At 44.7% G+C, this 144179-nt stretch overlaps 1 long non-coding RNA gene across 7 annotated transcripts; it reads right to left on the bottom strand.

The window, feature by feature from the left end:
* Positions 1-43670: 43670 nt before the first annotated feature.
* On the bottom strand, positions 43671-136675 carry LOC105492240 (uncharacterized). 7 transcript variants are annotated; one of them, XR_011616425.1, is made up of 7 exons: positions 136446-136675; positions 115840-116062; positions 95015-95511; positions 93940-94908; positions 89339-89424; positions 85403-85506; positions 50270-51893 (listed from the first exon to the last, which is right to left on the bottom strand). It is a non-coding gene; the product is annotated as an uncharacterized lncRNA (long non-coding RNA). The 7 variants fall into 7 exon arrangements; XR_011616422.1 differs by lacking the exon at positions 50270-51893 and adding an exon at positions 43671-43827 and having other exon boundaries at positions 93940-95511; XR_011616421.1 differs by having other exon boundaries at positions 93940-95511.
* Between the last annotated feature and the right edge of the window lie 7504 nt (positions 136676-144179).

Raw genomic sequence — 144179 nt, 5'->3', positions numbered from 1 at the left:
AGGCATCTGTTTCTCGCAGCAGCCCTGGTATTGGTATGACTCTTATCATTCCATTTTACACACTTAGAAACTGAGGCACAAAAAGCCATGTGATTTCCCCCAAATGTGAATCAGCCAGAAAGTGCCAGACACAAAATTTGAGCCTTGGCTGAGTGGCCAGTCCAGGCTCTAAACCACTGTGCAAGCCTCTGACCATGGCAGGCAGCCACTATGGGGGCCAAGTGCTTACCCCTGAGAGGCCAACAACCTTGGGTTTGAGTCAGAGTTCTGACACTTATGCCCTCACTGAGCCTCAGTTTTCTCATCTGTAAAATAGGAGTAAAGATGCTAAGGATGAAGGATAAACAAATTAAAGCTGTTCTGCTGTCAGCACAGGGCCTGGCACATAAGAGATGCTCAGTAAATGCCTTTCTATGAATGATGATGGCAGTTGCTTCTCCCTCTTCTCTGCCGATCCCAATCCTTGCCTATTCTTCTAGCCTCGGTCACAGAAGTCCGACATCCCCCCTCCAACTTCACCTTGAGAGTCCTAGGAATTCAGAGCTGAAAATGACAGGAGAGCTCCTCTGGCCAGTTTATGGATGAAGCTAGAAAGAGCAAGATATTGTCCAACCTTAACAGGGGAAATGAGCAGAGTCAGGAATCTCAGGCTTGGAGTTGGGCCACCCCACCCACCCATCTCCCCCTGCTGACTCCAGTTCCCACCCCAGACCCTTGGGGCTCACATCCTTCTCCAAAACTGGCTCCCTGGCAAGGCCAGGTCAGGCCGGGGAAGGGGCAGCCTGGGCCCATAACTCAGCCAAGTCACCTGGCAGCTGCTCCTGGTGCAGAAGCCATTAAAACCTCCACATCTGTTCTCTGCACCAACAGCAAATCAACATGAGGCCGCTCTCCTTCCCTCAGCAGGTCCGAGGGCTTGGATGCAGCCACCACTTCATTAACTCATTAACTCTCAAATTTTAGCCCCATGCGTCAACCCAATCTCATGTTGGTCACCCCTTCCCTCTTGTACTCAGTCTTCTCCACACATGACCCCACCCAATAGCCACCCCTCACTCCTGGCCACAATCAAGCCAGAGGATTAAGCCAGATACATAAATTACTAAGATGTGGGGAAATTCAACACTTGGATAGGTGAGGCAGGGTCCACCCCTTATTCAGGAGATGAATAGCTCCCCCGCCTGCTCCTCTCCTTTAGAACTGTGGGTCTCAACCCCTGGAAGCGTACATATCTGAAAAGTTCCAAGGGGTAGAATGAGAAAATCAGAAACCCTGAGGTCAGAACCGGGCTTGGAACATTTAAAAACATCTCTCCAGGTCATTCTGGTACACAACCACAGCTGAGAACCACAGGTTAAAAGCTTGGTTTGTGGGAAGCAGTGTGATCTCCTCTCATGAGCCTTCATCACACTCTGGGCTGTAGAGGCCTCCCGGCCACCAGACCGTCTTTGTCAGTGCAGTGATTCTGCGCCCAGGCTCTGGAGTCAGATTTCCTGAGCCCAAGTTCTGTTTTGAAAGTCTATACAGACAGTGTGACCTCTTAGGTGAGAGTTTTAAAAAGACTCCGCAGGCTCTTCCCTGAACTGTGCAATGGACAGTGAGGCTCCTGATGTGACTGTGTTACTGAGGAATGAAATGAGGTGATGTGTGCAAGGAACACTCAGGCTAGGCACTCAGTAGGTCTGGAGGGATGTGGCTACTTTTCCATCCTACGGTGCTCCATGCATTGTACTCCACCCTCTTTCCAGTGCTTCTTTGGCATCAAATACTATGATAGCAACAGCATGAGCCAGCCATGCTCCTGCCTCTGCATGTTATCTTGTTCCTGGCACATGGCGTGTCTGCCAGGGAGCTCACCAGATAAGTAAAGGAAGCAAATACTAAGGTTCATGTCTCAGGTGTTGCTGTGAAAAATGAGAAAAAGAAAGCTTTCCACTTCTCAGAACTTGTTGGAGCAAAATCATAGTGATACCACTGAGTATGTTTTGGTGGCTGTAGATACTTTTTTAATGCCCTAGATTTAGGCCAGTCACAGTGGCTCACGTCTGTAATCCTAGCACTTTGGGAGGCAGAGGCGGGGAGATCACTTGAGGTCAGGAGTTCAAGACCAGCCTGGCAAATATGGTGAAACCCCGTCTCTACTAAAAATACAAAACTTAGCTGAACACGGTGGCACACGCCTGTAATCCCAGCTACTTGGGAAGCTGAGGCAGGAGAATCACTTGAGCCCAGGAGGTGGAGGTTGTAGTGAGCTGAGATCACACCACTGTACTCTAGCCTAGGCAACAGAGCGAGACACTGTCTCAAAAAAAAAAAAAAAAAAAAGCCCTAGGCTTAAAAAAAGTATGTATTAATGCTCCAGATTTTTAAAAACATATGTGCAATTATGTGATTTTGGTACAAACCAACATGCTACATGTTTAAAACTCCAGATAATAATCCTTGTTGTAAAACACGATGATGGGCTGGGTCTATGCGTGTTGGCTCTGCTGCAATGACACTGCCTTCAAGGCAGGACACTGATTTTTTGAAGGACCCCTGCCCCCTAAGCTGGTACTTAGTACAGCTTCAAAGAAAGGGGCGTTGAGTCAGGCATGTGAGGGCATCTTTTTCCTGTTGGAATTTCCCTCCAGCTCTTCACTGAGGCATCAGGGGAGGAGCCGGGCAAGTTGACTGACCTCAGGTTTTCAGTTTGAACTTTAGACCTTTAAGTACCAAGTCATGGAGACTTTCAGAGTCTCAGTTTACTCATCCATAAAATGGGTATAATTTCCTCATTGGACTATTTTGAGAGTTAAGTGAGATAACAGATTATGAAAACACCCAGATCACTGTAGAAAATGGAGCAGACACCGCTTAAATGAGCTGCTTCTTTTTCTAAATCCTTCATCCTGGGAAATGTGAGTAAGCTCCTCCTGCCTCCATGGGGAAGCCCTGACTCTTTGGGAGCCTATTAGCTGGGCCAAGTAGAGAGTTAAACATACAAACTGACAAAGGGGCTGTGGAGCTATTTCAGAGCACCCCCACTCTCCAGGCAGATGGTCCTGGGCCAGATGGCTTGGGAGGTGGGGAGCCGGGGGATGGCAGCCCAGGTGTTTGCTGTGGCAGCATAGGTGTGTGAGGGAAGTGTTCACTTGTCCACCTCCCGCCTCCCTCGGATTTCTCCTCCAGAGGGGGCGCTGCCCAGCTCTGACAGATGTGCAGTCTGGGAAGGTTTCCAGGCCCAGTGTGGGGAAAGAGGGCAGTTCACCCCATGCCAGGACCTGCTCTGGCAAAATGGGAAGTTGGTGAGCTTGTCTTGGTGCTTTTAAGGTTCCTCTGCTCAACTTTCTTCACCTTCAACCATTGACCCCTGTACCTTCCAAGGTTAGCATGCTGCATTCCAATTTGGCAGCTTCTGTCTCTCTCTCACTCCCTCAAAACTCCTTCAATTTTTCTGGGGATGTTATTCATACCTGCGGAAGCAGTTGATCGGTTGCAGCATCCCATGCTGGTGACTTAGGCCCTTAATGTGTCTCCCCTCCAGGAACCCCCTTGTTGTGACTATTGCTACCCGTAGGAGTTTAGCAGAACCACAGGTCAGTGAGGGAAACATCTGTGATGGGCTCGTCACATCCTTTGGGAGAGTACCTGCTCTACTCACATGAGGAAACACTGCAAAGAGAGAAAGCCTACTTTCAATGAGCCACAGCCTCTCTGGGCCTCAGTTCTGAGCATTCAGGGTCGCATGAAAATAAGAGGTTGGGATAACAGCACCGAGCAAAGATCTGGAGGATGCTAGCATGGAAATGAGGTGACATGTTTCAGACACTCGTCACAGAGCCCATTGTTCTTCTAAGGGTGAGACACATTTGGAAGCAGAGGCCAGACAGGCATTTCACTTGTGGGGACATGAAAGAGTATTGAAAGCAGTAGAGTTTAGGGGCCAGATGCATTTTCTGGGGCTGCAGTAATGAAGTGCCAGAAGCTAGGCATCTGAAACAACAGCAGTGTGTTGCTTCACAGTTCAGGAGGCTGGAAACTCAGTGTCCCGGTGTCAGTGGGGTGGTTCCTTTTGAGGAAGTGTCTGTTCCAGGCCTCTCTCCTCGGCTTGTAGATGGCTGCCTTCTCTCCGTGCTTCTTCATGTCATCCTCCCTCTACAACTATCTGTCCCTGTGTCCAAATTTCCGCTTTTATAAACACACCATTCATATTGGATGAGGGGTCTACACTGCTTTGGCATGACCTCCTCTTAACTTACTGCATCTGCAATGACCCTATTTCCAAATGAGATCAAATATGAATCTTGGGAAGGGATACAAGTTAATCCCATAACAGCGCTAAATATGGCTCTGCTGTTACACAGTCCTGAATTCCAACCATGTGGGACCTCACTTAGAAGAGCTCTTCAACATTATGAGGCCTCAGTCTCCTTATCTGTAAAATGTGAATAGGAAGAGGCCATCCCTGAGAGGGATATTTTAAAGGCAGTGCTAAAATAATGTCTACAGTGCATTAAACATGTGAATTGGGACAATTTAAGTCCTCAAGGGACAGCAGTTGCTATTTTGATTATGCTGCCCTTGCAGCCACGTGGGGAACTGTCCACCTGATCCAGAGATCAGACCCTCTTTGTCCATGTAACTGGGAAAGGAGAGACCAGACCTAGTCCCCAGCCATGTGGGTGTCTAACACAGTCTCCCATAGCTCGAGGCTTGAGGAAATGCTATGTTGAAATAGAACAAAGATTTCCAACACAATTAAAATTCCTTTGGTAAAGAAATAAAAGGTTTGTGGCAGCAAAGAGTATGAAGCAGAAGTAATAATTCAGATAACATCAATGCATGTTATTTTATGTTTTTCACATAAGATCTTCTTAAAAGTATATTCTTCCTTCTCAGTTTCTTTTGTCTTTAGAGGAAGCAGGCAGCTCAGAAATGAAGTTCTGGCAATTTGGAACCATTCTCTGGGATTCCTCCTATTCCTCCGACTTCACAGTCATTTTCAAATAGTGTGAGAGAAAAGATTCCTGCTTAAATATGTCTCCAGTCTCCCAAACCTAAAGGTCTCCTGTCTGTAACAGAAAAGCACCACAATAGCCATGTTCCTATCCAATTAGGAGCTTGAGCTGATAAAATATTTCCTGCCAAGAATAGCAATTCAAGAGAAAAGGAGAGAGAGAGAGAGAGAGAGAGAGAGAGAGAGAGATTTTCTTCTTCAAAAGTATGGAAAAAAAGGCTTTTAATCAGAGAAGCAGATCTTTCTTTTTATTACTGAGGATAATATGATATGAAATTCTCCTCAAAACTGCACATAATGAAGGTAAAATGAATCATGGGAAAATTCCCTTCTGTTACTGTAAAATTCTGATGAGCATGGGAGAGTTTAGAAGTGTTTTATAGTTAGTTAGTCTGAATTAGTATCTACTTTTTCTCAAAAGAAGATGATCTCTTTTGGTTTAAAGAAATATCCTCAGGCACTTGAGGTAGACTAAATAAATGCCCCCAAAAATGTCCAGGTCCTCATCACTAGAACCTGTGAATGTTACCTTGTGTGGTGTGGTGATTAATTGTATTTGTCCACTTAAATCTACGTTACCCAGTTTTTTTAAAACTTTTTTTTTTTTAGAAATGGAGTCTCACTATGTTGCCCAGGCTGGCCTTGAACTCCTGGGTTCGAGTGATCCACCAGCCTCAGCCTCCCAAAGTGTTGAGATTAGAGGTATGAACCAGGGCACCTGGCTGGTACCCAGTTTCTTGATCAAACAGCAATCTACATATTACAGTGAAGGTAATTTTTAGATGTGATTCACATTTAAATAAGTAGGCTTTGAGTAATATGGGTTATCCCCCCATAAAATGGGTGGGTCATATCCAATCAATCATGGCCTTAGGAGAAGATAATAAGATTCCCCGAAAAAGAGAATTATACCTCCAGACTTCCTTCAGACTCAGAACTGCAACATCAACCCTTTCCTCAGTCTCCAGCCTGCTAGCCTGCCCTGCAGAGTTTAGACCTGTCAGCCTCCATAATCATGTGATCCAATTCCTTAAAATAAATGTGTCTATATCTATATATCTATCTAATCTATCTATCACCTATCATGTATCTATTATCTATCATTGCTTGTTATCTATCTATCATTGCTATTATCTACCCATCTATCTAATTGATTCTGTTTCTCTGGAGATGTGATAACATTCAGGGTCTTGAGATGGGGAGATTATCCTGGATGATCTGGGTGGGTCCAATGTAATCACAAGGGTCCTTATAAAGGGATTGCAGAAGAAGTCAGAATCAGAGAATGTGATGTGATGACAGGAGCCAAGGCTGGAGATGTGATCTGCATATGGAAAAAAGGAGGCCACAGCCAAAGGAATCCTGGCAGCTTCTAGAAGCTACAAAAGGCAAGGAGACAAATTATCCACTCAGAGCCTCAAGAAGAAGCCAGTCCTGCCCACACCTTGACTTTGGGCCTTCTGACTCCCAGGCCTATAAAAGAATACATCTGTGTTGTTTCAAGTCACCAAATTTGTGATAATTTCTTACAGCAGCAATAGGACACTAATACAATGACTAAGAGCTACCAAAGAAAACTTGTTGGGTATGTGAAATAAAAGTACTATTAGAGCCGTGTATTTTTATTTATTATTATTTATTTATTTTGAGACAGAGTCTCACTCTGTCACCCAGGCTGGAGTGCAGTGGTGGGAGCTCAGCTCACTGCAGCCTCCGCCTCCCAGGTTCAAGTGACTCTCCCACCTCAGCCACCTGAGTAACCGGGGTCACAGGTGCATACCACCATGCCCAGCTAATTTTTGCATTTTTAGTAAAGCTTGGGTTTCACCATGTTGGCCAGGTTGGTCTTGAACTCCTGACCTCAAATGATCTGCCTGCCTCGGCCTCCCAAAGTGCTGGGATAGAGCCCTGTATTTTAAATATTGACAGTTATTACCAATAAGGGTTATTATCCTATGTAAGTAGCTCTTATAAATAAATACAAAGGCAGATGCCTCATAACACAGAGCATTTATAAGAATTCAGAGAAGAGGAAACGGCAACATCAAATAAATGCCATAAATATTTTGCACTAGTTGATAATAATGAGATACTATTTTCTTTCCTACCTGCTTAGTAAATGTCTTGAGTGATAATACTTACTGAAGATAAGACCATGGCAAGGCAGCACTTTCCAACACAGCTGGTGGAAATGTAAATGAAAAGCATTGTTTTGGAAATTATTTACATAACATATATCATGAGCCTTGAAAATTTATATCCTTTCACCCATATGTTCACATTTAGAAATCTAGCCCAAGGAAATAATCAGAGATATGAGCAAAGATGAATGTGTGTGTTGCAGCACTAGATACGAGGTAATGAAAACAACCGATGAATGTCCATCAATGTAACAATTGTTAGGGATATTGCAGTAAATATGATGCAACCATTAAATAGAGTGTTTTAAAAAACTCTCTGTTATGGAGTGATGTCAGTGAAAATAGTGAATTAAGGGATTCTAAAAGTCTACCACTGTGGCCAGGCACGGTGGCTCATGACTGTAATCCCAGCACTTCGGGAGGCTGAGGCAGGTAGATCACGAGATCAGGAGTTCAAGACCAGCCTGGCCGAGATGGTGAAACCCCGTCTCTACTAAAAATACAAAAATCAGCTGGGCGTGGTGGCGGGCACCTGTAATCCCAGCTACTCAGGAGGCCGAGGCAGAGAATTGCTTGAACCCGGGAGATGGAGGTTGCAGTGTGTCAAGATCGGGCCACTGCACTCCAGCCTGGGCAACAGAGTGAGGCTCCATCTTAAAAAAAAAAAAAAAGAAAGAAAAAAGAAAAAAAAGAAAACAAAAAGTCCACCACTGTATCAAACAATGAAACAAACTTGCAAAAACAGTCGCAATCAATGTCTGACAATCAAACTAAGAAAAACTAACCAGTCTTCAATGTAGTAGCCTTAAAAATAATGTCCCATATTCTCATTTCCAGCATAAGAGGAGCACGATAAGCCCCAAGAATTGTAATTACTAGCCGAGTACCCACCGGTGGTTCTCTGGAAGACCAGCTCAAAGGCTCGTCTTTACCTCACCTAACTGTGCCCACCAGGCACTATAGCAGCTACATGGGGCATTTGTCAAAAACACATACAGATAAATGTTTCAGCTGCTAACACCTGAGGCAATGGATAACAGCTGGTGCAAGCAATACACTAACCAAAAAGCTTGGGAGGGAAGACTGAGGACTGAAATGCTTTGGAGAATAAGGGCTTTGAAAAGCTTCAACCTATTCCTGGGAATCTAGAGGGCCATGTGCATTCCCAAGGCGCTGCATCTGCTCAGGAGAGAACTAAGAAAGCCCTAAGATCTCACCTCTGACTGATGCTGAAATTCTGTGCAAATAGGAAGTGAAGGCTAAAGCACATTTGTAAACTCCCTGGCTGATTGTTGAAGGCATATCCCACAATACACACAGTACGTCTTCAAAGACTGGAAGATGTTTTGGTTCCAGGCATTAATGAAATCTCTGTCCAATTATTAGCTGACCATTAAGCTGATAAAACAGAGATGTCAGTGGTCACACATTACAAAGAATGCAGACTTTATAAAATCAGTTCAGAAAAGTCACCAAACAAACAACTACAACAAGCAGCAACAGAAAACCACGTTATAATATGCAAAATGTGAGGTTATTGACTAAAAACTACAAAGCTGGCAGAGAATCAAGAAAGTATTACCCATACAGAAAAATAAAACTAATCAATAGAAATTATCCCTGGTGAAGTCCAAACATTGGACTTACTCCAATCAAAAGGCAGACACTGACAGAATGCATTAAAAAAAAAAATCATCCAACTGTAAGCTGTCTATAAGATGCTTAGGCTAGAGTCAAAGACACAAATAGGTTGAAAGAAAAAGATACATCATTCAAAGAGAAATCAAAGAGAGCTGGAGTGGCTATATTAGTATCAGACGAAATAGTCCTTAAGATTTAAAAAAAGTTTCAAGAGACAAAGACAGACATTATTCAATGATAAAAGGGTTAATCCAACAAGAAGATATAACAACTGTAAGTGCATATGCATCCAAAATCAATCCCCAAAATACATGAAGAAAAAGCTGACAGAATTGATGGAAGAAATAGTCCAACTGTAATATAGTTGAAGGCATTGATAACTCCTTTAATAATAGATACAAAAAGTAGACAGAAGATTATCAATTACATAGAAGACTTGAACAACACTGTAAGCCCATTGGAACGAATAGACATCTACAGAACATTCTACCCAACAGCAGAATATACATTTTTTGTCAGATGCATATGGAACATTCTCCAGTATATGTTATACCACAAAACCAGTCTTAATACATTTTGAAAGAGTTAAAGCATATAAAATATTTTCTGTGACCACAGTGGAACTTAGCTGAAAATCAATAATAGAGGGTAAAACGGAAAATTCACCAATATGTGGAAATTAAACACATTTCTAAATAACCAGTAGGTCAAAATAGGAGCCACAAGGGAAATTAGAAAAAATCTTGAGATTAACAAAAATGAAAAGACAACACAATCAAATTTATAAGATGCTACAAAAGCAGTGCTGGAGGGAACTTTATAGCAGTAAATTACTTTCAGAAATTATAATACATTGCATATTTGAAAATTACCAATAGAGTAGATTTTAAATGTTTTCACCACCAAACGATAATTATGTGAGTTGATAGATTTGTTACTTAGGTTTATTTAATCATCTCTCAATGTAAACATGTGTGGCTTATGCTTGCAATCCCAGTATTTGGGAGGCCAAGGCTGTTGGATCATCTGAGGTCAGGAGTTTGAGACCAGCCTGGCCAACATGGTGAAACCCCGTCTCTACTAAAAATACAAAAAAATTATCTGGGTGTGGTGGTGTGTGCTGCCTGTAAGCCCAGCTACTCAGAAGACTGAGGCAGAAGGATTGCTTGAACCTGGGAGGCAGAGGTCACAGTGAGCTGAGACCGCGCCAACGCCCTCTAGCCTGGGCAGCAGAGTGAGACTCCGTCTCAAAAAAAAAAAAAAAAAAAGTACCTCATAAATATACTCAAATGCTCAATTGTTTTTGTCAATACAAAATTATTTGAAATAATTTTCAAATGCCTTCATTAAATAAAAAGACATTAAGTAAGTATCTTAACCTTCAACCTTAAGAAAGTAGAAAAATAAGAGTAACTAAACTCGAGCAAGTAGAAAGAAGGAAATCATTAAGATTAGTGTAGATATAAATAAAATTGAGTATAAAAAAATAGAGAAAATAAAAACAAAAAATTGTTCTTTAAAAAGATTGCTAAATTTTCAAAACAAAGTCCACAAAGTAGCCATTTTATTATTCCTGTTTTACAGATGAACAAGCTGAAGCGTAGGGAGCTGATTCACTTATTAATTCTACAGTTATTGAAGCACCTCCTTTGTGCCTGGCCCTGGGCAAGGCTCTGGAGAGACAGCTGAGGACAAGACACACTGTCAGGGAGCTTACATTCTGGGAGGTAGACACACAACCAGCGTGGTGACTCTAAAGCCAGACCTTCCTGATCTGCGGGTTCAGGAAAGGTTTTTTTAGAGCGAGAGAGGTGTAAGTGAATTCCTGAGGGAGTGAAGGACGCCCTTCACCAGAGGGAGTACTGCCATGCTGAATTTCAGCCAGTAGAGGCCCATCCAGGGCTGGCAGGTAGAGCTGACACTGGGACCTGGGGGGTGGCCAGCTCTGTCACACATGTACAGTGCAGTAAGCCTTCCTCCCTGGGCCTCTGCTCTCCTTGAGAAAGTGTCTTTCTTCCTCCCTTCCCCTCACTCTTCTGGGAAGGAGTTCAGGAAGGGAGAACTCTGTCTGTTTCAGGGTCTTGGGTCCTTTGAACAGGTCTAGTTACCAGAACTGAGAGGCCCATTTCTGCCAAAGCTACAGACACAAGCCCCAGTGATGGGCGTGGAGTTCTGGTAACCTCACTGTAGGAGTAGGGGCTGGGGGAGAAGAGAAATTACATTGTTTCTTACTCAAGGTTACAGCCTTCAGGCACAGGGCTGCCTCACTCAAAGGCTGAGTGGCTGGAGACCCAGCAACCAGAGCTGTCTCCCGACATGGTCCTTATAATGCAGTGATGGAGGGCTGGGGCTGGCCTAACAGCTGCTGGCAGATAGCTCTATATTCTCATCCAGATCGCATTAGATACCATCTCTGTGACCCTAGATACTTCACTTAAGTCACGCGGAGTTTCTGTTTCATCTTTTTTTTTTTTTTGAGACAGAGTCTCGCTTAGTCGCCCAGGCTGGAGTGCAGTGGCGCGATCTCGGCTCACTGCAAGCTCCGCCTCCCGGGTTCACGCCATTCTCCTGCCTCAGCCTCCCGAGTAGCTGGGACTACAGGCGCCCGCCGCCTCGCCCGGCTAATTTTTTGCATTTTTTTTAGTAGAGACGGGGTTTCACAGTGTTAGCCAGGATGGTCTCGATCTCCTGACCTTGTGATCCGCCCGCCTCGGCCTCCCAAAGTGCTGGGATTACAGGCGTGAGCCCCCGCGCCCGGCTCTGTTTCATCTTTAAAATGGAGGCAATCAGAGTATATACTTCATCAAGGTGTTTGGGAATCAAATAAGATACATTTAAAATGCTGAGCATGGTAGACAATAAATGTTTGATGCTGAAAACAGAAAGATCAATACAATAGACAATTATTTAGCTAGGCTGACAAACAAAAAAATAAAGAAAACCCAAATTGCTAAAATCAGGAATGGAAGTGGAGATATTGCTATTGCCCTTGCAGATATTTAAAAAAAAAAAAAAGATTATAAGAAAATACTAGGAACAATTGTATGCCAATAAATTAGATAACCTAGCTGAAATGAACAAATTCCAGGAAACACACATTACCAAAACTGACTCAACTAGAATTAGAAAATCTGAATAGATCTACAACAGATAAAGCAATTGAGTGATAAATTTTAAAAACTTTCAACAAAGAAAAGCCCAGTACCAGATGTTTCCAGCAGAATCAACATCAGTCCTCAACTTCTTTCAAAAATTGAAGAGGAAAGAACACAGCCTAACTCATTCCGTGAGACCAGTTTTATTTATTCTGATACCAAATCTAGACAAAGTCATCACAAGAAAAGAAAATACAGATCTTTATGCATATATCGTCAACAAAAATCCTCCATAAAATATTAACAAAATTATATTTTAAAATCCTCAACAAAATATTAGCAAGCCAAATCTGGTGGCACATTAGGATTATTCACCATGACCAAGTTGAATTTATCCCAGGAATGCAAAGGTTCAACATGAGATAGTCAATCAGTGCAATACAACACCTTATTAAGGGATTAAGAAGAAAACCACATGAACATCTTAATTGATGCTGAAAAAGCATTTGACAAAATCCAACGCTCTTTCCTGATTAAAAAAAAAAAAAAACTGAACAAACTGGGAATTGAAGAGAGCTTTTTCAACTTCATGAAGGGCACCTATGAAAAACCCACAGCTAACAGCAGATTAATGGGAACAGATGGAAAACTTTCTTCCTAAGGTCAGGAATAAGACAAGGATGTCTGCTCTCATGTGATTATTCAAATTGCACTGAAAGTTCTAGCCAAGGAATATAGGCAAGTAAAACAAATAAAAAGCATCTGAACTTGAAAGGAAGAAGTGTAACTATCTGTAGTTACAGATGATATAATCTTATATATACATAATCCTAAAGACAGAACAACAAAATTATTAGAGCTGGTAATTGAGTTTGGCAATGTTGCAGGATACAAGATCCATACACAAAAATATGTTATAATCCAATACATCAGCAATGAACAATCTGAAAATAAAATTAAGAATGCAATTCCATCTACAATAATGTAAAAAAGAGAATAAAATACTTGGGAGTAAATTTAACCATGAAAGTATAAGTTTTGTACACTGAAAACTACAAAATGCTGCTGGAAAAAATTAAAAGATGTCCTAAATAAATGTAAAGACATTCATAGACTGAAGAATTTAATACTGTCAAATAGCAATACTCCCCAAATTAATTTACAGATTTAATGCAATCCTTATAACATTTCCAAACATTGTTTTTGCAAAACTGGACAAGCTGATTTTAAAATTCACATGGAAATGCAAGGAACGCAGCATACTTGAAACAATCTTGCAAGGGAGAACAAAGATGGAGAACTCACACTTTATGACTGATTTCAAAATTTACTACAAAGCTACAGTAAGAAAAACAGTGTGGTACCGAAATAAGGGTAGACATATATGTCAATGGAAGAGATCGAAAGCCCAGAAATAAATCATACATCTATAGTTAAATGATTTTTCTACAAGAGTACCAAGACCATTCATGGAGAAAAGACAGTCTTTTCAACAAATGCTGTTGGGAAAACTGGATATCCTCACGCAAAAGAGTGAATTTATGCCATACATACATATTAACTCAAAAATGGATAAGATCTGAATTTAAGAGCTCAATATTGTTTCTCAGCCTTTTGGTTAAGATCAAGTGAAGAGCTAAACATATAAAGCCCTTAGACAGAAAAATGGGTGTAAATCTTTGTGAACTTGGATTAGGCAAAGGTTTCTTAAATATGACGCCAAAAGCACAAGTAACCAAAGAAAACAACAAATAATTTGGACTTCATCAAAATTAAAATTTCTATGCATCAAAAGACACAATCAAAAAAGTGAAAGAACATTTCACAGAATTGAAGAAAATATTTGTAAATTGTATACTATGTTGATAAGAATGTAGTATTTGGAATATATGATAAACTCATAATTTTGTTAAAGAACAAAATATTTCAGTTGGAAAATGAGCAAAGTACTTGAATAGACATTTCTCCAAAGCTTTATAAGTGGCCAACAAACACATGAAAAGGTGCTTAGCATCATTAGTAATTAGGGAAAGGGAAATCAAAACCACAATGAGATACCAGTTCATAACTAGGATGGCTATACTTACATAAATGGAAAATAACAAATGTTGCAAAGAATGTGGAAAAATTGGAGCTCTCATACATTGCTCGTGGGAATGCAAAATGGTGCACCTGTCTTGAGTAAAAGTTTGGCAGTTTCTCAAAAAGTTGAACATAGTTACCATATGACCCAGCAGTTCTACTTCTGTGTATGTACCCAAGAGAATTAAAAACGTGTGTCCACACAAAAATTTGTACACAGATGCTCATAGCAGCATTATTCATAATAACCAAAATATGGAAATGATCCAAATATTCATCAACTGATGAGTGCCTGAATAAAATGTGGTATATCTATACAATGAAATAGCATTTCACAATATAATGAAATTGAAGTTTTGTTACATCCTACAACATAGATGAATCTCCAAAACATTACGCTAAGTGAAATAAGCCAGTCACAAGAGTGCATATACTGTATAATTTCATTTATATGAAATGCCCAGAATAGACACATTCTTAGAAACAGAAAGTAGTTAGTGGTTGCCAGGGGCTGGGACAGGAAAAAATGAAGTGACTATTTAATGGATATGGGGTTTCTCAGGTGATGAAAATGTTCTGAAATTTAAGTAGTGGCGATGGTTGCAAAACATACTAAAACCAACTGAATTACCACTTTAAAATGGTTAAACTGGTGAACTTCATGCTCTGTGAGTTTTATCTCATTAAACATTTTTAAAAATAGTGTATAAAAGTACGAAAAGTGTCACTTTACTAGTAGGTAAATTAAAAAAAAAACTCTCTTTTCTGTGTAGTGACACAGGAAGTACCTTATTTTAAAAAATTAGGATACAAAATAATAGATATATCAGTTCCCAATTACATAAAAGACATGTGTGAGAGTGTGTGTAACCAAGAAAAAAAAAACAAAAAGAACATGTGAAAATGTTAATGGTGATTGTCTCCAGGTTTTAATTTACGTTATCTTCCTTATAACTTACCTACATATCTGTAATTTTAAAATTATCTAAGTGACATTATTTTAAAATTTTAATTCTTTTTATGTTTTAAAAAATATTTTAACTTTTATTTTTAGGTTCAGGGTTACATGTGCAGGTAAACTCATGACTCAGGGATTTCGTGTACAGATTATTTTACCATCTGGGTACTAAGCATAGGACTGAGTGAACATTATTAATTTTTATTTTTGAGTTACACAGGAAACATGAATATCCTCACTATAAAAAAAGAAATCAAACAGTACAGACAAAGAAAGAAAATTCCCCTTCATGTTTCAGTTGATCAGTTGATCAGTTAAATACCAGTTTCACCAGTGTAGTTCATGTCTTAGCAGACCATTTGCTATTGATTTACTAAGGTCCATGCACACTTAGAAAAATGTAGGTTTTCTTTTTGCACTTTTTAAAAGCACAAATAATACATGAACCACAGTATGCCTATTATTCTGCAAATTATTTTTCTTCCTCTTAATTATGTGAGAGTTCTCAGTGTCCTCACAGAGATCTAGCCCCCACTTTTTAGCTGCTGCATGGAACTCCACAGCATGGACACGCTTCACGTATCCCATTGGATAAAATGTCCATCATTTCTAAATTTTTCTCTACAGACAAACTTCATTAGTTGTGCCTCTTTGGGTACCTGGGCAAGGATCTTCCAAGGAGAGTTATCTAGAAACAGCAGTGCTAGGTCACAGGCCACGTGCTCTTCAAAACTGTAATAATTCTACCACCCTTTCCTCCAGAAAAAAATGTCCCAAACTGTTTTGTTATCACTTTTATTATCAATACTATTTTTTCAGCACATATTTCTTTATAATTAGAAAATAATTAAGCCTTTCCAATGTACTTTTTGTTTTCTTTTTTAGCTTGGGCACCAATAGCCAAGATAGGCACCATCGGGCTGAGATTCAATGGGAACAGAGTTCCTCACATCCCACCTTCATTATCCTTATCTGCAAGTAAGGAGAATAATTATAGTGGTCCTTGGAATAACAATAATGTCTGATATTCATGTTGGTATTTGTGGTTTGCAAGATGCTTCTGATGCACAAACCAACCAGTGAGCCTCGCGACCGTTAAGCAAAGTGGCAACCAGGTGACCAGGCTGAGGTCCAAATCCTGACTTGACCACTTACTACCCAGCTGGGTGATGTTGGGCTCGTTGCTCAGCTTCTCTGTGCCTCAATGTTCTCATCTGTGTTAAAGCAGGGATAACAGCAGTGCCTCTCTCCTGGCTGTGTTGTGATGATACTAGCAATACATGAACAATCAGCTAGTTTTACACTAGAAAGTTAACTCTGTTTCCTTCCTTGTCTTCCTGCTGCAGTGGAAGAAGAGGCTACACTAGACTCTTGCCTTGAGGCAGATCATGCCCAGTTTGCATTCAAGGAGACAGCAATACCCACCTTCACACATACTGTAAAAAATTTAGTTGTTGATGTTTTTGGATTTTGGTTTGATGGGCTACCTAGTTCTAGTGTGAAAGAACCAGGTGAGAGAAGAAGTGTCTTTAGGGTAACAGGGAAGGAAAGGCAGAGGCTCCCATCCCAGCCTCAGCAAAGAGTGAGGGTCATGCATCCCAGGCTTGGCAGGGAAGGGACAGAGAACCGCCTCCAGGGACCATGAGGGCTGGGATGATGGACTCCCTCACAGAAATCCTCCAGTGCTTGAGATTCAAGGGACTTTGTAATGTTTTGGCATTTTGCACAGCCAAAATACTGGGGTAGAGGGAAGAGGGATGGGAAAGGGAAGATAGAGGTATATCTGCCTCCCCAAGGGGGCAATTGCAAGAAAGGCATGGTTAGGTCACATATTTTATTCTGTTTTTGTTTCATTACTGCTTTGTTTTTTAGAGGCTCCTTCATTTATCAGTATTCTTTTTCAGCCATGAATTGTCTACTAATTCAGTTATGAATTTAAGACTACTGTCACCAAGTTATTACACATTTCCAAAACATTATCAATTCTCTGTGAAGATGCCCCAATAAAATGTAGTCCAGTGCATTCAAGAGCGTGATACACAGGCCATCAACAGTAGTGAGATGGTTATTGGAGGCCCACAGACATTTCTTAATGGTTATTTATCTTAATATGCATATATATAGACATACGTATTATTTACACCACTTTTCCTATGATAGTCATGTGAAAGTTCCTTTGTAAAAAATTTATTTAAGTTGAATGAAACAATTTAAAGTAAAACTATTAGGTGAAAAGGTGGCTCTAAGATGTGACAAAAGTTGAGCAATGATTAAGGTTTGGGAAATCCTGTTGCAGAGAAGAGGAATCCACTGTGTGTGTTGGTAGGTAAATGTTACAACTTGTTTTTAATCCTCTCTAGGGCCATGTAGAAATAGAGTCACAAATCAAAGTAGTTCTCATTTAAAATCCCCTCTACTTTGTAACCACAGCTTTATAGATTTGTTTTCTCTTTGCCGTGTGGCAGCAAAGTCCATTTTTACATCCCATACCATCCAACCACCTGCCTCCCCCAAATGAATTTCTTAAGGAGAAGATGCATGTTGCCCAGGGGTCTTAGTTCATTCAGGCTGCTACAACAAAGTCTCACAGATGGGGTGGCTTATAAACAGCAGAAATCTATTTCTCATAGATCTGGAGGCTGGAAGTGTGAGATCAGGGTGCCGGCCTGGTGAGGTTCTGGTGAGGACCTTCTCCGGGTTGCAGACTGCTGACTTTTCATTGTATCCTCACATGGCAGAAAGAAACTGAGCGCTCTCTGTCTTGTTCTATTAAGGCACTAATCCCATTCATGAGAGGGCCACCTTCATGATCTAATTACCTCCCAAAGGCCTCACCCCCAAATACTGTCACGCTGGAATTAGGGTTTCAACATATGAACTTTGGGGGACACAGAGATTTAGCTCATTACACCTGGTGAACATGCTTATGCATTCCAGTTTCAGTAAGCAATGCCCATAGTGCAGCTCCTGCTTCACGATCTCAGCCTTGGTGGGGAGCTGGCTGAGAGTTTTTAACTTCTTCCCACTGATTTTATTTTATAAAATTTTACCAGAAGGTCTTACTAGAAAAGTTAAAATAGTTTACCTACCATGTGCAAATTGGCACCATTTACAGATATGGGGGAATGTAACTCATGGACAATATTTGATTTTTACACATTGTGATTTTAATTAGAAATGTTAATTAAACACATATGCTAACCTGAAGCTGCCAAAAGGCAAAAAATAAATATTTGTAAAGAATAAGTTGCCCAGTGTATTGTCATATGATTTGGCACAGATGAAAATATCTTGGCAAAAAGCTCATGTTTCAAGGCAAACACTAGTGGCTGGAGTTTAAAGATATAAATTTCAGTACCATCTCTTGCTCTGACCAGATTTATTTATAGGCAAACAAATCAATTCTCCAATCTATGCCTCAGTTTCTTCATTTGTAAAACAGTGGAGCTGAGATGTCCTCCATGTAGTTGTTGAAAAGGTCAAATGAGAAAGTTTTCAGTGTTTCACAAAGTCTAGGGCAGCCTCTGGATGCTTTGCCATGAGGTCCCAGCCCTCCCTGGTTCCTGGAGCTCTGCTCAGAGGTCACCATGAACAGATGAAGGGTTTGCATCATCGAGCTCCAAATGGAAAGGCAAATAACACACTGCAGGGCTGAGAATTCCAAATATTAAGACCCTTCTTGTGTTTGTCGCTCCTCTCCAGTGCTTGGCAATAACGTAAGGCAAATATCAGGAACCCAGAGGGGAATTAAAGTTAAAAAAAAAATAAAAAATCCTGGTGTGCTCTGGTGTAATTAAGCAATATAATTAAAGTCCTCCTATTGAAGCCAGTTGACAGGAGACCCAGGTCACCATTGCAGAGGCAGCGAAGGTGCCAAAGTTTGTTTGCTTCTTCTGAGGTTTATCCATATTTCATGTTTTTACGTCACTCTTCCTGTGTCAGAAACACAGAAAAATGTGTGTATGTGTCTATCTTCTCCTACCAGTCTACAATTTCCTTGAGGGAAGGGGCTGTCTCTTGTCAGTCTTTGTTATCCTCTGTGTACCGACAATGATCCTGACATGTGATTAGTGTTCATGCTGCGAGCCTTGTCTAAACTCATGGAGCCCGACTATCTCCCAGTTACCTATTCTGGGAAGTCCTCACTGCCCACTGAATTTGAACAGTTCCCTCTAATGATGGAAATGCATTCTGTGGTTACTCTAATTTTGAGTGAAGTAAAGGTCTCATTGATTAATAACTTAGTGCAGTAGTCCCAGGCAACAGGAGCTTCTTAAATGCCCCTGGGGCCCACTGGGGCAGTCACTCACTCATGCATTCAACAAATCTTTAGCATCTTTTATGTGCCAGGCAATGTGATGGATACAGGGGATACAGTGATAAATAAAGTTGGCAGAGTTCTGGCATTCAAGAAGTGTATACTCTAGAGAAGGAAACAGAGAGCGGAGAGGAAAACCTGTCCTGTGTTGAAAGCTGTTGGTACAGGCAATGAACGACTCTAACAAGGGAGTAGATGGTGGCTGAGGAAGGCCCATCGAAGGAACAGAGATCCATAGAAGAAAGGGAACCATGGAAATACCTAGAAGAGAACATTTTCAGGTACGGGGAACAACAAGTCCCAGATCAGGAGATGAGAGCCAGCTTAACACGGGCTAAGAACAGAGGAAAAACCGAGTTTGCTAGAACTTACAGAAGGGAAGTGTGGTGGAAGATGAGGTCAGGGAGACAGGTAAGTCATCAGGTGGGCCACTGAGGCCACGGTGCAGAGTCTAAATTTCATCCCTACAGGAAGGGGAACCTTGGGGGGTCTGAGTGAGGAAGTGATACATCTGATTTTCCCCTTTAGAAGATCTCTCTGACAAGTGTGTGGTCATATGACCAGCAGGGGAGCAACAGAGGCAGGCAGCTGACTTGGGAGGCCAGTCTTGGAGTGAAACGATAAACTCTTGGAGCAGATGGTAGAGGTGAAGATGGAAGTACAAGAATATAGATGGATTCCTGTCCCAGGTGAGACAGGTTGATCAGTGGCCTTCCCTGACCACTTCCACCCTGAGGTGTTATGGATTCTACAGTTCTAAGATTGTAGAGTCTGTGACTTCTGAGTTCAGAGTCTCACTCCCAAGATTGGGCCTAGTGGTAGGTCTGACCATGCTTCTCAGAGCAGCATCCTACAGGGATGAAAACTCAGACTCCCGTCTCGAACCTCAAAACCAGAATTTCTCCCTGTAACAGACACATCAGTTCATAACCACAAATCTCAGGCCACCACTTCAGCCAGGCAAGGAATATGTCTATTTGTGTATTCACTAAATGTATCAAGTAGAATAATGGTCCCTGAATGATGTCCACGTCTTTGTTCCCAGGATCGGGACCACATAGCAAAGGGAACTTAAGGTTGCAAATGAAATTAAGGTTTCTAATCAACTTGCTTTAACATTATTCAGGTGGTCCCTATGACAAGCGTTCTTAAAGTGAAAAAGGGAGGCAGAGAAAGAGATGTGACCTTGTAGGATGCTCAGGTGACGCAATGTAAGAAGGACTCAACCTGCCATTGCCAGCTTTGACGTTGGAGAAAGGGCCCATAAGCCCAGGAATGTGGAAGGCCGGAGGAAGCTGGAAATGGCAAGAAAACAGATTCCCTCCTAGACTCTCCAGAAGAAATACATCCCTGCTGACACCTTGATGTTAGCCCTGGGGAGCAGCCATGTCAGACTTCTAACCTGCAGAACTGTAAGATAATAAATGTGTTTTGTTTCAAGACACTAAGTTTGTGGAATTGGTTACAGCAGTGATAGAAAACTGATATATTAAACTTCAATAATCGTTGAGGTCTCCATCCCATCAGATAATGGAAACTTACACTCAGCCAAGTTGAGATTTCCCCTTCCCCCAAGGTCGTTGCTAACTTTTGGGGGCAGGATTCATAGGCAGCTGGAGATGAGGGTGGGAGTGTCTGGTCCTCAGTTGTGACGTGTCCGTGCCGGTGTCCTTGAAAGTGGCGCATCGTGCATCTGATTCTTGGCTGTCACAACATGCGGGCTGTGTCTGCAGCGTCCTTCACTCCTGACCTTTGGGCCTCTCCCAGCCCAGCTCCTGCTGTCAGTGACTTGCCTGCTCCTCTCACATGCAGCGGGCAGGGGAGGAATGGCTGCCCTCCAACCTTAGTCTGGAATCCCAAGAAGTGCTGGGAGGCTGCCTCATGGCCTTTCTGAACATCACAGGCCTTGTCACTCTATATTCCTGTCCAATTTTTCTCTTCCTGTCCAAGACTAGAGAATTTTCCTCTGGGGCAGCAAAACTTGCCTGAAACTATCACGTGTGCTTCTAAGTCTTTGTCTTCAGCCTTAACCTTGGGTTATGAGTCTGATTCCTTTGCCATCAGATTCTGATGTGACACCTCTCTCTTGAAGATTGGAGGGTCCATGGTCTCCTGCCCCAGTGGGGAGGGTTGTGAGATAATAGGAAATACCAGAGGGGATCCCCGATTAATTCTTCTGGATATTTTTCCTCTGTATCAGTAGTGATGTTAGCCAGTTACTGTCACCTGCGAAAGGAAGCCCGCCTGACTGCAATGCCTGTGTCTGAGGTGGGACCCTGACTCATTGTTCAGGGGACCAGGGAAGTAAGAGGTGGCCGGGCTTGAGAAAAAGCTGTGGGGCAGGTATCAGCCAGGCCAGATTCTCTCGGTCTGGAATTTGAATCAGGACATAGGGACAGTCCAGCTGGCTTCAGGCAGGGGAAGAGATGAGAAGACCCTAAGGAGAAGCAGACATGCTGGAGCACAGAGGCACTCTAGCAGTGAAAAATAAAGGAAAAGAGCCACTAATCCCTATTATGGAGGAGCCAGGACCCCAGTCCTTGAAGCCCTCTGGACCCCACAGGGCTAAACACAAACCTCTCCTGGATGCCAGGAGGTTCCTGTTCTCCTTGAACTCCTGAGGCTGAACTGGAATTCCCATCACTGGCGGCAGCAGATGGGGTTCTAACACATCAGTTTCTTTTTTGATTCTAAAGGCCTTGTTATGAGTTGACTTTTCTCCCTGCCCGTACTCCCCAACCCCACAAAATTTATATGTTGAAGCCCTAACCCCAGGTACCTCAGAATGTGATCTGATTGATATCGTCTTTAAGAGGTAACTAAGGTTAAATGAGGTCATTCCGGTGGGCCCTCATGCAATCTGACTGGTGCCCATGTAAGAGGAGGAAACTGGAACGTAGACTGTACAAAAGGAAGACCATATGAGGACACGGTAAGAAGGTGGCCGGCTATAAGCCGACCTGAGAGGCCTCAGAGAAGCCAGCCCTGCCAACAGCTTGATCTCGGCCTCCCAGCCTCCAGAGCTGTGAGAAGATGAAGTCCTGTTGTTTAAGCCACCCGACCTGTGGTCCTTTGTTATGCCAGCCAAAGCACACTAATTCAGGCCTTAAGACCTTTTGTTCTGTGGCCCTGCTGTCCAGGAAGAACAGCTCCAAAGGCAGCACAAACCTTCCCTCCTGCCAGCTCCCAGGAGCTACTTTGAGAAACATGCCCCTTCCTCCTTCCCAAATGAAAGCCAGTGCCCGTCTCTCAGCCCACCCCTCTCTCTTTATGCTTCCATTTTCATGTCTGGATTTCTAAGCCTAAAATGCCTGCTATCTTTAACTTGAAAGACCAGTCAAGTCTTTTGGCAAGGTGGGGGTGGAACGCATCTCCCAACCACACCTCCAGAGATTGCTTTTCTCATTCTTTGGGTCTGAATTCAAGTCCTCCTCAGCCACAAACCTTCTGCCGCATCCCCTCTGGGATTTCTGCAGCAATGAGTTCATCCCACTTCCTCCAGCACAGTGTCCCAGAAGTATCGTACCTACAGCACCTGTGGTTCACAGGATCATGTTAGGTGGCACGCAGAGAAACATTTGTCACGTGGTTAGGATTGATTTTAATGTATAGTAGAAAACAATAAAGCTGGCACCTCAGACCTGTGATTTTACAGACTTTATGGCTGACGCTGAGGCTAGCAGAGGTGTTAAAATGTCCTACACTAAGTAAATACTGACAGGAGGGGCGTGGCAAAAATCAGCACAGTGGGGTGAGAACAGCGGAAGCTTCGGAGATGAGTATTTTCATGAGCAAATGTGTGCAGCATTGATCTGCAGGAAATTGGCAGAGTGGAGTGGTGCAGGGGTGTGAGTCAGCAAGCGTGAAGGGGGCAGGAGAGGGTTCTAGTCTGCCCTGACACCTCTGTTAGTCCTTCTCCATAACTGACCCTGGAAAACCCGACCCCGGATGTCTGTTTCCCATGGCTACAGTCCATGTGGAAGGCTGCCCAGGCTTGCAGACGAGGCTAGAAAGGCCCTTAGGAACTTATGCTATCGTAGGGGCTCTTGCATCTGAATCTACAGGCATTTCACAGGCAGCAGGGGGCTTCATTTTTTTTCCAACTTCCCTGGTCTTGTCAGAGGCTGGCAACCTCGGCTGTGAAATGAATTTGCTTCCCCCTGTTTAAGCATTGGACAAATGCAAGTTCTTTACCTGAGCCCAGCCACTGAGCAGCACCCTGCAGGGAAATACAACTGTCCAGACAGCAGACAAACCCACCCCACCGTGAAGCCAAGGGTGCATCCCAGTGAAGGCTTGGGGGAGAGGAGGCATAAGACCTGGAAAGCCAGGAAACATGGCGGGTACTTGCAGATGGTCGATCTGTCAGGGGACCTTCTGGCAAGCATGGAAGTCTCTGTCCCCACGCCCAGGTTGAGTCACTGCCGGCTCCCCAGCAGCCGAAAGATCACTTAGCTGCAAATGACTATGACTCCCTCATTTGACTGAGGTTTAGCTTGTTAGTTCTAAGGAGCCTTTAAAAAAAATGGAGTATTGTGGGAAAGCATGCAACTGTGTGGGCCCTTTCTGATGTAACCGTGCGTCTCCGGCTATATTCATCCAATGGCATTTAAGGCTCATTAAATTTTGAATCCAGTGTCACCTGCCTTAGGCTCAAAATAGTTCTCCGTGTGCCTTTTGTCTCCAAACTCCATTTTAATGGAAATTGTTTCCATTCACCTCTCCGTTTCCTTCTTCCTGCCAGCAACACCCGATTTTTAACAATCTCCAGTACGCAGTTGTGCGCTCTGTCATTTGTGAACCTGTCATTTGGGGGAATACATTGGACCTTGACTGCTGTAAACAGTTGATGGTAAAAATGCAAGGAGCACTCTTAGGATATTCCGTTTCCCTCCTGCTTCCTCTCTGGCTGTGCAGAAGGACCCCAAACCCCTCACCCTCAATATTACCGATGGCTGGAAGCTTCATGAGACTCACCACAAGATAGTCTCTGCTTCACATCTTGTGTCTTAACTCAGGAAAGTTCCAGGGTTTCACACAGGGCGTTCATAAGCCCCATCTAAAGGCAGTAGCTGTTTGTCATAATGAATAATTCTTAAACAGCTCTTCATAAGTGCCAGACACTGTTCTAAGTGCTTATAACTGAGTGGCATGGGGGCTATCTCCTTTTTTACAGATGAAGAGACTGAAGCACAGAGAAGGTAAGTAAATGGCTCAAAGTCACACAGCAATTAAGCTGTGGAGCTTGGATTTGAACCCAGGCCCTCTGAATGAAGTCCAAAGCTATATCCTGCCCGCTCTGCTATATGCACTCCTACACCCCTAGTTGGAGGTTGCCTCATGGTAATGTCAGGCAATCATTTCCAGACCTTTGTATTTTTTCAGAGAAGCCAGAAATCTAAATTTTTATGTGAAATATCCCATTTTTTTTTTAAATTGGCAAGCAAAATCATTTTTAACACTGTGAGAGCCAAACAAAATATCCCTATGAACAGTAACTGGTTTTTATGCCACCCAGGTGAGACCTCTGGTTTAAACTAACTCTTCAAATAAAGCAAAGTGGCCATCAAATTCAAACACTTCCATGCCAGCAAGAAGCTTCTTTTGAAACTGAGCAGAAAACTCAAAGAGCAGGCAGAATTCCGTTCTGGGATCCTGGTTGGATATCCCGAAAGTCACCGTGCTTCACGGAGCAGGCAGCTTCTCCAATTGTGACCATTAAGTTGCTTTACAGAAAGATTCAGGGAAACTTGCTTTGCGGTTGGTTGACACCTGCACTGTGTTAAATCAACACAGCAAGTGTAGCAACCAGCACAAGAAATGTCAGCTCTCATTAGCCTGCATATAAATCTGCCTCCACCAGAATCGGGATTACAGAACGTCGGGGAAAATGCCAGGAAGCAAGAACATATGTTGTTCACACAAAAAGAATCTCCAACAATGGGTGTCTTCCTCCACAGTGGAGGCACCTGGAATAGGGACAGGGAGGCTTTGTTTTGCCTTGATGCCGCCCCCACCCCCATCCCCCTGTTCCTGGCCAGGAAACTGGGAAAACTCCACAGCTTCATCATCCGTGGTAGGAGGTTGTGCTAGATTTTCACTGACACAGCTGAACAGTCCTGAAATGTCATAAAGAGTAAATGACTTGATCATGCAAAACAGTAATTAGGATGTGGGGCATATTTATGCTATTTACATATTTTAACACCTAATATTAATGATCTTCCTAATCGTACATAAGTAATCTAGACTTTGTGCAATTTGTTCTGGCCTGCCATGAACAGGTAGTCCTTAAAAGCCAGTTCCCGTTTCCCTTCTCTCTCCCCACTCTGTATCTGCATTCCTGGAAGCCCACCACGGGGGAAGCCAGGCAGGAAAGCTGGCAGTGGGCAATGGAATGCCTTCCCTAAAACACACAGGTCTGGAAGTCATTGGAGGAAACCCAGGAAGGAAGGAAGTTCCCTTGGTGAGAAGTCTTCCTGCAGGCCGTCTAAAGGGGCTGAAGACAGTAAGTGTGCTGATAAATGCATAACAACAGGCTCTCAAAAAAAAAAAAAAAAAAAAAAAAGATCCTTGATTTGTAGCACTCGCCAATTTTCATGAAGTAAATACACCCACTATGGCCAATGTAGTGTCCAAACTTCCGACACAATTTCACTGAACACCCATTTGGGAAGGGTCTCGAGCACACCATTAGTTGTGCTCGAGCCACCACCTGATTGACCTCAGTCACTTCCTTAACTCCTGTCTGCAAGTAGAGAAATGCAGCAGGGCCATAGCTATAAGGACTATACCCAACTCCAGATATCGTCCAAGATTACCCAGGTCTTTTCTTGTGCAAAATAATTGCACTGGGGAGCTGGTAAGGAATAACCGAATTCATCACCCTGGCTGCACAAGTGGGAAAGTGCAGCTGAGAGTCGGCAAGAGTTTATGTAAGGGTGCACAGCAGTAGGCCTCAGCGCCGCAGCTGGAGTGCCACTCTCCTTCTCTACCCAGCGCTTTTTGTGCCAGGACCCTTTCTTTGCGCATTCCCTCCTGGTTCCTCCTCAGGCGCCACAGCTTGCTTTTGTGCCTTACAGTCTCCTTGGCCGGGCCTTGTGTATGTAAGTGTGTGCACACATGGAAGGCGGGGCAGCAGGCTAGCAGCCCTGTGAGGTGATGATGGTTGCCAGGTAACAGGAAGGCATCATGGTGAGGAGCCTTCCTTGGCAGATATGAATAAATGGGCGCAGCAGGGAATGGAGCCTCCCTGGAGGAGGAGAATGTGGCAATGTCTGGTATGAGGGTTCTGAGTCAGAAATGGGGTATAAAACACAAGAAGGAGGAGTTGGGGAGACATTACAGCTCAAGGGGATGTTAAAGAAGAACTGGTCCATTTCCTCCATCAGGAGCCGAGACCCAGCACTGCCAGGAAGCGACTTGCTCAAGGTCACACCATTCAGAGTCAGGGCCACTGGAAGTGAATGGTAGGATCTAGGGCTCCCACTGAACCCCACTGAATATGATAGAAGCCTCATAAGGCACAAGTAACCCCGAATGCCAAGTGTGGGAAGTTTAACAATAATCTCCATGGCTGTGCGTTTGGAAAGAACTCTGTGGTGCTGCCCTGGTCACCACAGACCTTTTCCTCCCCTTCCCATCCCGGCCCTGGGGAAGGGAGCAGAGCCAGGGAGCAGAGAGAGATGAGAAGGAATGATGCTGACGTCACAGGGGGGGCCGTGAAATTCCAAGGGGTCACTGGGCTGAACAGATGGCCGGCAGATATTGGTTTTAACTTGCACATGGCTGAGTAAATAATGTTTAAGTTTTTCTTGCCAGCCTGGGGAGCCGACAGATCGCACTGAGTGGAGGTACCTCCACCTCCTGCCCGCATCATCTGCTCTTCCCGGGGTTTTCATTTCCTACCCTGTTTGCGCTTTAGAGCATGGCTGGCTGGTCAGGAAGCCAGTGCCCTTGGAGGCAGGAGCCTGTGTGCGGAAAGAGGGAGGGAGAGGGTGGAGTGGGGAGAAGGCCAGCCCTTTATTGCAGTGTGTACCTGGGCAGTACCTGTCAAGCAAAATCACCATCAAGGGTGTCTTGGGTAAATTGCCTGGGATAGGGGGAGCTTATAGTGTTTTAATCCTTGATAACAAAGAACGTGGCATGACTACATACCCCTTGGTCTGCCTGTCAATAAGATTGTTTCTCTGTCCACAGATCAAAGAGCTGGGTCTGGTGAAACGTCAAGGTGGGACTGAGTTTTTATCCTGAAGTGGCCACTCACTGGCCTTTGGCAAGTCTCTTAACTCTGCCGAGCCTCAGTTTGCCCATGCATCCGATGAGGGTGTTGGCGTTGTCCTGAGTATCCTCCTGGGGAAGAAATGTTCGGATGAATCTTGTCTGTGTGAATGGGAGATAAGAATGCAGATGTACATGGTGGACAAGCCCAAATTTGCTGGCATAGCAGAAATGGATTCACTGAATTATTTTTGAGCTCCTACTCCATCAAGCTTAGGATGCAGAAGTTGGTAAGGCGTGAGCACTACCCCCAAGGAGCTCCTCTGAGCGGTGAGACAGATAAGAGAATAAAACTACCAAATTGTCCGTGTGGTGGTTATCAGTGTGGCTCTGGGGTAAGACTGCCTGAGTTTACACTGCTGTCTATCAACTAAAAGCTGTGTGACCTTGGGGTGGTAACCTTTGTGCCTCAGCTTCCTAATCTGTAAAATGGGCATCTTAATAGTCACTATCTCACTGGGATGTGGTGATGATGGAGAAAATGCAAGCAAAATAAGTAACACGGAGGCCTGACCCACCCAGGGCAAAGACTCAACAAATGGCAGCTGCTGTTACTACCAAGTCTGTGAGAGCAGTAGCCTAGGATCCCTGGGCTCACAGGGAGAAAGACTCAGCCCAGCCTTGGGGGCGAAGTCAGTGAGGGCTGTGAGAGCAGGATCTCAGTTGAGTCCTGAAGGCCAAGTTAAGGGTCGACTAGGAGGCTGGGCATGGTGGTTCATGCCTGTCCTCCCAGCACTTGGGAAGCCAAGGCAGGCAGATTGCCTGAGTCCAGGTGTTCGAGACCAGCCTGAACAACATGGCAAAACCCCGGTTCCACAAAAAATACAAAAAATTAGCTGGGCGTGGTGGCACGTGGAGTCCCAGCTACTTGGGAGGTTGAGGCAGAAGGATGACTTGAGCCAGGAGAGTCAAGGCTGCAATGAGCTGTGATTGTGCCACTGCAATCCAGCCTGTGTGACAGAGCGAAACCCTGCCAAAAAAAAAAAAAAAAAAAAAGAGTTGACCAAGGAAAATGCAAATTCATTCAGCAAATAGTAAAAATGAAGAGCAAGGCAGATAAATCTCTACTGCTTACAACTCTCATTTAGACCAAGGGCCTGCAAATTTTTCTAGAAAGGGTCAGGTAATAAATATTTGAGGCTTTGCAACCCATGCGGTCTCTGTCACAACACTCAACTCTGCTACTGTGGACGTGTGAAAGCAGCCACAGACAATCCAGAAACACATGAGCATGGCTGTGCTCTGTGAAAACTGTATTTCTGAACGCTGACATCTGAATAGCATATCATTTCCATGTCATGGAATATGACTTTTTCTTTTTTTAACATTTAAACATAAAAAACATTCTTACCTCACGGGCCATATAAAAATAGACAATGGACTGGATTTGTTCAATTGGACCCATGGGTCATGGTTTGTGGATCCTTGTTCAAGAGTAACAATAGGTACGGAATCAATAGAAATGTGACAGTTTTGGATCATGGCCACGACACAGGACAATGACGCAGTGTGTTGTGACACAATCATGAGGGTGAAGGTACCAATTTAGTTAAGGTGGCTGGCTGTGACTCTGTGAGGAGGTGAAATTTGGGCTCAAATCAGAATATCAGCTAACACTAAATATTGCAAAGTCGAAACAGAAGTAAGACCCAGTCAAAGATGGGCTCAGAGTTTTAAGGGCAGAAAGAAGGTTAGTGTGGCTGGAACATAGGACTTGTGAAGGGAGGGGAGGAATTGACTGGAAAAGAGAAGGAAGATCCTGAAAAATGCATCATAAGAGCTTGAGCATATAAGAACCTACATGTGATTAATTCAATATCTGTGGAACTGGCCTTGGTTTGATTGAAGGAAAATATTTGAAAAGGGATTCACTATGTAAATACCTTTTGTGATTTTTTTCAATATGTAGGGACAAAGGGAGAGAATGTATTGAGCGTGCAGAAACGCTGAATCAGTGTCGGGCATTATTATTTACCAGCCCTAATGAGTCTATTTCTTCTGCAGAGCCTGGGACCAGGCGGGGTCTCCAGCACCCCCAGGCACAGATCACGCATGCCTTCTTGCATGTCTTTAATGAGTTGCTACCCCCCTGCACAGTGGACACGCTGGCTCTCTGCAGCCAGAGCCCCATGTACTGATTACATTAATCTCTGCCTTGGCTCTTGGGGGGCTTCGCCAAAATAAAGTCAAAATAGATTTGGTCAAAATGTCAGTTCCCAAGGAAGGGAGCTTGGCATTGATGCTCTTGGTGATGACATGGGTCCTGGCCCTCTTCCCTGTGTGTCCCCCTCCCTGACCTTGGTGCTTTGGCAGGATGCCTGAGAAAGAATTTTTGTAACAAAAAAGTTTGTCAAAAAGGTTTTCTGCATATCCCTGGGTTAAGGAAGGGAACGAGTGAGACCATGCTTGGGCCGTTGTGCCAGATGAACCTCTGGATTCTGAGAGTAATCTGATTCCCACTTCTCCCACCCCCCACACACATCACACACACACGAACAGACACACATACAACACATGCACACCACACACAGGCATGCACATGCACACAGCACACACATGCACCAAGTGCACACTACACACATGGACACACACACCATATACACCCATGCACACATACCTGTGCATCACACACACCACACATATGCACACCACACATCACACACATGCACCAAGTACACACCACACATGGGCACATACACCATATACACATAGCTGCACATCACACATACCATACATACACATACCACACACACCACACACACACACGTGCATACACTCACACACCACATATATGGACCTCAAGTGCACTGCACATGCGCACATACCATATACACCCCACACACACCTGCACCACACACACTACACCTACACACCACACACATGCACCACATGTACACTTCACACATACCCACACACAAACCACACACACATGCACACACATGCATGCCACACATGCACATTATACACCACATACACATACCACATACATGCACACATGTGCACACATACACCATACACAGTTACCACACACACACGCACACCACACACACCACACACCACATGCACACCATGCATGCTCACAGCATATGCACACACACACACACACACTGCAGGCACAGGAATGTGTGTGCCCTCACACACAGCTCACATCATTCCAAGCTGAGTGGTTGCATGGCTAGACCCAGTTTAACTTGAGCTTCATCAGTTAAATGAGTGCTTTTTTTTTTTTTTTTTTTTTTTGCCATTCCGCAGCTGTTGCCGTTTGCCTAATTTCAATCAATTAACTTTTACTTAAAAACATTAAATTTCTTAATGCTGCTGCATTGGGCCAATTGTACAGTAAATCGTGAGTGTGAAGGAGACAAATCACTCCAATTTGCCTGCCCACGGAACAAAGCCGCCATTAAAGCCAACTCTGTCTTCTCGGAACTCCAGGCATGAAGCAAGGGCTGCTGCGGGGGTGGGGAGGGGAACTCAGTGCCGAGCTGGGTATCCTGAGGACAGCCCATCCACAGCTGGGGCAGGAGCTTGGCTAACTCGATGTGTGGGCAGGGTGGGCTGCTCTGCGGAGGGCCAGGTGGCAAGGTGGCTTGTGAAACTAATCACTGGGACAAAGGCAGGCTTGGGAGCTTGAGCAAAGGTGGGGTTGCAGAGAGTGCTGCCAGAGGGCGGGTGGGAGAAAGATCCTTAGGAATCTCAGGGGAAGAGTGCACCGGGAGCTTCTTCCCCACCCAGGCCCCTCGGCCCCACATCTCCAGCCACACAACCTCAAGTCAGTCTACAAACAGGGCCTGATCCCAAAGCGGGAAAGGCACGAGGTCTTCACATTCCATCTAAAGGCCTTGCCCTGCTCTGCCGGCCCGACAGAGTTCAGCGCAGCCTGCCACCCTCTCCCTTGCCCACTCTGCCCCGGCCACACTGAACTTAGAGACGTTCCTTGGGCACTCCCAGCACGTCTTGTCCCGGGCTAGAGCCTGTGCTCCTGCTGTTGCCTCTGCCTGCAGTGTTTTTCCTCCAGACAGCAGTCCTTCCCTCACATCATCCAAAGCCCTACTCATTCTCTGAGGAGCACACACCCAGCGCCCTGTATGGCATCATCTTCTCACTCACTGCATCCTCACTTATTTTTCCACAGCTAACACGCCACTTCCCATCTGTCTAATCACTGATGAATCCCCAGGGGCTGAAACAGTGCCCAACACATAGTAGGTGCTCAATAAATGTTTGTTGACTTGAATAAATGGAATTCTTTAGGCTGGCATCTGAGCCTTCAGTGATAACTGGCTTCTTGCTTTCTGGCCTTTTCCCTGAGGACTTCACTTCTCATCCTTGTGCTCTGACTGAATGGGCCTTCCTTCCATCCACAAACACTTGCTGCTCCTGCCTGCCCCTGAGGCCTCACACCTATTGTCCCTGCTCCATCTGCCATGTGAAATACCCTCTCTTCTCCCCATTATACCCCTCAACACACACACACACGTGATTACACACACACACACGTGCTTACGCACACACACACATGCTTGAGTTTCTCTTCCTCCAGGAAGCCTTCCTTGACCACACCAACCTCCAGGAATGATTTCTTCCTCTGAGCTTTGGTATCATGATCTCTCCATCCCAGAGGATCTCAGGGCTGATATATCACTGGAACTGCCCTGGAACCTTCTAATAGTCCAGATCCTAGCACCCTCTCCTACAGACTTGGACTCAGGGAACCAGGGTAGGTCCTGTGCATTGGTATTTTTTAAGCTTTCCTGGTGGGTCTCATTGTTAGTAGGGTTTAAGGCTCTGGTCTAGCTGTTTTGCTTAGTTGCCAGCTGGTTTTGCTTGGTTGCCAGCTCACTTTTTACTCTCTCGGTGGGACAATACATGGCTGGAAGGCCATCTCTGTTATGTGCTCCTCACTAATATCCAACACATTCGAGTAAACTGTAAGTGTTCCATAAATGCCACTTAAGAAAACACAGGTCATAGGGAGCCGGCAGGAGCCTCCTGAGCGTGGAGGACTCGGATGCTGGGAACAGCACCATCAGGAGGCAATCACGGCATTTGGAGCTGAGCAGCCTTGGTGTTGAGTTCCAGCTTTCACGCTTACTGGCGGGATAACTTTTAGCAACCCTAATATTCGTTTCCTCTGCCATGGAATGGGGATGGCAGTAGCCTCTCCCTCGTGGGGTTGTGGTGAGGATTTGGTAGCAGCCTCTCCCTCATGGGGTTGTGGTGAGGATTTGGTACCATTAAGGATATTGCCTGGTATAGTGCCCAGCCTGCAATAAGTGCTCAGTGAATGGGAGCCACTCTTTTGTTGCTAAAACAAGGTTTTTGCAAAGAGGCAGAGGCCTCTGAGCCCCTCCACGTCTGCCCAGAGCTGACTCAGCAGCAACGCCGGATGCTGCACTGTTAGCTCAGCTCAGCTGCTCCACTTCTCAACCCGCTCCTCCGGTCCCAATGCAGGTTGGGGGTCCGACTGGGGCAGCTGCAGAAGTGTGCCCCCTGCCTGCATTCCCTCCCAGGCCTCCACCCCCACCCCTCCTGCCAATCATGCCACATGGCCACCTCCCCCCGCACAAGGAGCCCGGCTGCGCTGCAGCCTCACAGCACATGCAGGGCTCACACATGCTCACCCGGCCGCCCAGCTTGCAGGCCCGTGTGCTGCCATGGCTTGGTGCCCAGTCCTGGGCACAGCTAGGCCAGTGCACAGCCTGGCAGATGGCAGCAGGGTGGGGGCAGAAGGAGAGCGAGAGCTCCTGCTGGTGCTTGAGGTGAGGGTTGGGGTGGAGGCGTCCGTCAGCAGGGGGAGGGAGGAAAGCTTGGCCGGCAGGCAAGAGATGCCGTCATGGCTTGTGTCTGTGCAGTGGATTCCCACACTGTGGCTCCTGGCTGGGTTTTCCCGGAGGCCTGGCTCAACCCAGGCCTGGTCATGACATCAAGGCCATCAGCTGGTGAGCTGAAGCCTGCAGATAAGGACAATTCTGGGACTGAGCGTCCAGGATGCTGCATTCCCCTGCTTTCAGTTCTGGAATCCATCTCCCTCCCAATTCAGTTCAATCAAACTCAGCAATGACTTTGAGAGTGTCTGCTCTAGCCCCAGGTGCCAGGAAACAGCGTGCTGTCCATCAGAAGAACTGAACTGAAATCAGGGCACTGGAGACTGGTCCCAGCCTTGCCACTGGACAAGCTGTGCTTCAGCCTCTCAGAGCCTTGGCTGACACTCCTGGGGATGGGATGGGATGGGGGTTACAGTGATGGTTAAGAAAGATGATAGATGTGCATGGCCTTGAAAAACTGCAGGATGCTTTAGAAATAGTGGATTCACTTCATATCTTTAAGGAGAAAAGCAGGAAACACACATGTCTGAGTAGCATCTCATGTGTGGAGGTGGGGAGGGATGTGCCATGTGGGTAAAGCTGAGGGAACTCAAAGAGGGAGGAGATAATTCTTACAGAGGCCATTTAGCAAGGTGGCCATGGTCTTGGGTTCCAGTTAGACACACCTGTATGTCCAGTTTGGGCGTTGCCTCACAGCAGCCATGGGATAGTTAGAAAGTCAACTGACTTCTCTGGGCATTGCTGTTTTCATCCGAAAAATGGGATTAAAAGAGTCTTTTTTCCTGGGATCCTGAGGATTTAATAAGATCAGCAAGCACAGAGTCTGGGATATAGTACAATGTTTCCACCACTGTCACCATTGATAGGGTTTGAATATCCCCTCCAAATCTCATGGAATGTTGGAGGTGGGGCCTGGTGGGAGGAGTTTGGGCTCATGGGGCCTGATCTCTTATGACTTGGTGCTGTCCTCATGACATTCCTATCCTCAGGAATGTGCTCCTGAGTAAACATTATTTACTCAGCCAGGTGTGAGTTAAAACCAATATCTGCCAGCCATCTGTTCAGTCCAGTGACCCCTTGGAATTTCACAGCCCCCCCAAGAGTGGTCTGGTTGTTTAAAGTGTGCAGCCCCTCTCCTTACGCTCTCTCGCTCTCTCTCTCGCTCGCTCACTTGCTCCTGCTCTGGCCATGTGACATGCCTGCTGCCACTTTGCCTCCTGCCATGAGTAAAAGCTCCCTGAGGCCTCCCTGGAAGCTGAGCAGATATTGGTGCCATGCTTATACAGCCTGCAGGACCATGAGCCAATTAAATCCATTTCCTTATAAATTACCCAGTCTCAGCTATTCCTTTACAGCAATGCAAGAATGGCCTAATAGAACCATCATTCCAAAAGGACTGAGGAGATTAAGAACTTACCTTCCTCAACAAACCGTCCTAATAGTTGACATATCCCATTAACCATAACCAACAACCATGGCTGCTACTGATGGAGCATGACAGCGTGCTCACTTTTAGAATTCACCATTGCATTGAACCCTCACAACAGCCCCAAAGGGTAGGTGTACTATTATTCCTTTTACACTGATGACAAAAAAAGTAGAACCCAAGTTATGTAAGATACTCAAGACCACATTGTTAGAATTTTGAATGTTGGAGATTTGAATATTGGTCATCTGACTCGAAGATTCCCAGATTCCCTGACCATCATTATACTATCTCCCCCAACCCCAGGGAATGCTCCCACATAGACCTCACCTAACTCCCTGAAACTCGCTGTGGAGTCAGTTTCTCCAGAGAACGGGCATTGGGCCACCTATTAGGCATCTCATTCCCCAGAGTCCCCAAAGGAGAGAAAGTGGAGGCCAGTGCTCCTTTCTCCCTGTGGCCACACGGCTCACGTGACCAGGCCCCTCTGCCCCCGCCAACCTCTACTCTCCTTCTTCACTCACCCCACTCCAGCTCCCTGGCCACCTTGCTGTAGCTTGGACTTTATGCCATTCACAGCAGCTCCTCCCAGCACAGGACCTTTGTCCTTGCCGTCCCCTCCAGGGGTACTTCCCCCATTGCTCATGGGCTGGTCTACATCTCGTTCTCTACATGTGCCAGCTCCTCAGAGGGCTTCCCTGACACCAGTCCCCGGCTACAGTGCCCCCCTCCCCACCACAGGGCCACCACGTTCCTTAGCTCTGAAAAGATCTCCTCCATCCATTTCCTTGCTTTCCAGCCATCTCCCCAGGGGAGAATGGGAGCTCTGGAGGGAGAGGAAGATTCTTGTTCACCTGTGGGCTGGGAGTGCTCTCCCCAGCACTGGGCACAGTGCTTGACACAAAGTCCGTGCTTGATGAGCCCTTGTTGGCTGACTGTGTGAGGCACTCAGGAATGGAGGGCAGCAGGCAAGGTGGGGGGTTTGCCCCACCCGCGATCCGGTGCAGCAACCCCCACCCCTCGCCCCTAAGGAGAGCTCTGGATCTGGCTTCAGAGAAGAAGCTGAGAGGGAAGACAGCTGCCTCCACCGCTCCTTCCTGCTTTCTCTGATGACGGAGCTCAAAGTCTGGGTCAGTGTGACCTGGGAATGAGGAGGAGAAACGCCTCTGCAGGCGAAGTCTCTTCTGATGGGAGTTGTCACTGAGTCACCACTCTTCACAGAGATTCCTGCAGGATTCCCGGAACTCAGGGAATGAACCCCACCAAGGGCCAGGGCCTCCACCTGAACCCCAGAGCCCCTTCTCTTTGGTCTGGGCAGGCACCAGCGGGGTGGTTTTTCAGGCCCCAGATTGAAGTTCCCACCTAAATACCATCTCTGGGCCCTGGGGACACTTCCTCCTCAAAGGCCCTTCTATCAAAATTATGTACTCACTGCTTCAGAAGCCAGAGAGAAACAAGGGCTCTCTGGTGATGCTAAAGAGTCCTCAAACCTAAGGATGCAACTTCAGCTCCCAACTATCCTCCCACACAGCAAGGTCCTGTCCTGCCCAGCATGGGTGTGGGAAACATGGGGGCCTGCAATGTTCTCACATGTCCTGAGTTTCTGAATCACTGCTGGCTCAGAATTAGGCTCAGGAGAACCACATGGAACTGTAAGTCATTTCACTTTGTGCTCAGATGGTTCTCTGCCTCCTTTAAGTATTCTCCCTCCATGCTTCTCCTCCGCTCCAGAATAATCCTGCCATAAAGCATAGATTCTAATTAGTAGTTGTGTGACCTTGGGCAAATGACTTCACTTCTCTGTACCTCAGTTCCCTCACTATTAAGTAGCAATAATAATAACACCTACATCGTAGAATTGTGATGATTTAATTTGATAATGTATCAAAAGCACTTACAACAGTGCCTAACAAAGAGTAAGACTTAGTACATTCTTGTTGTTGTTACTGCTTTTAGTTAAGAAAATGATATCTACTGTAATAAATAAATCCTAGAATCTCAGTGGCTGAACAAAGTAACGTTTGTTTCTTGCTTACATCACAGTCCACAGCACGTGTCCCCTCCACACAATGATTCAGGGATTGAAGCTCTTTCCATGATACACCTACAGCCTCAGGATCTATTTATTCAACTGTTGAGAGGAGAAAGAAGATGGAAGCTCTCACATGGGAGAGTTGGGGGAACCAGGTCTAGAAGAGCATATCACTCCCACCCACTGTTCCCTTGGTGGGAACTCAGTCACATGGTCTTGCCTGCTTGCAGAGAATGCTGGGAAACGTAGTCCAGCTGAGTGCTCAGGAAGAAGAGGAGTGGCTTGTGGACAACTGGTCTCTGCCACAGTTATTTTGTTGTTATTATGCAGTACTTTCACTCAGAAACTATTCCACAACATCCCCACACCCACAGTTATGGCCCTCACACTGCCCTACCTCTCTACCCCACCCTCACTTCTCTCCAATACACACCTGCTCCAGCCAAACCAGCAACCTGTGTACCTGATGAGGCTACAAAAATATGGATTGAGACAGGAATACAGAAACCACTTCTCTGTGACTGCATGTGGGTAAAAGCCATGTCAAATTTGTCTTTGCATTGCCACCTCCTAACGTTGTTCCAGGATTATAGTTAGTAGCTAAGAAATGATGATAGATTGAACCAGTGTCCTCATTCCAAAGATATTCTGAATTATTCGATAATTGATCTGGCCAGCAAAACCATGATAACAAATAGCACTGACCTTCAGCTCCAGCATCAGGGAGACATTTGGGAAGGGTGGGGACTAGAGTGAACTGACAACAGGTATGTGAGTGGAAAAGACAGCTGCTACTTAGCATTCGCTGATCGTGTCCATTTAGGAGCCAAGTGTTACCAGATCTTTGTTTTTAAAGCAAAAACATGGGATTTTTATGTGCAATCTCTTGGCTTTTTAAACGTAAATTTAACAATGCTTTAGATACAGCGTGTTAAAAGCAACTGCAAAAATACAGTGTGTGTAGGGAGGGGAAGAAAGCCTATAATGTGGGCCAAACAGAATACATCTTTAGGGCAACACCAACCCGAAGCTATCATTTGCAACCTCTGCTATAAACCATATCTGTAGATGTAGTTGAAGAAATGGTAAGCAATTTTATTGGCCAAAGTTGCTCTGTATTAATCAAAACAAGCAAAACAAGGGGTCCATGAAGAAACAAGGATCCCTTCAGGATCCCTTGAAGATTCATGTTTCAGGTAAGAATGTTGAATATTTCTTGAATATCTTTTTCGCCTTCTTCACAAGTCAAGATTTTAGGTAAATCATCACTTTTTCCTCTCATTTTTGGGGAACTGTATGAGTCAGAGTTCACCAGGGAAATAGAACCAACAGGATACACACACACACACACACACACGCACACACACACACACACACACACAGAAATTCATTGTTAAAAATTGGCTCATGAATTATGGAGCCCGAGAAGTCCCAAAATCAGCAGCCAGCAAGCTAGAGACTCAGAGAGCCAATGTCTAGCTCTAGTATGAAAGCGAGCGGGATCAAGACCCAAGAAGAGCTGAGGTTGGGTGCAGTGGCTCATGTCTATAATCCTAGCACTTTGGGAGGCTGAGGCAGGAGGATCTCTTGAGGCCAAGAGTTTGAGATTGACCTGGGCAATGTAGTGAGATCCCATCTCTTAAAAAATAAGGAAAAAATAATTTGTTTTTTAATGGCTAGATACAGTGGCTCATGCCTGTAACTCTAGTACCTTGGGAGACTGAGGCAGGGGGATCACATGAGCCTAGAAGTTCAAGATCAGTCTGGGCAATATAGTGAGACCTTATATATATCAAAAATTTAAAAATTAGCACCACCAAGTGTGGTGTGCACACCTGTAGTCCCAGCTACTCGGGAGGCTGAGGTAGGAGGATTGCTTAAGCCAGAGAGGCAGAGGTTGCAATGAGCTGTGATTGTACCACTACACTCCAGCCTGAGAGACAGAGCAAGACTCTGTCTTGAGACCCTGTCTCAAACAAAGTAAAAGAGAAGCACTGACGTCTCAGTTTGAGTCTTAAGGTGGGAAAGGACCAATGTCCCAGCTCTAAGCAGTGAAGCAGAAGGATTTCCCTCTTACTCAGCCTTTTTGTTTTATCTAGGTCTTCAGTTACCTGGATGAGGCCCACACATATAGGGAAGGCAGTTTGCTTTGCCGAGTCTACTGATTTGATGTTAATCTGAGTATCCTCACAGACATACTCAGAAAACTGTTTGACCAGGTGTCTGGGGATCCACAGTCAAGCTGACACATAAAACTAACCATCACAGAGACCCCCCAAGACTCCTTCTTACCTCACATACCTGCAAATGTGGAGATACTGTGGTGCAACCCAGTGTTCTGAGTGCTAATAGCTCTGTCATCAAATTGCTCTGTGGCTCCCAGGTAAGTATCCCAATCTCTGTTCCCATTGTTCATTCCTGTGCGGTGAGAGTTGGATTCCATGACCCATAAGGTCTTTTCTAACAGCAGTTCCTGCCTTACAAACTTGGAATCAAAGCAGACCACATTTACCAGGCTTATTGCTTGTGACTTTATTGAGTAATTTGTACAAAACCTCTAAGAATAATTTATTCACCTAGTAGTGTGAGATGAGGGGAAGAAAATCAATAGGTGTCTCAGTCATTTTTTATTTTCTAAACCATAAAGAGATTTTATTCCATTTCAGAGTATTCGCAGACACCTTACCCTGCAATGTGTCTTTATGGACAGCTTTCAAGAATGCCTAAAGAGATTCATTTCAGGGACTGAAAACCCTTGCTTCATCCTGAATCCACAGGAAAGAGCCCTCCTAGGGAATAAACTTTCCCAGGGTTTTTTTTGTTTTGTTTTGTTTGTTTTTTTTTCATGACACTTGAGAGATTACTGGAGAAACGAGGCAGGAGAGGGTTTAGAAGGAAAGCAACATTCCCTGTCTCTCAGACTCATCTCAAAGTCATTCTGGGAATACATTTAAAGGCCTCTTATCTCAAATTCAACTGCCTTAAGTTGTTGTTGCTTCAACAACTTAAAGTTGTTACACTCACTTCTCTTCCATCAAGGTAATGGGCAGACCAACACTTGGCTTAAACAGACTCACTGCAACAGTTGACTGCAAGGAATATAAACAGACTTTTTGCAAAACGTGGAGCTCATCATCAATCCTGAAGAAGTTCAGGAGCTTCTTCCGTTTTCTGGTCCTCCTCATAGGCCAGGTAAGAAGCAAATAGAGAGGAAAGATCTTAGATGAAGAAGTGGATCTAGCCCTAACCCCATCACTGACCATGCTTGTATTAGTTCATTCTCACACTGCTATAAAGAACTACCTGAGACTGGGTTATTTACAAAGAAAAGAGGTTTAATTGACTCATAGTTCTGCAGGCTGTACAGGAAGCATGGCTGGGGAGGCCTCAGAAACTTACAATGATGAAGGAAGACAAAGGGGAAGCCAGCAAGTCTTATATGCTGGGAGTAAGAGGAGCAGAGAATTAGCGGGAAGTGTACACACTTTCAAACAACCGGATCTTGTGATAACTCACTATGGTTCGAAAAGCAAGGAAGAAGTTCACTGCGATGATTCAGTCACCTCCCACAAGGCCCCTCCTCCAACTTGTGGGGATTACAATTCAACATGAAATTTGGGTGGAGACAGAGCCAAACCATATCAAGACTTGAGTAGGAGACTTAGCTTCTTCAAGTCTCAGTTTGCTCATCTGTAAAAGGGGAATCACACTATCTACTTTCTTCATGGAGTTGTGTCAGGACGCAATAAGCTAACATCTGTTCCTGGTAGGTTTTTTGTTGCAAGCAATAAAAAGCAACCCTGGCTGCCTTGACAAAAATGGATCTCCTGGAAGCCTAAAAGACACTTTCAGGGTCCACAGAACACTGTAAAACCAGGAGTGGATATAGACAGAACCATTGGCTCTTGTGCCAGACACCACACCTGCTGAATCTCAGCTCCAAATACACCCTTCTCACTCTGCTCTCCAATTCAGGGACTTGGATGTTCCAAGCCATACCCCTCTGGTGACTCCCTCCCATCCCCCCTGCCTTGTCTTAAATATCCTTCTGTTTTGCTTAAGGTTACCTGTCATTGGATTTCAGGCCCATCACAAATCTAGGATGACATCATCTTGAGATCTTCGCCTGATTGCATCTGCAAAAGACTCTTTTTTCAAATAAGGTCATATCCATAGCTTCTAGGTGAACATATCTTTTGGGAGCCACCATTCAACCCACTACAAGTAATGACGTCTTTTACACTTTTCTAACTAGTTGTTCAATGCTTCACCTTTGTAACTGATGGAAGAGTTACTCTCTCCCTCTTAAGGTCCAAACCAATGATGAATTGTCCAAGATTCCTGGGGACTTAGTGCAGTCCAGAGAAAACAGAGGGTCAATCCAGCACTCCACATGGAGAAAACTCTGGGGAAGGATCCAAGGACCACTGCTGTGGGTCATCCAACACTGTGTTGAGCTGAATGCTGGTCAGCTGCTGCTACTATCTCTTCCTAGTCTAGATCACTGTAGAGGCCACCTTATTCTTGAGGGAGAGACAGCAATATCACTCCTTCAGTGCCAAGCTTGGCCCGGGGGTCTCTAGAGTTTTACATGCAGGAGTGCAGATCATTTTTCTTCTTCCTGGTCCCCCACCACCTTGAGGGATTTAGGCAGCTCCAGGGATTCAGGGTCAGCCCTAGATCCATTTCTTACCTCCTCGCTATACCTGGGCCACCAACCCCTACCTCCCAGGGACCCTCCTCTAGAGAACAAGCAGGTTTCCTTCTTTAACCTCAAAGCACCAAGGGTCTGACTATATAACCCTCCTTCCCCAGACACTGCACCACAGCCCTTCCTCCAGAATGAGGGTCCCAAGTGAGTCAAGTAGACATGGAACATCTACTCTTTGGAGGATGGGGAGGATGACTTTCTACAATTCCAGGGAGATTTTCTGGCTCTGAATTGAGGAAAGAAATCCTACACGTTTAATTTCTGGCAGGGCATACCTCCAGTGATTACCTGCTATTATGTAAAAAATCAAATTGCAAATATAGCACAAAGAGTATGATCCTATTTCAAGTAAATAGGTGTAGATCTTAGAATGATATCCAGTAAATTATTTACACATTCCTCTGTTGATGATGGGATGGCAGACCATTTTTATTTTCATCATTCTCTTATCTGCATTTTCTAAGTTTTCTCCTATAAACATATATCTCTTTTGTAATAAGATTTTTAAGGTTATATAAAAAATAATACTAGCACCTTGCAGTCACATAGTGCTTTGCTGCATCTCACAGCTCTAATCTAATTTCCTATCTGTGAGGTCAGAAGGGCAGGTATTTTTATCCCTGTTTTATAGATGAAGACTCTGAGGAGCAGGGAATGTGAGATATGACGTGCCCAAGGTCTGAGAGCAAAGCCAGGACCAGGACCTAGGCAGGGCTGCCAGCTCTCAGTTTGTGTGGCTTTGCTCATGCCTGGAGCCAGCTAGCTGCAGCTGGGAATATTCAAAGAAGGACCCAGAAACTATGACTGTGTAAGGTCAAGACGCAACAGGGCCCAAGGCAACAATGACCCTGGCTTTGGCCCGTTGAGAAAGGGAAGGCGGGGGCAAGAAACTAGAGGACTGTGGGAGAAGCAAGCCTCTTGTTTCTGGATCTCCAGAAAGGGAAGGAAGCCCCCACACTCAGCAGCAGGGAACAGAGCGGGTGGCGCCTGCTGGGGTGATCATCTCAGGGAAAGGTGAGCCCAAGATGTGAGCTGGTCTCAGGGGGAAGCCATTCAGTTGTCACGTAAGTTAAGAGACTTAAGAGACTGCTATGAGACCACTGCCTCCTTGGTTCATCTGATATCTGAGAAAGGACAGGTAAAGATTGTCCTCCCCAGATGCACCTGCCAGTTCTTCCTTAAGGGAGGGGGGATGAAGATGGATGAGAGCCTACAGTTCTCAAAATGCTCTGCATGGACACAGTGCCAGGCTCAGGGCAGCCTCTCCATAAAGTTGTGTTGAATTTATGAATTCTATCTAAACACACAGCACCTGCCATGAGACAGGTGTGATATATTATCACCTCCATTTTGCCAGCAAGGAAACTGAGACCCAGGCCATGACTTGCCCAAGTTTACACTGGTGAGCATTCAGGAGGGGACGTTGTACCTGTGTTCTTGTCTCGTGATTCAGCCTGCTCTCTGCTGCACACATAGGGCTGCCTCTCGGAGGGGCACTTCAGAGACACCCGCGTTTGCTCTTTTGCTACTAAATTGTCCTGAGGCAACATCACATAAACATTACAGAAAATGACTCCAACTGCACTAATTAACTCCCAGGGACATAGCACTCTCCCCAACTCTGAAACCACTCCAGGCTCTGAGTTACGCCACAGCAGGTGTGGAAAGAGAAGGCAGGACAGAGTTCAAGGCAAAGTTCTGATGGGATGCAGATGAACAGAAGACAGACAGCATGTCTGGATGATTGCTGTTTTGATTAGAAATCGTTTCATTGCAAGTGAGAGAAACCCAGTTCAAATCTGCTCAGGAGGAAAGGAGAATGTCTATGAAGGATGGGTAAGGAATCTCCTGCCACCTGGGAGGCCTTCTGCTGGGTCTGCAGGCTGGGTCAGGGGTCAGGGGTCAGGGGTCAGGGCATGAACATTTCCAGGACTCACATGCCTTTTCTCACCATGTATTTCAGTTTCTCTTGCATGCGTTGTTGATTTTATTATTTCTTACTGCAGACCAGCTTTCTCCACCTAAGGGGTAACTTGGTATTGAGAAGTTCTTATGGCTGGGACCAGCAGAGAAGAGATGAACTTCTCCCCTTAGATCTACTATAAAAATAAATAAATAAAAATAAATAAATAAATAACAACAACAACAAACAGGTAAGTAATATGATTTGCTTATCTGGAATCAGCTGCTACTCCCTCAGCAAGTCATCACAGCTAGGACAACAGAGTCACACTCATTGAATACAAGGCCCACATCTGTGAGGCTGGGAACATCCAAAGAAGAAGCGTCATCATTTGTCTTCTGCTTGGCTTTCTCCTGTTTGGAGAGCAGCTTTGTGTAAGGATCCATGCTGGGTTATTTTCATGCATGAGTTCATCTGTTTTCACAACTACCCCCACAGAGTAGCAGCCCATCATCACCCCATTGAACAGAGAGAAAGCTGAGACCCAGACAGGTTGAGTAACTTGCTCAGGTTGTGCAGCTGCTGAGTGATGGAGCCAAGATGTAAATTCATTTATTCTTCACGCCAAAGTATGTTCCCTTTCTTACACCATATTTTCTCTTTAATAGGCATTTAAAGAGCACTTACTGTGTGCAAAATCCTGGAAGGCACACATAAATAATCCAAACTGAGGCCTATCTTTCTAGAGTCTATTTGAGATGATCTTACTCATCCTTAAGAACATGTAACAGCAGCAGAAGAGTTAACAAACATGGTACCAGGTGCCACATAGTGGAGGGAGGGAAAGAAAAGGTGCACTTATTGAGTACTGACTGTATGCCAGGCTTTGTGCTAAACATTTTCATGTTTGTCCTCTAGACCTCTACCATCCAATAGAGTAACCATTAGTCATGTATGACTATTTAAAATGAAAATACACTTCCTGTCACTACCACAATTCAAGTGTTCAGTAGCCACATGTGGCTAGTGGCTACCATATTGAACATCACAGATAAGTATTTCTATCACCACAGAACATTCTATTGAACATTACTGGCCTACACGGGGAGGTCCATGAGCGCAGGCACTGGGGCTTGCTCTCTGCTCTCTATTTTATGCGCAGTGCCTCCAGAGTACCTGACACATGCTAGACACTCAATAGTTAAGGCATGCATGAACAAATGAATACATATACACACACATATGTATATATTTAGATTCAAAGACCACTTCTGGCCAGGTGCAGTGGTTCATGCCTGCAATCACATTTTGGGAGGCCAAGGCAGGCAGATCACTTGAGCCCAAGGGTTTGAGATCAGCCTGGGCAATACGGAGGAACCCCATCTCTACAAAAAAATAGAAAAATTAGCTAGGCATGGTTTCACATGCCTGTGGTCCCAGCTACTCGGGAGGCTGAGATGGGAGGATCCCCTGAGACCAGGAAGTAGAGGTTGGAGTGAGCTGTGATTGTGCCACTGTGCTCCAGCCTGGGTGACAGAGTGAAACCCTGTCTCTCAAAAAAAAAAAAAAAAAAGACAACTTCCATTAGAAGACTTACTGTATATTTAAGTATAACTTTCTGTTAAAATGTGAAAAAAAGAGGCAGTGGGATATGCCTGGATTCTCTGCAGGCAGCACATTTTGTGGGCAGGGTAGGACCGTGGAGGGACAGAGACGTCGTAATGACCATTCTGCATTGAGCACCCGTCACTTTCATGCCAGCTTATTATATTTATAATTTCATGGACTCCTCTCAAGAACCTTATAAAGTGAGATTATTATCCCCATTTTATAGTTCACAAAATTGAGACTCAAAAAAGCTAACTACTGCACTTAAAATCACACAGCAAATAAGTCCCAGAGCCTCCAAAGCCCACACTGTCACCCACCACAGTACTCCCATCTATTTATTTCCTGTACAGCGGAAGCCTGTCTTGACCCCAGCATAATGAATTTTCAGCTTTGGGGTGAGGCTGACTCCCATGAGCAGGCAGATGCCCAGCACCCTTTTAGTCCTCCCAAGCCCAGAGGACCAAGTCATTCATCAGCCATGCCTGGCCCAGAGGTGAGCAGCCTCACAGGTTACCTCTGCACGCATAGGAAAAAAAAAAAAAAGGACTCTTTTACGCTGCCTTGTGGCCAGGTAAGGCGAGGGCTCAGAGAAATGGGGCTGCCCCTTCTGCAATCCGACTGCAAGAAAAGCACCACGGTGGTCTTGGGGGTGTAAAATCAGCAGGGGCCTCTTTCCTGTTCTAGCATGTATGGAAGGAAGTGGTGAAGGATTTTGTCCAAGTGGCCCCATTTGCAGGACCGTCGTGGCTCATAACCTAAGTATGCACTTTCACCACCCCCCAAAAAAGCAAATTACCTTTCCTTCAAGAGCTCTCATCTGAAAGTTTTCCGAGTGTTTCTTTGTCTAACCGCTGTTTTCTCGCTTGTTTATTTATTGCCCATTTTTGATTAAAATATTCTATTCTCAGGAGTCTCCATCCCCCAAAGGTCACTTTCCACGGGCTTGATTTAATTAACGAGTGCCGACTTGAAGATGAAAGGTAGGAAACAAAAGGTCTTCCTCATCCAGTCTGAGCCCAAATAAAATCATATTAACATTTCACCTTTTGTTCCCGTGCAAGAAAAACCTTTGGTGCATTGTATCAAAAATTATTGAAATCATTAGGAAAGAAAGAAAGAAAAGAAGTAGACAGCTGTGGCAATAAATTTGTACCCCGTCTCCCCTGCAGCAGGTCCTAATAGAAAAGAAAAAGGAAGAGAAAGAGGAAAAGAAGGAGAAAAGGGGTAGAAAAGGAAAAACAGAAAGAAAGAGAGATTCCAAGTGACAGTGCTATATCCTAAGCCTTGTTTTAAAGTCAAATTAGGAAAACACAACCATTTGGCAGAAAAGCAAGAGAATATCCTAAAACTACCTCTACTTTCCGATGGATACTCTACTTGAGCACGGACCTTCTCTGTTTTTACATCAGCATCTCTCCAGCCCCTAGAAAAATGTCTGGCATAGGGTAACAACTTGCTAAATATTTGCCAGACACCTTAGTAAACAGAATCCAGGCAAGCTGGGTTCTCACTAAGTCTGTCTTTAGCTCATTCTGGACGTTAAGGCAGATCACAGCTCCTCTCTGGACTGAACAGCTCCATCTGCAAATAGAACACACCTTGTCCTGATTTTCCTGGCCTGGAAGCTGTAAGGACAAAACACAGATGTGGAGGCCCTTGGGAAGGTCAGAGCATCACATGAACAGAAGCCACCATGTTAGGACTCTTCACGTGCTCCCAGAGGCCAAACATAAGCCCATCCCCTCCCTTTCACCCACAGATGTGACAAACCAAAAGAAAGCAAGCCGGGGGAGTATAATCACTACTGCAGAGGAACGGGAGAGGAAGAACCACCAAACATCAGCACACTATTTCTGTTGTCCAAAGGGGAAAAGAAGCTGGATTTTGTAATTTGACAACCCAAATGTTTATCAAATTACAGCAGGTCTCGACCTTCCTGCCTGGAAGTCTCGAGGCAGTGAATAAATAGTGAGTGACACATAGAGGTCCCCAAAGAGGGTAAAGGTCACCAGGTGTGAGTTGCTATAATGAAGAGTTTATGAAAGTGCTGGTACATAAACCTTCCCACAGACTAAGGGCTTGTCAGCAAAGAGTTCCTGTCACCATGCAAGGCCCAGGTGGCTCCACAGAGCCAGGCTCAGGCTCTCAGCTGGCAAAAAGAGGCTCTCCTCCCGCTATTCAATTCGCTTCGCTCATGCAGGTATTTTCTCTCCCACAGAGGAGGCTAGTTACAGATGTGTCTTCTGCCTGCAAGAGGGAAGTAAAGTGCGTTCCTAAGATTGCATGTGACAGTTATGTACAGGATGAGAAAGCTGAATTCACCCCAATAGGAAACAGCAAGAAAACTTCGACAAGCCCTCCAGTCTGGTCCCCTCCACCCGAGACCACAAAGAGACCAAGTTCATTGCAGCCTCAAATTCCTGGGCTCAAGCAATCCTCCCACCTCAGCCTCCCAAGTAGCTGAGACTATAGGTGTGTGCCACCACGTCCGGCTAATTTTCAAACTTTTTTGCAGAAAAGGGGTTTGCTACGTTGCCCAGGCTGGTCTCACACTCCTGGCCTCAAGCAATCTTCCTGCCTTGGCCTTCCAAAGCACTGGGATAATAGGTGTAAGCCATCACCCTTGGCCTGTGTGTCTTTTTCTTTATATCTCTAGCCTCTAATTTTCTGGTTCGAATCTGGTAATCAGAGCAATCTGTAATTCCTCAAGACGGCCTCTGCCATTGCCATTCAGGGGAAATGAGAAAGAGCTGGCCCTTCTCTCCTTTTAAGGATTATTCAGGGATTGGAGACCGTGTTCTCCTGGGCTTCCCTCCCACTGGGGTGCTCATCAGTCCTCTCCTGACCTTTCCTTTGGCTTCCCTGGCCAGAGGCAGGCAGCCCTGGTGGCAACACCCTTCAACAATTCCTTTCCTCTCACTGGGCCTCAATGAGGCATTGTCATTTACTGTTAACATCCTGACGGGCAGACACGCTGACCAGGAGATCCTGCATTTTCCGAGGTGTTTTGGTTGCCTGTAAATGCAAGCAAGATGATCTGGAAAGAGAGGCTTCCATCCTCTGGAACTAAACACCTGGGGAAACCAAGGCGTGGCTGGGCATTCCCTGGAGACACTCAGCATGTATTTCTTAAGCACCTAATAAGTGCCAGGCCCCATGCTAGGCATGTGGGATGCATTTGCAAATGAAAGAGAGCAAAGTCCCCGCCTTGTGGAGTCCGGATTCCAGAATAGAAGACAGGAAACAAACAACATGCATAAGAACCAAACAAATATGTAGCGTGTTACAAGGTGATAATGTTATGGGATCAAAGGAGGCATGTGGGCTAAGGAGGCAGGAGGCCCATGGTCAGGGCTGCGGGGACAGGTGGCAGAGTGGCCTGAACACTGTCACGACTGGAGGAGGAGCAGCTGGCCCAAGTTGGGGGTGGAGAGGGGAAGGGCAGGGGCAGGGCAGGGCAGGTTTGCAAAGCAGGGATGCCTGCCCTCGGCAGGGGTTATTCTGGGAAGGCAGGGAATGGGTTCCAAAGGTGGAAGCAGCTGGCTGAGAGCCATGGAGGAGAGGAAGCAGCGGGAGGGCACTTAGTGCAGTTGAGTCTGGCTGGCGTTGGTGCTTGGGGGAGAGTGGGCTGGACGCACAGTGGGGGCCCATCTGGAAAGCTCCTTCATTACAGCAGGGTCTGGCTTTTGTCCTGAGTGGAGGGAGGGCTGGGAATGGACTCTGCTGGAGTCCTGTGAACACAGCTGAGGAGGCCCAAGAGGAGGACAGTAGCTGTGAGCGCTGCTCTCCCAAACTTCTCGCTCTCCTCTTCTTCCAGCCATGCAGGACGATGGCGGGCCTCTGCTCCCTGAGCATGAGTGTGGCCATGTGACCCGCTTGGGCTGCTGCAATGAGTGTGGAAGGGCCGTGTCACTTCCAGGTGGGTTGAGACTCTGATGACCCGTGGCAGTCAGCTGCAGCCTCCCTCCCCTGGACAGTTGACCCGTGGTATCAAGGACAGTGGCCCTGGATGTTTGCCCAGACCTGAAGCCAGTTTCATGTGAACAAGAAATAAGCTTCTGTGGCACTAAGAGACTTGAGGTTTGTTTTTACTGCAACGTATCTTAGCCTATGGTGACACAAGGACAATTTCAGAGCCCCAGTTCCTCACGAGACTCAAATTTATTCCTGGAAGTCAGGCAGAATCTTCCCAATCTCTATGTAGTTCAAGGCACCTTCCTCATGCCCGGCCAGTGCCGATCTGGTTCCCACCCTGCAGGTTTTGCCAGTGATTACCATTCATTAGCCCTGATATTCCTCCAGAACTCCATGGAACTGCTTGAGTCTCCTGTCTTAGGTTGTCCATCCAATAGTGCCGCAAGGCAAGCAAAGACTGACCCCGGTGGGCTCATTTTGCAGAGGCAGAAACTGAGACACAAGTGAACCAGATGACTCAGGGATGGGCTTCCAGCCTGGGCCTTCTGGGCGGTCGTGTTTCCACCCTAGGAGCTGAGGAGAGTCCCCATGGGGCTGAGAAGCAGGGGGTGCTCTGAGTTGGAGGCCCCAGATTTCCTTCCTTTCTTTCTTCCTTTCTTCCTTTCCTTTCCTTCCTTCCTTCCTTCCTTCCTTCCTTCCTTCCTTCCTTCCTTCCTTCTTTCCTTCCTTCCTTCCTTCCTTCCTTCCTTCCTTCCTTCCTTCCTTCCTTCTTTCTTTCTTTCTTTCTTTCTTTCTTTCTTTCTTTCTTTCTTTCTTTCTTTCTTTCTTTCTTTCTTTCTTTCTTTCTTTCTTTCTTTCTTATCCTTCCTTCCTTCCTTCCTTCCTTCCTTCCTTCCTTCCTTCCTTCCTTCCTTCCTTCCTTCCTTCCTTCCTTCCTTCCTTCCTTCCTTCCTTCCTTCCTTCCTCTCCCTCTTTTGGTCTCTCTCCTTCTTTCTTTCTTTTTTTTTTGAAACAGGGTATCACTCTGTCACCCAGGCTAGAGTGCAATGGTTTGAACACAGCTCATCGCAGCCTCCAACTTCCAGACCCCAAGCAATCCTCCCACCTCAGCCTCCTGAGTAGCTGGGACCACAGGTGTGCACCACCACACCCGGCTAATTTTTGTATTTTTTATAGAGACAGTGTTTTGCCGTGTTGCCCAGGCTGAGAGGTCACACATTCCTGATCTTTCCTCGGTCATGAGAGAGACTCTACGTTGTTCACACCAGGCTGCTGTGGAGTAAGAGGGAGGCAGCTGGGGGCCTGGGGCACGTCAGAACTCTTCTCCAGTGCCATCCCCATCTGTCTGTCCCCTGTCCCATCTGCCCCAGGCACATGGACAACTTGACAGTATGGCTAGCGGGTCAGGCTCCTGCTGCCTCGCAATTCACACAGGAGTTTCTCAACCTCAAGAGCTCTACTTCTCCCCTTTGTGTTCATTTCACATCAACTCTTACTCATGCTTCTGAACTTGGCATGTATGTCACCTCCTCAGGGTGGTCTTCCCTGATTTCCCAGACAGGTGCTGCGCCGCCCACTCCCATGCTCCTGGTGTGACCCCTTCATGACATCCTGACCTGTCAGCAATGTGCTCATCTATGAAAAATGTCCACTGCCCCTTCTAGGCTGTAAGCATAATGAAGGTACGGTCCTCTTCAGTTTTCCTCATCCCAAGGTTTGGAGCATAACAAGCCACACTAAATATTCGTAGACAGCGTGAATAAATTGTCAAAAGCTGTACAAACAGAAGGGATTTTTGTCTGTCTACATTAAATGGCAATTCCACCTTCCCCAGCTCAGGAAGGATTTCACGGATCCACTCACCATAGGGGCTTGATTGCATTTTAAATAAAAAGACCCTGTCCCCAGACACCGTGGGCAGCCTGCATCAGAGCTTTTCCCTTGTAATGAACTTCCCTGGCATTATTGCTGCATTAAATTGTGTTAATCAAATGGGAAGTGGTAAGCGGTTTTCCTCCCCGTGTAATCCTTCCTGAGCTGAACACTCTCAGTGGGAAAATGAAAAGGCTGACACGAATCAGAGTCCAGGACGGATCAAAGAACAGCAGCAGTTTTGATTTGTGTTAATTTTGCATGTACAAGAAAACCCTCCTCATTCCTCTTTATTTAAAGAAGGCAGAAGCATGACAATAACATACTGTTTGAAGAGCGACAACGAAAAGCAGAACATTTTGCTCAGACACTAAAGAGGCAGAGGGAGAGGAAGAGCAACTCACACAATGTCACGCTGTCTCTGTACCTGAGAACAAAGGCTGTTTGCTAAACTTGTTTGAAGGATCCACATTTTCAGGTGTGGCTGGATGGGCGAGAGCTTTGCTTTCCTTTTATGCCTAGTGGCCTGCAGTTCAGGCTTCAAATGAACTCATCTTTCATTCCTTCTTTCAGGGAACAGTCACTAAACTCTGTACTGGGCATAGAGAGATGAGTGAGCCACAGCCCTTACTCTCAGGATGCTCCTAGTCTGCTGGGAGGGTGGAAATGGATCCAGGTGCTTATGCTACCAGTGGGGGAGTGCTGTTGCAATGGAGGAAGTTCTCAGATGCTGGGGAAACACAAGGGCAGGAAACGGTGCTAGGCAAGGGAGTTGGGCCTCCAGTATCCACACTGTCCTTCCCCCATGGAGCCTTGGCCTGTGGTGAGCATGGACAACCAGTTCTGAGATTCTCCTTCAGAGCCAAGGAGTCTCCCAGTTTCTCAGCCTCAGAAAAAGTTCCCCAAATCGAAGTGTCTCTCGACGGTTTCTAGTGTCAATTCACACGCTTAACAAAGACCACTCAGAGCAGATCTGGAGCAGGTGAAAAGCTCCACTCATGTCTCTCATCTCAGAAGTTAGGCTGATGAAGCTGCAAGATCTCACCTACCATCAGGGACTCTTGTTGAGACTGTGCAAGATCTTGGGGAAGGAAGAAAACACAAGAGGGAAGTGAGTCAAACAGGCAAAGCAGGTCGGGAACAGGCAGAGTTCACTCCGGTTCCACTGGAGTACTCCTCCCTTAAAAGTGGGACACTTAGGAATTGAGAGCGTCGTTGCTGACTAGGACAGTTATAACACAAACCTCCTTTACTGAGCCCTTCCTATTTTCCAGGCACAAGACAGTCATCATTTCATTGTAATATCACCCTTAATGCCCACTTATCACAATGTATCAGGTGAGGTGAGTGACTTTCAGAGAGATTCAGTAATGTACCCGAGTTCACCCAGTGACAGGGCCAAAACTTTTGATCAGCTCAAACTCAAGCCCATTTTATTTTCACTGGAGGCTGCTGAGGGTTTCTGAGTCTACTTGCAGTATTTTATGTGGTTTTATATAAGCTAGAGAGCAGCAAAGCACAAGTGGCCCAGTTGCCCAAGATTTTTAAAAAGTCATTACATTTTCAGACTGTTAGTTGCTATGGAAGACTGTGCCCTTTTGATATTTGGGAAACACAGGAACCAGCAAGATTGTAGAGCCACTGTGGCATTTCACATGGCACTGGTAAGCTAGACACCGCTGATGAAATTGGGGTCCCAGACGTTCCAGAGCCCTTGTCTTGGGTAGGCCAGGGCTGCTGGGATGGGGAGTGAAGGGAAGGATACTGGGCTGGAAGCAGGACATTCTGGCCCAAGATGCTTCTCTGCCATTCACTCACCACAGACCTTTAGGCAGTGACGGTTGTCCGCATTTGTCCTTCAGAAAAATTAGGTTACTTATACCTGCTAGTTGTAAGGATGCTGTACATAATTAGTGATCAAAGATGATGACTGTGAATACCTCCCAAATAGGACTTACTCCGCAAATGTGAAGTGTCAGGGTATCAGCTGAAATGGATCAGGGACTGAGTCATAGAGAAAAGAAGGGAAAACATGCTTATCACATGTAGCCAGTGTGAGAAACAAGAATGCAACTCACATAAAAAGAGCAGAACAGCCAGGTGCGGTGGCTCACTCCTGTAATCCCAGAACTTTGGGAGGCCAAGGTGAGTGGATCACCTGAGGGCAGGAGTTTGAGACCAGCCTGGCCAACATGGTGAAACCTCATCTATACTAAAAATACAAAATTAGCCGGGCATGGTGGCAGGTGCCTGTAATCCCAGCTACTTGCGAGGCTGAGGCAGGAGAATCACTTGAACCTGGGAGGCAGAGGTTGCAGTGAGCCAGGATCACACCACTACATTCCAGCCTGGATAACAGAGTGAGACTCGGTCTCAAAAACATAAATAAAATAAAATAAAATAAAATAAAATAAAATAAAATAAAAGCAGAACCAGGTGTACACACACACACACACACACACACACACACACACACACACACACATATCTCAATAATGAGGTGGAGAAATATACTTTCCTCCTCTTTATTTATTTACTAAAATATTTCTGAGTATTTGCTATGTTCCAGGCACTAAAGAAAGACCAATAAACAAGAGAGGCAAAGTTTGTTATTTAATTCAGATTAACAGGAGTTGACCTAAAACCAAGTACTTAATAGATCATTAGCTCCTTCCCATGATGTTCCACATTGTCCTAAGGATGAGTCTTTTTTTTCCTTTTTTTAAAGACTAGAGGCCTCCCTCTGCTGCCCAGGCTGGAGTGCAGTGGTGCAATTATAGTTCATTGCAGCCTCAACTTTTGGGGCTCAAGGGATCCTCCTGCCTCAAACTCCTAAGTAACTGGGATTATAGGTGTGCACTACCATGCCCGGCTAATTTTTCTATTTTTTGCAGAGACAAAGTCTTGTTCTGTTTCCCAGGCTGGTCTTGAACTTCCAGATTCAAGCAATCCTCCCACTTCAGGCTCCCAAAGCCCTGGGATTAGAGGCATAAGTTTTAGTGGCTGCATAATATTTCACTGTTTGGATTATCATAGTTTAGTTTCCTAGTGTTTGGCATTTGGGTTTTTTTTTTTCAAATTTGGGGGAGTCACACAAATTTATGTCTACATTAATAAATACTTCCTTAGGATACAAGCAAAGATGTGGAAAGGTTGAGTCAAAGGGTATAAACATTTCTAAAGAGTTTGATGTACCTATTCCCAAAACTAGCCCCAATTTCTACCTCCAGCTGTAGGATATGAGCCTCAAAACACAGGCCTCTTGGAATTAAACTAGAAATCAGTAATAAAGATATCTGGAAAAAATTCTTCAAATATATAGAAATTAAATAAACAACATACTTCTAAATAATCCGTTGGTCAGAAGGAAATATCAGGGAGAATTAAATAATAGTTTGAACAAACGGGGGGGCATGCCCAAGATGGCCAAATAGGAACAGCTCCAGCCTCCAGCTCCCAGTGTGAGTGACACAGAAGACGGGTGATTTCTGCATTTTCAACTGAGGTACTGGGTTCATCTCACTGGGGCATGTCAAACAGTTGGTGCTGGTCCACGGGTGCAACCCAACCAGTGAGAGCTGAAGCAGGGTGAGGCATCACCTCACCTGGGAAGTGCAAGGGGGAAGGGAAGTCCTTTTCCTAGCCAAAGGAAATTGAGACACAAAACACCTGGAAAATCAGGTAACTCCCACCCTAATACTGCACTTTACCAAGGGTCTTACCAAACGGCACACCAGGAGATTATATCCCACACCTGGCCCGGAGGGTCCCATGCCCATGGAACCTCCCTCATTGTTAGCACAGCAGTCTGAGATCTAACTGCAAGGCAACAGCGAGGCTGGAGGAGGGGCGCCCACCATTGCTGAGGCTTAAGTAGGTAAACAAAGCCATTGGGAAGCTCGAATTGGGTGGAGCCCACAACTACTCAAGGAGGCCTGCCTGCCTCTGTAGACCACCTCTGGGGACAGGGCATAGCTAAACAAAAAGCAGCAGAAACCTCGGCAGAGGTATATGTCCCTGTCTGACAGCTTTGAAGAGAGCAGTGGATCTCCCAGCATGGAGGTTGAGATCTGAGAATGGATAGACTGTCTGCTCAAGTTGGTCCCTGACCCCTGAGTAGCCTAACTGGGAGACATCCCCCACTAGGTGCAGACCGACACCTCACAACTCACACGACTGGGTACACCCCTGAGACAAAGCTCCAGAGCAAGAATCAGGCAGCAACTCTCGCTATTCAGCAATATTCTATCTTCTGCAGCCTCTGCTGCTGATACCCAGGCAAATAGGGTCTGGAGTGCACCTCAAGCAAACTCCAACAGACCTATAGCTGAGGGTCCTGACTGTTAGAAGGAAAACTAACAAACAGAAAGGACACTCACAACAAAACCCCATCAGTACATCACCATCATCAAAGACCAAAGGCAGATAAAAACACAAAGATGGGGAAAAAGCAGTGCAGAAAAGCTGGAAATTCAAAAATTCAGAGCGCATCTCCCCCTCCAAAGGAACACAGCACATCGCCAGCAACAGAACAAAGCTGGATGGAGAATGACTTTGACGAGTTAAGAGAAGAAGGCTTCAGTCAATCAAACTTCTCAGAGCTGAAGGAGGAACTACGTAACCAGTGCAAAGAAACTAAAAACCTTGAAAAAAGATGTGACGAATGGCTAACTAGAATAACCAATCTAGAGAAGTCCTTGAAAGAACTGATAGAGATGAAAACCATAATACAAGAACTACATGACAAATGCACAAGCTTCAGTAACCGACTTGATCAACTGGAAGAAAGAGTATCAGCGATTGAAGATCAAATGAATGAAATGAAGTGAGAAGAGAAGAGTAGAGAAAAAAGAGTAAAAAGAAATGAACAAAGCCTCCAAGAAATATGGGATTATGTGAAAAGACCAAATCTACATCTGATTGGTGTGCCTGAAAGTGAGGGGGAAAATGGAACCAAGTTGGAAAACACTCTGCAGGGTATCATCCAGGAGAACTTCCCCAACCTAGTAAGGCAAGCCAACATTCAAATTCAGGAAATACAGAGAATGCCACAAAGATACTCCTTGAGAAGAGCAACTCCAAGACACATAATTGACAGATTCACCAAAGTTGAAGTGGCGGAAAAAAAATTAAGGGCAGCCAGAGAGAAAGGTCGGGTTACCCACAAAGGGAAGCCCATCAGACTAACAGTAGATCTATCAGCAGAAACTCTCTAAGCCAGAAGAGAGTGGGGCCAATATTCAACATTCCTAAAGAAAAGAATTTTCAACCCAGAATTTCATATCCAACCAAACTAAGTTTCATAAGTGAAGGAGTAATAAAATTCTTTACAGATAAGCAAATACTTAGAGATTTTGTCACCACCAGGCCTGCCCTACAAGAGATCCTGAAGGAAGCACTCAACATGGAAAGGAACAACCAGTACCAGCCATTGCAAAAACATGCCAAAATGTAAAGTCCATCGATGCTAGGAAGAAACTGCATAAACTAACAAGCAAAATAACCAGCTAATATCATAATGACAGGACCAAGTTCACACATAACAATATTAACCTTAAATGTAAATGGACTAAATGGTCCAATTAAAAGACACAGACTGGCAAATTGGATAAAGAGTCAAGACTCATCAGTTTGCTGTATTCAGGAGACCCATCTCACATGCAGAGACATACATAGGCTCAAAATAAAGGGATGCAGGAAGATCTACCAAGCAAATGAAGAACAAAAAAAAAGCAGGGGTTGCAATCCTAGTCTCTGATAAAACAGACTTTAAACCATCAAAGATCAAAAAAGACAAGGCCATTACATAATGCTAAAGGGAACAATTCATCAGGAAGAGCTTACTATCCTAAATATATATGCACCCAATACAGGAGCACCCAGATTCATAAAGCATGTCCTTAGAGACTTACAAACAGACTTAGACTCCCATACAATAATAATGGGAGAATTTAACACTCCACTGTCATCATTAGACAGATCAATGAGACAGAAAGTTAACAAGGATATCCAGGAATTGAACTCAACTCTGCACCAAGCGGACCTAATAGACATCTACAGAACTCTCCATCCCAAATCAACAGAATATACATTCTTCACAGCACCACATCACACTTATTCCAAAATTGGCCACATAGTTGGAAGTAAAGCACTCCTCAGCAAATGTAAAAGAACAGAAATCACAACAAACTGTCTCTCAGACCACAGTGCAATCAAACTAGAACTTAGGCCTAAGAAACTCAATCAAAACCACTCAACTACATGGAAACCGAACAACCTACTCCTGAATGACTACTGGGTACATAACGAAATGAAGGTAGAAATAAAGATGTTCTTTGAGACCAATGAGAACAAAGATACAACATACCAGAATCTCTGGGACACATTTAAAGCAGTGTGTAGAGGGAAATTTATAGCACTAAATGCCCACAAGAGAAAACTGGAAAGATCTAAAATTGACACCCTAACATCACAATTAAAAGAACTAGAGAAGCAAGAGCAAACACATTTGAAAGCTAGCAGAAGGCAAGAAATAACTGAGATCAGAGCAGAACTGAAGGAGATAGAGACACAAAAAACCCTCCAAAAAATCAATGAATCCGGGAGCTGACTTTTTGAAAAGATCAATAAAATTGATAGACCACTAGCAAGACTAATAAAGAAGAAAAGAGAGGAGAATCAAATAGATGCAATAAAAAATGATAAAGGGGATATCACCACCGACCCCACAGAAATACAAACTACCATCAGAGAGTACTATAAACACCTCTATGCAAATAAACTAGAAAACCTATAAGAAATGGATCATTTCCTGGACACTTACACTCTCCCAAGACTAAACCAGGAAGAAGTTGAATCCCTGAATAGACCAATAGTAGGCTCTGAAATTGAGGCAATAATTAATAGCCTACCAACCAAAAAAATTCCAGGACCAGACGGATTCACAGCCGAATTCTACCAGAGGTACAAGGAGGAGTCGGTACCATTCCTTCTGAAACTATTCCAATCAATAGAAAAAGAGGGAATCCTCCCTAACTCATTTTATGAGGCCAACATCATCCTGATACCAAAGCCTGGCAGAGATACAACAAAAAAAGAGAATTTTTGACCAATATCCCTGATGAACATCGATGCAAAAATCCTCAATAAAATACTGGCAAACCAAATTCAGCATCACATCAAAAAGCTTTTCCACAATGATCAAGTCAGCTTCATCCCTGGATGCATGGCTGGTTCAACATATGCGAATCAATAAACATAATCCAGCATATAAACAGAACCAAAGACAAAAACCACATGATTATCTCAATAGATGCAGAAAAGGCCCTTGAAAAAATTCAACAGCCCTTCATGCTAAAAACACTCAAGAAATTTGGTATTGATGGAACATATCTCAAAATAATAAGAACTATTTATGACAAACCCACAGCCAATATCATACTGAATGGGCAAAAACTGGAAGTGTTCCCTTTGAAACCTGGCACAAGACAGCGATGCCCTCTCTCACCACTCCTATTCAACATAATGTTGGAAGTTCTGGCTAGGGCAATCAGGCAAGAGAAAGAAATCAAGGGTATTCAGCTAGGAAAAGAAGAAGTCAAATTGTCCCTGTTTGCAGATGACATGATTGTATATTTTGAAAACCCCATCATCTCAGCCCAAAATCTCCTTAAGCTGATAAGCAACTTCAGCAAAGTCTCAGGATACAAAATAAATGTGCAAAAATCACAAGCATTCTTATACACCAGTAACAGACAAACAGAGTGTCAAATCATGAATGAACTCACATTCACAATAGCTTTTAAGAGAATAAAATACCTAGGAATCCAACTTACAAGGGATGTAAAGGACCTCTTCAGGGAGAACTACAAACCACTGCTCAGTGAAATAAAAGAGGACACAAACAAATGGAAGAACATACCATGCTCATGGATAGGAAGAATCAATACTGTGAAAATGGTTATACTGCCCAAGGTAATTTATAGATTCAGTGCCATCCCCATTAAGCTACCAATGACTTTCTTCACAGAATTGGAAATACTGCTTTAAAGTTCATATGGAACCAAAAAAGATCCCACATTGCCATGACAATCCTAAGCCAAAAGAACAAAGCTGAAGACATCATGCTACCTGACTTCAAACTACACTACAAGGCTACAGTAACCAAAACAGCATGGTACTGGTACCAAAACAGAGATATAGACCAATGGAACAGAACAGAGCCCTCAGAAATAATACCACACATCTACAGTCACCAGATCTTTGACAAACCTGACAAAAACAAGAAATGGAGAAAGGATTCCCTATTTATTAAATGGTGCTGGGAAAATTGGTTAGCCATAAGTAGAAAGCTGAAACTGGATCTTTTCCTTACTCCTTATACGAAAATTAATTCAAGATGGATTAGAGACTTAAATGTTAGACCTAAAACCATAAAAACCCTAGAAGAAAACCTAGGTAATACCATTCAGGACATAGGCATGGGCAAGGACTTCATGTCTAAAACACCAAAAGCAATGGCAACAAAAGCCAAAATTGACAAATGGGATCTAATTAAACTAAAGAGCTTCTGTACAGCAAAAGAAACTACCATTAGAGTGAACAGGCAACCTACAGAATGGGAGAAAATTTTTGCAATCTACTCATCTGACAAAGGGCTAATATCCAGAACCTACAAAGAACTCAATCAAATTTACAAGAAAAAAACAACCCCATCAAAAAGTGGGCAAAGTATATGAACAGACACGTCTCAAAAGAAGACATTCATACAGCCAACAGATGCATGAAAAAATGCTCATCATCACTCACCATCAGAGAAATGCAAATCAAAACCACAACGAGATACCATCTCACACCAGTTAGAATGGCAATCATTGAAAAATCAGGAAACAGGTGCTGGAGAGGATGTGGAAAAATAGGAACACTTTTACACTGTTGGTGGGACTGTAAACTAGTTCAACCATTGTGGAAAACAGTATGGTGATTCCTCAAGGATCTAGAACTAGAAATACCATTTGACCCAGCCATCCCATTACTGGGTATATGCCCAATATGCCCAAAGGATTATAAATCATGCTTCTATAAAGACACATGCACATGTATGTTTATTGCGGCACTATTCACAATAGCAAAGACTTGGAATCAACCCAAATGTCCACCAGTGACAGACTGGATTAAGAAAATGTGGCACATATACACCATGGAATACTATGCAGCCATAAAAAAGAATGAGTTTGTGTCCTTTGAAGGGACATGGATGCAGCTGGAAACCATCATTCTCAGCAAACTATCACAAAAACAGAAAACGAAACACCGCATGTTCTCACTCATAAGTGGGAATTGAACAATGAGATTACTTGGACACAGGAAGGGGAACATCACACACCGGGTCCTATTGTGGGGATGGGGTAGGGGCAACGGATAGCATTAGGAGATATACCTATTGTAAATGACAAGTTAATGGGTGTGGCACATCAACATGGCACATGTATACATATGTAACAAACCTGCACGTTGTGTACATGTACCCTAGAACTTAAAGTATATTAAAAAATTAGTTTGAACAAATAATTGAACAAATATAAAACACAGCATATCAAATTTATGGGATGCAGCTAAAGCAATGTTTAAAGAGAAAGGTGCAACATTAAACGCTTACATTTAATAAAGTAAAGGTTTCATATTAACAACCTAGTATTTATCCTTTAAAAAAACTGAAGAAGATAAAAGACCCAAAGTAAGCAGAAGAAAAGGGAGATACTAATAAGAGTGGAAATCAATAAAATTTAAAAAAGAAAAATAGAGAAATAAAAAAAATCAAAAGTTGGTCATTTGAAAAAATTAATAAAATTGATAAAAGTCTAGCCAGACTCTCAAAGAAATAGAAACAATACAAATTACTATTATTTGGAATTAAAGAGAAAATTTCACTACAGATTATACAGATGTTAAAAGTTTAATGAGGCCAGGCGCGGTGGCTCAAGCCTGTAATCCCAGCACTTTGGGAGGCCGAGACCGGTGAATCACGACGTCAGGAGATCGAGACCATCCTGGCTAACACGGTGAAACCCCGTCTCTACTAAAAAATACAAAAAACTAGCCGGGCGAGGTGGCGGGCGCCTGTAGTCCCAGCTACTCGGGAGGCTGAGGCAGGAGAATGGTGTGAACCCGGGAGGCGGAGCTTGCAGTGAGCTGAGATCTGGCCACTGCACTGCAGCCTGGGTGACAGAGCAAGACTCCGTCTCAAAAAAAAAAAAAAAAAAAAAAAGTTTAATGAACAGCCATATATATATATATTTGACTGCTTAGATAAAATTGTTCAAGTCCTTGAAACCACAAATTACTAAACTTATCCAAGAATAAACAGGCAATCTAAGTAGCCCATTATCCATAAAGAAATTTAAATTATAGCTTAAAATCTTCTGAAAATGAAAACTGCAGACTCAGATTGTCTCTCTGTGAATTATACCAAACATGTAAAGAAAATTTTCTACACATGTTGTTCCAAAAACATAGAAGAGGAAGCACTTCTAACTTATTTTAAGAGGCCAGAACTACCTTGATCCCAAAACCAGAAAATGACGATACAAGAAACCTACAGATGAATATCTCTCATGAAAATAGACACAAAATTCTCATCAAAATATTAGCAAATCCAGTCCAGTAATATATTAAAAGGGTAATGTATCATGGCCAGATGCAGTTTATCTCAGGAATGCAAAGCTGGTTCAACATTTGAAAATCAGTCACTGTAATCTTCCATATTAACAGATTAAAGAAGAAAAATTCCATGGTTTTACCAACTGATACAAGAAAAAAAAAAAAGCATTTTTAAAAACTCAACATTTATCCATGATAAAAACTCTCAGAAAACTAGGAATAAAGCGGAACTTCTTTAATCTGATAAAGGTTATCCACCAAAAAAACAAAAACAAAACAAAACAAAACCAAAACTGCAGCCAACATCATATTTAATGGTGAAAAAAATTACATGCTTACATCCTAAGATAGGAAACAAGAAAAAGATATTCACTCACACGACTCCAATTTTCCAATTTGTCATGAAAATCCTGTCTTAGGTAACAAGGCCAAAACCAAAAAAAGACACAGAACTGGGAAAGAAAGAAATAAAACCCTTTTTATTCATAGATAACACGACTGTATACAATACATAGAAAATCCCAAAGAATTCTATCTTCAAAAAATGCAAAAACAAAAATGAGAACTATTGAGTTTAGCAAGGTCAAGAGTTGTCTACATGCCAGATATGAGCAGTTAAAAACTGGAATATTAAAAAGCAACATGTACAAAAGTTTTAGGAAAACTAGCTACATAGACATAAATCTAACAAAGATGTATGCAAGATCTGTATGCTGAAAACCACAAAACAATGATGAAAGAGATTAAAGAAGATCTAATAATTGAGGAGACATGCTGTGCTCATGTATTGGAAAATTCAACACGGTTAAGATACCAATTCTCTCCCAAACTGATCTAGATATTTAATGCAATTTCCATCAAAATCCCAGTAGGAATTTTTGTAGATATAGACAAATTAATTGTAAGATTTATATGGAAAGTCAAAATAGCCAAAAACCTTTTTTTAAAAGAACAAATTTGGAGAATTTCATACTGTCAGCTTTTTTTTTTCAACTTTTATTTTAGATTCAGGGAATATATGTGCAGATTTGTTACCTAGGTATATTGCATGATGCTGAGGTTTGGAGTACAAATGATTCCATTACCCGCATACTGAACATAGTACCCAACAATTAGTTTTTCAGTCCTTGTCCCCCTATTCCCCCCCTTCCCCTTCTGGTAGTCCTCCATGTCTATCGTTGCCATCTTGATGTCCATTAGTACCCAATGTTTAGCTCTCACTTATAAGTGAGAATATGCAGGATTTGGTTTTCTGTTCCTTAGGATAATGGCCTACAGCTGCAGCCATGTTGCTGCAAAATAACACAGTTTCTTTCATTTTTATGGCTGCATAGTATTCCATGGTGTGTATGTACCATATTTTCTGTATCCAGTACACTGTTGATGGGCAGCTAGGTTGATTCCACCTCTTTCCTGTTGTGAATAGTGCTGTGATGAACATGCAAGGGCATGTGTTTTTTTGGTAGAATGATTTGTTTTATTTTGGGTAGATACCAGTAATGGAGTTGCTAGGTTGAATGGTAGTTTTGTTTTAAGTTCTTTGAGAAATCTCTAAACTGGTTTTCACAATGTCTGAACTAATTTACATTCCCACCAACAGTCCATAAGCATTCACTTTTCTCTGCAGCTTCACCAACATCTATTTTTAAAAAATTATTTTAATGATAGCCATTCTGACTTGTATGAGATGATATCTCATTGTGGGTTTTGATTTGCATTTCTCTGATGATTAGTGAAGTGAAGAATTTTTCCATATGTTTGTTGGCCACTTGTGTATCTTCTTTTGAGAAGTGTCTGTTCATGTTCTTTGCCCATTTTTGATAGAGTTACTTGTTTTCTGATTGTTCAATTGTTTAAGTTCCTTACAGATTCTTAATATTCGATCTTTGTCAGATACCCAGTTTGCAAATATTTTCTCCCATTCTTTAGGTTGTTTGTTTATTCTGTCGATGATTTATTTTGCTGTGCAGAAGCTCTTTAGTTTAATTCGGTTCCACTTGTTAATTTTTGTTTTTGTTGCAATTCCTTTTGAGAACTTAGTCATAAATTATTTCCCGAGGCTGATTTTTAGAATGGTGTTCCCTAGGTTTTCTTCTAGAATTCTTATAGTTTGAGGTCTTCCTTTAAGTCTTTAATCTATCTTGAGTTAATTTCTGTACATGATGAAATGTAGGGGTCCAATTTCATTCTTCAGCATATAGCTAGTCAGCTATCCTAGCACCATTTATTGAATAGAGAGTTCTTTCCCCATTGCTCATTTTTGCCAACTTTGTAAAAGATTAGATGGCTGTGTGTGGCTTTATTTCTGGATTCTCCATTCTGTTCCATTGCACACTCTCTGATTTTAAGACTTACTATAAAGCTATAGTAATCAAGATAGTACAGGATTGGCCAAAGATAGCCACATAGATCAATAAAACAGAATGGAGAGTCCAGTGATAAACTCACATAAATAGAGTGTATTAATTTTTGCAAAGGCAATTCAATGGAGAAAGAATAACCTCTTCAACAAATGGTACATGAACAATTGAACACACCTATGCCAAAGAAAGGAAGAAAAAGAGACTTAACTTTTTTAGAAAAAAAGGAAGAAAGGAAAGAAAAAGAAAGAAAAGAAGGAATGGAGGGAAGGAGGAAGGAGAAAGTATATTGATATATATCTCACACCTTATACAAAAATTAACTTAAAATAGACCACAGATCTTAAATATAAAACTGTAAAACTTTTAAAAGACTACATAGGGTGAAAAACTTTTTGACCTTAGGTGAGGTAAAGAGATCTTAGACATGTTTTACACTAAAAATAAAATAAAATAAAATAAAATAAAATTTTATAAATAAACAAATGGACTTCACTAAAAAGATTATGCTCTGCAAAAGACACTGTTAAGAGAATGAAAAAAAAACTACAAAAAGGGAGAAGTTATTTACAAATTACATAAGTACTAGTACCCAGAATATTTAAATAACTCAAAACTCAACAATAAGAAAACAACTCAATTAAAAAGTGAGCAAATATTTGAACACACTTCAAAAAGAAAATATGTGGATAGCAAATAATTACATAAAAAGATGATCAACATCATTAGTCATGAGGGAAATGCAAATTAGGGCCACAATGTGACACTACTATACGCCTATTAGAATAACTTAAAAAAAGAAAAGGAAAAAACAACCTGATGATACCAAGTGCTACCAAGGAGGTAGTAGTAAACTTTTCTTACTCATTGCTGGTTGGAAGGCACAATAGCACATCACTCTGGAAAATAATTGTGGCAGCTTCTTATAAAATTAAGAATACACTTAATATATTATCCAGTAATCTCGCTCCTAAGTATTTACTCTACAGAAATAGAAACTTGTCTTCAGACAAAATCCTGTACATGAATGTTTATAGGAGTTTTCTCTGTAACCACTCAAAATTGGAAACTACCTAAATATTCTTCAATGGATTAAAAAACATGGTACACCTGTACAATGGAAAACTACTCAGCAATAAAAAGGAGCAAACTACTGATGCACACAGCAACATGAATCTCAAAGGTATTATGCTGAGTGAAAAAAGCCAGAGACAAAGGTTGCTCCACACTCTAGGATTCTATACATATAAAAAGCAAAACCATAAAGACAGAAAACAGATCAGTGGTTGCTAAGGATCAGGACAGGGTGATGGTTTCACTATGAAAGTATGCAAGAGGGATTTTCTGGGGTGATAGAACTGTTCTGCATCTTGACTGTAGTCGCATCTATGTGTTAAAACTCATACCATTGTACACCCCCATAAAGGTGATCTATTTCACAATTCATAATTTAAAAAAATTAAGCCTCTTGATCCAGACTTCTTCCCACCATACTACACAGTCTCCAAAGAGGCCAGTATAGCTCCAAAGAGGCTACGAGTGTCACTCACAGCAAGTGCTGGTCCATCACAACTTTACTTTACAGAGTATAATGCATAGCTGTTCAATTTTGTCTCCCAGAAGCAATTTTCTCTCTTAATTACAACTGTATTTTTAATTACAAAAATCTTGCTTTCCCATTTCAGGTGTTCTGGGTGGAAGAGTAATTAATTTGGGTCATAAGAATGCTGTGCTTTTTGCATCCTGCACCTTGGTCATCCCAAACTTTCACGGTCTCTGCCTATTTCTAAACCTCATGCCAACACTTCTCATCAGTTAGGCTGCGTGTGGTTGCAAATAACAGCTTTTTGAAAACAATATGGGGATTGTATTATCTCACAGGACTGGAAGTTCAAAGGTTTAGCAGTATAAAGGTTGATTAATTCTATGAACACATGCATATAATCAGGGCTTTACTATCAAGGAAAAAGGTAATGAGGGAGATGGTTTAGGCATTAGACAACCAACAGTGCCAGCTGAATTCTCTCCCCTCTGCCACTATACCCTAATAGTCTTCTTTATTTTTGGGAGGGGTCTCTCTCTGTTGCCCAGGCTGGAGTACAGTGGCACCATTTTAGCTCACTGCACCCTCTGACTCCTGGGTTCAAGTGATTCTCCTGCCTCAGCCTCCTATGTTGGGGGAAGTCAGGGACCCTAAGTGGAGGGATCGGCTGGAGCCATGGCAGAGGAATATAAATTGTGAAGATTTCATGGACATTGATCAGTTCCCAAATAATGCTCTTATAATTTCTTATGCCTGTCTTTACTTTAATTTCTTAATCTTGCTATCTTCATAAGCTGGCAATGTATGTCACCTCAGGACCACTATTGTATAAATTGATTGTAAAACATGTGTGTTTGAACAATACGAAATCAGTGCACCTTGAAAAAGAACAGAACAACTTCTTTCCACCATTTTCAGGGAACAAGGGAAGACAACCATAAGATTTGACTGCCTGCAGGGTCAGGTAGAATAGAGCCATATTTTTCTTCTTGCAGAGAGCCTATAAATGGACATGCAAGTAGGAGAGACATTGCTAAATTCTTCTCCTAGCAAGGAATATTAAATATTAGGACCCTAGGAAAAGAATTGCATTACTGGGGGAAGGTCTATAAACGACCGCTCTGGGAGTGTCTGTCCTATGCCGTTGAGATAAGGACTGAAATATGCCCTGGTCTCCTGCAGTATCCTCAGGCTTATTAGGGTGGGGAAAAAAATCCCGCCCTGGTAAATTTGAGGTCAGACCAGTTCTCTGCTCTCAAACCCTGCTTTCTGTTGTTTAAGATGTTTATCAAGACAATACGTGCACAGTTGAACATAGACCCTCATCAGTAATTCTAATTTTGCCCTTTGCCTTGTGATCTTTGATTTTGTCCTTGCCCTGTTTCCTCAGAAGCATGTGATCTTTGCTCTGCCTTTTGCCTTTTGAAGCATGTGATCTTTGTGACCTACTCCCTGTTTGTACACCCCCTCCCCTTTTGAAATCCCTAATAAAAACTTGCTGGTTTTGCAGCTCAGGTGGGCATCACGGATCTACCAATATGTGATGTCACCCTGGCAGCCCAGCTGTAAAATTCCTCTCTTTGTACTCTTTCTCTTTATTTCTCAGACTGGCCGACACTTAGGAAAAAATAGAAAGAACCTACATTGAAATATTGGGGGCAGGTTCCCCCAATACTCCTGAGTAGTTGGGATTACATGCACCTGCCATCATGCCGAGCTGATTTCTGTATTTTTGTAAAGATGGTTTCACCATGTCAGCCAGGCTGGTCTTGAACTCCTGATCTCAGGTGATCCACCTCGCCCTCCCAAAGTGCCAGGATTACAGGCATTAGCCACCACTCCCAGCCACCCTAGTAGTCTTCTAATATTAATAAGTTACTCTTTGCCTAAAGTAACCCACACCCATTTCTGTAGCTTGTAAACAAAGATTCCTAACTGTTGGGCAGATCTGATGAGATGTTGTATCACCATTGAAATGCAAGACCCTGGAGTCAGGAGCATGTTGGACTGCTTACCACACCATATCCCCAGCACCTAGAACACTGATTGGCATATGGTAGCAACAGAAAATTTGATTGTCAACCAACCAATTAACAAAATGACTAGAATATGTGCTATGTGAGGGCACACATTTTTGTTCATTTTGCTTGCTGTTGAATCCCCAGTGCCCAGAACAGTGCCTAGAACATGGTTATCATTCAATAAATATTTGCTGCATAAATGTATGCAATTCTGGAGCATCTGCAGTGGGCCTGGCTCTGCACTAAAGTCTGGAAATATAGCTGTAAACAAGTCAAACAAGCACTGACTCCCCAGAGATATTTGGGACACACAAATAATTAGCCTTAAGAGCTTGCTTCTAACAGCCACTCTCGGGAACAGAGAATGCGCCTCTGAGAATCCAAGGGCAAACAGGGCCGCTTTCCTCAGCATTGATCTGCCCTTTTGCATGGCCATCTGCTCCCTTCAGGATGTTCCTCAAGAAAAAAAAAAAAAAGAAAGAAACCAAATAAAATTAAAGATGTTACCAGATGTTCTCAGCAGAAGCAACGTCTTGGGTGAAAATTTCTGAGGCCCACTGATACATTAATTGGTGCCAGGAGGTTGGGGACATCAGGAAGAGGCAGGTATAAATTGCATGTTTTTCTGGAGACAGTCTCTAGGAGGAAGGCTTCACTCCAGGACCCCGGGTAGAGGTCATAGCATCGCAGAGCAGAATATTGACGAAGCCCATCACCACGCTCTAAAACTGCTTAGATGGCACCTTCCCCACTTCACCTCTTGGCGTCCTGAAGGGAAGAATCTGTGGTTCTCTTTCTTGCATTCATTCTGCGGCTGTGAACGCCCTGTCCTGTCTGTCTGTTTCCTCCAGTTAGCAGATATTCTGGAACCTTCCACCAGGAGGTCTGCAGGGCACTTCTAAATCCATATGTCTGAAATGCAGCTCTCCTCTTCCTCCTCTCCACACCACCCCTTGCCATGCCTGCACTGTGCAACACAGGCAGAGCATGTAGTGTCCTTGATCCTGGCTTATGACATCCTGATTCGCTTCATCCCTCAAGCTGGAAACTACACTCATTTCAAACTTCTCCGCTTGCCCATCTCCTGCATACAATGAACAACCTGTTGTGGCTTCTGACTGCCTCTGCAACCTGCCCCACCAGTCACCTGAACGACCTCTACCATCTCACCTGAACGACCTCGACCTTCTTGCATGTGATCGCTTTGTCCAATGACTCTGCCCTCCCCAGTCTTTCCTCACACAACCCCCTGAATTCTCTTCGAGAGGCACCACCCTGGTCTTGCCACTCTCCTGCTTACAAACCTTTGAGGGATTATTTGCTTCCTCCTCAGGGCATCGAGGGTCCATGGTGATCAGACAGCATCCTCCCCTTCCAGCTCTGTGGCTCTGCTCCTCCTCTGCCTGACACCTGTGTCAGCATTCCCCTGTGCTCAGTCCTGCTACAGTACAGATCGCACCACCTGACAATTGCTCACGTGCCCATCTCCTCCCGGCACTGTGACTCTTGACAATCCAGGACCATGATTTCATGCATCTCTCTCTCTCTCTCTCTCTCTCTCTCTCTCTCTGTCTCTCTCCAATGGCTTGCCGCTTCCCAAGGCAAACTTCTCCCAGCCAGTTCAGCTGGCTTCACGGTCTTCCTCCCACAAGTTTGCTCCTAACCCCACCCTACTCCTCCTTTTATTGCCTCTACTTGCTTGCCCCCTTAGACTTTGTTCTTGATACCCTAACCTCATTCATTTTGTAAGCCTACTTCATCCATGCAACCTTCCTGGTAGGTCCTGCTCATTCTCGTTTGCTCTATTTTTCCAGAGTGGAAGTGCCACATGAGCTGTTATCTTCTCTGTCTGGTCTACTATTCCACCTCCACTGCTGAGAAAAATGTATGTTTTCTAAGATAAGGAAAGATGAGAAAAGAAAAGGAAGGAAAATGAAGGAAAGAACGGATAAAGGAAGGAAGGGAGGGAGGCCAGGAGGCAGGGAGGGAGGGAAGGGGAGGGGAGGGAAGGCTGGCCTTCCAGCACTAAAACGTTGCTACATCCTAGTCTTTGTTTTCCTTATTGTTTGTGCATTTGTCTAGCCTACATAACAGGTCAGAGAAAGGAGAGAAATCATTATTGCTTGAAGTGATCAGAGGTATTACTGTTTTCCGGGCATAGGCAGGACTCACCATGCATATACCAATTCAATAAATATTTACTGAGCACCTACTCATGGCGCTAGACACTAGGTACAGTGGTAACCAAGACAGACACATGGCCCCTGACATGAACGATGTGATAATTCAGCAATCAAGAGTGCTGGGGTAAGGGAAGAAGCAGAGGCATTTAGTTGGCATGTAATAGTGGAGCTGTATTGGTTGTTAAGATACTAAAATAAGTCCAGACTCTTTTTAAAATAGCTACTACCTTGAGCTCCCCGAAAAACTCCTCTGCAACCTCCACTGCCCTGGGCCATCTTCTGAGAGTCTCAGATCTCCCTGCAGCTTGAAAATTGAAGGGTTCACAGCTGGCAGAGTAGGGCCTGGGTTATATAACCGACTGGCATTTGTTCTAATTCCATGGTGCCTTTTGCCATATAGGTTTACATATTTTGAATGTCACCTATGGGTGGAAGGACAACTGGGATGTCAGGGGGTTAATCCATGAGGACTTGGCCCTGTCTGCCCTTTTTCCAAGAGTGCTTTTTAAACCTCCTCTCCATATGAGAAATAAGAACCTAAAGGCGAGGTGATTTCACCATGATGACCAAGGCATAAACATTACCCGGGAACTCAATTCAAAGTTAAAAACGAGCCAAATTCCAATGTGGAGAATCTAGGTGGGGATAAGCTTATTAAAGAGCTCAAGGCCATGGTAAGAAATTTGCAAGTGAAAGTCAACACCAAGGCTTGGATCCTTTCCTCAAGGTAGGCAAACTTCTGGAACTTTCATTTTATTTTTGTATAAATGCCATATCCACCTTGTGATATTATGTTATAATTTTGCAAAATGTTTTCATTGGGAGAAACTGGGCAAAGTATAAAAGTAATTGCTCTGAATTATTTCTGACAAATGCATGTGAATCTACAATTACCTCAATAATCATTTCGATTTAAAAAAAAACAAAAAAACAAAAAACTTAAATTTAGTAGCTTTCTTCTCATACTGAAGACCTGGTAAGAGACTGGCAGGGTCTTCTATAAATTGAATGGTAGGCCAGAGAGGGTGTGTGGGATTGGGAAGACCAGAGGTCCTCCCACTAAAAAGGCAATAGGCGGCCTAGGGCAGCTGTAAAATCATCCCCACCTGAAGGCTCCAGCAACCCAGGCTCGGACTCCAGTTCTGATGTCCCATCTGCTAGGACCACCAGCACTGTGGCCCCTCCAGATTCTTTGCTGGCCCTTTTAGTGTGCAAAGGATATCAGTTGTTTTTGCCTGGCTAACAACCCTTCCATCTGCAAGAGCAAACTGCTTCTGCTGGTGAATTCTCCCTTCCCATGTCACATGTTTGTGGAGCAGCTGCCAATCCCACTGCCCTGCCCAGTGGGCCAAGGAAAGGACATAAACATGGGCCTGGCTAATCATAGTCTACCTCCCCGTAGGCAGCAATCTCTGGTCCAGGATTGGCCTAAAGACCAGAGCTGGATCAATCAAAGTCCATCGTGGATTTTTCCCTCCCATGTGCCTGGAGAAACACTCTTTCTTTTGACGTTGCTGAGTTAGATGATGCAAGCCTGGATCTGGGCAAGGTAATGCCTACTCTCCCTGCACTGCAGGGACAGAGTCCATCAGTGCTAGTAGAAGTGATGGTGGCCAATAAGAAGAGAAACCATGAAATGAGAGAGAGAAACAGAGGAAGAAAACAACCTCACCTGAGCCTCTGGAGACCATAGTCTCCCGTTACATAAGACAGTGCATCCTGTGCGCTTGAGCCAGCTTGCACTGGGTTTCTGTCACTAACCCAGGCTTAACCTTTCATGAAGCAGATCCGTGAACTTATTCTGACATCCTCAGCACACAGCATGGACCAGTTGGTCCCAGCAAAAACCTTCCAATACCTTCCCCATGACCGTGATACTGAAACAAACAAACATGGTTTGTTTCTAACAGAGACAAACCATCGGTTCCATGGATGATAAATGGATGAGACCACAGAAGGGCTACGCCAAAGCAAGATGCGGCATCCAACTCTCACATACACATAGATCCTGCACGAAGATCCTTGCAGTCCTTCTGCTGAGGCAGTTGACTGTTCCAAAAGATTAATATTGTTTACATGAGCTACTAGTGTCTATGCAAAAAAAGATGAGCCTGGCAGAGAAGAAGATTTGATGTAAACAACTCCATCTCTATCTCAGAGTAGAGGTTCCTGCTCTTGGCACTCATTTCTGGGATAGTTTGCCAAATACCTACTATGTGTGAACAGCATCCTAGGCACTGTGGGAATGGAGAGAGATAAGCAAGACTGGAGTCTTTCCATCAGGAACATGGGCTATTTGGGAGGATGGGCAACAACAATAGATATAGCACAGTGAGGTTAAAAGCAGGATTCTGGAATCAGAAAGTTTAGGTTCAGAATCCCAGCTTGGCCCAACCTATGAGCAGCCAGGAACCAGACATGGACATCAGCCACATTTCTTTAGCATGCAACAAAGACTCCGTGTTTTTATGTCTCAGTTTTCTTCTCGGTGAAGTGAGAATAACAACAGTGCCTATCTCAGTGGCGCGGTGAGGACTGAATGGGATAACACATGTAAAATTCCTGGCAGATAGTGCATACTTGATAAATGCTATCTGTATCATTTTTATCATCATCATCACTGTCGTCATCATCATCAATCATTAGTACTCTCATTATCACCAATACTACAGTGAGGACTTCAGAATAAACCATGAAGGAAGCCAGAGTTCCATGGGAATAAGGAGAAGAGAATATAACTGGGGGGTCACAAGAGGCATTCTGGAGGAGGTGCCATGAGCTGGACCTGGAATTATAGATAGGTGGTGGGGAGGATGTTCTCAGAGCTACAAGGCCAGAAGGCATTGAGACTAGAGCCAGAGTCATTTCTGCTTTTCTAACCACCTGGGATTTAACGTAGGCCATCTCATAGAAGCAAGGGAGCTACCCAAACTCCCAAGAACCCAAGGTCTGAACCACATTATTGCGTATGGTCTTGGACTTGCTGCTAGGTCTACAGTTTGGTCCTAGGGCCTGAGAGGGCTCATGTCTTGCCCCCAAAATCCTGAAGTGGAAGGAAGGGGCAACCTGCCTTTTCCTCTCTGAGCCAGAACTTCAAGCCTCATGGCGATGTGCTCCCTAAATCCCCTGCTCAATCCTGTTCTCCAGACAGCTTCACTGTCCAGCTTGAACAGGTCCTATCCAGCACAGCCCTCAGCATGGTGCCTGGCATGTGGTAGACTCTCAGCACATGCAAGATCAATAAATGAACTCCTTGAGCATACTGTAGCCTCACTTAACCCTGAGCTATAGCCTCTATGACTGGTGATAAGACACATGAAATCTTGGCTGGTCCATGGGTCTTCTGACTCATTCCTCTCTGTGGGCAACCAGGTGCCCAGAAATGGACAGCAGGCCCTCTGGGGATATGCTTTCACTTCTAGGTAGTTTCCCTTCTGAGAGCCTCAAGAGTCTCCACTTGGCCACATGACTTTAGAAGTACTTGGAAGGGAGTCCTTATCAGAGGACGTCTTAGGTAATGGCTATCCACCCACACCCTCACCCAAACACACACACAATCTAAGGTAACTCAGTGGATATCTATTGTTTCTGCCTGCCCAAACTCATTCTTCTCTTGTTCTGGCAATGGCTACTCATATGTCCTCTGAAGACAGACCCGTTCCTCACTCTTCCTCTGTGTGGTTAGGGTGTGGCTGACACATCCCAATATCCGCACTTATTCCATAGGTGGGCACTTAACCTGGGCTTACTCAGTCTTCACATTCCATCCCCCTGGCCACAGTGATTGCTTCAGGGGTAAAGAAGTGATCCCAGCTGGTCCAATAAGGTAAAGACTTGAAACTTAGATGGAACTATTGGGACCAGAAGCTATCTTTACAGACATGGGCCCATGGCTGCCTGCAGACGATTTGGTACCTTGTGAGGACAACCTGTCCCAGGGTGAGGCTAACACGGAGGACAGCACAACTGGGATATGATCAAGGAGCATTTGAGTGGCTGGAGCTAGCCATGCCTGAAGCTGACATAACTTGGTAAGACAACACTCTTTTTTGTTTAACCCAATTTAAGTTGCGTTTTCTGTTACTTGTGACTGAATGAGTTCTTATGGCACAAATAGGGCAGCAAGAAGGCCACTCATGTGTCCAAGAAAACCTGTCTTGAACCCTAGATCAAAGAGGTTTTGTTCTTGGGAACTTGTCTTTTCTGCTCATTCAACAAATATTCGTTGAGCCCCTGTGAAAGAATTGGGAAAATACTTTTAATCTCAAAAATCGCAAGGATGATTGATGCACTGGTAATCTGGGTAGTCAGGGATGGATCTCTGAGGAGGTGAGTGGTGAGACCTGAGGAAGTAAAGACATGCACAGTGGTTTAGTTGGGCAAGAACACGACATGTGTCTTGGGTTTGGGCTTCTGGCACTGTAACTCACCAGCTGCATGATCTTGTTGGGTAGGCATCTAGAACCCTGAGTTCCTCTGCTTTTAAAACTGGGATATTAATTGGCCAGGTGCAGTGGCTTATGCCTGCAATCCCAGCACTTTGGGAGGCCAAAGTGGGCAGATTACTTCAGATCAGGAGTTCGAGACCAGCTAGCCAACATGGTGAAACCCTGTCTCTACTAAAAATGCAAAAATTAGCCACGCATGATAACCCATGCCTGTAGTCCCAGCTACTCGGGAGGCTGAGGCAAGATAATTGTTTAAAGCCAGAAGGCAGAGGTTGCAGTGAGTTGACACTGTACCACTGTACTCCAGCCTGGACAACAGAGTGAAGCTCTAACTCAAAACAAAAAAAAAGTGGGGGAATATTAATATCTGTTCCACTGAAGCCAGCTGACTCTTGTACAAGCAAGCAGGCAAACAAACAAACAAAAAGTGATCTGAATTGTTAAAAGAAATATATTTTTGAATGAGACAAAATCATTATATAAATTGACATGAGGCACCTTAACTTCTGACCAACATAAAGTAACAGAGACCAGATTCATCTTCCCACCTTAAACAACTAAGAAACCAGACAAAATATATGGAACAATTTGTATGCCCTTGTTCACAATATAATTATTTATAATAGCTAAAATATGGAAGCAACCCAAGTGTCCATCAATAGATGACTAGATAAGCAAAATGTGGTACATACATTCAATGGAATGTCACCCATCTTTAAAAGAAAGGACATTCTGACATGCTATACCATAGCTGAAGCTTGAGGACATTATGCTAAGTGAAATAAGCCAGTCACAAAAAGACAAGTACTGTATACTTCCACTTACATGAGGTAGTTAGACTAGTCAAACTCATAGAGACAGAAAGTAGACCCATGTTTGCCAGGGGCTGGAGGGTGAGGGAAATGGGAGAGTAGTATTTAACAGGTACAGAATTTCAGTTTTCCAAGGTGAAAATCATTATGGACGTAGAATGTGGTGATGGTTCCATAGCATTATAAATGTGTTTAATGTCACTGAACTGTGTATTTAAAAATGGTTAAAATAGTAAATTTTATGCTATTTATGTAAATTTCCTGTATATGTATATTTTACCACAATAAAAAAATTTAAAAATGTCGAACAATAACGTTCAGACATTGGACTACAAGCAATGCAAGATTCCTGATAAAGAAACAGATGAAGTGAGCCATTCAATTCTGTCAGCTTATTGCCTGGAAAGGGTTTTCAGGCTGCAGTGCAGGGAGGGCCATTCCAGGCAGAGCTCAGTGGTCTCTCTGAGTTGAAGAGATACAGCTGGAAGTTTGGAGAAGGCAAGGGAGCTAGAGTTTGCAGGGCAGAGTACCACAGAAGAGGTCTGCACAGAAAGAGGATTCCGGTGATTCACCCTCTAGTGTTCTGCATAGTACTGAACTGCATATGCATGTGAGGGGGATGTTCAAGGCTGGGGAAAGATCCACTGGACATGAGCAGGCAGAGCAATTACTAGAGCTCCAACAGAGTTTGGAATGATTCACATTCCCAACAGCCAGAGTGGAGAAGACTCATACCACATAGTGCATCAGGGAGAGCACTCAGAAAGGGATTGCCTCACTAATAAGACCAAACTAGCTCTAAAGACTAGTCTGATACAAGCTAACAAAGTTTTTTGAAGCAAGTCTTAATGAGATTGAACAATTTTCTTTTTTTTTTTTTTTTTTTTTTTTTGAGACAGAGTCTCGCTCTGTCGCCCAGGCTGGAGTGCAGTGGCCGGATCTCAGCTCACTGCAAGCTCCGCCTCCCGGGTTCACGCCATTCTCCTGCCTCAGCCTCCCGAGTAGCTGGGACTACAGGCGCCCGCCACCTCGCCCGGCTAGTTTTTTGTATTTTTTTTAGTAGAGACGGGGTTTCACTGTGTTAGCCAGGAGGGTCTCGATCTCCCGACCTCGTGATCTGCCCGTCTCGGCCTCCCAAAGTGCTGGGATTACAGGCTTGAGCCACCGCGCCCGGCCAAGATTGAACAATTTTCAAGTAACTTAAATAAATTTTAGAGCAAAGCTCACAAACACTTAACTGAATACAAAAAAAATCCAGCTCAAAACAAGGTAAAACTCACAACGTCTTATACTCAGTCAAAAATTACCAGACAAAGAAAGTGTCAGAAAAATATAACACACCCCCCACCCCCAAAAAACAGCAAAAACAGATCCAGAAATAACACAGATGAATATAAATGGTAGACAAGGACATTAATTAATAGAGCTATTATAAATGTACTGTATGTGTTCAAGAAGGTAGCAGAAAGCATAAGAATAATAAGAACAAACGGGGAAAACATCAAGACCCAAATTGAACTTCTAGAAATGAAAAATAGTGTTTAAAATGAAAAAACAAAAAGCACTTGAAAGAATTAAAATTGATGTGAAGGAGGTGAGGAGCATCCGAGCTGAGGGTACTTTGTAGAGATAGAATGAAACAAAACTGGGTATGAAAGATGGGATTGTAAGTAGAGCATCAGCAGCATTTCAGTCCCACAGCGCATCAGCCAGCCATCTTATTTCAGGTCATAATCTGCAAAACCATATACAATGGGCCAGTGTAAATCAGTGTCAATGCAGGAGAAGGAATGTCACAAGCATCATGAACCTATGCTTCCTGAAAGACCCATGGACTGAACCACAATTCCAGCTCTGCCTGAGATTACTTTTGCCTGCTTCTAAGAATGAGCAGAAAGCCCACTAGCTAATTGCACCTTCTTCCTTCTCTCCTTCCATCAAGATCTCCATGTCCCTCTTCCGCTCACTCTGCCATCACTCAGGAGTTAATTTCACATTGGCCAAAGATAATCAAAGGTACCAGGACTCTGACATACACAGCCACGGACAGGATCCTACACAGAGGCTACTGCCAAGATTTAAATGCTGAAACAACATATCCAGGAACTGTATCAATGCAGATCCCTCTCTAATGAAAAAAACCTCTCTAATGAAACTCTGATAGCTGGTTAAAAAAAAAAAAAAAGTAAATAGAAAAACCTGTCCTGCTACTGGCCCCTCAGCAACAGCACCAGGAAGTCGCTCAGAATCTACCCAGAGAATCTACTCCACATTTGCCAAGAAGATGCCCTTGTTCTAATTCCATTCAGCCTGGAAACTCCAGGGAATATTCAGAACCCTAGAGACAGAAGCAATATAAAGACAGCCATTTCTCTCTGAAACAACAATTTGTATTTTCATATCTTTGATACACAGTCTAATACTCAAATCAATAGGCCAGTGGAGATTCACCTAGTGCAAGTTTAATAAGGAAAATTGTTAACAACAACAAAAAAAGATTTGGAAAGCTAGAGATATTACCTGCAGCTGTGTTAGATTGTGAAGATGGGGTTAGGTTTGGCACTTTCTTTTTTCTCCAGTGTAATGAAATTGAGAAGCCAAACCTCTGAGTTCATTATAATCACATAGAAATGGGAGCTTCTGGCTGCTTTCTGCTCCCTTTTACCCCTCCTACCTTTACCCCAATCAATACAACAAGTTTTATCTTCTCTGATGAAAGCTCAACTTTATGGCTATTTTTGCAAGTTAGGCTTCTTCGAGCCTGGTCCAGCTTTTCAGATCTGCATAGGTAATAGACTGTTGGGGTGAGGTGGCATGGAGGAGTGGAAACAGAGAAGACAATTGGATGGCTATGGCTGTAGTCCAGGTAAAGCAAATTAGAGGCATGGGTTTTGGAAACCCAAAGCAAATGTCCCAGGGGGTGGGTGGACAACATGGATGAAAACAAAATCTGTAAAACAGAGAAGCCCCACAAGGTTGAGAAGAACAGAGAAGCTGGGCAGCAGGTAGAGGATTGTTCTTGCAGAGCTCTTTCCTTATCCCATCACTGTGGCTTCCCCTTGAAGATGACATGATTTCCTGATGCCAAGGTGCTCTAGGTGCTCTAGGACGTAGGCTCAGTGCTGATGGCGTTACAGTGAGGAGTTAAGCTCCATTCATAAAGACAATGGCCCTGGCATCTTTAGGAATAAGAAATGTGGCCATGCAGCCTCCAAATTAATGTTTGATTGGAACAACTATATTTCAGCCTCTATTCATTCAATAAATATTCATTTATTTATGTATATATATATACACTGTGTTCTTACTGTGTACCAGGCATTGTTCTAGGCCCCAGGGATACCACAGTGAACACTATAGACTAGCTCATGGAGCTTGCATTCTGGTAGGAGGAAGTAGAAAATAAATAGACAAACAAACAAGTAAGCAAGAAAACATCAGATAGTGAGGATGCTATAGGGAAAATTGTAAAAGAGCTACTAAATCTTGGAATAGCATTTCTGAAAGGAAAAAAAAGTGGTGGGGAGGAGGTAGTATTTTAGCTGAGATTAAATGAAAGGAAGGAGCCACTATGTGAAGATCTGGGGCAAAGTCCTTCCAGACAGAGGAAACTGCAAATACAAAGACCCTTAGGTGGAAAGAAGTTTTGGTTGGAAGAATAAAAATGAATGTCTGTGTGGTGAGAAAGTAGTGAGTGAAGGGAGAGTGATATGAGACAGTTAAAAAGTTAATCAAGATGAGTAACATGTTGATTACTGTGTAAGAACATGTGAGTTTTTATAGAAAGGAATTGTGTTAGGAAACAGTTGTCCTGAGTTATGTTTTGGAAAGCTCTTTCTGGTTGCTGCATGGGTAATGGACTGCTGGAGTGGGATAGCATGGAGGCGTGGAAGCAGAGAGGACAGTTAGAAAGCTCTGACTGGAAAGCTACAGCTGTAGCCCAGGCAAAGGGTGATGGACATTTGAATTAGGATGGGAGCAGAGAGAGGGTTAGAAGTGGTTGAATGGGGTATATTTTGGAGGTAGAGGTAATGGGATCGGCTGGTGCATGTGGTAGCGGAGAAATTTCAGGAGAGGATTCAGGGATGGCGCTTAGGTTTTGGCTTTGAGCAGCTGGTTGATTGGATGTCTTGCCCACTCCTGAGATGAGGAAGACAGGAGAGAAATCAAAAGTCCTGACTTGAATGTCTAACACTGAGATCTTTATTTGACACTCAAGCAGAAATATCAGGAAGGTACTTGGATACAGGCATCAAGAGCTGAGTTGTAGGGACCTAAATTGTCTGAAGCAGCCTTCTAACCATCTAGCTCTGAATTCCACTCCCTCATTCAGCTCAGTGTTCATGTGCTCAGCAAGCACCTGGGGAGTGTCTACTGTGCTCTAGGACCTAGGCTCAGTGCTGATGGAGTTACAGTGAGGTGAGCAGGGCTTGAAGCAGGACCTGTCCACTCAGCCCTGGATCTTTGGTATATCATGGGGCTATCTAGATTTTATTTTTCCTGCTGAATGGCCACCCCAGTGAATATCAGTGTTCTACTTGTTTATTCCAGGATTTTTCTCAGTTTGGTGTCTATACAGAGCACCCTTGACATAACTAACTCCATCTTAGAAAAAGACTCCATTTTATATTTCATAGGGCACTTTGCCAACAAGGATAAGATGTTTCACTTAAGAAACAAATAAAAAAAATAAAGACTGCATCCAACCAGATAAGGATACACACAAGTGCACTCTCCCATGATCAGTTCTCGCCAGAAGGACTCTGTGACTATAAAAGAGCAGGCCAGGCCAAGCCAGGTGCAGTGGCTCACACCTGTAATCCCAGCACTTTGGGAGGCCAAGGCGGGCGGATCACCTGAGATCGGGAGTTCGAGACCAGCCTGACCAAAATGGAGAACCCACGTCTCTACTAAAAATACAAAATTAGCCAAGCGTGGTGACACATGCCTGTAATCCCAGCTACTTGGGAGGCTGAGGCAGGAAATTGCTTGAACCCAGGAGGCGGAGGTTGCAGTGAGCCGAGATCACACCTTTGCACTCCAGCCTGGGCAACAAGAGCAAAACTCCATCTAAAAGAAAGAAAAGAAAAGAAAAGAAAAGAAAAGAAAAGAAAGAAAGAAAGAAAGAAAGAAAGAAAGAAAGAAAGAAAGAAAGAAAGAAAGAAAGAAAGAAAGAAAGAAAGAAAGAAAGAAAGAGAGAAAGAGAGAGAAAGAAAGAAAGAAAGAAAGAAAGAAAGAAAGAAAGAAAGAAAGAAAGAAAGAAAGAAAGAAAGAAAGCAAGCAAGCAAGCAGAACTTCCGCAGCTCGAAGTGGCAGTCTCCACTGGCACCATCTTGCAGTTACTTGTGATAAGAACTTGGCCTCGGCCAGAAGGCTCTGCCACATCCAGGACTCTTCTTTGCAAGACAGAGGGACCTATGGAAGCAGTACCAGCCAGGACTCCTTTTGTCTTCTTCATTCTCCCTGGACTGGCTCATTAACCTTTTCTCTCCTTTTTCCTCTTTGTGTTAAATGTTATTTTGTTTATTGTGGAATGTTCAATCTAGAACATTTGTATATTAAGCATACTATTATATATGGTTCGCAATATTGACTGACTTGAGGAATGGCTTGACCCTGTGTGCCTGTGGGCTCTGACTCCTGAGTGAACGGGAAGTCCTGAAGAGAAGAGAATTGTCTCCTTGGGAACTCCACGGAGGTTGTGGCTTTTGTGATTGAAGCAGCATCAATAAAAACCTGACATTGCGGAAAGACACAAACATGCATGGACCTGGTTGTCTCTAACCTTGCACTGCTCATGACCATGTCCCAGAGGCTCCCTTGGGAAAGAATCTCAAAGAGTCATGACTCAAGTCTCCTCCAAGTGTTTGCCTAGACCAGCCTGATTACCTCCAGTGATGGAGCACTCACTATCTGTGCTCTTTGAAGAGACCTGAGAGGTCTCTGGAATTAAGATTCTCAGGGGGAAACAGAAAGCCTGGGGTCAAATTGCCAGCATTTGCAGCTAAGTGATAAATCTGGGAATTGCAAGCAGCCAGGAACCTTTAAGAAGACCTTTATGGAGGGTCTGCAGAAAGGCTCCATGCTGCCCCCAGGGGCTTACATGTAGCAGCCGTGTGCACCTCTGACCAACCCACACCTAGAAACAGTTGGATTATGGCCCCAGCTCCAGTGCTTCTTAAAGAGGGTGACAAGGGCAGAATGTATAACTTCATATTGGAGACAATTTTTCTCACGTTCCCAGGTGTCCATAGAGATGGGTCTTGACTAAGATTTATTACCTTCCTGAGACTGGCAGAGCCACATGCAACACCCACAAGCTTTATTTGTGGACTGTCTTCCCTTTTTGGCCAGAAAAACAACAGTCCAATCCTCCCAGCTCCCTAGATGAAGAGAAGGAAAACCAATCATAGGGACCCCCTCATTGGTTCCAGGAGGCCTGCCTCGGCCTGTCTGCATCCCACCCATGGGGCATCAGCTGTGCCCCCCACTCGCCTCCCTCAGCCCCCTCTGCTGTCACGTCTCACCTCTCCTGAGTCACCCAAGCTTTAATTTGGGCTAATCTCCACTCCTGACTCAGGTAGGGGTGGTGGTGAAAAATCAAAATGAGGACACAAGCTGTCAGGAATAAGACAAGAGAGACTTGTCAGTCTAATCAACTTTATTAGCAGTGAGTCACAGGAAAGCCTCCAGCAGCTTCCCCACTTTTCCTTGATGCCTCCCTTTAGTCTCTATGAAGTTGCCAGCAAAGCAAATGCAACCAAGCCAGGGCTCAATTAGCACGGAAGAGGTGGGAGCGGGGGAAGCTGTGTGGCACCCCCAGGGGACAGCACAGATACTGCTGTGATCAGGGCCGGCAGGAGGGAGGCGGCTGCCTGGCTGCTTCAGGTGAGGGGCTGAGGGTCTTCTCCCCCTGGGGAGGGGGAGGCTGTGAGGTTTAGAGACATGGTTTATAACCGCTAGAATTCTGGGGCTGGGAGGGACGGAAAGGCCCCATCTAAGCGAACCCCTTGCTTTGGGCCAGGGAAGGATCTTTAACAAGCCCTCTCCAGACCAGAAGGAGAGCACACATCACAGGACAATGGCCTGGATCCCTGGTGGATTTGCAGCTCCTGGTTCTAGATGTTGCTGAGACCTGGCCCTAAAACCACTTGTCCTGGAGTCTCAGATCTGTGTCCTCTTAATGCATCTTCCCTTTTCTGCTGTACTGCAGCTTGAGTGGTTTTGTTTCTTGTAACCAAGGCAATCTTGATTAAAAGAGTCTGAAACCATGGCATTTTGCAACATGGACATACTGAATAAGCCTCCAATCTGGATTTTCTCTAAGCCCTAGAGTTATATATCTAACTGCCTGGTGGAATTCTCCACTTGGGGTACTATAGGCCCCTAAACTCAATAGCCATTATATTGTAAACATCTACACGTTAGAGAGAGCACTAAAGACCCCCTCAACCACATCCCATCCCGTCCTTTCCTTGGAGGGGAGCCCCATTAGTGATTGGTTTGCATGAGCCCAGACCTTTTTAAAGGCATTTGCACGTGAACGCACACATATAGATATGTAGATGCATGTGTGTCTGTTTTGTTTACTTAAATAACTTTATAGTCAATATATCATTTGACCACTCACTCTTTTCCTAGTCAAGTAAATATCAACCTTTTAAACTGCTGCATATTATTTTACAAGCTGTATATACCATAATTAATTTAATTATTCCCTATCACAGGACATTTAGGCTGTATTCTACCTTTATTTTTTTCAGTCACAGAGAGCACTGCAGGGAACTTCCTTGTACAGACCCTTTGGGACACATGCCAGGGCTTTTTGGGGACAAGCATAGATAGCTGGACTTGTAGCTCTCAAGAAATGGAGTCACTTCTGCCCTCCTCATCCACTATCCAGCCCGAGGAACCCAGGGGTCTTTCTTTTCCCTTTCAGCCAATCACCAGTGCTGGCTGGTGACCTCACCTTGCTTTCCAAAATCACAGCTTCTAGTCCATTTCATTGGCCCCGCTCTCCTTCAGACCCACCCACCCCTTACCTCAACCATCACCACCGTGGTTTCTCACTGGCCACCCCCCAAGTTCAGCCTCGGCCCTGGCTAATCTGCTTCTACTCTTTGATAGAACCTACTGAAAATGTAAACTTGATGGGGTGGTCCACTGCCTAACCTCAGGCTCCTCAGCATCCCAAGGGAAAACCCAAATTCCTCACTGTGGCATGCAAGGCCCTTTGTTGTCTTGGGCTGTTTTGTGCTGCTGTAACATAAACCTGAAATTGGGTAATTTATAATTAGCATAAATATATTGGCTTATAATTCTGAAGGCTGGGAAGTTCAAGATCAAGGGGTCAGCAACTGGTAAGGGCCTTCTTGCTGTGTTATCCCATGGCAGAAGGGCAAAGAAAGAGCAAGAGATCAAACTTGCAGCCTCAAACCATCTTATAATCAGCATTAATCCATTCATGAGCGTGGAGCCCGCATGATCTAAACACCTCCCACTGGGCCCTGCTTCCCAACACTGCTGCTTTGGGTATTAAGTTTCCAACACATGCATTTTGGGGTGACCCAAGCCTGGCAGTGGTCCAAGCCTAGCTTCCCAGGTTGGATCATTTCTTTGTCACTTCTGCTATAACCCTCTAAAAACAGAGAACTGGCTGTAGTCCTCCACTCACCCCCACTCTGCTATTTCTTGACTCTTGACTTTTGCTCATGTTGTGATTTCTTACACTGTTAGACTCAGTTCAGGTGCAACCCCACCCAGAGAGCCATCTCCAAAGCAAATCAGGTGCCTCTCTCAGGTCCTCTTGAAGCACACTCTGGCCCCTTTAGCATGGCACTTCCCACCCGTATGTTAATTATTCATATATGTGTGTATCTGTTCTCCCTCCAGAGTGTGAGCTCTGTAAGGATGAGCACTTGATTTCTCCCATCACAGTGTCTGCAGGACACGGAGACAGCTCTCGCTCTCTCTCGATCCATGTGTTTTTGGGAGATCTGGCCCCACTTCCCATCTCTATGAGATTTCAGTGTCACCCTGACTTTTTCTTTTTCTTTTCTTTTCTTTTTTTTTTTTTTTTTTTTTTGAGACAGAGTCTCTCTCTGTTGCCCAGGCTGGAGTGCAGTGGTGTGAACTCAGCTCACTGCAAACTCTACCTCCTGGGTTCAAACAATTTTCCTGCCTCAGCCTCCTGAGTAGCTGGGATTACAGGTGTGTGCCACCATGCCCAGCTAATTTTTGTATTTTTGGTAGAGATGGGGTTTTACCATGTTGGCCAAGCTGGTCTTGAACTCCTGACCTCAAGCGATCTGCCTTGGCCTCCCAAATTGCTGGGATTACAGGGGTGAGCCACCTCATCCTGCCTCACCCTGACTATTAAGTCAGTCAGTAGGAATGGTCATTAGGTCTGGGAGTTTTTGTTCAAACTCTTGGGAAAGAAAGGCTGTCTTCTCAGCTTGACTTGGTATTGTGAGAATATGAAGCTAATGAGGCTGTTGCCACCTCGCCATCTTCAGGAGTTGACCCATGTAAGAATGGGAGCCAAGAAAAGAAAAGAATAAATACTGAGTTCTGACACCACTATCTGAGCTCCGCAAAACAGCCATCTCTCCTCCATTGGACTTCCTTTTGTGTAAACCAATACATTTCTTTTCATTTTAAGCTGGCTTGAACTGTGTTTTCTGTCACTTGCAGCTCAAACAGTTCAGTAGATGTGCAAAGAAAGGGCATGGATGTCTCGGGCCCCTGTGCCATCCCCTTGTACGTTGAATAGGGCTGACATGTGTGACCAATGGGATATTGCAGAAGTCGCTGTGTGTCATTTGCAAGGGTAGGCCAAAAAGAACCCTGCAGCTTCTACCTTGCTCCCTCTGGGGATGCCAGCCGTCATGTCATAAAGACACTCAATCAGTGCCCCTGGAGGGGCCCAGGGAAGAACTGAGACATCCACCAAATTGCATGTGAGAGAGATGCCTTGGAAGCAGATCTCCAGCATCAATCAGGCTTTCAAAAGGCTGCAGCCTCATCAGACACCCTGAGCAAGCACCCCAAATCCCTAACCCACAGAAGCCATTAGAACAATCAATCATTATTGTGGTTTGAAGTCACTATGTTTTGGGGTGATTTGTTACCCAGCAACATGTACCTCCCAAATCAGCTACTTCAACATGGAAACCCCGAACTTCAACGTTCCTCAACCAAAATTCACCCAGCTTTTCAGGCCAAAAAAATAAAAACATAGGCGTCATGCTTGAATTCTTCATTTATCTTGCACTCCACAGCCAGTGCAAATATTAATCATGTTGGCTTTGCCTCCAAAATACATCCTGAATCCAACCATTTTTCTCCACCTTCACCTCTAGAACCCTAGCACGGTGACCCTAATCTCTCTTGACTGACACAATGGTCTCTGAACTGGTCTCAGCTGTGCTCTTAAACCCATATAAAAGACTCTTCTTGCAGTGAGAATAATCTTATGAAAATTCACCACAGATCACATCACACCCCTGTTTGAAACCCTCCAATGGCTTCTCAGCTCCATTTGAATGAAATCCCACCTCCTTACCTGGGATTAAGTCCCTGCACACTGGCTCCAGCTCCCTTACCAAACTCATCTCTTCTTATCCTCTATTATCCACCGTGCTGCCGCGCAACTGGCCTCTGTCTGCCCTGCAAACATGCAAGGACTGCTGTGGACAGGGTCCCACCTGACCATCCCTTCGGTAGGGCTTCACACGGCTGTCCCTCATGATTCAGGCCTCAACTCAAATGTCACTACCCCAGAAAGCCACCCCTGACCTGCTTCAGCAGCCTCAACCTCCATTCTACCAGTAGTCTTGGTTTACTGTCTTCTCCAAGCCATTTATCCTTACCTGAAACAGTATTATTTTTTTCAAAGGCCTTCCCTTCCCCACCCCCTCACTGAAATATAACCTTGGTGAGGGCAGAGGCCTTGCCTTGTTATTCACTGCTATGATTATATGGCCTAGACCAGTGTCTGCTATATAGCAGGTGTTCAATACATTTTGTTGTCTAAACAGCTGACCAGTGTTTCACAGGATAGACTTTGGGAAATACTGAGCTAAGTCATCTCAAAGGTCTGTTGCATCTCCTAAAGTGGTGTTGTTTCTTATTCAACCTGATTCTGCTCTTCCTTTTGCAAAAGATGCATCCAATGGAAGGGAGAAAACTCATTTTCTCTTCGCAACTGGAGTTTTCTCATCATCTAGGCAAGGTGGTTGTGGCTTAGATAGGGCTAATGGCTTCCTGAAAGCTACACGGCCAGCCTGTGCCAGGGCTGGGAATTGGAATTCCACTCCGCCAACCCTGAGAAGCTTTGAGGTGGAGGAGAGGAGAACCAAAAGAGTTGGCAGAGCCTGTTTGCTAATGAAAGGGAAGTCACCATGATGCTGATGAAGCCCCAGGATCCTCATTTGCACTGGCCCCTTCCAGGGTCCTCACTCGCACTGACCCTTTCCAGGGCCCTCACTCCCACTGGCCCTTTCCAGGGCCCTCACTCGCACTGACCCATTCCAGGACCCTGGGAGAGGCACTAGCAATGGGCTCACATGTTCAGATGTTTTTGTACAACCTGCAAAAGCAAGGTACTTGAACCACGTCAGCTGACTCCGCTATTTCTTTCCCCGGCCATGTGCTTCTGCCAGGCGATGTTGGGAAACCGTGGGCATTTGGGGATCTGACTGGGAAGAGGTTGTGTCAGAGTTACATCTAGCATGAACATAAAGGGATGTATTTACACAGTTTCCAATCGATCTCATGGAGACTTTAGCTTTTGCCAGCTATTCTGGTGGAGGCATGGCTTCCAGGAATATCTCTATAGGCTCCTTTTGTGTCATGACATGAAGAAACAAGGCCAGAGGTCACATCATGAGATGAACTGGCCCAAATGTGCTTGACCCCAGAAAAGAGTGAAAAAGTGTAGGTCCTAGAAGCTAGTCTGTGGCTCGTGCCTCTAATCCTGAGACATGTGCAATGGGAAATGAAGAAGCTGGCTTTTGCTGATGCCTCATCAAAATGGGAGTTTTTTCTGCAAAAAAAAAAAATCTTTCTAATTTCTCTGCAGACACATAATCATTGTCATGGGAAGAGGCAATCAAAGAGTATAAAGCCAAAACATACAGAGAATTTGGAAAATATTTTAGAGGTGTGTCAGCAGTTAATGAATACAAACGTCGTGCTATTTTTCTGGATTTTCTGATGTTTGTGGTGCCCGTCTGTGGTGCTGTATAGCTTTCAGGAAGCCACTAGCACTATCTAAGTCAGATTTTAAACTGTTCTTATTCATTACTTCTTTTCTTTTCTTTTTTTTTTTTTTTTTGCTCTAAATCAATATTCACTTTCATACCTAATTTTCTTAAAGAGGATCCCACAATTAGACAAGCTTCCCCATGGAGCCTACATCCACACCTGATTATCAGCAGGGACTTGGGCTAGGATGAGAAGCCGGGGTGGCGTCCTGGGCCCAGAGGTCTGTTCTGGCCAAAAAGAGATGAGTCTGTCCCCACACAGGCAAGAACAGCTGCCGTCCCCTCCTCCAGCGCTGAAACCCTGGTTCCCTCCAGCCTTCATTTTGGGCTGAAGGCCAAATGATTTCCTGTGTTTTCTCTGTTTATCAGCTCTCTATTATGATGGCAAGAGCCACCCACTCAATAAAGCAAAGCAAACAAACTCCCACAAACCCACAAACAGCTCTGAGCATGCAGCCCCAATTTGATTTCCTAATTAACAAGCCATTCTCAGCCAATCAGATGATGTGCATGTCATCCCATTTGGATCTGTGGGCAAACCAAGCATTCCTGGGCTTCAAGCCATTGCTCTGTGGAGGGGAGGGGGCTACTGGGGAGGGAACACCTCATGGCAGTTGCTACACTCATTCCTGGGCTTCCTTGTCCCTCCTCCCTGTCCCTCCTTCGTCTGCAGGCTTGCAGGGTTGTTTCCAGGCTGCTGGGTCCAAGGCAATGGGGTTAAGTCCCGGGGAAGCCCCTTTCCTTTGCAGCATCACAGCTCTTGCTTTTCCTCTTGTTCCACCTGCCAGTGCCAAGGCCCTCCTGGCGAGTAAGCCCCATGACAAGTGCTGTTAGTGCACAGAGTACAAAGACAACCGCTTCATGGCAGTGAGATCCGGTGCCCTGGCTGCCCTTTCCAGAGCCTTCTTAGAGGGGGCTGAATAACAAAATTCAAGGACCCCCGTGAGTGAAGGAAAGGTATCTCACCTTCCCAGAAGGCACATGGATGCTCCCAGCCACTCACTTGCTCTCCTCCCCATCACAACTGTCTGCTGTCACCAGTTCTGCATTCTGGCAAGTGGCTCCCCATCCCTGGGCCTTGGTCTCCTCACCCATGAAAGGGAGCAGTGGAGAAGCCTGAGGCCCTGTAGGGTGGCCCTCATACCAAGCCTGGCTGGCAGGTGTGCTGAGTGCTCCACACAATGCTTGTCTTATTTTTATATTTTATTTAGTTGCCTATACTTAAAAAATGGAGAGAGTCATTATTTTTTAAATGTAGATTCCAGGCTTAAAAAAAAAATACTCAGAAGATCTGGCATCATTGAGTACATGTCCCCCTGTGGCAAACAAGAAGAGGAGCAGCTGCCCTGAAGAGAAGGGACAGGGGCACTCCAGTTCCCCCCAGTTGCCACCACTCCCTATCGCTCTACCCAGTCCACCTCACTCACGTAGGTTATTTGTGGGACCCCTGAAGGCATGCACATTTGTGAGGATGGCTGTTTTTGTTTAATAGATTGTGGTTTTAACACCACGGTTCATTCTTATTCCACAGGTATTTATTGAGCCTCTCTTGTGTTCCTCGTGTTTTACTAAGCACTGAGGAAAGGTTAAATGGAGTGAAAGGCACGACCCCTACCCTTAGAGAACTCTGAGTTTAGTTGCAGGCATATGAGGACCTAGATGAGAATTCATGACCTTGGAGGACGCCTTCCTACCCAGCGAGAGGAGACAAGGCCCAGTTTAAACTCCTCCTCCTGCTTGTTTCTGTATAATCACATGACTACATTTTCATGCCACCTCACAGTTTCAGGACACTTTCCTATCTATTAAGTCTGAGTCCTGACCACAACTCAGAGAGGCAGAGATTATTTCCAGATGCTCCCAGATGCCAAGAGACTTCCTGCAGTCTCTACTGGTTGTGTTTTTAACACTCAGCACAAACACAACCAGACATCATTTTAAAACTTAGCATCTGCCATTCTGAATACTTGAATACTGTGCCCACCACAACCTTTGCCAGGAATATCCCTGGTCCATAGCCTAATGAGATACTGGAGAGGTGTCTTTCTCAATCAAAGACAGAACGAAGACCCCCCTTGTTCTCTGCAAGGCCCATGCCTTCTTACTCCCTATGTCTATCCACATCAGCTTGTATCATCAACCAGCACTGTGAAGGGCAACAGCCAATCCCAGCCTGCTCAACTTCCTGTGGTCCAGCAAGCATCACCCTTGGCCAGCCTTCCCTGATGGCTTACCTGTGGAGGAACAATTCCATCCCACTCACGCTTTGGACTGACCAGAGAATAAGCATACAGGGTCATTTTAAACGAGTCTTCTAGTTCTGCAGAAATGAGAAAAAAATCCTAAGGAACAAGAGGTCATGTGGGGCCAGAGTGCATAGGTCTAAAGTCCTTCTCCCTCTGAGGACAAGACCCTGAGTTCTCTTTCTAAGGCTCCACGCCAAGGGTCGTAAGCCTGTCCCACCCTCGATGACTGTGCCTCAAAGGCATGAGTGGTGTTGATGGCTGATGAGCCCCTGACAGGCAGCCAAGGACACTGCAAGCCCAGCCCCCATCTTGATGACATCTAAGCTGCTCCATTGGTAACAAGCTTCTCCCTGGTTAAAAGTAATAAATCTCTGATTTAAGTGACAGCTTCTTGGGATTGTTTCCTTTGGCTTTGACATAAGAGGAAATGTAAATCCAACATAATCTGGAGTGAAATAAAGATGTTAGCTCTGAAGGCTGAGATTGTTCAAGCTGGGCAAGGCGTAGGAGATAGACCCTTTTAGAGACCCAGGTAGACGCTCATCATGCTCAGCTGGTGGAGGGTAGGGTTAAGTTCCAGCAAGGCCCTCATTGTGCTGTCCTATTCACCCTTCCTTTCTTCCTCCCTCCCTCCCTTTCTCCCTCCCTCCCTTCCTTCCTTCCTTCTTTCCTTTCCTCCCTCCCTCCCTCCTTCCTTCCTGGGTCTTGCTCTGTCCCCCAGGCTGGAGTACAGTGGTATGATCATAGTTCAATGCAGCCTCGAACTCCTGGGCTCAAGCGATCCTCTCACTTCAGCCTCTCAAGTAGCTGGAACTGGAACTACAGATCCTCAACACCACACCTTGTTAATTTTTTTGTTTTTTGTTTTGTAGAGACAAGTTCTTCCTATGTTGCCTAAGCTGGTCTCAAGCTCCTGGCTTCAAGCAATCCTGCCTCAGCCTCCAAAAGTGTTAGAATCACAAGGCTGAGCCACTGGCACCAGGCCATGCTTCACGTCTACCTGCATGCTCCTCACCTCCACTTAGGTGCCTGGGACCACCTTCACTGTCACCCCCAAATGAGCTGCCTTCCTCAGCACCCAAGATAGCAGATCTTTTCTCTCCCATCCCCTCACCCAAACTGATCCATCCCATCTGAGGGACACACATGGACTCACTCCCAGGTGCTAAAGCTGAAGCTGACCACAGAGCCTTTACTGACATGAACCACATATTTCCAAATCCTTCCTCATCTTTCCCGCGTAGTATGAGCCTAGAATTGGCCAGGCTGGGACACCAAAGAGATGGGAAGAGACAAGGTGAGGCAGGAAGGTCTCACCAAGCCAGGGACCACAGTGGGCAATGAAAGATGCTAAGGTCAAAGGAGGCACCAAGCCCAAGCTCTTACCTTGTGTATGATGCCTGGTAGGTGCTCAATACATTCTCATTGCATGAGCAAATGGATGAATGAATGAATGAATGAATGAATGAATAATGGAGGCCTGAGGCTTAAAACCTCAGGAGGAATTTGGAGGAAACCACCAAATCCAGCGAATGGCATAGTGAGAGCAGGGAGGACTGAACAAAGACAAGCACAGGAAATCAGGATTGGTGCTCACCTCCATTCCTGTCTGGCCTGGAATGTTTAAATTGGCATTACGTCTTTTGACTCTAAGTCTTTTGGCAATAAGAGTTCCAGAGAAGGATAGGATGGACCCAGGACAAGACAAAATAAAAGCTGGGCCTTTGATGATGCTTGCCAGGTCCGACCCGCAGACCGTGGCTGAACAACGGATGAACAAATGCACTCAGACACAGGTATCCAGTGAAACAGTGGGCTAGGGGACTGGGCTGCTTACAGACCCTGAGGAGGGTGCTGTAAAGAGTCAGCAGCCACAACTTCGACCAACTTATGCTGTGGGCATTAATTCAGTATAGATTTAATGACAAAGGCCTTGAGTCAACATACTTGTGGGTAATTGTGGGCAGATGATTAAAGGCCAGGTTTCTGGAGACATGAGTAAACAAGCTATTCAGATAAACTCCCTTGCTTTCTTTTGTACCTGCCCTTTGCCCCAGGGTAAGAACGGCCACCTTTGGCTCATTCTCCCTCAAACCTTTGCAAAACCCCCTGGCCTTCCAAGAAGGTTTGCGTTTTTCCTACAATTCCTCCCACGACCCCGACCTACAGGTGCTTCTGGAAGATCTTGGCCAAAAGGGGGAGAATGTAAACTAAAAACAAAATACTAAGCCCCTCCATTGATGGAATGGACACCCTCTTGGCCAAGGGGACCCCAGAGAAAACTTGAAAACTGAGTTTCAGCCCTGATGGGGGGTTGGAGGGTCAGACACGGCTTGTTATAACCCCTCCCTCGCTAAGATCAGCCTTTCTTCCCTAAGTGCTGAACAGAAACCAGCCCTTTCAAAAGATGCCCCCCTGCCACCACTGACATAAACCAACTGCCTGACACTGCCCCTCCTTTTTTGCCTGATAGGAGACCATGGAATTGTTCTGGCCAGTCTACAGAGAACACGTGTAAGGGTTTTCATGTCCTCTGTGTCACCTTTTGATGTCAGAGGGTCAAAAACTCCACCCTTGGATCATGCTAATACTGCCATTTATTGTACATGGTGCCCATGAAGGGGCATGAAACTCAACTGTGCATGCACACATTTCCCCTTCTACAAATATGTATATCCGGCCACACCACTCAGCATCAATTCCTGTTCCTCTTGTCCCTCCCTTGAAGTATCTGTTTCCAGCTTCTGGTTGGAGGTTGTGTTTCACAGCCTATCAGAATGGCCACCCTGCAGACCGCAACCCTTTATAAGAAATGGGGCTCCCCTTCCCAAAATAAAAAAAAAGGAAAGAAAATCAGGATCCGTGTGGAGAGATGATGCCCGCAGCTGCCCAACATCCATGCTGTCTTCCTCTGATAAGACCTTGGTTTCCCTTTGTAGAAGCCACCCTTCTCCTCATTGTATGTAGTTTGGATGGAAATGCCAATCAAAGGCATTCCAGCAAAAGGCCAGGCAAATCACAACCAGCTCCATTAATCTCTCTCTCATGACAATGCGGACCTTGAGCAGAGGGACACAAGGGCCAAAAGCACTGGCTGATGGTTTGTGCTGCCAGGAGTGCCTTAAACAGAGGCCCTGTTCCCTCACCCACCAGAACCAGCCTAGTCTGTCTCCAGGCTCATTGTCAAGCTCTCCCTTTGAGCAATCCCATATTCTTATTAGAAGTTTTTGTTTTTTGTTTTTAGTTTAGATGAGCTGGAGTGATTTCTTTCTCTTTATTTATTTATTAATTAATTTATTATTAGTATTATTATTATTTTGAGACACAGTCTCTCTCTGTTGCCCAGGCTGGAGTGCTGTGGCACAAACTTGGCTCACTGCAACCTCCACCTCCTGGGTTCAAGCAATTTCTGGCTAATTTTTGTGTTTTTAGTAGAGATGGAGTTTCACCATGTCGGCCAGGCAGGTCTCTAATTCCTGACCTCAAGTGATCTGCTACTTGGCCTCCCAAAGTGCTAGGATTACAGATGTGAGCCACCGAAAGCAGCTGAGCAAGAATGATTTCTGTCACTGGCAACCAGATAATCCTAAGTATACAAGATCAAAGGTCAAAAAGGCTGGAGAAGATATTAGGCAGTTTATCAGCTATTGCCTTAGAAAGTGTGGCTTGCTGCATGCTCTTTGGTGGCCCAATGTGAATCTGTCTGGTTTTTGAGACCTGGAGACCGGACACCATCAGGTCTCTCTGCAGTACTGTTCATAAATGCTGAGTCAGCAGGGTGGGAGCAGTCACCAAGAGCTCCATCCTGGACAGCTGTGCCTCCAGTCTCAGACCTGCGGGGGCCTGGTTCTTCTAAAAGGGGGCTTGGGACACGCAGGGTGCAGCACTCATAAAACATAAGTTTCGTCAGTGCAATGAACACAATTAGACATTTTCCTTCTGCTTCCACTGAAGACTGACACCCCATGTCCAACAGGGCATGCAGATTGCTGTAAGAAGCTACTTGACAAATTTCTCCAGGAAATTTTCTCTCTGGCTCTCACTTTATCTATCAAGTAAAATCCTCCCACATCTTCATCAGACAGGCTTTTTAAAGAGCATCACTGCTTCCTTGTCCCACTCCAAGCAGCTCTGAAGTCTCATTTGAGAGAATAAGAAAGAGCAGGACAGACAGAGAGAGAAAGGAGGCAGCAGGGATGGAAGAAGTGAGAGGAGCAGGTGACAGGGCAAGGGCTGAGATTCTGAGAGTTACACCAGGTCTCCTTTGATGATGGACAGGGCGGGAAGGGTGCCAGCGAAGTGATTCAGCGGACAGTTCACCTAATGAGCTGAAGTCATTAACAGAGTCCTGGAGTCACGAGGTACGTTCTTTTGGTTTTTTGGTTTCCAGGCCCAGAGGCATGTTCCAGTCGCTTATAGAGGTTACATAGGATTAGTGTTAGAATACAGGGCACGATAGGCAAAGCTGCCCAGCCCCACACCGGGACACAAGACAGGCAGGGGCAGGTAGGTGGCAACTCCAGCACCTGGGCCTCTAATTACCCTCTCCCTGGGACCTTCCTTGACTCCCTGGTCCCAATGGCTCTCACCTACTGCACCGATTCATCTGTGCTTCCTCTCAGCTCCCACCATTCCACTGCCACCGCCTCTGACCTTCCATGTGTCCATTTTCCTCCTGCCTCCACTCTTCTTGACGTGGCTCTTTGTCTCACTCCACCTCCTTCTACTGACTTCGCATTCTCCATAGCTCAAGTTCAAAGTACTCAAAAGAGAAGATATGACAGACTGGCCCATTGCCACGTTATCTAAGAAGCCCTGGGCAGCGGAGTTTACACATCAACTTTGCTGTGGTTTGCTGGCCTGCCTGCGGTTGGGCTGCTCTGCTCGGATTCAACCGGCTGCCAGGGGCTGTGCAACTAGATGACAGTTTGTTCTCTAGTTGTTTGTTCCTCCCAGTGTCACTATCATGGAGAATTCTGAAGGTTCCATCCAAGGAGCATCTGTCAGTGACATCGGGGACCAGGAGGGCCACTGTGTGGGAGCAGCAGCCAGTGACCATTCCACAAAAGAGGTTTGAAAACCCAAAGAGAACTGGTTGTCTGAGATTTCAGAACCTTTAGAGACCAACGGGACCAGTCAGGCAAAATCTCTCACGTTAATCCATAGGGCATCTGAGTCCTGCAGGCTAGACAAGAGGGAGTACCTGGGCCAGAGCTTCTGCTCTAAGCAGGTGGATGAGGAGAAGAGCCTGAAAACCCAGGCCTTGGGTCTCAGGCCTGCTATACCTTTGGACTCTATTTGCTCATCTTTATAATGGGATAACTATAGCACAGACCACCAGGGGTTGCAGTAAGAGTAGCTAAAAAATCTTGCACAGATATTCCTACTCAGTGTCTGACTCACAGCAAAGGCTCCATGTGGCTTACGTTTTAAAAATGATTTCAGGTATATGAAAATGATTTTACTTAAGATTCGAGATATTTATTATGATGATTATCACTAAGCGCCTCCCAGAAGAATTAATCTGAGCAGAATGAGAAGCGGCTGAGAAAGCAACCCTGCCAAGAAAATAAGCCTCACTTTGCCACTCCATCCCTCCTTTTGTTTGCACCAACTAATCCCCCCAGGTTACGGGCCTATGAAAAACGTTATAACAAGACTCACATGGAGGATTATTAATCCTTCGTTTTCAACTGTTGCAAAGTGGCACTCTCCCTTCTGAGTCGCCTAAAGCCAGATTGGCTGAGCTCTGGGGCTGGACCTTTCCACCACAAGGACAGCATTCGCCAGAAGAGGAGCAGCCTTGAGCTACAGAAAAGGCTTGGGGCGGGGGGAGGGGCAGGGGCCAGGCTGCTGGGCAGGAGAGTGCCCTCTCCTCACTTATGCCCTGGCCAGAAGATGACGGCCACTGCTGTGTGCTGGGAGGTGGGATGGGTGGGTGGGCAGGGGGAAGATCAAAAGCAAAACTGGAGCTCCTGGGGGTGGGGGAGCTTCTCAACAGTCCTGTTGGCATGGCAGACGTGGAAGGTGGTCAGTCTTCCCCTTTTCCAACACAATCAGAGACCCTCGTTCAGGAGAACCAGCTTAGGTGCTTCATTCCAATTCGAACCCTCTCCACAGAAAAACACCTTCCTCAAGATGGTCTCATAATTCTAATGTTTCTAGAATAATGAAAAGACAAATATATAAGGTGGCGGATGTCTCAGTTACACTGATTTGATCTTTACAAATTATATGAATGCATTAAATTGTCACATGTTCCTTGAAAATATGTACAGCTAGTATGCGTCAATGTTTAAAAAGTCAGTTTTTATTATTGTACTATTATTAATTTTTAGAAAGCAACAACCATTTATTTTTTTAAATTTATTTTCTTCCCATAGGTTTTTGGGGAAACAGGTGGTACTTGGTTACATGAATAAGTTTTTTAGTGGTGATTTGTGAGATTTTGGTGTACCCATTACCCGAGGAGTATATAGTGAACCCAATTTGTAGTCAAAAAAAGCCAGTTTTATACAATGGTCTCTTTATGAAGCCTCCTTAGACCTTTCTTTCCTATTTCCTTAAGTCAATCTCTCCTCCCCTTTCCCTGACCTTTCACATCCTCTGGTTTTGAACTGAGTTCCTGGTCTGCAGGCCTGACGGAGTCAGAGAATCTAAGGCAGGACTTCCTCTTTGTCCAAAAGGGAAGTCTCAGGCCCAGAGCAGGGAAGCAGCTTGCCAGGGTCACACAGTAAGTAGTGGCAGAGAAGGGGAAAACCAAGGTCCCCAGGTAGGTCCACAAGCCCACGTTTTATCTCGCTCAGGGGAATTCCCCAGGTGAACCTCACATAACATTACCTCTGCCCTGTGCTAATCCAGACGAAACCCAAGTATGGGGGCCTGTGGTCACAGGTAGCACTAGGCTGAGCAGGGATAAGCACATTTCCTTAATGCAGGACTTGTCAGAGCCTTTGATATGTTCTGGTACATAGGAAAAGTCCTGGGGCAGGAATAGACAGTATTTTCCACCTATTTGATTTTTCTTTTTTCCTGGGACCATCTTGCAAACTAATGTTCAGCAGAATGCACACTGCAAACACCATTCCACACCATGCTGCTCAGACCCAGACCCAGGAATAGTCACCCCTTCCAAAGTGTCTGCCCAGAGAAAGCGTTCCTTCCACATAAGAGACTGGGCTGTGTGTCTTGGAAACAGGAGCCTTTAGAAGTGAAGCTACAGCATAAAACAAATTCAAACCAACAGAATGTGCTTTCTGTCACCTTCATTTGGCTCCAATGCCCTATGTTTAATGAAATATTTCAGGATGGAAGGAGGTGAGGAGGAGAAGTGTCTGCCCTGATCCTGAGACTCCCCCTGCCACACTCAGCCCAGAGCAGATTAAACCAGGGGCCCCTGCAATACGCATCAGAGAGAGCGCTAAAGGGCTCCAGCCTGAGCCCGGGCCACTGCAATCATAAAACACAGCCAGTGGATGTGAAGCTGCGGAACAAAAATACCTTGTAGCCATTATTTTCATGAGTCTCTTCCGATCCACACACCCCCTCTTGCATTTTTTTAATCTGGAGCTATGGAGAATTGGTATTTCTCACCTTTGTAATATGAGAAACAAGTTAATTAAAATCAATCCCAACTCCAGTCTCAAAACATCACTGCTTTGGCTGCAGATCTGTCAACAGTGTATTTTGATAGCAGTGCATGAAGGTGGTTATTTGGAGACACTGATAATTGCATTAATTTAGAAGGCATTAGCTAAGCCCAACGATTACTTACACAGGCAGCTGACAGAGCTGTAGCCACCAGATAGCTGGAGGAAAAAGGTGGAAACTCCAGCTTCCTTTTATACAGATCCAAACACCGAGAACACTCAGATAACCAGAACTGTGCTCATTGCTCATGGAGGTTTACAACGGTGAACACGTAGCACACTCAAACCTTGAAGGTCTTTCTAAATCCCAAAAGAGAGATTAGAGAGCTATTGGTATAATGTTCAATTAAGAGAATTTTGTTGGACTTTAATCTTTTGAAATCTGGTCATTTATAAGGGGTATTTGTACCATATCTTATGGAATCAGAATTTCTATTTTATTAGTTGTGATCCCATTTTCCTATTCATTAACCAGTTTGAAATTAATAGAAATTATTTCTGTCTCTTTCTTTCTCTTCCTCATTTTTCACAACACACACACAGATTCACGTATATGTGCATATTTTTTCTATGAATACTATGACAACGTGCAAGTATATACATGGGTAAATTGTTTTAAAAATTGGAAAAGCGAAAAAACCAACCTGAATAAAAAAAAGTTTAAATGCAAAAAAGACAGAAGACGACATGGTGAGGTGGTAGGGAGTGTTTTCACTTCTCCTGTCATTGGCATACAGCTCCGCTTTCTCACCTACTGAAATCTTACCCATATCTTAAGACCCAACTCAAAAAGTTTTGCTTTTTCTTGAGAATTTCACAAATGCCTGATTGGAATGCCAGAATCTTGGTCCAGTGTCTGAAAGTATTTCTGGCAAATGTTTAAAATATGATCTGGTCCATACATGAAATGGGAACTAAGATTAATGTGGGTCATGGCCAGGGCATGGTTTCAGAAGGGATCCCCTAAAGTGGGTGTTAACCCAACTCTGCAGAAACCAAAGCTCAGAGAAGTGAAATAATTTGTGTAGCACTCACACCTGCCTGACTCCAAAGCCCAGGCCCTTGGCCATTATGTCACTCACCCCTCTGCACTGAGATTCTTGGTGTCCAGTGGGTAAGGGATGATTTTGGTTCTGTCCAGCCTCCAAAGTCCCCTTCTTCCCTGGACCCCTGGAGACCCTCTGGGGACTGTCTGCTTTGAACTACATTGCTTTGGGTCTAGCCTGACCACTGGGTATGGAAAGAGAACAATCTTTATTTTTTACTCAAGTAATAAAATGTGAGTACATTAGTATTACAAAAGGTTAAATTCATTCAACCTCTGTGGAAGACAGTGTGGCGATTCCTCGAGGATCTGGAACCAGAAATACCATTTGACCCAGCAATCCCACTACTGGGTATATATCCAAAGGATTATAAATCATTCTACTATAAAGACACATGCACACTTATGTTTATTGCAGCACTGTTCACAATAGCAAAGACTTGGAACCAATCCAAATGCCCATCAGTGATAGACTGGATAAAGAAAATGTGGCACATATACCCCCATAGAATACCATGCAGCCATAAAAAAGGATGAGTTCATGTCTTTTGCAGGGACATGGATGAAGCTGGAAACCATCATTCTCAGCAAACTAACACAGGAACAGAAAACCAAACACCGCATGTTCTCACTCGTAAGTGGAAGTTGAACAATGAGAACACATGGACACAGGGAGGGAAACATCACACACTAGGGCCTGTTGTGGGGTGGGAGTGGGGGCCCTAGGGGAGGAATAGGATTAGGAGAAATACCTAATGTAGATGACAGGTTGATGGGTGCAGCAAAACACCATGGCACATGTATATTGATGTAACAAACCTGCACGTTCTGCACACGTATCCCAGAACTTAAAGTAAAACTTAAAAAAAATTCAAATCAACAGAATATGCCAGGAAACTTCAAATGGCACTTTAACAATCCTCTACTCTCTCTCTTCTCACCAGGACTTACTGCTGTCAACCGTTTGGTTTGTCTGTTCTTCTGATCATGTCTGTGCATACTTATGAAAGTTAGGAGTTTTGTTCTGTTTTAGGATCACGTCACCTTTTATGAGATGCTTCTTTACTTAATGATATGCCCTAGAAATGTTTTCATGGTAGTACATGTGGATGTACCTTCTTTTTCAAGACATAGGATTCCAATTTTGCTTTTGCCAAATCGCCTTATAAAATACGTCTTTGTGAACACATGCAAATAGATAACCAGACTAAATTTCTAGGAGCAAAATTCCCCGGTGCTATGGATGAAATTGTGTCTACCCAAAATTAATATGTCCTAACCTCTAGCACTTCAGGATATAAATTTATTTGGAAATAGGGTCACTGCAAATGTAATTAGCTAAGATGAGGTCATTAGGGTGGGCCTTATTCCAATATAATTGTTGTCCTTGGACACAGAGACGTGCCTACAGAGAGAATGCCATGTGAAAATAAGGGCAGAGATTGGGATAATGATTTTGTAAGCCAAGAAATGCCAAAGATGACCAGCAAACCACCAGAAGTCACAGTATAGATATGGAACAAAGTATCCCTCAGAAAAAAATAACCCCACTGACACTTTGATCTTGGACTTCTAGCTTCCAGAACTGTGAGACCATTAACTTATGTTGTTTAAACCACTTGGTTTGTGGTACTTTATTACGGTGGCCCTAGAAAACCAATGGGCCATATATGCACATTTATTCTTGCCTTATGACATCAAATTGCTTCCTCCACCTCCCCAGAAAAGGTTTCACCATTTCACACTTCAGGCATAGCGTGTAAGGACAGCGGTGGGGAGGGGGTCGGGGGGCTCATAGCCAGCAGGTGTCATAACTTTTCTCACCAACCAGCAATAAAAGAAGGGGTCTAGATCACCACCTTTTATTTATTCGTAATCCCATTTAGGATTGGAACTGAGTCTGTCTTGATTTCACTCCTACAAACTTGATCTTCTGAGCAATATTATCACAACTTATTTGGAGTGAAGATGGAAAAAAATTACCTCTCTGTGAGACAATATATGTCTTGTAGTGAACCCAAGAAGGGGTGCAGACAGGCAAGACTCTGAGGTGCAGAGGACAGAGGATTTCTTCCCAGCCGGCACAGCCCATGGTAAAGTGGACCTTAGCAGCTGGAAAGGAGCAAATCAATCTTTACCCACTGGGCACTAAGAGTCTGTCTATGCAGAGAAGTGGGTGGCACAGTGACCTAGGGCCTGGGCTTTGGAGTCAGGCAGTTTCTCATCTGGAGAATTGGATTAACATTCATTTAGCCCCTTCTGAAACTTGTCCTGACCAGAAGCTTATGTTAATTTTAGTTCACACACGAATGCAAACACTTCCCTCCACCTGTCTTTAGGTTTACATTTAGCCATTTATCTGACATGACTTTAAAACAGAAAGAAAAGCAAAAGAAGATGTCGATGGCAATGATGATCATCATCTCTCTCTCTTCTGGTTAAGTGCAGAGGGAATTAGGGAGTGGTGTGGGCGTCTTTCTCATGCGTTTTAAGAGAATAACAAAAATGGTGATTAGTTCCAGAATCACACAGAATGTGCTAAAGGTAACAGTTGCCAAGCACATTAAGTTCTGTGATTAATTGTTATACAAATGAACAAGTCCATTCAATAGGCCAGGCTCAGTCAGCCTTTATTTATGCGGTAGGGTAACTTGTCCCTGTAGGACACCTCAGGTCACAGAAAGATCAGTGGAAGCTGACGCATATGGTAAATATTGGCCAACATCAGGGCAAGATGGGATGGGGGTCCAATCAGCAAGTTGTGCTCTGCTTTCTGCTCTGTCAACTCTATTCAAGCAGGCACTTCTATGGCGGGAGGAAGCTCAGTAAGTCTCGGTTTATATTCTCTGAGTCATCCCAGCAGAAATCATAACTTCTTTTCTCAAAATATTTCAATAACTCTCAAGGAGTTATTGAGTCAATCTGGATTGTGTGCCCAAGTATGAACTAATTGCTACGACCAAAGGGATGGAAATGTGCTGACTGGCACGACCTGATTATATGACAGACCCAGGCTTGGGTAGGTGGGGGGGCCAGCCCCATGTAAATCCTATGGACTGAGAGCTAGGGAGGGGGTAAGGGTATGAGGGGCTAATAAATTACCTCCTTCTTTTCCCTGAATCAATTAAGAACAATTAAAAGAGGATAGACACAGGGTTAGGCATATGGGGTGCAAAATATCACAGATTTGGAGAATGTAGTTTCATTGTTTGGCTGCAAAGAGCTTCTAAGTATTAAAATCTCAGGAACAGACAGCCCATCACAGGCAGAACTGGATAACTGCAGGTCTCCCCCTCAGGGCCCTGGCCCTGTAAAATTATAGCTTAGAAGACAAGGGAATGTGTTTTCCCCAAGAGAGAAGGAGGCAGAGGAAGCTGAGCAGATCATGCCCAGTTTCTTCCCTCAAAAGCACCCAACAGATGCGTCACTCCCTCTCCCTGGGGAGGAATGGAGGGAAAGGGAGAGGCTGGGGGACTGGTCTGACAGAGGCCTAGCCACTTGAAGACAAGAAGAGTAAGAACTGAGAGCCCCACTGCTTACCCTGTGTGATCATTCCCCGAGAGGAAAGTCGGGTGATATTGCAAAAGAAGTTAAATGGTCTTGAAACCAGTAAAAAGGCAGCAGTCCACTACAGACAGAAAAGATAAAAAGATGAAATGCCAGCCGGGCATGGTGGCCCACACCTGTAATCCCAGCACTTTGGGAGGCCAAGGAGGGCAGATTACCTGAGGTCAGGAGTTTGAGTTCAGCCTGGCCAACACGGTGAAACCCTGTCTCTACTAAAACTACAAAAATTAGCCAGGCATGGTGGTGTGTGCCTGTAATCCCAGCTACTCGGGAGGCTGAGGCAGGAGAATCACTTGAACCCAGGAGGCAGAGGTTGCAGTGAGCTGAGATTGCCCCATATCACTACAGCCTGGGTGACAGAGCAAGATCCTGCCTCAAAAAAAAAAAAAAAAAAAAAATGAAATGCCTTTACCTGTCTCCTCTCCCAAGAATGCTGAATCACTAACTGTAATACCAAGGTGTATACTTGACATATTTACATATATAAATGCCTATTCCAGGCTGACTTTGAGACTGTGAGGATTTCAGACTGTTTATAAAATCCTCTTTTGTAAACAATTATAAGGGAAAACAATATCAGGCACCAGTGTGGTCTGAAGTCAAATACTAAAACTCACAGGTAACATCACACAAGAGTCCTGGACACAGAGTCGAAAGAACTTGGCTCCAGCCCAACTTAGCCCTTCCAGCCTAGCTCTCCTGAACTTCTATTTCCTCTAGAAAAAGGGTTCTAACCCTGTGGCCCTAGCTGGCCTCACAGTGTTGTGGGGATCAAACAGGACAAGAGGGGAGACACTTTTGATAATAATGGTTAACATTTTCACCATTTACTATGCCCTAGGCACTGTTTTGAGAGTTTAACCTGTGTTAACTCTTCTAACTCTTCTAGTATTTTTTTTTTTAAAGGAGTCTCACTCTGTCACCCAGGCTGGAGTGCAGTAGTGCAATCTCGGCTCACTGCAACATCCACCTCCCAGGTTCAAGTAATTCTCCTGCCTTAGCCTCCTGAGTAGCTGGGATTACAGGTGCCCACCACCATGCCTGGCTAATTTTTTGTATTTTTAGTACAGACAGGGTTTCACCATATTGTCCAGGCTGGTCTCAAACCCCTGGCCTCGTGATCCACCTGCCTTAGTCTCCCAAAGTGCTGGGATTACAGGTGTGAGCCACCGCACCTGGCCAACTCCTCTAGTCTTTAAAACAATCTTACAAAGTATGTATTCTTAGGATAATCTCTACCTTCTAAATGAGGAAACTGAGCACAGAGAGGTTGAGAAGCTTGCCCAAGGTCTAACAGACTATAAAGGAACCTCTCTGCAGCTGCCATCATCAGCAAGGTTGTAACTACTGACAGGCAGGGCTCAGGGGGTGGCCTGGAACAAGGGCTATCTGGACAAGCACGGAGGTGGACTTGCTGGCTCTGTGGCTCTGCACAGAGAAGAGGTTTCTGAGCAAGAGAACCTTGAGGTTCGGGCATGGGAGCATGGGCCAGGGCAGGATATAGAAACATGGCAAGGGCTTAATCTGTGTCTGTCCTAAGCACGGGAGCAGAAGAAGGAGGCAGCTCCTGAATCTGACATGAGCCCCTGGCTTAGCACAGGCAAGATGCCAAGCAAATGTAATACAAGGATTAATACCCTGCCATGGACACTTCTAAGCTCTCTGTTCACAAGTTAACCCTGATCCAGGTACCTCCTCTTGAAACAAGGAGACAAAAGGGGCTAAGGTGAGGTGGCCTTATTCAAGGTTCTTAGGGGGCGAGCAAGCAGGTGTCAGGACTGACCTTAGGTCAGTGGATGTCAGCCTTACCACACAGGCCACACTCACCTTCACTTAGCCTGGCTTCTTTCCTACCCAAACTGATCCTTGAATTTTCTTAGCAGATTTACTACTAGGACTGGAACAATCTTTCTGTTGTAGCTTGTGCTTTCTAGAAAAAAGGAAGAACATTCTTCACCGAGGACGCCCAGCTTCCCAAAGACAGAGGGATATAGATGTTCCCTCTGGCTATGAGAGAGAGATTAGAAGAAATCATTTTTTAGCACCTGTCCAAATTGTGGTATATCGTATTAGATGATTTAACTTTGTATTTCAGCCTGTGTTTGATCTTGTGCTAAGATTTGTAGTAAAGCTGTAAAATGATGAGTCACAGTGTTTCCTTTGCCCAAATAAGGATGGCAAATGGCTACCACACACAGCCCTATTTTCCCTCTTGTGACAGTGGCAGACATTGCTAATCAATCATAATGCTCTTTCTCACCGAGTCTAGATGTGGCCTGAGAAGTCTCAATGTAGCTCTCCAGGCTATCTGAGCTGATGCATGAGATGAAAACCATTTGCTATTTCTGCCAAAGAAGTAGGAGAACCTAGGAAGAACAGAAAAACAACAGAGGAGACAGACACAACATCAGATGATGGAGAGGGGAGATATACAGAGAGAGAGGGAGCCGAGAGCTTTGCCAAGTGGATGGTTCCGGGAGACAAGTGATAGAAAACAGGCATGGAAAATTTAAGAGAGCTGTTGATAAGCTGTAACTCTGGTAACCAAAAAGAAAGTGTTATGTGACACTTAAAACGTGGACTGTAACTCTTTCAGAGCTGAAAATAAGTTGGGCAAATAGAGCTCTAAAGGGAGCTGTAGATATTTGTTTGATAAACACAGCAATTGCTTAGCCCTAAGCTTTATGGCTGGTCAATAAGTAAAAATAGATATAGATGATACAGATACACATACACGAAAACAAACCCTTTCTACGAATACTGATCATAGATAACATTCGAGCATCTATCATGTCAGGCACTGTGCCAAGTGTTTTTTCATGCACTGTGATACAGGAACTATTATTACCCCATTTTACACAAGCAGCAACTGAAGCTCATGCAGATCCAAGAACTTATCAAAATCAAACAGATAGAATATAGGGGAATCAGAATTGGACTCTAAGCAGTATTAACCCTGCATCTCTCTCAATAAACAATTACATACCTACAGCAGAACCCGGCAAAGAATGGGAGAGAGGCTAGCCCAAGTTTTTTCATGTCTGGGGAATTTCTATTCCTATGCTTGTATTGTTTGCTCGTTCATTCATTCATTCATTTACTCATAACCAGCAAATCTTTATAGTGTGCTGCTATGTGTCAGGCACTGTGTAGGCACTGGAAATGCCAGTTGAATGGGGTAATGGCTCTGAACTCACATAGCTTTCCTGTCCTTTCCCTGAAATTGAAGAATCGTACAGCAGCTAGGATAAGTTAGAACAGGTCCTGCACTTTATAGCTAGGGAAATGAAATTGAGGCTTGGGGATGGCAAGGTCTAGGCAGCCTAGGCTCATTCTGACCAGCTCTGATCCGAAAAGACCCAGTTCAGCCCACCACAAGCCTGGCTCTTGGCTTGGTCAGGATCAGTAGGAGAAGCGGCCTCTTCTAGATTAGTTCTGGGAAATAAATTGCTTTCATGGTCAGAAGGGTTCTCCTGCTCCCAAATGATTCTGATGTGCTGCAAGATGCAGTTCTCTGTGATGGGGCAAAGTCCAAAAAAATGCATGCATCTTAGGTGCAGAAATTGGATTGTCCCACCACCTCTGGTCCTCTACTGCCACCCCCCCCCCCGACTCCCACCAAACTCTAACATGAGGAAGATATGACACATGGGTGTCCACAGCTCTCTGACCTCTGATGTTCCCTGTTGAGAACCAGTTCAGGATTGGTGTGTGTCAATTCAGCACCTTGCCACACCTTGGGAGGCCTTGCAAAGACCTTTCAAATTTCACAGGATTACTCCCTCCGCAACAGGCCAGAAGCAGCACTGGTAAATCAGCTTGGATAGCCTAGCAGCAATGGTTGTTCAGGCTAATTTCAGAGATTATTTTGAGGAGATGGTTCAAAAGCTGCAGACAATTTTTAAGTTCATTATAAGTTCAAACTGGCTCAGTGGGCATTAGGGTCTTTTGCTGATGTTAGAAAAAAGAAAATTACCTTGGCTCGGTTCATAAATCTATAAAGAGAAAAAAATTTGACTTGGTTTGAAAGCCATTTGGGCTTTTGCAGGCGAATGGATGTTTTTAGTTGATGATTTCATGGGTTCAGGCGCCTGAGGATAGCACTAATGGGCAGCATTAGTCCAATTATCCTAACAGGGGTAGGAAGCTACACCAACTATTTACCTAGACTTTCAGAGTGAAGAACATTCTGTGGAAGGTGGATATGGTTCCCAGAGAAAAGAAAATCTCCCCACATGACTAAGCCATTCTCAAACCTCTTCAGATTCCCAGAAACCCCAGAGGATAAATGAAATGTCTTACAAACATATCCTCGCAGAAGGTCAATGGAGGCAGTTACAAAATGGTGCCCAGAAATGCAAAGGTGAAAACCAAGGAAGTGGGAAGCCTCAGGTTAACTTGGACAGGTGACAAAAGAGAGTTTGAGGCTGACCTTCTGCTTCACTGACAAGTAATCTTGCAGGTGGGTGATGGAACCACCTCTCCAGCAGCTGGAAAGAACAACCCCATGGGAAGGCTAGACACTCCTTCCAGGGCTGGAACAGGAGGAGTAAAATTCACAGGAGTAAAATTTCCTCCTCCACTAGGTTTTATTAAGTCTGGCTGCTAACTCCCTCCCCTCCTAAGAACTCGCAACTGACCTGGGGAAGGAAGAAGTGTCAGTAGGGGACAGACACCTGGAGAACCTACACTAAAGCGTGATGAAGGGTTACTCACCCCCTGCTCGGGTCTCATCAGTGGGTCAGTGGGGGCACTTAGCCCACGGGAAGATGCTACCCAGTCATCCCATCTGAGGTCGCCCCTCCCCGGTTCCTCCTCATTTCCTCAGACTGAGTATGTCCTTCAAGACACTTGTTACAATCTTGTTTATTTATCTTCTTTGTTAGTTTGTATTCTTACCTGTGGTCTGTCTCCCAAACTTGAACTTCAACACCTTGAACTTAAGAGAGCAGGGATCTTCTGTGGTTTATTGGCTGTTGTATCCCCAAGACATAGAACAGGGCCCCAGATCCATAAAAATACTCAAAATTTATTCAACTAAATGAATGCATAAGGAAATGAATGGATGAGTGAAAAATCCAGAACTCTATGCAGAGGTTACAAATAAAGCGGGAGGGAGAAGTAGAGGAAGGAAAAATAAGGTCAATGATTCAGATAGGAGAGGGTGGTTGTGATGAAATAGAGTTGGAGGGTCTGAGCTATCATATCACCGTCTCTCGGCAGGGCACTCCGTGGCACAGGGAGTGTGCAGAGAGGTGGGAGGCAGGTGGCAGGAAACAGTGAGGACTGCTAGGGGTACAGCCAGGACAGGGGAAGGAAGAGAAGAGCCACAGAGAAAGGGACTTGGCAAACCGGGGCAGGGGGGTAGGTAGGAGATAGAAAATTGAGTTGTAAAAACCCCTCCGGATCAAAGACTGTGGGTAGGCGGCATTGTGATCAGGCTCCATCTCTCTGAGGCTGGAATCACCACCTCAAGTCCCAGCTCTACCCCTGGGGCAATAAACCAGCCTTCCTGAGCCTTGGTTTCCTCCTCTGTCAGATGCGGTAACAACAGTCTATGTCTTTGGACTATAATGAAGATTTAGAGAGATGATGTGGGTAAGAGCTTGGCATGGGGTCTGTTTTCTTCCTGTCAGAAGCTGCCATTCCAAACCAGTTACTTTAGGAGTCTTCCTGAATTCCCCACTTCAATGTGCCTTCCTCACCCCACACAAGCACCCTCCCTTAAGAAATTCATCTCAGGTAAGGGCTGATAAGAGAAATCACTCCAGTGTCAGCACCCTTGGGTTTGGCTTGGGAAGGCTGAACCTGTTCTGGTCCACTTGAACAGGCCACAGAATTGTCCTTGCAAAAGGTGGCCTCCTGTCTTCTTTATTGATCTGCACACGGAAGGACATTTCTCAATGGTACCAACCATAAGCCTAGGCAAGTCTCCCAGGTTCCCTGTGTCCCTTTAACCTTGGAGGTAGGAGGGTGACCTTGGAGCCCTCCTGCAGAGGAGTGAGAAATTCGTTTCCTCTGCCTTTCTGTGTCATGGAAACCATCCTCCTTCCAGTCCCAGAGGATCTTCTATCACCGGTCAGAGGCTCGTTTTGTGAGAGGCTCAGAGCATTTTTTTCTGTTGAACAGAATGTCCTAGAAAGAAGTTGACAGCCATGCTCTCTAACAGCCTGGGATTGGCGAGCAGCAGGAAAAGCCTGCAGCACCCTAAAGAGGACTTCGTGGCTGTCTGGAGAGAGCCTGATCCCCAGAAAACAACCCGGGAGCTTACTCTGTCTGGGGTGTCTAGGGTTCAACTTTTGCTACTAAGGGTGTGGGCTGAAGTAAGCCAAGCCTTGATTTTCTAAAAGCAAAATAAGCATGCATACATTTTCAGCAAGCAAAAATGTCATTCCCAAACAGGATATTTTGAGAGCTTTTTCAAAGTCAAGGATACTTAAAACATTCTACAGTCCTCTCCTGAGGAGTGTCCAGGGTTCTGGGGGTGCTGCACTCCCCACCCTTTGGTTGGGCTGTCCCAGCCTTGAGTGGAGAGCAGACTCTGTGGACTGTCCCCAGGAGGAGGTATGCCTCATGGAGCAGTCATTGGTAGGAAAACAGAGACGAGAAACAGAGGCTCATTCAAACCAGCTCAGATAACAGGGATTTGGAAAAGGTGTGACTAGCCAAGGACAGGAAACCAAGGACACTCGGGCCACATGGTGTCTGGGTCTGGACAGCCAGCATCCAAGACTGCATCTCTGTTTTTTATGGTGCTGCTCATCACTCCTCTCCACTTCTTCTGGAACATCTGCTCCATCCCCTGGCTGGAGAAAATGCAATCTGCCGTTTTCTGCTGACACGTGACCTCTCTGATCTTCCAAAATATCAACTATGAGGTGGCTTGGCCTGCTTTTTACTTTAAGTCTTGCACCACCATAATCAAGACAATATAAACTTGGAGTTAGGAGAATGGGGTTCAGATTCCCTCTTTGTCACTTACTACCTGTGTCACCTTGGACACAGTATGCCTCAGTTTCCTCCTCTGTAAAATTGGAATTATAATTGTTTCTGTCTCATAAAGCTAATGTGAGTATCCAATGAGTTGATTCATGAAAAACACTCAGAACTAGGCCTGGCAAGGAAATGCTTAAAAACACTAGCTCTTGTGAATTCCATGAGGGATGCAAATTCAAATGCCCACAGGGACCAAACAGGTAATATAAACCTCTGAACCAGGCATTGAGTGATGCAATAAGGGTGGGCAGGGACCATGCCAAACTGGAGAATACATGCCCCAACAAATGTATTCAAGTTTAATTTATAAAGAAAAGTCAGCAAGCAGGCAAGTGCATCTGTATACCTATGGGCCACCAGGTTGAAACCCTGGATACAGTTTATTTTTCTTTAAATTCAAGATAAAGAGAAGTTGATTGGCTCAGTGAAGATAATGGATGGGTACACTGGGTCAGATCTATCCCAGCCTAATCAGCTGTGACCAAAAGTTGGGCAGAAAAGAGCAGGATCCTGACATAGTACAAACAGGGATAGGCAGGAGCCTGTGGCCAAGGACAGACTATCTCAGAAAGGGAGATCCTGAGCCAGGCACATTTACCCACCAACACACACACACACGTGTCATGTATGCACACAAGGCTTTGGTGAGCATCAGAAGTAAATCCAAGTAGAATGCTCTCTGTCTCGTACTATCACCTTTTTAGCATTTACAGACTCCTTGAATCCAAGGGTTGAATAAGACCCTGGAATTCGTCTCTCTCTGCTTCTCCCTTATTCAAGAAATCTATTCACAGTATCCCAGACAAATTATCTGCTAGATCTAAAGTATCTGTTTCAGTCACCAGTGTGTTTCCAGCCAGGGGGATTCCTAAAGTTGTCTGAAAAGCAAAATGGGCCCCTTATTAGCAAAAGAAAGGGTAAATAAGGGCAATGAAATAAAAATAGCAATTACTCATCCCAGGGATGGCACTGTTTCTAAAGAACACTGCTAGACAGCTCTATTTAAAAAAAAAAAAAAAAAAGTTTTCCATAATGTGAAAACAAGTCCTGCCTGGCTTTTCTACCCATTCTATTCTCTGTTCTTAACTCTACGTTTGAGTCAAGAAGAAAAATGCTGTTCTCAGCATGGGTTTGAGAGTCAAACAAACCTGGGCTTGAACCAGCTTTGCCTCCTTCACTGTGACTTTGTACCAACTGCTCAATCTTTCTGATTTTCAGTCTTCTAGTCACTAAAACGGGGATAATAATCCTATCTACCTTACATTGTTGTAAGGAATTAGCAATACGTGCAAATAGCAGCTCTTCAAGAATTTAAAGACCCCAATATAGGTGTTCTCATTTCCAGGCTAAAAAGCCTCAACTCCTTTAACCATTCCTGGGGTGGCATAGGGTCTAGACTCCTCCTCCCAGTTTTAGTGGACTTGTGTTGGCCTTTGTCTGCCTGCTTGGATTGTTTTTTACCTTCTTTGGACAACGACACTTTGTTTTATTTAGGGGGGACCACTTTTCCCGCTGGACACACATAATCTGATGTGATCGTCAATCAAAGTGCCCCGGGCTCACCTACTAGGCTAAGCCAAATGCTGTTCTCCCTTTGAACTTCCATCCTGAGCTGAGGGATGCAGAGAGCAGTGATGGTTGGAGTTCATTTGCCTTGACTGGGGAGATGGTTCAGCTTTCCTGACATCTTTGTCCTTTCCTTCCTTAGTTCTTTCAGTCTTTCAGTGATTATATGAGCCACTAATCAGTTTTTCTGCTTGTTTGACAGAGTGCATTCCCATTGCTTATAACCAAGGAACACTATTGGAGCACAGTCCAGATGGAAAATTGTGGTTTATGGAGGAGTTGTGAGTCTTTCTGTCCCAAGCTTAGGATGAATTTTGGGGGTCTCATGAGAGGGGAAGCATTGAGAGTGAAGATTAGAATGAAAGTAGCTTGGAGAAAGACCCATTAAAGAGGAAACTCCAGTGCCTGTGTGGGGTCTGAGGAAGCACTTGAGATGGTGGGATTTTAGGGAAGATCTGTACAGAGGAACCAGTTGAGCTACATCACCAGGGCGCCAGCTGCCCTCTCTGCCTGCTGCCAACATGACTCCATACCTAGTATTGAGGGGACACAGGAAGGTTTTTCTAACTGGCAGGAGTCCCAGGTTTTGAGGGAGAAATGGAGAAAAAGTGCTAAAATGTGTTTCTTCCAAATGTTCTGGAATGCATCCAGGCACATCCATAAAAGAAAGTTGGCATCCACCTAGAAGGGAGGCAATATATTTTTTTAAATTACAGTCATAATTCCTAATTGAATGTCTCTCTCAAAAATTCATGACACGGAAGACTGAATTGTTAAGTAAATAAAATCATAAATGAGGTCCATAACAGAGCTAATGGCTGCACTAAACAGCTCTCTATTGTTCAGGAGCTCTCAACCAACTCCCCGATGCTCCAGCGTAGTTGTATCCATGTGTAAACTTCTAGGACTTTCCCTTCACCCAACAAAAGCATGGTGTGCCCTGCTTTTCAAATCTTGCTCTTTGTGGACTGGGTTTTTCTACCAATGAAGACAACTCAGTATTGTAACTTTCTTTTCCACAAGACAAGCAAACTTCGGGGCAGCCCCAGCTTGCCTGTTTCTCATTGAACTGTCACTCACACTCTTTGGACATCAGCTTCTGCATCCCTGATAGCCTCTGACAGCTCTGAGTCAATGCACCACTTAGACCCCCCAAATCTGATTTTGATTTCTACATACTTTGATCGATTTTTAGGAAGTTCAGCAGATTTCTCCCATAATCTTTCTATTTAAGCCTGTACTTCAGAAACCTGTGGTGGAGATAAAGACTTTTAAGTGAACCTTCTTCTGTTCCTTCTGACTGCCCATCGTTTATTCAACAGACGTCAAGTGAGCTCTGTGCCCCACGCAGTGCTGGGTCAAGGACATTCTATGGTGAGCGAAGTAGGCACCATCCCACCCTCAATGACCTCGTGGTCCAGCAGAAAAGAGGAGTTATGCAAATAAGCCCGATCAACAAATTGGAATATGTACTATGAAGGAAACAAAATTAGGTGGAACAAAAAGGAATAACTGAAGATATCTCATTTAAAGATAAGGTGAGACTTAGAAGAGATTTCTCTGAGCACAAGATATTTAACCCGAAACATGAGGATGAGTAGTGCTGGACTGGCCAAGGGGGAAGCCACGGGACAGCGAGATCATTCCCGAGGGAGGAGAGCCACACGTACAAAGGTTCTGAGGAAGAAAAATTGGCCTGTTGGAGGCACTGAAAGCCAGGCAGCATGGCTCGCAGAGGTGGCCAAGCTGAGGCTAAATGGTGCAATGGGCACCTTCCTCTGGTGGCTATGGAATGGGGCTCAGCCAGGCTCCTCTGAGAGGAGAGCAGCCAACATTCTTGAGCCGTGGCTACTAGGAGACGCAGAGGTGCAACTGAATGATTGTGATCTGGAAGTCAGAACCTCAAGTTCTGAAAAAACAAAACAAAACAAAAAAACCTCCTAGGGCTGTGGCAGGGGTCAACAGGGATAAAGCAGGTATAGGATGAGGACAGGGTCTTGTATACAGAAAGCACTCAATAAATGTGGGCCCTGGTTCTTTCAAGGTAATGCTACGTACCTTCCTTTTCTTGGGCCACAAGGTCTGTAAACTACAGAAATGGAGCAAATGTCTTGAAAGGCCTTTTTCTATAGAATCTTGTGGGGGGGGTGGGGCTTTTTCTATAGAATCTTGTGGGGGGGTGGGGCAAATGTCTTGAAAGGCCTTTTTCTATAGAATCTTGTGGGGGAAGGTATGGGAGGGGCCTGGCTTATTTGGACTCTGGGGCCTCTTCCTGGATGAAGTGAGGTTGGTACATGCTTTGGCCTTCCCCATTTCTGACCCTGGGCACTGCAGTCCCAGGTGCCTAGCTGACTTGCTGGAGGATGGCTAGGCCTTGATTTGATCCTGGCATTTACTCAACAACCATCTTGGTATTTGTTAGAGGCCCTTGCAAACTCAACAAAACTAACCTGGGGCCTTGAATTCTGGTGTCCAAGAAAGCATCCTTAATTTTAGAACAAATAGCATGGACTTGACTTGTTCCTGACCGATCCCTTTACTCTCCACCATTGGGTGTCTCCATATTCTTGAGCTATTTGAGGTCTTAACCCCAAGCAAGTAAATATGGGGGCTGAGATGGACTTGGGTTTGAATCCATCTGTGGTCTTGAGTAAGTTCCCTCTCTGAACCTGTTTCCTCATCTGGAAAATGGAGTTGCAATAACATTAGTAGTGTTTCTTCGAGGGTTAAATTAGGACATGTAGACTGCTTAGGACAGGGCCCATCTTGGAGCACATCCTCCATAGAGGTTAGTTGCTATCAGTAATGAATTATTATTTTTAAAATTAGTCTTATTATTAGCAACAGAGTGAATTCCTAATGAAAATAGTGAAGCTTAGAGCACAGTAGGGGTTGAGGTCAGATACCCAGCTCATCACAGGTCTGCAAAAGTCAGACCTCAAAGACAGAAAAGCAGAAAGACCCCTTGAGTCTCAGCTTGGCTGGGCTTGAGGAGGCAGCAAGGTGAAGACCTGTTGAGAGTGACTGAGAAATTTCACAGATGCTTCCACAGCTCTGGGGGAGTTAAGTCCCCACCTGTGCTCCTGCTGGCCTGGGGCATGGCTCTGGGGCCCACACTCTGGAAGCCCAGGTTCCAGTAGCCTCCCTCTCTCCACATCTCCAGCCCTCTCCAAGCAAGAAGCACGTTACAGACTCAACCTGGGGGTTTTCACAAAGCATAAGGAAGAATTTTAAGGCTGTCCAAGAAGTAGAATGCCAAGAAAGTCATACATTTCCATAGGATGAGCTCTGCTGAGTAGGATTAATGCACAAGACTTTGTTCTTAGTTCTTTCTATGTATTAATTAATTGAATACTCAACACAGCCCTATGAGGTAGGAGTTCTGTTATTACCCGTGTTTTACACAGGAGCGAGGCTTGGAGACACTTGCCTCAGGTCACTCAGTGGGTCTGCATGAATCCCAACTTTTGCCCTTAACAATCACACCAGAGAAATGCCGTACCATCAGGCTGCTGCCCCAGTGCCGGCAGCATCCAGGCTCTGTGCCACCACTCTCAGACCCAGGACTTACTCGCCTGTGGTTTGACCTCAGAACCCACACTTGGTGCCATGCTGCCTCTCAAAGCAGTCCACATAACTAAAAACATATCTTCCTTGAGGTCCTTCTAATTCACAGAGTCAGGGAGTCTCAGCCAGGACCCAGTTCCCCTACAATGCAGTATTTAAGAGCACAGGCTTTGAAAACACACAGTCCTGCCTCCTCTGCCTTCCAAGACAAATTACTCAGCTTGTCTGGCAGAGCTTGAGAACTGTAAGAGTGCCTGCCTCATATTCCTGGACCCAGTGTTTGACACATGGTAGGTTAGGTCCACTCAGGTCTGTCCAGTGCCAATGAAGACAAGTCAGCAACAACACGTCTCTACCTAGCACTGGCCACAGACCACTTTACAGACTGATGTCCAGGCCCAGCACAGTGGCTCACACCTGTAGTCCCAGCACTTCAGGAGGCCAAGCTGGGAGGATCACTGAGTCCAGGAGTTCAAGACCAGTCTGGGCAACATAGTGAGACTGCAGTCTCCACAAAAATAAAAATAAAGTGATATCCAACAAGTCCTGGGCAACAGGCCACATGATTCCAGCTGATTAGCCATCCATGACCTCTTGACTTTCTTATGGTCATTCAGCTCGCACTTAGGTCCTGAAGACATTCTCCGTTTTGGTTTTGATTGATTTTGCATTTATTGTAGCCACATCCAGCTCCCTGTGTGTGGATCTTGGGACAACCAAAGGAAGCAGAAAGGATTCACCCACGAGCCACATCCCAGGGCAAGCGACTGGACATCAGTTAAGACACATGGTCCTCTCCTTCCTTTCTCTACTCAGCAGGCGATTACATGGATCAGTAACTGAAAGAAGGTCAGTCCCCGGCTCCAGGAAAACCAAAGCCCGAGCAAACCCCCGGATTAGCCACACAGCACAGAGCTGCTCACAAAGCTCAGCCTGTGGGTGCCTTTTTTTCTGGGCCCCAAAATGTCTGGTAGTGGAGGCAGGCCCTGTCCCTTTATAGCAAATTTACAGTTAGCATTAGCTTAGCCATAAAGACTCTTGCAGAGTGTCCAGATTGTGAAGTTTTGTTACTCAAGGGAATAGGGAAAGCCTCTTCCCATGGGGATGAAAATGAGAAATTCAATTCTTAGGATGGTTCACGTGGAACAGTATGGGAGGCAGAAGGGAACAGCGATCATGTCCTCTCAGGGCCCCTCAGGCTCTTCTCCCAGACACCAGGGAGGGAGAATGCCTCTGCTGAGGCCAGTTTTAAACAGCTTTGTCAAGGCACAATAGATACACAAAGAACTGCATACATTTATATGTAAACCTTGATGAGTTGCAACTCACATATCCAGTACCTCGCAAAGATTTCTTGTATCTTTTTGTCTTATTTGGGGGAAGGGTGTGTGTAGAACATTTAACATAGGCTGGGCGCAGTGGCTCACACCTGTAGCACTTTGGGAGGCCAAGGCGGGAGGATCACTTGAGGTCAGGAGTTTGAGACCAGCCTGGCCAACAGGATGAAACCCTGTCTCTACTAAAAATACAAAAAAACTAGCTGGGCATTGTGGTGCATGCCTGTAGTCCCAGATACTCAGGAGGCTGAGACAGGAGAATCATTTGAACCCTGGAGGCGGAGGTTGCAGTGAGCAGAGATCGAGCCAATGTACTCCAGCCTGGGCGACAGAGCAAGAGTCCGTCTCAAAAAAAAAAAAAAAAAAAAAAAAAAAAAACAGAATGTTTAACATGATGTCTACCCTCTTAACAAATTTTAAGGTGCACGACAACACAGCACTGTTAACTAACCATAGGCACTGTGTCGTGCAGCAGATCTCACGAGTGTATTTATTTAGCATAACTGAACCTCTAGACCCATCGAACAACTCCTCATTCCCCATCAGTCCCTGGCAGCCACTATTTTATTCTCTGCTTCTGAGTCTGACTCTTACAGATACCTCACATAGGTGGAATCATGCAGTATTCATCCTGCTAAACTGACTTATTTTCACTGCCACTTTTGAAAAGTCCAGCAAGATACCAGCAGCTATACCCGTGAAATAATTTAATAGTCTTGTTTGAATGTTTTAAAGTTTTTTGCAGAGGAACACTGAGTTTACCTTTTCAGAGTCCTCTCCGGGCTGTTGACATGCTCTCTGATCCCCACCAGGCAAATGCCTTTCTTTGTGCTTCCTGGTCCCTTTGTCCGGCGATTATGGGATGGATTGCATTGTGTGGTCGCTGGTGCCATGGCACTTTTCCTCCTCTGGAGTAGACTTGAGGGCAGGGACTGTTTCCACTCAGGACAGAGGAAGGCTTACAGTAGGTGCTCCATAAATGTTTCTGAGGGGTAAAGTGTGACTGTCATTTATATCTTGCTTTCATTTTGATGCTCAGAATGAGAATTGCCCCAGCTTTTCTAAAGGAAAACTTTGCACTTTGGCAATTCATGTCAAAGGCCTTGGAAATGTGCATGCCTTCAACTGTGACTCTCCTCCTAGAAGTGTATCCTGAAGCAGTAATCGATACTGTCACCAGGATTTGTGTTTAAGGACAGTCAAGGCACCTTTGTTTACAATAGAAAAGAACTGGGCTTATCATGATTGTCCAAAAATAGGGGTTTGGGGAGAGCAATTGTGGTTCATCCCAATAAGGAAATAGCATGCATGCAGCCATCACACACTGTGTGACAGAGGAAGAATTAGGGATGTGGGGAAGTGCTCATGATGCAATGCAAAATGTTTTAAGAGTAAATAACAGTACATAATAGATACAGTTATTTAAAAAAGCAAAGTATATACATGCATATAAAGAAATAGAGTCAATTAAAATATACCCAAATGTTAGCAATGCGTGTCTCTGGGCTGTGGTACTGTGGGTAATTTTTGTTTGTTTGTTTGTTTGTTTGTTTTTCTTCCTGCTTGTTGTATGTTCTAAATTTTCTACAATAAAATATTTTGTGATGAGTGGGCAATGATCTTTACTCTACTTTGTTACCCAATAAGTTTTCCATTGAGAAATTTTTGATGATCATTCTTCAAAAATATGTAATTGATTTCTTTAACATAATACCAGAAATTTTGTGTCACAAAAGTACCCTGATCCTCCTGCTCACGTAAGCCTTGTTGACTATAATAAACTTTTATAATCAGAAATCAAAAGCATTACTTTTTAAAAAATCAGTTAAAATTGGAGTTGGCAGAAACTACTTGTAAATTTGTGCTAAATAGTCCCAAGTGGACTCCTGAGACATCAGAGCCCCAGAGAGACCATTTTTAGGGAAAAGTGCATCCAGTTCCAAGTACTTCACTGCAGAAAGAGGGAGCTGACTTGTTAAGGGGAAGATTATAACTTGGCCCCGTGTTTGCTCAAGGTTTTATGCCTGGGCTCTGAGTAACTTAAAGCATTTCTCAGATCCAGAAACACAGACTCTCAATTCCACTCCAGCTGAGTGTCGACTTCTTTCCGTTGCAGGGGTGGGGTAGGCCAGCCAGGTTCCACATTGACTCTCTTTTTCCCAGGGCCTCCTGAAAATGATGACCCCTCCCTCCCTCTTCAAGCAGACCTCTCCACCCGAATCTCTAAACCACCCTTGGGAAGATCAGGACAACTAAGGGAAAATAAAATTGAGGGGAGGGAGGCAGTGGGGCTGCTCAGGGATTCCTGTGTATGTTGTTCCATGCCAGTGGGTGGAGATGCTCTCACTAATAAATGCTGCATTCTCCAGTCTGGGTATACCACAGATTATTTGGCCACAGTTGTACACAGGGCTACTGTGAGTCTCCAGTGCAGGAGACCCATGTGCATTCACAGGTTACGCCACGGTGAAACTTTTCCTTGCATTTAATGTCACCAAGTGTCAGTCCCCCACACAGGGCCAGCCATCCCCCTGTCTGAAAATCCTGCCTCCACGTGCTGAACTGAGCTGGGTAGCAACTGGTCTAGGTTGTGGTGGAGGTGGCTGGTTACCTACCTGATATCTATCCTCCCTTCTTCCTTAGTAACAGAATTCTGTTTTACTCTGGAGTTGATGTGCCCAGTGAAGAGGCCTCATTCCCTGGCCTTCCTTGATGCTCATAGCGGCCCATGGGCCGTAAGCAGATAGACATGTTGGGTGGATGCAGAGGCATGCACCCAGAGAAAATGACAGCTGACATTTGCCCTATGATCACTACCTCCTCTTTTGCTTTTTGGGTGGAACATGGTTGTGATAGCAGGAGCTCCAGATGCCCTTCAGGACCAGGAGGCAACTTGGTGATGGAAGCCAAGCATCAAAGGATGGTGGACAGGAAGAGTGAAGGAGCCCAGCTCCCTGATGGCTGTGTAGCCTCTATGCTGGCCCTAGACAGCACGCCTAGACATTTTCACACGAGAGAGAAAGAGGCTCCTACACTGTTTATGAACTGTCATTTCTGGCCTCTGTTACACAAGTCTCAGTCTCTCTGAGAAGGGTCCTGGAAAACTCCACTTCACAACCTAAGTGTTCATGAATGGATAGAGAAAATGTGGCATACAGCAGGTCTTCAAATAACATCATTTAGTTCAACGTCATTTTCCTACAAGGTTGATAAGAGAAAAAACAGATTCCTGACCAGTGTCCCTGTCTGTGGAGTCTGCACTTTCTCCCCATATCTGTGTGTTTTCTTAGGGCACTTTGGTGTCCTCCACATCTCCAAGCTGTGCACATGGGGTTCATTGGCCTGGGCACATGGCCCCAATGAAAGTGTGAGTGAGTGTGGGTGTGTGTGAGCTAGTGTGAGTGTGTGTGAATGTGGGAGTGTGTGAACATGGGTATGAGTATGGATGTATGTGAGTGAGCATGTGTCTGGTTGAGTGTGGGAGTGTGAGTGTGGATAGGTGCGTGAGCAAGTGTGGATGTGTGTTAGCGTGGGTGAGTGCAAGAGAGTATGGGTATGTGAGTGAGTGTGAGGGTGTGTGAGTGTAGATGTGTATGAGCAAGTGTGGGTGGGTGTGTGGGTGAATGTGCATGTGTGTGTGAGAGTAAGTATGGCTGGGTGTGTGAGCATATGGGTGGATTTGAGCAGTGTGTGTGGGTGTGAGTGAGTGTGGGTATGTGCGAGTGTATGTGTGAGTGTGGGTGTGAGTGTGGGTGAGTGTATGGGTGTGTATGTGTGTGAGTATGGGTTTGTGTGAGTGTGGGAGCATGAGTGTGGGTGTGTATGAGCAAGTGTGGGTGTGTGAGAGTATGGGTGTGTGTGAGTGTGGGTGTGTGTGGGTGTGTTAGTATGTCAGCAAATATGGGTGGATTGTGGGAGCATGAGTGTGGGCATGTGTGTGAGCCAGTGGGGGTGTGTGTTAGTGTAGGTGAGTGTGAGAGAGTATGGGTGTGTGAGTGTGGGTGTGTGTGAGTGTGGGTGTGTGTTAGTATGTGTGTGAGCAAGTATGGGTGTATGTGAGTGTGGGAGCATGAGTGTGGGTGTGTGTGAGTGTGGGTGTGTGTGAGTGTGTGGGTGAATGTGAGTGAATATGGGTATGTGTAAGTGTGAGTGTGTGTGTGTGAGACAGTGTGAGTATGTGAGCAAGTGGGGCTGGGTGTGTGAGCATGTGGGTGGGTGTGAGCAAGTGTGGGTGTGACTGTGTGGGTGAGTGTGAGTATGGGTGTGAGTGTGGGTGTGTGTGATTGTGTGTGAACATGTGGGTGTGTGAGCAAGTGTGGCTGGGTGTGTGAATGAGTGGGTGTGTGAGAGTGTGAGTGTGAGTGTGGGTAGCCATGAGTGTATGAGAGCAAGCGTGGTTGTGGCAGCGAGTGTGTGTATGTGTGTTTGTGGGTGTGTGTGAGTGTGTGAGGGTGTGTGAGCAAATATGGGTGAGTGTTAGCAAGTGTGGGTGTATGGGTATGTGTGAGCTTGTGTGGGTGTGTGTGAGTGTGTGGGTGTGTGAGTGTGTGAGCAAATGTGGGTAAGTGTGGGTGTGAGTATGGGGAAGTGTGTGTATGGGTGTGTGTGAGTGTGTGTGTGTGTGTGAGCAACTGTCAGTGTGTGGGAGTGGGTGTGGTATATGTGGACGAGTGTGGGTGTGTGTGGGTGAATGAGTGTGGGTGTGTGTGGGGGTGAGCAAGTGCAGGTGTGTATGAATGTATGTGACTGTGGGTGTGTGTGAGCAAGTGTGGGTGTGTGTGAGCATGGGTGTGTGAGCAAATACGGATGAGTGTGGGTGTGTGTGTAATATGGGTGTGTGATGGCATGTGTGAGCAGGTGTGGATGTGTGTGTCATTGAGTGTGGGTGGGTGTGAGTGACAGCATGTGTGAGCAAGCATGTGTGAGTGTGGGTGTGTGAGTGTGTGTGTAAGTGTGGGTATGTGAGTATGGAAGAGTGTGAGCAAGTGTGTGAGTGCAGGTGGGTGGTGTGAGTGTGGGTGTGAGTGTGTGTGTCAACGAGTGTGAGTGTGTGTGAGTGTGTGTGTGACCGAGTGTGGGTGTATGAATGATTATGGGTGTGAGTATATGTGTGTGTGAGTGAGTATGCATGTGTGTGAGTATGGGCACGTGTGTGTGTGTAAGTATGGGTGTGTGTGAGAGCGAGTATGGGTGTGTGTGACTCAGTGTGTGTCAGTGTGTGTGAGCAAGTGTGTATGTGAGAGTGTGGGCGTATGAATGAGTATGGGTGTGAGTATGGGTGTGCACGAATGTGAGTGTGTGTGAGTTAGCATGCATGTATGTGAGTGAGTATGGGCACGTGAGTGAGCAAGTGTGTGTGTGTGAAGGTGCCCTGTGATGGGATGGCCCCCTAGCCAGGGCAAATTCCTGCCTTGCACCCTGAGCTGCCAGGAAAGACTTGGGTCACCCATGACCCTGAACTGGAATAAGCAGGTTAGAAAATAAATTAATGAGTACAAATTATTGTACAAAATATGTAAAGTCTCTGGTAATCTCACAAATGCATGACAGTAAACAATGCTGTTTGAAAGTGCTCAGTGAACACGCTATGTTGGTGATTGCTTTTGAACTGTGTGGTGGCAGGAGATGCTCCTGACAATTTTCACTTTACCAACATTTATTCCTGATTTAACCCACCACTATGACAACTGCTGCCAATCACTGTTTCAATAAAAGTTAGGCAAATAATTCCCGTACTTGTTTTTATTAATCTTTCTTGAATGTATATATAGCTCACATTTATTTCAGGGTTCAATATTAGAAGTGTTTTGGGTCTTTAGAAGTCTGGTGATGTTTTTGTGATCAGAAATGTGCCACAAGAACTTAATTTTTGTTTATATCAATTTGTCTGTGTTAAAATTGGTTTTATTATATGTTGTTTTGCTTAAAGTCAGTTTCCAAGAACTTATTGATGACATTAAGTGAGGATTCATTGTATATACACAATGGAATACTAAAAGAAGGAAATTCTGTCATTTGTGGCAACATGGACGAATCCAGAGGGATTAAACGAATTAAAGCCAGGCACAGAAGGACAAATGTTGCATCACCTCACTTTCATGTGAAATCTGAAAAGTCCAAAAAAGTCAGACTCATAAAGCAGAGTGAGTGGTGGATAGCAGAGGCTGGGGTTGGGGAAGGGAAGGGAAAGGGAAGATATTACAGAGGGTACAGAGTTCCAGTTAGACAGAAGGAATACTTTTTAGTGATCCATTAGACAGCATGGGGACCATAGTTAATAATAGTGTTGTATATTTCAAAATTACTAAGATAGTAGATTTTAAATACAACTGTAACTGTTAAAAAATGGTAACCATGTGTGGTGATGGATGCATCAATTAGCTTGATGTAATCATTCTACAATGTATACATGTATCAGAACACCACACTGTACCCTATAAATATACAAATTATTATCTGTCAATGAACATTTTAGAAAAAGGAGAAGAGCTCCACTTCGAATGCTAACTCAGCTATTAACGAAATGAGACTGCACCTTCAACCCTGTGATTGCTCCTTGTGTGCATAGTTCCCTTTCTTAGGAACCCCAAAGGGAAGAAGAATGGGCTGTGGGATAAGGGCACCTCCAGGTCTCTTTCAGTATCTTCATATCATAGTGATGGCATGAGAGAGCCTTGTTTAACAGGGGAAAGTGGGTGAGAAGACAGCCTCAAAGGGGGCTCAAAAATACAGACACATCTGCAGGTTCTTTTGTGGTGATGGCGGTTGCTGTTGTAAAAAATTTTTCAAGTGCTAATTTGGTATAAGTCTTGCTGGCACATGCAGTAAAAATAGACTTGTCCAGCTCATAGCTACCAACCAATTAATCCAGACAGATAGGAGGCTGAGTTCTTAAGAGCATCCATGTAGAGGGGGCTTGTCAGACCCTATGAGAGCGGCACCACAGCAACCAGGACAAGACAAGGCATCCCCCTCCCTCATCCTGAAAGCCCAGTACAACTGACAGAGCTGCAATTAGCAGCCCATGGCCTTTGTAAAGCTCTGCAATGCCAAACGAGGTTGAGAGAGTGGTTTTGGAGAGAAAGCCTCCATGGTGGTGATGAGTGAGTGGCGGGATCGTCATACGGCCTTACTGAGATAGGACGGCCTGGTATGCAGTGCCTCATGGGATTTCAAACCTCCTCTCCCCAGGAGTCCTACCATCCCTCCAAGCTGACTCTGCGGGGATGGGCAGACAGAATCCTGGAAGTTAGGGTGTGGGAAATGGCCTTCCTATTTGTCTTTGTTTTCAGAGCTGGCTGTAACAGAGGACCACGGTCTGGGTGTCTTATGCAACACAATTCTGGAGGCTGGAAGTCCCAAATCAAGGGGTTGGCAGGTTGCTTCCTTCTGAAGCTGAGGTAGGACCTGTTGCATGACTCTCCCCTTGGCTTGTGGATGGCTGCCTTCTCCCTGTGTCTCTTCACATTGTCTTCCCTCTATGCATGTCTGTCTCCAAATTTCCCCCTGATACAGTTTGGCTGTGTCCCCACTCAAATCTCATGTTGGATTGTAGTTCCCATAATCTCCACATGTTGTGGGAGGCAACCCGTGGGAGGTAATTGAACCATGGAGGCAAGTTTTCCTGTGCTGTTCTTGTGATGAGTAAGTCTCATGAGATTTGATGGTTTTATAAAGGGCAGTTCCTCTGCACACGCTATCTTGCCTGCCACCGTGTAAGTCATGTCCTTGCTCCTCCTTCACCTTCCGCCATGATTGTGAGGCCTCCCCAGTCATATGGAACTGTCAGTCCATTAAACCTCTTTCTTTATGAATTACCCAGTCTCGGGTATTTCTTCCTACCAGTATGAAAATGGATTAATATGTCCCCTTTTGTAAGGACAGGAGTCATATTTGATTATAGACCATCCTAATGACCTCACAGTAAGTTGATTACCTCTGAAAGACCCTATCTTCAAATAAGGTCACATTCTGAGATACTAGTTGCTAGGACTTCAGCATATAGATTTGGGAGACACAGTCCAGCCCATGACGTCATTCATCAAGTGTGAGGGACCCAACAGGAGCCAGAAAGGTCACATCCATGAGTGACCCCCACCTGGGTGGGAACTGTGGCAAAGCAGCATGTGCTACATCTAACGAGGTCAGTCTCCGCTCCAGCTAGATGTAGCTATGGGACACCTTCCACTCACCCCTCTGGCCCCGCAACTCTGTTCCATGCCCAGGAGGCCAGTTTTTGTGGACTGCATCTAAGGGCACCCTAAGCCTCTGGCTTTCAGATAGTTCAGCCTGTGCTGTACAAAATTCAGCCACATATGGCTATGTAAATTTAATTTTAAATTACTTAAAATTAAATAACATTTAAATTTTCATTCCTCTCACCCTAACCACATTCCAAGTGCTCAATAGCCACAAGTGGCAAGGCACTGCTGTTTTGGATGGTACGGATGTGCATTTCCATCATCACAGAAAGTTCTATTGGACAGCACTGGTTCAACTAGGCAAGACCCTAGCGGGAGATACAGAGGGTGGGAAGACAGTGAGTGAAGATGTTTGTTCCCCCAGCTTCTTTTCTGCCAGGTTGCTGGGTTCGACTGTGACTCTGTCAAGGGCCCATCTCCTATCAGGGAGCCCTCTCCAATAACCACTCTCTCTGGCCTCTTGTAACTGCTCCCTCCTTTTCCCCTTCAGCCCTAGGGTTGGTAATCATTCCATCTGTTTCTTTTTAGGGTGCTGCACCACTTCTTGGTTTTAACCCTCGACCCATACCTTTATAAATATCCAAATCTCCCCATACACCTAGGTTGATGACTTACCTGTTCCTATGACAAGACCCTGCCATGTTGGAGTGCCAGGACGCCAGGACAGTGTTACTAGATCCAATTTTGCAATAAAAGATGGAAATCTAAATTTTTATATGAAATCTGTATCCTAAATCATGGCAACAGTCTCAAAAACAACAAATTTCAAACATTAAAAGCAAAGCAAAACTCATTTACAGTGAATGTGTCCTGTAATTAGCTACTTGTGCTCTATCCCAATGCCAGGCAACCTGGTAGTCATCCATTCTGAACACCTTGCTCAGATCAAACCCTTCTCCCCAGTGACCATGAGGGTCCTCATGATGTCTTCTGGGTAGCTACCACTTTCCTGTTTCTCCTTTCTCCAGGGATGGAAAGACTGGAGATCACATTTTGATATCCAGCTGTAACTTGTTTCCTATGCCTCGACTTGATGCAGCAGTCAGCCAGCGTTATGTAACAAATTGCCCCAAACATAGTGGCTTTAAACAAAATCATTTATTATCTCACAGTTAGCCCTTCACAGCATATCTGCCAGGATCCTAGCTGTCGCTCTGCTCTACCTGGACACCTCCCCTCCATTCTTGGCTCTTGTTCTCAAAGTGCTATGAAGAAATACCTGAGACCTCATAATTTATAAATAAAAGAGGTCTAATTGGCTCATAGTTCTGCAGACTGTATAGGAAGCATGACGCTAGCATCTGCTCAGCTTCTGGGGAGACCTCAGGAATCTTTTATTTTTATTTTTATTTTTTTTGAGACGGAGTCTCACTTTATCACCCAGGCTGGAGTGCATTGGTGCCATCTCGACTCACTACAAGCTCCGCCTCCCAGATTCATGCCATTCTCCTGTCTCATCCCCCTGAGTAGCTGGGACTACAGGGGCCCACCACCATGCCCGGCTGATTTTTTTGTATTTTTTTTTAGTAGAGACGGGTTTCACCGTGTTAACCAGGATGGTCTCAATCTCCTGACCTCGTGATCTGCCTGCCTCGGCCTCCCAAAGTGCTGGGATTACAGGCATGAGCCACTGCACCGGCCAGGAATTTTACAATCATAGGAGAAGGCAAAGGAGGAGAAGGTAGGTCACATGGTGAAAGCAGGAGCCAGAAGGGAAGAGCCACACACTTAAACAACCAGATCTCACCTGAACTCACTCACTGTCTCCACGACAGCACCAAGAGGGATGTTGCTAAGTCTTTCATGAGAAATCCACCCCATGATCCAATCACCTCCTACCAGGCCCCACCTCCAACACTGGGGATTACATTTCAATATGAGATTTGGGTGGGGACACACATCCAAACTATATCAGCTCTGATTATCCAAACCCTGGCCACGTTTCAGGGCCAGATCAGGCCACTCCTCCTCCATAAAGCCTCCTCTAGTTGCTCCAGCACAGAGAGCTCTGGACTTGCAAGTAACTTCAAATAAATAAATAAATATATATACATATACATATATATATATATATATATATATATATATATATTTTTTTTTTTTTTTTAGATGGAGTCTCGCTCTGTCGCCCAGGCTGGAGTGCAGTGGCCTGATCTCGGCTCACTGCAAGCTCTGCCTCCCAGGTTCACACCATTCTCCTGCCTCAGCCTTCTGAGTAGCTGGGACCACAGGCGCCTGCCAGCACACCCAGCTAATTTTCGTATTTTTAGTAGAGATGGGGTTTCACCATGTTAGCCAGGAAGGTCTCGATCTCCTGACCTCATGATCGGCCTGCCTCAGCCTCCCAAAGTGCTGGGATTACAGGCGTGAGCCACCATGCCCGTCCAAGATCAATATTTTCATCTTAATCAAATCTACAACATAAAATAATTATTGATAACCTAGATAAGTGTGAAAATATGGATAACAGTTACAAGCAATATTATTTTTAAAAACGCTAAGAAACACAATTATTATTGACAATCTAAATAAGTATGTTAATATGGATGACAGCTGTATTTGTAAAAGGCTAACATTTGTGGAGTGCATACTATTTGCCAGAACTTGTGCTTCTTTCTCACAGCAACCCAAAAGAAAGATTTTGGCTAGGTGCAGTGGCTCACACTTATAATCCCATCACTTTGGGAGACCTAATCGGGCAAATCACCTGAGGTCAGGAGCTTCAGCCTGGCCAACATGACAAAATCCCATCTCTACTAAGAATTCAAAATTAGCTGGGTATGGTGGTGCATGCCTGTAATCCCAGCTACTTGGGAGACTGAGGCAGGAGAATCACTTGAACCCAGGAGGCAGACGTTACAGTGAGCTGAGATTGTGCCACTGCATTCCAACCTGGGCATCAAGAGTGAAACTCCATCTCAAAAAGAAAGAAAGAAAGAAAAATTGATTGATTTTATGATTATGCTTGCTTTATAGATGAGAATCTAAAGCAGAAAGGGGAACTTCTGGTTTCCACAACTCATAAGTAAATGGTGGAGATGGAAGGTCTGACTCAGGACTCCCTGGGTCCGGAGCCACACTCTTCACCATCCCGCTGTCACCTGGTAATTGTTCCCTGTGCATGCTGCCCTTCCTAGTAGGCTGTGAGCTCTTTGAAGACACACATCAGGCTTGTGTCACCAAGCAAGCAGCAGGTGCTCAATAAATGCTGATTGACTTACTGGCTGGTTGGTTGCTTCAGAGAAGCGCTTTCTGAACATACTGAAATCAGGCCATGACTTGCAGGGCCAGTCCTCAGGGACTGCATGATTCCAGCTGAGGGCTCCGTCTCCCATACTCAGATCACTGCTATTTACCTACAGACATTAAAGGTCAGACTAGTAATGTTCAGCTATGAACTTATCCTGTATGCCAGGATCACAGGTATTAAAGAGGCAGAATGTCTGTGAGTGTGTGGGGCAGGCACAGCTCCAGGTGAGGTAGCTGCCACCACACTGGGTTTACTCCAGAGTGTCTATTTTCTCCCAGCAGGTTTGGTAGAACTGGACTGGATTTGGGGATCTTCTATCAAGGTCTCTGCAGGAACTCCAAAACTCAAGTCTGCTCTGTCATCCGGTCTCCGAACTCCTGTACTCCTCAGCCATCCAAGCTATTAGTGAATTTTGATCTTGCCTTATGCCACTCATTAATGATTTTAGGCAAATAGGCAAGTCCTTTTTTTTTTTTTTTTTTTTTGAGACAGGGTCTGGCTCTGTCACCCAGGTTGGAGTGCAATGGCTCGATCTCAGCTCACTGCAACCTCCACTTCCCAGGTTCAAGTGATTCCCCTGCCTCAGCCTCCTGAGTAGCTGGGATTAAAGACATGTACCATTATGCCTGCTTAATTTTTGTATTTTTAGTAGAGATGGGGTTTCACCATGTTTGCTGGGCTGGTCTCAAGCTCCTGACCTCAGGTGATCGGCCTGCTTTGGCCTCCCAAAGTGCTGGGATTACAAGCATGAGCCATCACGCTGGGCGAATTTCAAGCAAGTCTTAACTCCATAACTAGACCAAGCTTTCTCTAGGAAGTGGGCAGAGGCCTGAACATCCACTCTTGTTTGCCCACAGCCTCCGGCATGGTGCTGAACACAGGGGAGACCCTCGGTGAACAGCTGGCTGCTGAGGAGGGTTCCCATGATAGCACCAGAGACTCCAGCTCCTCACTCTGGCTTACAAGGGATAGCGTCGCTAGCTGCTCTTCTCTGGTCTTTCCCTCCCTCACTGCACTCAGCCTCAGAGGCTTCCTCCTGCTCCTCTGTCACACAGCGGCAACTCCCACCCCATGGCCACCTGTTCTGTGAGTGCTGACAAATGCACACACTGTGTGTAGATTTGTAATCCACCCCCATCAAGATATGAAACATTTCCATTGCCTCAAAAAGTTTATTTCATGATCATAGCAATCAATGCCCCCGATAACTGCCCTAAATGCAGTTGTACCCAATAACAGAATTTCAAATCTATGAAGCAAAAACTGACAGAAACAAAAGGTGAAAAAGACAAATCCACAATTACAGTTGGAAATTTTACCAGTTCTTTCTCCGTAATTGATAGAAGAAGTGGACAGAAAATCTGTAAAGATACAAAACACTTGAAGAGCACTCTCAACCAACTTGACTGGCTGACATTTATAGAACACTACAACCAAGATTCTCAGAATACACATTACTTTACTTTTTTCTTTCTTTCTTTTTTTTTTATTTTTTTGACAGAGCCTCACTCTGTTGCCCAGGCTGGAGTGTGGTAGTGCAATCTTGGTTCACTGCAACCTCCACCTCCCGGGTTCAAGGAATTCTCCTGCCTCTGCCTCCTGAGTAGCTGAGATTATAGGTACGTACCACCACACCTGGCTAATTTTTTGTATTTTAAGTAGAGATGGAGTTTCACCATGTTAGCCAGGCTGGTTTCGACCTCCTGACCTCAAGTGATCCACCTGCCTCAGCCTCCCAAAGTGCTGGGAACCTTATTTTAAACACTTACCAAGATAGACCATACTCTAGGCCATTAGAAAGAAGATTCTCCATAAATTTAAATGGATTAAATCATACAGTGTCTGTACTTTGACCACATGAAATGAAATTAAAAATGATTAACAAGTAAATATTTGGAAAATAGTCAAATATTTGGAAACTAAACAAAATACCTTTAAAGCACCTACAAATAAAAAAAATCACAAGAAAAATCAGAAGGCATATTTAATCTAAATTATTATAAAAAAGCACAACATATTAAAATTTGTGTGATGCAGCTATAGTAGGGTTTAGAAGGAAATTTATACTTTTAAATGTTTATATTGGAAAAGAAGAAAGATTTTAAAATCAAGAAAACCAACAGCCAGTTATTTGGAAAGACAAATACAATTGATAAATGTATAGGCAGATTAATAGGGAGAGAGATTAGGGAGAGCAGGGTGGAGGGGGACATCCAACCAACCAAGCATGACAGAAGAGACAGTGCTATAGACCCTATAGAAATTAAAGACATAACAATAGAAAATATTATAGACAACTTTATACTGATAAATTCAAAAGCATAGATGAAATGGACAAATTCCTTCAAAGACAAAAATTACCAAAATTCACAGAAAAAGAAATACAAATCAGAGTAATATTATATCTATTAAAGAAAGTGAATTTTAATACTTTCACACAAAGAAAAATCCAAGCCCAGATAGCTTCACTGGTAAATTTTGTCAAACTTTTTATTTATTTTTTTATTTATTACTTTATTTTATTTATTTATTTATTTATTTTTGAGATGGAGTCTCGCTCTGTCACCAAGGCTGGAGTGCAGTGGCATGATCTCGGCTCACTGCAACCTCTACCTCCCAGGTTCAGGCCATTCTCCTGCCTCAGCCTCCTGAGTAGCTGGGACTATAGGGGCCTGCCACCATGCCCAGCTAAGTTTTTGTATTTTTAGTGGAGACAGGGTTTCATTGTGTTAACCAGGATGGTCTTGATCTCCTGACCTCGTGATCCGCCCATCTTGGCCTCCCAAAGTGCTGGGATTACAGGTGTGAGCCACCGCACCTGGCCAATTTTATCAACATTTTTAAAGAAGAAATTCAACTAATCCTACATAAACTCTCTCAGGAAATAAAGGAGGAGATATTATTTCCCGACTCAGTTTGTGAGGCTGGTATAACTGTAATACCATAACTTAACGAAGGTATTACAAGAGCATAAAGCCACAGACCAATATTTCTCATAAGCTTATGGAGACATTTTAAAAGATGGTATAATGCTATACTTATTTATATAAAATGTAATTCAGATTCCAGAACAATTTGTAAGTCCATTTTATATGCATTTATATATACACAAATATATATGTATATACATGCATATGTATAGGTATATATTGGTGTGTGTGTGTGTGTGTGTATGGTGATAGAGAAAATGAAGGAAAAAAGAGAGGAGGGGTGAGAAGAAAGGAAAAAGAAATAGAAGGCTATATGTTAAAATGTTCACAGTGGAAAGTGAGATTTAGAGTAATTTTTTTGTTTTTTGCTTATCTAATTTTTTCCTAATTTACTTCTGAGATAAACATTGTATATTGTATATATCCTTTACAATTTTTAATAAAAGTTAATTTTTTTTAATGTTAAAGCAAGTATGAATCCAAGATGGAGGTGCGCCAGCTCCAGTCCCCATGTAGTGTTGAAGTTGCTGCCATTGGAAGCAGTCACAGAGGACACTCGCCTCTCTGGGGAAGGAGGAACCCACTCCACTCAAGGTGAGTTTCCCTTGAGTAGCTCAACAGCTGTTGAATGGACATGTTGTTATTTAGAAACCCTCTTTGCACATCCCTTTCCTTAAAAGATTTGCAGGTATTAGAGACGTGTTCATATGTGCTGTCCCCTCTCTTGTTCACACCTCTAATGCATCTACGCCTCCTCAGAAGTAGTGGGGAAGAACTCTATCTGAATAGCACTTCCTATGAGAGGCTTTTCCCAGACCGACAACCCGAATCCAAATGAGATTCTTCTGTGTGGCAAATACCGTCTTTATCGGTCTGCAGCACTGCTTCTCCCCACCTTCCACCACCCTATCTCTGAAGACGTCTCTCTTCCCCAGTCCCTGTGGCTGAGGTGGGGCTTTGAATCTCAGTTTTCTCTACCCACAGCCCTTGGTCACAGATTGGGTGAGTGACTGCTGAATGGCCAAAGTCCTCTCCTGGGATTTTCAGAGTTAAGTTCTCTGTTTCTCCTTGGCTCACACGCTGTAAGAACATATCCATAGCCCTGCTAGAAATCTTAGTGTTGGGGAAAAGCCTGAGAGGAGAAGGCTGGCAGAGGAAAGGCAGCGAAATGGAGGGTGTCTCCCTGGAGCCACCACTTATCTTCCCAGTTACCTGAGCCAGTTCATCTTCTCTACTTGGACTATTCTAGTTGAGTTTCTGCTGCTGGCAAATGAAAGAATCCTAACTAAGAAACCTTCGTACACTCATAGCACCTTTTCCTTCATAGTACATGGATCAGTCAATAGCATGTTCCATTTAGTTCTGTTTGATGTCTTCTTCCACCAATCTGTAAGCCCCATCAGGGCAAAGTCTCCATTAGTGGTGCATTTTTAATGGCTTCTAAGGTGCTGGATTGGTGTGGCCAATTGTTAAGAATATGAAAAAAAAAGACATTAGAAGAAGCAGTGAAAACACGAGAGTCAGTCTGGTCCACTGGACACATGAGTGTCCTGCCTCATCTCTCCCTCCAGAGTTCCCATGATAGCACCAGAGACTCCAGCTCCTCACTCTGGCTTACAAGGGATAGCATCACTAGCTGCTCTTCTCTGGTCTTTCCCTCCCTCACTGCACTCAGCCTCAGAGGCTTCCTCCTGCTCCTCTGTCACACAGCGGCAACTCCCACCCCATGGCCACCTGTTCTGTGAGTGCTGACAAATGCACACACTGTGTGTAGATCTGTACTCCACCCTTCCCTACACTCCCACTCCCCTCCTTTCATGCAGATCCTCGAGCTCCACGCTCAGTGGAATCCATGGCTCAACCTTCCAGGATAATTTGAAATGGACAAACTCATTAATGCTTCACTGCTATCATCCCTGGCCCTCAGAGCCAAGGTTAATGGGGCTGGTGAGCCTGTATTTTTGTTTATAGGTGCAAGGGTGGAGTTCAGCAGGAAAACAGAGGAGGTTACTCAAGAGGAGTAGAATATGGTATTTCCTGCCCTTCCCTGGTGAACAGGATAGCTCAGGCCTCTTCATCCACACTCAGACTGCAAGGAGGGGATGTGGAACTCATGGGCCCTCCATGCCTAAGTGAGACTCTCCTGAGCTCATTAAATGTAGATTCCTAGGCTCCAGTCCAGACCAACTGAATCACTTGGGTGTAAAGCCCTAAGAAATTCTCTTTTAACAATCGTCCCAGGTGATACTGATTCAAGGAAGAGTTCAGGACAAGCCTTCATTTGTTCTAAGCCTTTTGTTCACCTCATCGGTGCTGGAGGAATTCCCATCCTAGGGATATGGACAAGGGTGAATACACAACACCCAATGCTAGACAGATGACCCACAGTAGTTGTTAGTCATATAGACACAGAGCCCAGAGGAAGAGGGCACCACATGGCACACAGGGCCACACAGCGGCTGCACTCAAGAAATTAATGAATAACCAGGGACTGTGAGAGGCAACCTTTGCAGTGTCAAGAGGGTGAGGTGGTCCCCAGTTCTTGCAGGAGAAGGCAGATGTCTTGTTTGAATTCTATGGGCTGGCAAGGCACTGAAACCCACTACACAGGAATAAGCAGGAGCTGCTTCTGGTCCCTTGAAAAGGAGGTCTGTTGAACTATGGGACCTCATCTGTGAAAACAGAGTTGGGAGGGGAACTGGCAGCGCAGCCTCTGGAGGCCCTTTCTATTCCATCAACTATCAAGGCACCACTAATATTGAGTCTTCAAGCTGGGCAAAGTGGCACATGCCTGTCCTCCTAGCACTGTGGTAGACCGAGGCAGGAGTATCAACTGAGCTCAGTAGTTTGAGACCAGCCTTGGCAACACAGGGAGACCCAGTTTCTACCAAAAGCAGTTAAAAAAAAAATCTTAGCCAGGCATGGCAGCATATGCCTGTAGTCCTAGCTACTCAGGAGGCCGAGGTAGGAGGATCACTTGAACGCAGGAGGCAGAGGTTGCAGTGAGACGAGACCACACCATTGCACTCCAGCCTGGGCAACACAGTGAGACTCCATCTCAAAAAAACTCCTATATATATACACACACGTATATGTATAGATGATATATAGAGATGATATATAGATGATATATAGTTAGATGATATATAATGTATACAGATTAATCTATATATTAATCTCCATTACACATACATTAATACATATATTATATAATCATATATGTAATATATAGATTAATATATGTAATATAAATTATAATATAACATTTTATAATATAAAATTACACATATGATATACTTGTATATCATACACATATCTATATATTATAATATAAGTAATATAAATAATATAACATTTGATAATATAAAACTACCCATATATCTATATGTACACATAAGTATCTATAAGCATATATATCTATATATGTACATATATAGATTGAGTCTTCATTTGAATTCCTACACCACCCCCTTCTGCCACCTCCTGCAGCGACCACAGTCTCTGTCAAGCTGCCTGGATATCCGTGTTTGCTTCGAAGTGGGCACACAATAATGGCAGGCACAGGTGAGGATTAAACTCAAGAGGCTCTAAGGGGGAAACCTATACTGTACATGGATCACCCTAAACAATTAGCTTTAGGGCTGAAAGAAAGTAGGAGAAGGGAGTCCCATTTTCAGGAGTTCCATGCACCTGGAATACCTACAGGTGACCCTAAATGTGAGGCCAGTTGGAATGCCCTACACCATTTTCCAAGGAGCCCAGCCTCATGTTGAACCTGTCAGCTGCATAGGGCTAGCAGCGAGCCAGGGACAAAAGCCAAAGAGGGCTCTCACATTGCCCCCAGCCCCAAAATACAGAGAGAAGGAACAAATCCAGGCCCCATACTTCAAAAGGCCAGCCCTTTTAAAGAATAAACAGTATCCACAGAACACCAGCTGAGAGGCCACCTGTCATCAAATAAATAAATACAAATAAAAGTCCCAACAAGCTTGGCTCTTATGTCCAGTTCCATTTATGGCCCTTTTGTTCTTTTTTCACTTTCCCTAGCAGGTCCACTGGTATTCCTTCACACCACCCTGGCCAAATACATATATATCTCACTTTCCGGGGGAAAAGTGTTTCTCAGGTGGTTGGTCTTTCCATATTCCTGATGCTGTAAATAAAATCTCTCTTGGCACAGAGAATTTTTATTCATTCATTCATTTGACAAATTTTTATTTATCACCTACTACACACTAGGCTCTGTAATGGGGGCCTTTGGAAACCCAGGATGGATAACAGAGGGAGACCCCTACAGTAGAATGCTATGCTGTGGTTTTAAAAAATAAAACCATTCTATACATACTGATAGGATAATATCTTCAACATAGATTAATTTTGTTAAGAGTAATGAGAAAATAGGGTGCCATATTGTATCATTTGTGTTACGGGGAGAGGGAAGAAAGAAGATAGAGGCTCAAGAAGGAGTAGGAAGTGGAGCAGAAAAATGAATCATTTCTGCATTAACCCTTTGGAAGAATACATAAGAATTTGAAACAATGGTTGCCCCTGGGCAGGGGGTGGAAGACAGGGAATGAGGGTCTCCAAATTGAAGAGGCTTTCCATTATATACTTCTTTCTATTGATCTAATTATTTTAAAACACTTGTATGTGTTTTAAACACTGTGAAGTGTTTTAAACACTGTGAAGAAAAAGCCATAAAAATGAGAAAACTCCAAAGTCAGGTGGAGGAAACAGATTAGTAATCATCTAATAAGTAAACAATGTAGTAAATGATGAAACATTCATGGAGCTCTTTGAGCTCTTAAGGAAGGCTGCCTAACTTGGGTAGAGAAGTCAGGGAAAACTTATCAGGGGAAATAATATTTTGATTAACCCTTTAGCAGGCAGCCTACAGAATGGGAGAAAATTTTTGCAATCTATCCATCTGACAAAGGGCTAATATCCAGAATCTACAAAGAACTTAAACAAATTTACAAGAAAAAAACAACCCCACCAAAAAGTGGGCAAAGGATATGAACAGATACTTCTCAAAAGAAAACATTTATGCAGCCAGTAGACATATGCAAAAATGCTCATCACCCCTGGTCATTAGAGAAATGCAAATCAAAACCACAGTGAGATACCATCTCATGCCAGTTAGAATGGCGATCATTAAAAAGTGAGGAAACAACAGATGCTGGAGAGGATGTGGAGAAACAGGAACGCTTTTACACTGTTGGTGGGAGCGTAAACTAGTTTAACCATTGTGGAAGACAGTGTGGCAATTCCTCAAGGATCTAGAACTAGAAATACCATTTCACCCAGCAATCCCATTACTGGGCATATACCCAAAGGATTATAGATCATTCTATGATAAAAGCACATGCAAATGTGTGTTTATTGTGGCAGTATTCACAATAGCAAAGATTTGGAACCAACCCAAATTTCTATCAATAATAGGCTGGATAAAGAAAATGTGGCACATGTACACCATGGAATACTATGCAGCCATAAAAAAGGATGAGTTCATGTCCTTTGCAGAGACATGGATGAAGCTGGAAACCATCATTCTCAGCAAACTATCACAAGAACAGAAAACCAAACACCGCATGTTCTTACTCATAAGTGGGAATTGAACAATGAGAACACGTGGACAGAGGGAGGGAAACATCACACACTGGGGCCTGTTGGGGTGTGGGGGACTAGGGGAAGGATAACATTAGGAGAAATACCTAATGTAGGTGATGGGTTGATAGGTGCAGCAAACCACCATGGCCTGTGTATACCTATGTAACAAAACTGCACGTTCTGCACATGTACCCCAGAACTTAAAGTATAATTTAAAAATGAGTGGAATTGAAGGCTGCTGTCTTTAACATCACTTAGTTGTCAAACAAATAAAAAATGACAACAACAAAACCCCACAAAACACCCAAAGGATCCCTGGAGAAGTTTCATAGGTCTCATGTGGCTTCTGGGGAAAGTTCAAGGCTGATGCCAAGATGCTCACAGCAGAAATGGCATATCCCCCATGGTCCCCATGGATGCTTAGTTATCAGGGGGAAGCAGCAGGCCAGAGTTACTGAGCTAATCCAACCTAGGAGCCATTTGCAGAAAAAGTAAGCATTTGCAGAAATCATTTCTTAATTAGCATATTGGTCTTCCTGCCCGTTCTAGATCTCCAGCAATGTGTAAAGCTGGTTAAGGTCTCCCTGGCTTTGATTTCTCAGAGTTGTCTTTTAAGTGCTCATTTCTATCAAGTGAGATGAAATTTCTAAATTCCAACTTCATAAGGAACTGCCCCATTCTCTCCCCACACCCATTCTTGAGCAACCTCTCAGAATGTGTGTGCTTTAAAAAGAGACAAGGTCCTCGCTGACATCTCTCTTTAGAGAGCTCCATCAAAATCCTGCACTTACCCAGTGTCCTTTCCTTGGCCACTGGTAACCAAGGAAACGAGATGCTATGGTAACACAGGGAGGAGAGGAAGGGAGGCATCCCGAGCCCTTCTGCATTCTTTCTCCTCTCTCCTGGAATCAAGGCAGCTACAGGACAGGAAGAACCCCTGCTGGGGGAGGATCTACTCTCAGCTTCCCAGGGGAAGAGGGACCAGGACACCTGCATGGGTGGCTTCATGGCTGACACCCAGAGTTTCCCTTCCACAGCCTGAAGACTGTTGCCTCAGGATCCCCCAAAATGATACCCTTTTGTAAGACAAGGGTGCAGCTTGGGATGCATAATATAATGCTCCAGATGCCCAGGTGTAAATGTCTGTGCATAAATGTTTATTCAAATGAGTGAACAAGATACGGATTGCAATCATGAAGAAGCAAAGCCCTAGACATAACTGAAATGAGAACGTATGACCAAATGACCGACCGTTCGGCAGCGTTGAACTTGTCTATTGGTTTTGCTCTGCCTTCCAGTCTCCACTGTCAGCCCTCACTGACCATCTCTAGCTCTGCCTCTCTGACACTGTCCTCCTGCACCGTTCTGTTTACCTACCTCTCCCTTTGCATTCTGCCTTCTCGCTTCTCTCTCACTCTGTCCCTTTTTGCCTCCCCTGACTGGCAGTTCTCCTGTCACTCCCAGGATGGGGTGGTTGGAAAAGAAAGAGTCTTTATGTTCTGGGTCCAGAGCTCATACCCCACCGAGGCCAAATGCAGCTCCCTCTAGGTAGGGCCTTGTTGTCCTCTTCCTGTGCTTCCCATGGACAGGTGTGGGGAGGGGCGCGGGGGACCTCCAGGAGAGACAATCAGGGCCCCTCCCTGAAGGAGGTCAGGGCATTACAAATTGTGATAAGTGTGATGACATCATAAGTAAGCGCAGGATCTGTCTCTGTTGCAGTGTGAGGGGAGGACTGCCCCTTCCTCACCAACCTTTTGTTTGTTGAATCTTCTTTTGCATTCCTGAGATTTCTCATCTGAGTTTTAAAATCCCTTCTCTGGTTTTTACCTGAAATCTGCCTCACCAGGAGTCACCTGTTCTAATTTTCCAACACTGACTCCCTCTGTTGGAACTGTGGCCTCCCACCTGTTTGATCACACACCTCTATCAGTCAAAAGCTATTGAGTAGCCAGGTGTGATGGTCCACTGTAGTCCCAGCTACTCTGGAGGCCAAGGTTGGAAAATTGCTTCAGCCCAGGAATTTGAGGCAACATTGAGCTATGATTATGCCACTTGTGCTCCAACCTGGGCAACAGAGTAAGACTACATCTCTAAAAACAATAAATATAGTGAAACAAAACAAAATAATTATTGAGCATGGACCTCCCCTTAATATGAGTACAGGTTTATTTATAAGTCACATACATGTACTACAATGCTTATGTTTTGCACATGATAAAATATACACAAAGATGGGAATTGATAAGGAAACAATGTATTATAATATCTTCTTCCATAACCCAAATCGACTGCCTTGTGCACCCCACGTCAGTGTACCCTGTCCCTTTAAATGGCCAAGTACTTTGATTTGCTCCTCCGGTCTCCAGGTGATGGTCCCCCAAGAACTCGGGGAGGATTGACAGGAGGAGCAGAGTGTGAGGTTTACTTGTCAGCGGGTAGACTCACTTCCTGCTGTAGCAAAGGACCACAGCCTTAAACAATAGAAATGTATTGTCTCACAGTTCTAGAGCCGGAAGTCTGAGCTCAGGGTGCTAGCAGGGCTGACTTTTAACAAAGCTGTGAGGGAGAACCTGTCCCCTGCCTCTTTCCTTGCTGAGAGGGATTTTCTGGGCATCTTTGGCGTTCCTTGGCTTACAGCTGCACCACTCCCAGCACCACCTTCCCCTTCCCATGATATTCTCCCTGTGTGCCTGCCTGTCTCTAATCCCAAATGCCCCCTTTTTACTAGGACACTGTCATGTTAGATGTGGGGGGAGGGTAACCCTAACGACCTCATCTTAACTGAGCATCCTATTTTCAAATAAGGTCACATTCATAGGTGCTGGATGTTAGGACTTTGACATCTTTCAGGGGACACAATTCAAATCATAATGGGGCAAATGGAAAATGAAATAGTAAGCGGCATCTTTAAACTGAGGTGTGGGCATGAAGCTTCTCCAGGGTGGGTAGACAGGGGCAGCCCAGTGAGGCAGGAGCCCCTTTGCCAGGGCTGCCTGCTTCCAGTGGATGGGGACTCCTCTCTGAGGGTAGAGACCACCAGACCACAAATCTACTTCCATGAGTGGGGACTGGGTCAGCTGCTAGTTCTGGAAAAGTCTCCACTCACCAAAGCAGTTTCACGTCATCTTTTCTTCTGAGGTTCCCAAAGTACTTTGTAGCTATTATTTCTAGAAGAAACTGCTGCAATGGAAAACACAAAATGTCTGTGTTTGAAATAGCGACACAGCCAGGCTGTTCCCAGAACAACAAGGACACGCCCTCCCACCTCCTGATTGTAAGGAAGCCACATCGTGGTGTTTGATTCCTAAACAAGAATTGAACGTTTGTCACTTGTACTATTTAATTATGACCCAAGAGATTTGCTAACATCTCACATTCTGTCTGCAGTGCCAGTTTAATTTGGATATTAAAGAAACACGGTCACTATATGGTTACCTAGTAACAGGTGTTAAACCTCAATAAATAAACATTTTTAATAACAAGGTTCTGAAATGCATAGATCACATCTCCCTGTTCATTCTCTAAGAAAAACATTTTAATTATCTATTGACACATATTGCACATGGAACAGCAATCTTTTTAAAAGATAAATGGGTTTAAAGGCGAGTAGGGTTAATTAAAAGCCAGTGGAGTATTACAAGTTTATTTACGGGAAAATATTCGCTGTAGGAGAAGAACGGTTCTTACACAGTTGTCAGAATTCTGCAAATGTATTGTTTAATAACCACTTGGCACTTAATTATGGTGAGATGGTGAGAGCTTAAATCTAAACTGAGAGCACATTCCAGTTATCTCTTCTAAACGGCTTCTCCTCCGTGACATAGATTTTCCAGGTCAGACCACACCAAGGCAGGATCTGATGATGTGTGAAATTGTGACCAGGAGTTCCCCAGGACCATGGGCCTGTCCTGAGCTGGCACCTGTTCTCATCCTGGATGCCAAAAGGGAAAGTTCAAGTTCAACTCTAGAGGTGAGGCCAGCTCTGAGGAAGGTCTGTCTACAAGATGAAGTCCAACTCCTACCATGAACTCCTTAAGGAGTTCACCATCAAGCCTCCACCCACTTTACCAGACCTACCCTCCCCCACTCCCCACTTCACTCACCTCTACCCCTGAAATCCAGCTTGTGCCTCAACCGCTCTACTCTCCTGCCACAAGGAGAGCAATATTTCAGACAGTGGCTGTTCTATGAGCTCAATCCCATAGGAAGGGTGAACAATAAACCCTCAGCCAACTTGCGATTTCACAGCATGAGCAAGAAATAAATCTTTGTTGTTAGTAGGCCTGGAGATTTAGGTGACAGGATGCTTGTTATGCCAACATAATGTAGCCTGTACTGACTCATGTACTTTCTGTAATCAACCCCAGAGCCTGACAAGGAAAAGATGCTTGGGAATGCTTCACAGTGAATGAACACATTAGTCAGTCAATGCATCTTCCCTTCTTTCCCCTCTGGAATCTTATCAGGTCCTGAAAAATCATACTCCAGGATTCTGCAGGACTTTAAGCATCTATCCCAGAGTGGTGTGAAGAAGCCCCACTACTGAGCTGAGAAGCTGGAGTCCCAATTTCTACTCAGAACCTCCAACAATGCACTGACCCATGGTTATTGCTGTGAATAACTTGGCTTTTGTGAGGGATGTGGGAAGAGTCATAGGGAGCAATGAACCACTGAACAATCATCCCTCTATGTGTGTGTGTGAGTGTGTGTGTGTGTGTGAGTTTATGTAAGTGTGTGTGAGAGTCAGTGTGTGTGTGTGCAAAGGCCTTCCTACCATCCATTCTCCTGCCTCTCGTAATGACACCATTTTTTTTTTTTTTTTTTTTTTTTTGGTGGAGAGAGACAGGGTCTTGCTGTGTCGCCCAGGCTGGAATGCAGTAGCATGATCTCTGCTCACTGCAACCTCTACCTCCTGGGTTCAAGCAATCCTCCAACCTCAGCCTCCCGAGTCACTGGAACTACAGGCACACACCACCATGCCTGATGACTTTTTAAAATTTTTTGTAGAGATAGGGTCTCACTATGTTGACCAGGCTGGTCTCCAACTCCTGGCCTCAAGCAATCCTCCCACCTCAGCCTTCCAAAGTGCCAGGATTACAGGCGTGAGCCACTACACCCTCCTGACCCCCAGTTTTTCTTTGGGGGACCTGCCATCATCTCCACTCTCAGGTCTTGTGGTTTGTGTTGCATTGGCCACACCCCCAGTTCTAAAAGTGAATATAAATTGTCAAGGTCACAAATCAAGGTAATGATACAGCTAAAACTAGAACCCAAACCTCCAACCCTGGCATTAATTCACTCATTTTTGGACTCTGGTGCACTCCTGCTCTGACCTTGTGCTAGTTCTGGGAATGCAGCGAGGACACTAGATGGAGAGGATTCCATCAGAGTGTTCAGAGCTCAGTCCGATGCTCCCTCCACTGCAGCACCTGTCCCTCCCTCCCTCTCTTTCCAGAAAACCTCCTTCTACCCTCCTCACCACCCTCTTCCCCAAAGCTCCCCCTAACATCCTCAAACCTTGCTGACTCTCTCTTTGCTCTGAACTTTTTCTACCACAGTCCCCAGCATGTGAACAGACACAGGTCAGGCAAGTTGCCCAAAGACATGACCAGCCAGGTTGAGAGCACCAAGGCCTGAAAGAGGACGGACCAGCGGATGCTATGGGGTGGCGCCTCTTCTCGGTGCCCACAGATTCCACCGAAGCTGGAGCTGCTTGACTCACAGAGGGTGCACGGCGCTCCACCAGCTGTCTCCTTCTCACCCAGCTCGGGAGTCCCTGGTTAACCCCTCCATCCACCCTGCCTCTGACCAGGTTGTAGCATCTGGCTCCCCACCTCCAGGGAAGGAAAACAGAAAGTACTGGGAAGTGACAGGGCCCTAAACCACTCAGATGGAAATAGAGTCATTGGGAGCCACAGGGAGAAGGACTGGGCCAAGAAGCTGATTGCATTGCTCCTGGCAACCACACGTCCCAGCAGGTCAGTCAATACTGCAGTGCCCACTGGGATGCGGTTTTCTGAAGCTCGCAAAAGAAATCTATATTTTTATCAGGAGCACCAACCCTTCTCAAGGCAGCACACGTTCGTCCCCTCCTATCTGCGGGCAGCAGAAAGGGACAAAGAAACCAAGGCCAGAAGTGGCTGAGGCTGTCTCTAGACTAACAGCTTTAGAAGGGAATATGGCATTTTTATCTACACACTTACCCTTTTCTTCACCCTCTATGCCAATACCTCTCAGCCCCACAATTGCAAAGGACTCCAAATTGAGATGTGATTCTTTAGTTTCTCTCCTTTCTCATCCACCCTAATAATAATAGCTAATATTGATTGGGCCCTTACTATGTGTTAGACTGTCTATAAAATTCTTTACATGTATTAACTTGTTTAATCCTTGGAAAACCCAGCCCTGTGGGTTAGATATTAACTTGCATCCCCATTTTTGTGGCTGAGGAATCTGAAGCACAGAGCAGTTAATTAACTTGCTCAATGTCACATAGTTTGTTGGCAGTAGAAGCAGACAGCCCAGGCCATGCTATCACACCCCTCCAAGGGCAAGGTGTTTGGAACTGGACCAGTCAAGCTCAAAATTTCAGGGCTAGCTCTATGATTTGGACAAGCTACCCAACCTCATTTCTTCATCTGTAATGTGAACGTAATAACGACAATCTTGTAAGTTTACCGGGTAATTCCAAGGATTTTACAGGGTAATTCCAAGATTTCATTCGATGACTCACCACACTTTCCATCCCTGCCACCCATCCTACTCTGAGCTCTAGCAATACCAAATTGTCTTCGTTTTGCTCTCTTATCTACCTACCAAGAGGAGCTTGTCTGGCCAACTCCTCTCCTGTTGGATCTCAGCTGGATGCTGCCACCTCTGAGAAGCCTCCCTGACTTCCCAACTCTGCACTGTCTTTTTGGTGTTCTCCCAAACCCCTGCGCATCCCTACCACAGCGCTCATCACACTCGACTTGAACTGTCCAAGCACAGGTCCATCTCCCAGACAGGGCCGTGAGCTCCACAAGGGCAACAGCACTGAGCCCATCCCATCCTGAATCCAGTGTCTAGCAAGTGCCTGGAATAAAGATCAGTAAATAGTTGTTGCACAAATAACTAAATTGAAATTTCTTATTTATGCTAATATGTCTGCTTAGTCCTGCTTAGTCCCTCCTAGGAGACGACAAGTATCCTGAAGGCAACAACTGTATCTTACTGTTTGTCACTGAATTCCCCAGCATTTCTGGCACAGAAAAGCAGAGCTGGTGCTAGGGTGAGGTAAGTGAAGTGCTGGGGTAAAAATTGTAAGGAGGCACAACTCTCAGCTTCATGCAAGTGCAGGCTGGACACAGAAGGCCTCCATTTAAATAGCTAACTTAAATTAATGGTGACCCAGCAACTGGGTCGTAAATCTCTATCTCTTCGCTGGAGGAGTTCTCACATTCATGATGATTCCTATTCTTCAGCAAAGACTGACAGAGCCACTCCTGCCAGCTTCCTTTGGGCCTCTCTTTGGAGGCACTCCCAGCGTCAGATGCAATGCAACCACCAATGTAGTGGTTGCCACTGTGCTCAGGGATACCATGCCGAGTTAGGGCTGTAGGAGGCAAAGGTATTGGGATATTAGAGGCTGAACAAGGTCTTGTTCCATGAAGACCAAGGAAATGCTATGGATAATCCACAAGCTTTGGATGGAAATCAGGCAGGGAGGGAGATGAGAACATTCCAGGCAGAGAGCTGAATGAACAAAGCCAGAAAATGCCAAATTCATCAGGGGCCCCAAGGAAACTCATTTGATCAGCCCTCAGCCTATATGCCAATGAGCACAGCCAAACAGGTAAGTAACACCAACCCCTCACTTTTGCATAAAGTCTGCGAATCATTGCCCCATCCATTGTTTCATGGGGTCCCTACACTAATGTAATTGTAATTATTCCTGTTTAAATGATGAGGAAATTGAGGTTTAGAAATCAAGTGGCTTGCACACAGCTAGTAAGGTTGGCTTTCAAGCCTTGCTGGGCAACTTTGACATCCACCACTCCCGGCCCTTGGGGGTGATATCCATTGCCAAAATCCCCTAGTCCACCTCCCATGGAGAGTTCCATGGTCCAGAGCTTCCTGTAACCTGGATTCTATGACATTTTTTGAGATGGAGTCTCGCTCTGTCACCCAGGCTGGAGTGCAGTGTCACGTTCTCAGCTCACTACAACCTCCTCTTCCAGGCTGAAGCAATTCTCCCACCTCAGCCTCCCTAGTAGCTGGGACTACAGGTGTGTGCCACCACACCCAGCTAATTTTTGTATTTTTTGTAGAGATGGGGTTTCATCATGTTGCCCAGGCTGGTCTCAAACTCCTGGGCTCAAGAAATCCACCTGCCTTGGCCTCCTAAAGTGCTGGGATTACAGGCGTGAGCCACCATGCTCGGCCCCATGACTTATTTTGAAAGCAGCTAAGAAGCACTTGGAATTTTAACCATTCTCTCAAGCAACTGGACAGATGTCTGGGGGAACCTGGAGGAAAATGTCTTGCTCCATTGTTCTGTCATGCCTAGCTCGGCAAAACAGAAATGGAATGACTGAGGCCTCAAAGGCAGTGCTGGGGCTTAAGTGAAAACAGCGATTCAAAGACTCTCGGGCAGACAATGTGGACAGCATGTCACTGCTCTCTGATGTGTCTTCCAGACCTCGCTTCATTCAGCGAGGGAGGATCGTACCTGCCGCCTTTGTCGATGTGGACGGGAAGAACAAAACAGGATGGATTAGCTAATCCCCTGCTGGTGGTGAGATAGGAGCCTGAAATTCAGCTCCAAGGACTCCTTGGCTCAGGGGGTCAAGAAGTTAGCAGTGTCCAGAGCCGGCCCTGCGTGGTTCCCACGGCTGACGGCTAGTCAGATGACCTCAATGGGCCGGTGGGGAGGTCACAGCAGGGGCGTTTCCATTTTAGCCTCATTGTTTAGCCAAATGAAGCCAAGATGTTCCTGCTCCCCACTGGAGAAGTCTGCACGGCTTCAATAATTTCTGAGTGCTGACAGATAATTCAGAGATATTGGATATTTCACCACCTGGGGACTGCCCTTCGCAACCACAGCAATCAGTTACTGCCCGCCAACCAGGG

The sequence above is a fragment of the Macaca nemestrina genome, chromosome 18, assembly GCF_043159975.1.
Source record: "Macaca nemestrina isolate mMacNem1 chromosome 18, mMacNem.hap1, whole genome shotgun sequence".
Taxonomy (NCBI): Eukaryota; Metazoa; Chordata; class Mammalia; order Primates; family Cercopithecidae; genus Macaca; species Macaca nemestrina.
This window is presented reverse-complemented; position numbering and strand designations above follow the sequence as displayed.